Source organism: Neofelis nebulosa, chromosome 8 (genome assembly GCF_028018385.1).
Source record: "Neofelis nebulosa isolate mNeoNeb1 chromosome 8, mNeoNeb1.pri, whole genome shotgun sequence".
Lineage (NCBI taxonomy): Eukaryota > Metazoa > Chordata > Mammalia > Carnivora > Felidae > Neofelis > Neofelis nebulosa.
The window spans coordinates 97,363,602-97,482,810 of record NC_080789.1 but is presented as its reverse complement, the minus strand read 5'-3'; the positions used below and the strand labels follow the sequence as shown (position 1 = coordinate 97,482,810).

Below are 119,209 nucleotides of genomic sequence, written 5' to 3'. Positions count from 1 at the left end.
AAAGGTTTCATGGGTATGAATTTAAAATAATACTGAAATAGCCACATGGGTCTATTGGCTACCATGTTGGACAGTGAAGTTATATAAGAACCATTTCATACACTTTTAGTTGGGCTGGAAATAGTGAATATATTTTTCAAACATTGATAAATCTGAATCCCAGTTGCTGTAGGCTTCAAATTAGAGTATACTTACTAGTATCACCGCAGTTCATTTATGAAAATAAATGTTTAGGGCTGCCTAAATGAAGCCAAGTAAAGAATTATTTCTGTCTTCGCTAATGTAACCTATCTGTGGTTAGCTTTAAAAGACCCTTCTGAAGCAGTTAAGAAATACACATTTTATTTCCAACTCCAGTTGAAAATAAGGCTTCATGATTTAGTCAAATACACAATATTCACTGATAAAATAATGAATTTTAAGTTTAGTGTTTTCAGCTTCATGGTAATGAATCAAGTCAGAGGGCTATGGTCAGAGATGGTTATTTCTTAAGTGTTAATTTAGTCTTTTTTAAACGTTCTGATTTTCCCTGCATCTAAAACTCTTTCTTTTTTTGGTCTCTCAAATCTGGTTTATCCTCACACTTCTTTTGCCTTTTGCCTCACTATTTAAAATTATCAAGTTATTCCTACTTATAATTTTCAGAAATATGTTATGAATTTCGTGAGATAAACACTAGAGAGGACAGGTTTTTTGTTGTCCTTTTCTTTCTTTTCCTCTCGGCTGCTCTCCTCTCTTCTCCTCTCTTTTCTCTTCTCTTCCTTTCTTTCTTTTCTTTTCATAATCAGTAGCTTTTGAATAGTTTATTTTTGTATTTACAGAACAAAAGCTTCCAGGACTATCTCCTTCCATTAAATGGACCAGACTAATAAATCAAGAATATTATATAATCTAAAACAGCAGTCTAAGGTAATTTAAAGTTTTTTTTTTTTAATGTCAGAATGAGATGGTCTATTTCAGCCTTTATTCCATCCACCCACCTTTCTCTTCTGTCTTCTATAATACCTTCTCTATGGAATTTTAACATAATGTCATTTTAATCACTCAGTGGTATTGCTTTTTTAGTAAGAGAAACACTATCCTGCAGAAATACCAAAATTTTCACATCATTGTTTCTCAGATATGTTCATATATGGTGAGCACTATTGCTACATTATTATGACATGATGATATATTTAATTCCATCATTCAAACTAATAATTTTTTCCAGTGTATGACAATATTATATGCTTCTAACACAAAGCACGACCGCTAACCCTTATTTTCAAAACAAGTAAAAACAGTCTCTAAATTAAGCTATACTTAAAAATCCCCAGTTTTCCATTGTACTTGCCCTATTTATTTGTTCAAATGAGATATGGTAAAGCAAAAATTTAATAAAAATTATTATAGCAAGGTTAAGATTAAGAGGATTCTGTCCATTAGCTTACTTTTTCTTTAAAAATGGTGAAGAAATTATTCCATTTTAATTACAAAATACCTAAATCTACCATGAAAAACACTAGTGTTCTGCCTAAGCATGATTTGAAACTACTGTTTCAGACTATTCTAAGTTAAACTACATTTTCAACTTTGAATTCGACACTGTATCCAGGTGGATGTTTGCTCAGTTCCTGGCTGTGTTAGAAGCTGTTTTGAACAATAAAGCATAAATTGGGAAAACGGGATCAAGGGAAGGAGGGAATCAAAACAATAATACAAAGGCTATCCCAGATTCAACATAATTGAATGGTAGATATTTTAATTCTCTTTTCCATTCATTAGCTCGGAAATACCATGACTGTCTGACCAGTCGAAATGCCAGAAATATAATCCTCCTTTTGGAAAGAGCCTGGCCAAGTGAGGAAAAGACCCAGTTTTCTTAGAATGAACAATTACTGAATCCAGTTTTCCAAACCTGTATCCAGAAAAACAAATAAAATTATGGGTCAAATTTTAAATAGCAATCATCTGATTGCTGATTTCCCTTCTACCAGAACATATTTTAACATGCAGTATGAAAGAGCAGCTCTCCCATTAATTATGCACCACTTTTCTCCTAACTTCAGTATGTCCCCATCCACTTGCCTATTTGCAGTTCCTCAAATAAATTATGCTTTTTTTTTTCCTTGCCCCAGAGTTTTCACACATATAGTCCCTCTCCTGGATGGTTCCTCTCCTCACTTTTTGTCTGGGTTTAAATACCATCTCTTCAGGGAGGCCCTCATTTTATATCTCATTCTACTATCCTATACTTTTTCCTCATAGCGCTTAACCATAATTTATAATTATACCTACACAAATATATACATACAGTCTCTTTCCAGACTGTAATCAAAAGCCCTCTGTTTGTTTTATCCACCACCTAGAACAATGCCTGGCACAGTTGGCCCTAACACTCACCTTTTTAAAAACATTTGAATAAATACATAAGTATTTTGTAAATTTGACTTATGTGAACAGGCAAGAAACAACGAGATTCCATAGGACTTTATCATTTTGTGCCAAGCCGCTCTATCTCCCTTCTCCCTATTGCAGCTTAACACCCATTTAAATCCTGAGGAATCATTGTGGTATTCCTACAGATGCAAGAATCATTATTCAGTTGAATGACTCATCGTGACTCCATCAGGATTCCAACTTCTACAAAATTTTCAGCTGCCAGCTATGTTTCCTATGGCAGCCTTAGATGTCCCTCCAGAGCACCCAGAATATTCTTTAAAATCACAGATAACTTGTTCAGATAAATTGTCATCATCATGATATTTTCAGTATTTTTAAACAGTAGGAGGCTACTATCATCATCCAGAAGCTCACACAAAAACGATGACCTCATTATTTTAGTCATGTGAGACTTGTTTAAAAAAATGTTTTTAACATTTATTTATTTATTTGAAAGACAGAGAGAGACCGAGTGTGAGCAAGGGAGGGGGAGAGAAAGAGGGAGACACAGAATCTGAAGCAGGCTCCAGGCTCTGAGCTGTCAGCACAGAGGCCAATGCGGGACCCGAACCCACAAACCGTGAGATCACGACCTGAGCTGAAGTCGGACGCTTAACCAGCTAAGCCACCCAGGCGTCCCTGTATCATACCACCTTTAAGCATGTCCTGCCTTGTAGTGTTACTGGCAGACTGAGGTTCTCCTTTTGGCTACGGCAGATTTTAAATGAAATAGATATGAGTAGGAAGGGAAAAAATAACGAAACTACCATTTATTGAGCACATATGTGCCAAATATTGTCCAAATATATATATTCTCATTCAGTCCTCACAACAACCCTGTGAGGTAGGTATTATCTCCATTTACACATGAGGAATCAGTGTTCTGGCAATGTAGATTATCTCTTGAATTTTTCTGTTGACATTAATTTCCATTTATTTACTTTCATGTGCCCTATTATAGAGATTTGGGCAGCTATCTACTAGAAAATCCTATTTTTACCCAATAAATATTAATTTAATGAAGTTTCACAGTACATCAGCGAATGATTGAAAAGCAGAAACTACCATCCTTCTGTCTCAGATGACATCGTTGTCTAACCCTTTTAAAGACCTTCTGGACTACTAAGCATTCACATTTCCTACTTATTAAGTACATAGTACAGGTGACCCTTGAACAAGACAGGGATTAAGTGCGCCAACACCTGCACAGTCAAAAATCTGTATATAACTTTGGACTCCAAAACTTAACTAGTAATAGCCTACAGTTGACCAGAAGCCTTACCAAAAACATAAACGGTCAATGAACACATATTTTGTATGTTCTATGTATTATATACTGTAATCTTACAATAAATACTAGAAAAAAAGAAAATGTTAAAATCATAAGGAAGAGAAAATACATTTACAGTATTGCACTGCATTTATCAAGAAAAAAAAATCCACGTGTAAGGGAACCCACACATTTCAAACCTATACTGTTCAAGGGTCAGCTGTATATTCATTGTCAGCCTAATGGACTCTCTAGGCTCAGTTTCCCTAGTCTTATGGGGACCAGGAAGCTAGTCTGATGAACAATAGATGTTGAATGTTCTTAATCATGAAAGGACCCCTCCAGCTTCTAGTTAAAAGTATTTCCAGCAGAGTTCACTTGTCTCATAAGTAGATAAAAGGAGACCCTCTTTCTCCTATCTGTACCCAAAGGGAGGCTCAGAAGTTTTCCTTCCTGGTCCTCCTCCAGTCCCGCAAGGATGGACCAGGATTGAAGAACTTTATCTCCTTCCTCCACCACCTCTTTGAAGGATGACCTTGGTCCACATCTATACTCCTTTTAATTCTCTTTCTCATCAACTTCTTTGTCAGCTTTCTATTCCCTCAGCTGACTGCAACTTCTCTGGGCCCTGTAATAAGTTAGGTAAAGGTATGCTTCAAGAGGAAACCAGCCTATGGTGGGAGGGCCAGCTTATGAGTGCAATGCGGGACAAACACTGGAGATTTCCAAGCCCTTCTTTGCAACGCTACTATCCACCACAGTCTACCCTGGATCTTCAGGACTGAGACAGCAGAGATGAAACTGTACTCCTCAGTCTCCATGGTAGACGGTGTGGAGAGCCTCATCTCTCATCACTTCAGGTATCCAGGGAAATGTGTAGGGGAGGGTCCTATTTCTCCCTTTATGCCCCACTAGAAAGCTGTTTTCTGTCCTTGGAGGAGTTCTTTCCAATAGGCTGTGATCACCCGTCAATGTTTCGTGCCCGAGGATCTTCAAAGGATGCTGTAGCTGTAGGAGAGGCTCTCCAGGCTGATACCTGCGACAGCTGCATACAGCTCAGGCACCACCAGCTCGGGCACTTGCAACACAGCCTTGTCATTGGCAGATCGAGCGGCAGTTTCAAGGCGTGAGTGTAGCTCTTTGAGTGAAGGGCGGCTCTCCTCACTCCAGCGCCAGCAAGACTTCATAAGATTGTACCTGAAAGAGGAGCAAGAGAAACCGACTTCCTTGACAAGGCAAATATTTGAGGAACACATCTCTTCCAGTAAAACTTAACAACAACCACCACCCCGCGATTCTTTAATCTACTTCTCATTGTCCTCTCATATTCTTCCCAGGGAATAATATTCCTTTCTTTTCCTAATACTAAATCTCTTAACATCATCTTCTCATCAGGGCCCTTTTTATAATAGGAATGACTGGGGGCATCTGGGGGGCTCAGTCGGTTAAGCGTCTGACTCTTGGGTTTCCGCTCAGGTCATGATCTTGCGGTTCGTGGGTTGGAGCCCTGCATCAGGCTCCACGCTGACCATGCGGAGCCTGCTTGGGATTCTCTCTCTTTCTCCCTCTCTCTCTGCCCCTCCCCTGCTTGCTCTCTCAAAATAAATAAGTAAACTCCAAAAAAAAAAAAATTATAGTAGGAATGACTGAGGATTTCTCAAACTAGAATCGGTATGACAAAGCAGTTGTTTTCATTCTATTACCAAAAACTCTCACAAGTTAAGTGTTTCTCATCTTTAGATGTTACTGACTTGTAGCATGACAGGCCATGGCTATAGGGTGTCTCCCAGTAAAAGCTACACCAAGCCAGGAAAATAAGAAATAGAAGAAGAAGAATACAATAAGAATAATATGATTCATATTATTTTGAGTAATCTAGCTAATTAGATATTTCCTTTCATTAACCCAGGCCATCTCCCTCTTTTATTATTTAGCTTCTCCAGGAAATTGCCTTAATCTAGATAAAAGTACTTACCACCTTAAGCTGTCTTCTCTTCAGCCCAGTTTACAAAGAATGAATAATGTCTGTTATCAGACACTTTTTTCATGTCTCATCCCTCTCAAGAACCTACAGTGGCTCCCATGTAAAGCTGACATCCTCCCTGCTAGCTTCTCTGCCTCAGAGACCTTGCCTAACTGAACCCTCTCCTCCAGCTAAGTCAGTGTCTTGCAATGCCTTAGATGTGGTTTTTAACACCCAACTCTGTCTTTGCTGGTGCTATGCCCAATTCCTTGAATACCCTCTATGGTCATCATTTCCTGCAGGTTTGTTTTAGGTCTCAATTCTTCTGTTCAACCTTCCCTTAAAAACCTCAGCCCACACTGCATCTCCCACACTCCTCACTGTCGTACAGTGTAAAAGATGCCAATTTAATAACACTGATAACATTTAGCAAGAACTTACTTATTTTATAAGGCATGGTAGTGGAACTTAACATGCATTGTTTTATTTTAGCCTCACAATAACATTGAGGTAGGATTATCATTATACGTATTTCAAGAAAAGTCAACAATGTTCAGTAAAGTAGCAGGACTAGGAGTGAACATGTGTCTTTTTGACTCTATGACCTGAGTCTGAACTTTTCATCATTCTTTTATATGGCCTCCCATTTTATGTTGATTTTCATATTGCTTTTAGATATCTCCTCATCCCAATACTAAATTCTTGAAGATCAGATACTTTATTGGTTCAGTGTCTCCCCCCGCCAATATAAAGGACAGCTTTTTACACATTAAAAAAGTCAACAAGAAAGTTTTCAACAATCATTCCAGTGTATCCAAGCAGTATTATTATACTATATATATATGCATGTGTGTGAGTGTGTATGTGTGTGTGTGTATACATATATATATATATGTATATAGTTATGATATTTAACACTTATAATCTGCTTGATACAGTCACTGTTCATTGATGTGAAACTCAGGTGATGGAAATTTACCCTTTCAACGCTGAAAAATTTATAAATACCAATAATTTTATAAGAAATGTATATTAATATATTCTCCCCTGACTTCTTATAAATATTTTAACCTTTCCTTATATTCTTTAACAAGCCCTTTTTGTACTTCATTGGTTTTGAAACTCTGTGTGTAATTTTTAATTTTTCCATTTTCTGCCTCTGCATTGGCTCACCAGCTGTCCCTTTCTGCTGACATTATTGGCTATTCCTCCCATCTTTCTAATTTCTTCCTACCCTCCTTCTTCTGGTTGACTTCTAATTTGATCAGAATTGGAAAAAAATAGATAGTCCATAGTTTTTAAAAGTTAAATGCTAATGAGAGCCAGTGAGTAACTAGGGGAATGGATTTTGTGGCAGCCATATTAGAGCTGAGGCTGGCAGTCTCTGACTGATACTGACATTTAGACAGACAAAACACTACTACATTTGCGTTGGATTTGGTCCCCTCCCTACCTATTTTAGAAGGTTCTGAAAGAGCTAAACTTTATCTACTTAGAACCCTCATATAGTTCTCAGTAGTTGCTTCAACATTGTGTGTGTGTGTACACAGATATACACACACATATACACATATGTAAATATATATGACATATGAGCAGATGTATTTTACCGCATAGGTATGTCTAAGGCTGTATATTAGCACATAAAGGACAGATAGGGATCATCTGAGCCACTTTAGAAGGGCAAGATCGATGGGGATCAAAAAGGCATTGTAATGAGAGGAGAGTAGGTCCTAAAAGCCACTTACATGGTATGCGTGCAACTACTTGGTTTCTTCATAATTTTCCTTCTTTGGAGATGCTGCAGGATGCTGGTTGGAGGAACTTCAGGATATGGCGGTGCCCCTGTTGGCATGGAAAAAAAGGAGAGCAGCAAGGGAACCTTAGGTCCTCTAGAATACCAACTATAACATGACTCTTCATGCACCGGGGCTAATTGCCTGCAAAAGGTGGAGCCAAGGGGAAAATACCAGAGACAATATAAGTGTTCCCTGGTGATCAAGTAAGGACACAGCTTAGAGAGTCTGGGGGGTAGAAAAGGTGTTTGGGAGGAAAAAACCTGAAAATTTAGGATAATGTTGAGTCTTTACAAAAGTAACAAAGCAAAGTGAGAAATGAGACGTGCCCTCTACTCCCCAAGCACGGGAAAATACTGCATTTTCTCAATCAAATGGATTAATACATCTCAGGACAATACATTTATGTTTATACAAAATCACCCTTGGAATTATTCTTTGGACTTTAAAATATGCTTTGGAATTGGTAAAGTGTTAAGGAAAAGAAAGCAAAAAAAAAAAAAAAAGCTAAAAGGATGAGGGGGATTTCATGTCAGCCCAGTTAAAACCTGAGATTGTAGGGAAACCTCTCCTCATAGAATATGTCACCCCCACTCAAATAAACATACTTGGATATTTGCATCCAGGTACATACTACTTTAGGGACCCTCCTTACCTAGAGTCACCATCTCATAAAGCAGGATCCCAAAGGACCAGCTGTGAAAGAAACAAAGCCATTTACTTAGTTTCTATTTCTGCCTTTCCTAAAGAGAGCTCATTTCAACTCTCAGAGGTCTTCAAATAAGAACCCTATAAAGAAGACAATGAAGGGGAAATTAAGGGTGTCTGATAACATAAGCAACGTAATTAGAAAGCACTGCTGCTCAATCCCCTTCAAGTCTAATCTCTTTGTGGACTGGCTTTATGTCTCCTTTCTTCTACATTTCACATTAATGGATGTTTATTATTATTTGCTACACTGTGTGTATATTTATGGAAACACACAAACACATCTACGCAAACAGAAATGACACTGTGCATCCTTTTCATCCTTTCCATTTCTTCCTGCTGAAATTCTAACCTTTATTCTTAGCACAAATCCCAGTGAGGCTTTAATCATTTATCTACTATTTCCTCAATAGCTCTAACTGCCCAAACCTAGGAAACACATTAACAGAGCAAGTGTTACACATAATGGGAATAGATATTTGCCAGAGCAATATGATTTGAGAGATGTATATTTCACTATTCTATAACATCATCATTAAACAAGCAATATTTCCCAGTTAAACTTATTACTCCCAGACCCTACTGAAAAGCAGATGTGAGTGAAACAGCAGTGGAAGTCTTTTGATTGACTCACCATATTAACTGATGTTCTAAATTTTTTCTGCTGCTCACAACATTCAGGCTAGTAAGATATTCTATATTACCTCTCTGTGCTTCTCCAAGCTGCTGAATTATCTGGTTACCAAAAACCAATCATGATTCTTTACAATACTGTTTACGCCATCATATGTATCAATGTAATTATGTAATGAATTAAATATCAATGCAAAAAAAAATGCATTAGCTCCTGAAAACTAGGTTGGATGCTTTGAAAGTATTCTATAAAAATAAGCTGCTAAAAAGAAAGTGTTGTCCAATTGTGTGGGAGAGCCAACAGTAGAAAATTGGAAAAAATAATAATCAATGTCTGCAGTCAAATTGCTTCACAATTTTTTTCAAATTTCTCACTCAGAACCATCGCATGCAAAAACTCAAAAATAATGTATTATGAATGAATTTACACAAGAAATACAATGTATAACTTCATTTAGGAGGTCCATCCTCATAGAAAAAGCCTTGGCCCTCCCCTAAAAGACCAATCAATACATACATATTTATATGTTTTAAGCCAAAATAAATTATTTGACGTATGTATATTTCTTTTTATTTTAATAATTACTAGTTTAACAGCTTTTGATTAAGTGGACCTACCTCCTTCAGATAAAGGGGACTCTACTAGATTAAATCCTTGGATATTGGTATGAATAATCTTTTCATTTTTCTTTTCTCTTTCCTAATTATGGCTGCTAATCTAATACAGGAGTCATACTTAAAAAGACACTAAAAAGGACTGTAGCCAAATGCCCAATATGAGCTCTGTCACAAAACACACATTTCCCCTTGAGAGTCTGTCTGACTTCTAAATAGAGATTTCACATGTAGACATAACTGACAATAGACACAGTCATGGTCAGGGACTGGAGGACACCTAGGTCAAGAAGGGAAGAAGTCTGGGACACCTGGGTGGCTCTGACTTGATTTTAGCTCCGCTCATGATCTCACGGTTAGAGAGATCAAGCCCTGCATCAGGCTTTGCACTGACAGCAGGGAGCCCGCTTGGGATTCTCTCTCCCTCTCTCTCTGCCCCTCACCCCATCACACTCAATCTCTCTCTCTCTCTCTATCTCCCCAAAATAAATAAAGAAAAAAGAAGGGAAGAAGTCCAAAGGGCAGGAACAAACCGTACACATCTCCTCTGATGCCAGCTGGTCTCAGCAGAAGCCGTTCTGGGGCGAGCCACTTGAGAGGTATGGGGTAAGTAGCTGGGATGGCCCCTCGGGCATGGACTTCATAAGCCAGGCCCAATCCACAGAGCTTAGCAGTAAGATCACATTGGATCAGGATATTCCTGGCTGCCACATCCCCATGGAACAGATGCTTATCCTGGAGAAATTCCTGTCAGCATAAGATAAAGACGGATTAGCTGTCTGAGGTCATGGCTCGAGTCACAGACAAGGAGAAACAGTCCTAGGAATCCTCAAAAAGACAAGGACATTTCAAATCTGAACAAGCCTCATTGATAACGACATATCGCTTCCAAGGCATTCTAATGAATCGCACATTTTTGCACTGTGTTTAGGATTACCAAACTGAACAAATAATCCGGATAGCTTTAATAAGGTTTGGAAAGTATGATCACCCGCTCTGAGTCAAGCTCTGACTCCTGCCTGATTTTACGTTCCTCTCAGATAGGACCCAGCTAGCTATCAGAAAAGGAAGCCGGTTTCAAGTTTCTAGCAGCAATCACCCAAACAAGGTAGTATATACACAGTGAAATTGAGTGCCATACTAATGAATTTACACAGAGCTTTATACCATCTCATTTTGTCCCTAAAATAACTAAGGTGAGTTAGGGAAATATCTTTGCGATAAATCTAAATGATTACGTAAAGCCACACCGTTTTGAGTGGTAGTAACCAGAACGAGGTATTCTAATTCATAGGAAGTACCACAAATTCTACTAATAATTCTCAAGCCAGGCTGCAGATAAGAATTGATTGCCTGAGAGCTTTTGAAAAACACACACTTTCCACACCAGCTGTACTTAACCAAAATCTAGGAAGAGGAACCTGGTAATCTTTATTTTTATGAAGTGTCACAATGATTCTAGCACAGCCAACAAAGCATTTAAAAACCATTGCACCTGGATGATGCTGATTTGCTGCAGTCCTTTCCCCCCAACATCAGGCTATTCAAGGTTTAAGAAGCTGAAAATCTATACATGACCAAAGAGCTAGAGATTGAGGTCTATGACTGCTAAACAAGAATGACATTAAAAAAAAAAAAAAAAAAAAGAGGGTAGGATGGTCATTTCCAGTCCTTGATGATGACGGAACCAGTGACTGGCAGTTTTCTGTCCCCGTGAGGCAAAGTTTTAGAGCAAAGAAATTATTAAAGAATTAAAGAATGTCATGACTTTGTGGTTATTAAAATTAAGAAAAAAGATAGTATGATATTGCCTTGTAACTGGTAATCTTGAACCTGGTAACCTGGTCAACGCATCCCCGTGGGGCACCACCACAGTTGTGGCTCAGAATACAAGGTAGGCTGTATTCTGACACCCAGACTTTATCAAGGGGACGTACCAATTAGACCTTCCAAACACTGTAGACAATATTCATTTATACATATATACTACTGCTCTTTCGCACCTCACTCCCTTTTCTAAGCTTTCCCAGATTCCATTTATATCCCTGGTACATTTCACATCTCGAGGGGGCAAGATATACCAAACACTTAAACAAGTAGCCTCACAGATGCTGATTTTCTATACCAAATGCTAATGTTAAACACTATTATCTAAATAACTTCATAGAAATTGTCATCTAAATTTCCTGGTTAATCCTGACAAAGGTACATTTTTTTTTCTCTTAAATCTTGCTTTCTCTTACATCTTTATCTAAGTTGGTTTAAAACGAAGGAATGATCTCACTGTTGCCCCTTCTGATATCTTCTCTCCCACTATTCCTTGTTCTTTTTGAAGTTTATATATTTCCTATCACATTTGGTATCAAAACAAGTCTCCAACCAAACGTGTCCTGAACTAGTCTTTCTTGTTTTTCAGGTACAAAATTGTACACTTCCTTGTGGCTCTGCAGCCTTTCACCCATTTGGTTTCTCTTCCTGTGTCTCCTCCCAACTTGCTCATTATTTGCCATTTTATATCTCTTCATGTTAGTATATGAGAAAGTAAGAGTATAAAGCATCTAACTCTTGGCCCTGTGTTTTGACCTTTAAGATTGAGAAACCCTTTTAATGTCTATTTTATTTTTGAGACATAGAGACAGAGCATGAGCAGGGGAGGGGCAGAGAGAGAGATACACACACAGAATCCCAAGCAGGCTCCAGGCTCTGAGCTGTCAGCACAGAACCTGATGCGGGGCTCAGACCCACCAACCTCGAGATCACGACCTGAGCCAAAGTAGGACGTTCAACCAACTGAGCCACCCAGGTGCCCCAAGACTGAGAAACCTTTTAAAACCTGTCCTGTTCCTTCTACAAACCCTAAGTTGACTACTTTCTGCCCAGAATTACCCATCTTGTAGTATATTATCTAAATAATTTCGTAAAGAAAGAAGCGAAAACAATTTATCAGTGCTTAGGTTTCTGCCCCCTAACTTCCATTTGATTTTCTCTATAATGTATACCCCATTTGGAAATATAAATATTAGAAATATGATTTCAAATACCAGGCTAACAAGAAACATCCATACTATCTGTGGTCATTTTGCCCAGCCTTACCAAAGCCTGGAGGACCTGCCTTCCAACGTGATATACTTGTTTTTCTGTGAGATCATAGAGAAGGCCATCCATGGTCATCACATCCTAAAGAGACAAAGATAAAAGCATTATATCAGAATGACATGAACAGATTTGGAAAAAAAAAAAAAAGAGAGGCAGAGATATTCTCTTTTTTTAAGTTTTTATTTAAAGTCTAGTTGGTTAACACATAGGGCAATATTGGTTTCAGGTACAGAATTCAGTGATTCATCACCCACATATTACACCAGTGCTCATCACAAGTGCCCTCCTTAATACCCATCACCCATCAAACCCATCTTCCCCCCCGCCACTGCCCCACCGCAGCAACCCTCAGTTTGTTCTCTATAGTTAAGAAGCTTTTATGGTTTGCTTCCCTCTCTTTTTTCCCCCTTCCCCTATGTTCATCTGTTTTGTTTCTTAAATTCCACATATGAGTGAAATCATGTGGTATTTGTCTTTCTCCGACTGACTTATTTCATTTAGCATAATATGCTCAAGCTCCATCCACATCATTGCAAGTGGCAAGATTTCATTCCTTTTGATGACTGAGTAATATTTCTTTGTACACACCACATCTTCTTTATCCATTCACCAGTCAATGGACATTTGGGCTCTCTCCATAATTTGGCTATTGTTGATAGTGCTACTCTAAATATTGGGGTGCATACGCCCCTTTGAATCAGTATTTTTGTATCCTTTGGGTAAATACCTACTAGTGCAATGGCTGGATTGTAGGGTAGTTCTATTTTTAACTTTTTGAGGAACCTCCACACTGTTTTCCAGAGTGGCTGCATCAGTTTGCATTCCCACCAACAGTGTAAGAGAGTTCCCCTTTCTTCACATCCTTGCCAACATCTGTTGTTTCCTGTGTTGTTAATTTTAGTCATTCTGACAGGCATGAGGTGGTATCTCATGGGCTTCTTTTATTTGTATTTTCCTGTTGATGAGTGGTGTTGAGCATCTTTTCATGTGTCTGTTAGCCATTAGTATGTCTTTGGAAAAATGTCTGTTTGTGTCTTCCGCCCATTTCTTACTGGATTATTTATTTTGGGGGTATTGAATTTAATAAGCAGAGTTCTTAAATGCAAGTATCAAGGCAAAAGAAAAGATACAAAAACATAGGGACTAAGATTCAAGGAGAGGCTAATATCAGAGATTCTCAGATATGCAGAGAAGTACAATGATTTACTGGCCTGGAAAAACAATACAGAATGTAGATGAATCACAGAATGAAGGAAGAATAGAATAGCAGGTAAGAAAGACAAATATATATAAGACTATCCCCTGGATAAAGCAACAATTTTCCTGGGATAGTGTGTGTGTGTGTGTGTGTGTGTGTGTGTGTGTGTGTGTGTGTCAGAGAGAGCGATAATTAAGCACATTAATCCAACACATCATCATTGAACGCCTAATATGTGCCATGTTCCATCTTAGGACCTCAGAACACAAGAGGGAGCAAAATAAACATATCTGCTGCCTTCCGGATCTTACAATGTGACAAACACGTGTGAATCATAATCAAATAATCATGCATAAATATATGCACCATGAAAGTCATGGAAAATAGCACATGATGGCAACAAGAAAAGATCTGAAGGATGAGTGGACAATGACTATGCAAAAAAGAGAAGGGAGAAGTTTGGTGTAATGAGGAAAGCATGTTCCAGTGGTCTAAAATAGAGAAGCATAATTGTTTTGAAAATAGAAGCTAGTGAGGTTAAAGCAGAGAACAAGTTACAGATGGATAACCTCTTAAAAAGATTTAAACGCCTAAAGACTTGCACATCATCCTGTTTGTACCTCGTTTGGATGAAAACAGGGTCCCTTTATCATACACAATTAGTAGTAAAATAATCAGTCTATTGAGGAGGCTTGATTAATATTGAACTTGTCCATTGGTAAGTGAGGAACTAACTAGGAAAATGCAGCACTTTAGAAAGATGAATATATAGAGAAGTAGGAAAATTGTAAGGAAAATAACTTGCATTTTAGTCTGGAAATTTCTGAACATTTAAATTTTTTTTAATAAGAATTTAAAGTACAAAAACTTTCAAGCTGATTTCGCCTCATCCATCCTGGCATACTAGAGCAATGTTACGGAATAGAAGACACACTTAAGGCTAACAGCAACAAAATTACAAGCAGTACTAACAACAGTTTTTACTGTTAATTTTCATAATAATTTATTTTTATCCCCATTTTACAGATTCAGAAAATTCAGGCTCAGAGAGGTGGCCTGCCCAAAGTCACACAGCTAGTACGATGCAAAGCGTAGAGTTCATATTCTAATCTGCACTGCCCAATCTGGTAGCCATTAGCCACATGTGGCTATTTAAAAGTTTATTATTTAAAATTAAATAAAATTAGCAATTCAGTTTCTCAGTCACATCAGCCACATTGCAAGTGCTCCATAGCCGCATGTGATTAATGGCTACCATTTTGGACAGAGCAAATATAGAACATTTCTATCATCATAAAAAGTTCTATTGGATGGTGATAGTCATTTTGTTATGTTACTATAATGTCTCTCTGCTTCATCATTTGCCAGGCTAATTGACATGTGAACAGCTAATCAGCCAAGTCAAGCCTTTCCTTCCTAACACCTCTACGCTACCGCTTACCCGCCGGCAGGTCCAGAGAAAGCTGAGCAGGTCTCCTTGGGCCACATCCTCCAACACCATATAGAGCGGCAGCCCTTCTGTGCAGCAGCCTTCCAGCTGTACCAGGTTCTTGTGCTTCCCCAAGTAGTGATAGAATTGGATTCGCCCTAAGAAATCCTGCACCTCATAGAGCCCAACTGGTTCTGTGGAGGACAGGAGAGCGATGGGAAGTGAGTAATCAGAACATTACCAATAAAATGGGAGGTATTAGGGAGGAAGCAACCTCAGATGGCAAAGCTCCAAAGGAGAGTAAGTATAGACAAAAAGTAAATAGAAAGGGAACTAATTAGAAGATAATCCTCAATGTCACTGCTTTTTTGTCAAAGCTAACATAGAATCATAGGTTTTAGAACTGGATAGGCTTTCATTTGCCTAAATAGACAAGTGTTCACATTCAAATATGATCACTGCCTAGGCCTTTGATTAGTATTCTTGTTTATCCTATCCTTGTTCTGTTGTATCTATCCCCTATTACTGGCCCATATGAAAGAAAAAAAAAAGGGAAAGAGGGAGGGAGGAAGAAAAGAAGGAAGGAAGGAAGGAAGGAAGGAAGGAAGGAAGGAAGGAAGGAAGGAAAGGAGGGAGGGAGGGAAGGAGGAGGAAGGAAAGGAGGGAGAGAGGAAGAAGGAAGGGAAGAAAACAGTATTAGGGAAAGTGATAGTGCAGAAAAAGAAGGAACAACTTCAAAATCCTCATGCAAGTAACATCCATATGAAAAACTGAGTTCTAGCAGCCTCAATAGGCAAGCTTGAGCTAGGGAAGGTCCCTAAAGAAATCATTTCGGACTCAAGTTTTCACTTTCTCTTCCCTTCTTATCCTGCACACAATGGTGATCCCAGCTATCTGTTGATTAGTCTTCATGTCGGCAAGCTTGTCAGCATTCACTGTTGAGCGCTTGCAGTGGAAACGTGTAAAAGGGGAAAGGAAGTCAAACACTTCTCCTTTTACCTTTCAAAGCCTTGATGACAACACTCTTTGGCTTAGCAGGGTCCCCAGTGTACATCTTGGTTCGATAGATGGCTCCATAACTACCACTGTGGATCTGCTCCAGAGAATCACAGAATTGCTCCCGGGGCACTTGCAGCTTAGCCAGAGCATGTGTCATGGTTTGTAGGAGGCTTTCCACCGATGTCTCTTTAAGTGGCACAAACACGCTTCCTCCATGACCTGCTGCCTCCAAGCTTAAGCCCCTAGATGGAGGCACAGGGGCAATGCCTAGAACGAAAAGATGATACCAACCACCGGTTCCCTACCCCAGGGACTCCAGGAGGACAGAACCTGGAACAAACTGGCAAGGAAATCCCTTTAGCAATTTTCTCTCTGCCCAATGTGAGGATAACTTCTGAGTCTTCTCTGTGAACCAGCATCAATACCAACCTTTCTAGAACATTTATAATAACCCCATTACTTCTAAGACAACTCAAGATGGATCTCTGGAAAGTGGCAATGACATTTCCTTTCTGTCTCTCTCGGGATTATAGTTCAGTATAAGTATAGTATGGAGACAATTAAGGAAGTTCCTGAATAGGTACTCTACCTCCAGGTACTTAAAGGTAGCGGTAGCTACCAGTAGGGGCTATTGATTAAGTCGATCAAATGGCTTTTAAAGGTGGAGAGGACGGTATGGATAACTCCTCAACTCCAAGCCATGGTTATTCTTCCTCCCTTAAGATGTTCCCAAAGTTAATTATTGCCTATTTCCTATAGCCTCAGTCAAAAAAAAAATCTTCTGGTATTTTCCCCTTTTCTTAGTCAACTTTTCTCCATTGGAAACGAGAAATTCATTCTTCTCATTAAATCTCCATTCATTCATTCCATCTATTCGACAAATATCACATGTTGTGTGCCAGGCATTGTTCTAGGTGTTGCAAATAAGCAAAGTCCAGATTCTTACGATTACCCTCTAATGGTAGGAGAAAGGAAGCAGATAATAACAAACCAGGTGATGAGTGTTACGAAGGAAAATAGCAGAATCAGAAACACCAATGATGCTATTTTACATTTGAAGGTCAGGAAAGGGATTTCTGATAAGATGACATTTGAGAAACGCCTAGAAGCAACTAAAGAGCAAACCATACTTGTATTGGGAAGGATATTCTAGACAGAGGGAACAGGAAAAGCAAAGGCATCAGGAAAGAAGCATGCCTGACATATTTAAGGAAGAGAAATGAAGTTAGTACAGCTGGAACCATATGGGATAACTGGAGAATTATATGAGACAAGGCCAGAGAGTGCCCAAGTCATGGAAGGTTATTGAAAGAATTTTGGCTTTTCTAATTCTAAAAAGAAAAAACATTCTATTTTGTTTCAAGGAGAGATGGCCAGGACTGACTTAGGCCTTAAAAGAATAATTCTGCTGTCCTGTGGAGAACAGACCATAAAGGGATAGTGGTAGTAGAGAATCCAGTTAGGCGTGTATTACAAGGATCTACGAGAGGTGAGAGCTGCCTCGGTTTATTCTGAAGATAGAGTTGACAGGATTTGCTGAAGGATTGGACATGGAATGCAAGAGAGAGACGAGTCAAGGAAATCTTCAAGATTTTAGACTGAACACATAGAAGACAGGGCTTGCCATTTACTTGTAGAAAAGACGATTGGGGGAGGACATTTGTGAGGGAATTGCAGGGCCTTTGCTCTGGGCATATTACAAAGATGTGCATCGGATCCAAACTACAAAATGGGTGGTTTAATATAGGAATCTGGAGTTCAAGGGGGACTAGACTCAGATCAGAGGAAGTGTTTGAATCCATAAGACTGAAAAGGAGATCGTTTAGGAAGTGACTGTAGATTTAAAAGGAAAAATGAAGTGTTTCGAGAAGGAGGAGGTACAAAACTGTGTCAAATGCTTTTGACAGGCCACGATGAGGACTCAATATAGCTGTCAGTGGTGATCTTGGAAATAATTGTTTTGGCAGAGTGGTGGGGATAAAAGCTTCGGAGAATGTGACAAGTAGAAGTCATCAGAATGAGTTTAGACAACTCCTTTGAGTTTTTCTGTAAATGAATTCAAAGACAGTGGGGATAAAATGTAGAGACGGATTGAGGACCAGCCACTATACAGTTTCTGATCACTGTCAGGAATTTTTTTCCTTCTTTTCACCCTTAGTTTCATGTGAGCTAAATCTCTTGCATTATATGCTTCAGGACAGGACATCATCTCCTACTTAACACTTCAGAGACTGCTATGAAGAAGGCTACCCCTCTTCATCACATAGTCCAGGAGCACAGAGCAGGGCTGGGACGTATTACAGAGTAAAATGTCATCCTTCAAGGCTGGTAACAAGGCCTTGGGCTTTACCTACTAATCTTCCTTCCCAATATGTAGACACTCACATGGCCAAATAGTTGATAGTGCAGTAGGAAAAGAAGACAGAAACAAGTCACATGAGGTTTCTCTTTCCAATTGTAGTTTCAACTACCAAGCACATACTGAGTTGCTACTCATGACTTCCTAGAGAAGAGCTCACCTCCATTCAACTCCACAAGAGGGGCCCCAGACCTCCTCTCCCACAGTGGGGACCTCACCTTATAGACGTGGGCTCACTGACACTTGGGTCTTACTTTCTGTAATCTCCATCTTCCTTGAGCCTCTCCCCAGCCCCACTTTGAGTTTTACCTCGGAGTCCAGGAGACTGTTGTTGAGCTCTTTGCCCTCTGATAAAAAGCCACAGGATGACCGCAAGAAGGATGAGGAAAGTGCCCACCAGAATGGTTGGGATGATAATGATCTCATACTGCTGCTCCCGGACAACTGGGTAGGAAATCAAGCAGGAAAAGAAGAGATTGAAAAAGAACCCCAATCTGATATTCACTCAACTTCCCCTATCCACCCGTTCTCAGCTCCTCATACATGAAATGATCATCTCTTCCTTCTTCCCCTCTACTTGCATACAGTGGAACCACTACAGGGAGCAGCTCTCTAATCAGAGACCCCAGTGTCCCTGCTTCTCAGCCTATCAAGTGTGCTCTGTGCCTCATCTTCCATTTTTCCTGCTGGGGTTAAGGATACAACATCTGGATCTCTGGCACTTGCCCCCCTCTTCAAAGACAATGACCTGAGCACCTGGGTGGCTCAATCAGTTAAGTATCCGAATCTTGATTCTGGCTCAGGTCATGATCTCATGATTCATGGGACTGAGCCCTGCATCAGGCTGTGTGCTGACAGTGCAGAGCCTGCTTGGGATTCTCTCTCTCCCTCTCTCTCTGCCCCTCCCCAGCTCGAGCGCTCTCTCTCTCTCTCTTTCAAAATAAATAAATAAGCATTAAATAAAAAAGAAAATGACCTCCTGTGTGCCCATTCCTTTATCAACACTGTCTTCATTTCTACTAGAATTCATCTCATCCTCCTTCTAGAATCTGTGCAGACCTTAGTCTCTGTCATCCTAGAATCAGAAGATAGGCATCTGTGGTGTTTGTCCTTACCACACAGCTTGTCACTGAGACTGCATTCCAATAGCATTCGTGTCATGACCCTCTCATCTCAGCCACACAGCTGTCCACTTCTATGCTTGGCCCTCAGAGAATGCACAGGGCACCACTGAGAAGAATTCCCAAGGACTGAGTTGTTCTAAAAAACATTAAATGGAGCATAGAGAGTTTTAAGACACCTCTATAGATCATTAGGTATTAAGTACATGACTACCTAGAACTTTCTGAGTCATGCATTCATCTTATCCATCTGCCTGATACTCAAGTGTGAAGAACTTTATTTTTTCCTGGCATTTTCCCTTTTTTCTATTATAAAGGAAGTATAGCCCTGATCTGGTTTCATCCTTTCATGCCATTATTCTCAAATTATTTCAAAGGCTTCCCTTCTACCCAAGACTGCTGCTCCAATGTTTGAGTCCATAGTACCTGTCTGAGCAATTGTGGTCCACAGGCAATATGGGAATGATCTACCTACCCTATGATCCTAAGCAGGTTCGGGGTGCCTGGGTGGCTCAGTTGGTTAAGCATCCAACTCTTGATTTTGGCTCAGGTCATGATCTCACAGTTTGTGGGATGGAGCCCTACGTTAGGCTCTGTGCTGACAATGCAGAGCCTGCTTGGGATTCTCTTCTCTTCCCTTCCCTTCTCTTCTCTTCTCTTCTCTCTCTCCCCCCCCCTCTTTCTCTCTCTCTCAAAATAAATAAATAAACATTTTTAAAAAAATCCTAAGCAGGTTTAATTTTTTTCTGGGTATTACTTATTTTTTAATTGGACCTTCCCCTGCCCATTATATATAGACAGACACAGGCATTCATTCTAACAAGTAGATAGATTAAAGGTATTATTGCAACCAAGCCATCTTCTTTCTCTTTCTAAAACTATATATATACATATATATGTATATATAAAATAATAAGGTATTTTACCTTATTTTATATTTTATATTACCTTATTTTATTTTACATTTTACCTTAATTTATATTTTATATTTATATATTTTTACCTTTATTTTATATAAAATAATAAGGTAATAAGGTATATTATATATATATATATATATATATATAAAATAATAAGGTAAAGTGATATACCATAAATATCTTTCTCCCACCCCGTCATTCTCCATTTATCCCAGTACCAATTCTCCTCCAAGTAAACGGTAGTTCTTAGTTTCTTGCTTATTAGGCCACAGATGCTTTATGTACATCACTTTTAATTCTATATCATCAGCATATATTTGAAATTACACCTCCAAAAACTTGGTTCTTTCTTTCTGAGGAGAACTGGTGGTTACCACTCTTTCATATCCATCTACAAACCTTATTTTGCCCTTGGTTAACAAGATTCTTCCCTGGTTCTAGTCAATGCTGACTGACCTGGAAAAAAAACAGTGGTGGTTTTTTTTTTCACTGTCTAGGTGATCCTAAGTTTATGATCTAGTTTTGCAGTGATTTGATAACGAGGTAAAACTTTATGAATCAGAGCTGTAGCTTATATAATATTATACTATATTGTACATATGTGCTATTCACCATATTAGGTGGTCTTTTACTACATTGTCTGTTGTGCTTTATTGTTGGTCCTAATAACCACAATGTGACTTATGGAGGCAGAGTCACTTAGTGCTGGAAACACATACAAAGAGACCTTCCAGTTCCAGCCACACCCCCTTTTCACTCTTCTTTATGGGGAGATGAGAGTTAAACAGTTTTCTTACCACCCAGAAGAAAGACAGGTGTGTGGTTTGTTGACAAAAGCCCGTGCAAACAGAGGAGTAGCCAGGAAGAAAATAGCACAGAGGAGAGGCACCTGCTTATCTGTGGGCTTGTACCTAAAAAGGGATCTATGCACTCAATGAATTATAAGATAAGAACATCCATCTCATTTGGTTATAAGCCAAAAAGGCAAGGTGAAAGGTGGTTGAGAACGTTTCCACAACTCCACAAGACCCCATGGAAGGAAAAGCCCTGGGATGGGGCCAGAATCAGAGAGCCTCGAGAAGGTGGAGGAGGAGATCTTAAATAATAAAACACTGGCTCAGTCAGGTGGATTCAAAAGCCGTTTGAAAATTTCTCACTGCCATTCTCATTCTTGTTTTCCTTTCCTCTTACTTCCCTTTCAGGGCATTATCAGATGTAATTGTGTTCATCCAGGGAGCAGCCAGTTAAACGAGTTTGGCTCTCTGGGGAATGTTCTGTGAACATAATCTCTCTTAACCACAGTACCAATAAGAAAAAGTCAGCAGCCAGCCCCGACTTGCGAGCTCTGCCCAGAAGCCAAACCACGCACCCACTAATACATAGTGAAGGAAGAAATGTAAAGGCCTGTGTGCACATGTATCCTCACTTAGAACTGCTCATGGTGGGCCAGACTCAACTACAGACACGTGCTCAAACATACCCGCACCCAATGACTCAAATCCACGCCTAGACCCTGGCACCTACATATCACACTTATTACAGGGCACAGTGTGGTCATTTGGATACAATATGACCTTCTATTACATTTCCTGAACAAGGTTCATTTGTGTGTAATTTTATTTGCGCATGGATACTTTAAAAAAAATGTTTATAACATTTATTTATTTTTGCAACAGAGAGAGACGGAGCATGAACGGGGGAGGGTCAGAGAGAGGGAGACACAGAATCCAAAACAGGATTCAGGCTCTGAGCTGTCCGCACAGAGCCCGACGCGGGGCTCAAACTCACGGACCGTGAGATCATGACCTGATCTCGACCGAAGTCGGCCGCTTGACCGACTGAGCCACCCAGGCGCCCCTGTGCATGGATACTTTAAAGAAGCTAGGTTTATTAACAGCTAGAAGCCCAATGTGATCAGATGCTGGAGCAAGGAAACAAATGTATAGGGCTATGGTGATGCCCACTCAATAGATAGTTTTTGTATGATAAGCTCTTTCCAATTATTACAGTTTGGCTAGAGACCTAGGGAACATACCACATGAGTCTAGAATTTTTAAGGTGTACACACCCAAGCATACCTACCCACATATGCATGGAAGCCTACAGAAGAAACCTTACCACTTAGAGCCCACCAAAGCATTTATATCAGAAGATGCTCATATTTGCCTGTAGCAACAATATTCCTCTCTACATCACTCTCTTCTTTGCAGTTTATATTCAATTACCACACGACTCTGCCTGCCCAGTGTGTCAACGTGAGAAAACACATGCCTTGGTGCCCAAACCTTCTAGGATGACTTTTCCTATTGGTTAGCTTCTAACCTATGTATTAGAAGAATGTTCTTGACCAACATTTCTGTACAATATGACGAATACTATATCCCCTTCTATTATATCTAGACCATTTTCTGACTGTGTTAAGAAAAAATATATAGGGGCGCCTGGCTGGCTCAGTTGGTAGAGTGTGCGACTCCTAATCTTGGGGTTGTGAGTTCAAGCCCCATGCTGGGTGTAGAGATTACTTAAAAATTAAATCTTCAAGGGGCGCCTGGGTGGCTTAATCAGTTAAGTGTCCAACTCTTGGTTTCGGCTCAGGCCATGATCTCACAGTTCATGAGTTCAAGCCCCGCATTGGGCTCCACGCTGGCAGCATGGAGCCTGCCTCAGATTTCCTCTCTGCCTCTCCCTCTGTCCCTCCCCTGCTCACTCACTCTCTCTCTCTCTCTCTCTCTCTCTCAAAATAAATTTTAAAAAATCTTCAAAAAGAAAAAAATAATACTGGCTACTGCTTCTTCTCCTTACCTAGACTATAAAATCCTCACGCATGTAAAACATTACCCCACAGTTCTCTCCTTGGTACCATGTATCACTAGGTTTTACTATATTCAAGCCACTGGAATCAAGGATCTAGAAAAGTCGTGAAATTGTTTATTCTGATCATCCTATTCGGTGGCTGGAACAGATGTACATCGGCTGCCTATAGCTTTCACATACCTATATCTACAATGCCAAATCCCCTCAGGCAGGCCTCTCATTAAAACAATATTATTTCCTCACTTGTGGTTATCATTCTTTACTTTCTCTCTTCTCAGTTGCTTCTTTCTGTCGGCATATTGAAAAGTGTAGCTCCCTTCTTGAACTGAGAACCGAGAGGAGGAAACAGCACGATGAAGAAAGAGATACAAAGGAGTATGAAATGGGGAGTACAGTGCAGCTCAAATCTTCGCACGATTAGAGTCTAGAGTCGAATGACTATAACTGAAATTAAGCTAACTATTTAACGTAAACTCTTCAAACCCTCACGCATAGGCACGATGCAAGCATAACGCCACGTCCCCTCTCTGTCTGTTTCATTACACACAAAGACAGTTCTATTTCCAAGAATAATGCAACCCCCACGAGCCACACTTCTGTCCAGTGAGCACAATAGTCTCCCAGATATGATCGGCAATTTACTCATGGGTGTCCAGAAGAAACTCATCTTACCAAAATACATCTACAAATAGAACTTTATTTGTTTATGATTATTATTTTATTTATTTATTTTTTGAATATGAAACTTATTGGCAGCTTGGTTTCCATACAACACCCAGTGCTCATCCCAACAGGTGCCCTCCTCAATGCCCATCACCCACTTTTCCCTCCCTCCCACCCGCCATCAACCTTCAGTTTATTCTCAGTTTTTAAGAGTCTTTTATGGTTTGGCTTCCTCCCTCTCTAACTTTTTTTCCTTGCCCTCCCCCATGGTCTTCTGTTAAGTTTCTCAGGATGCACATGTGAGTGAAAACATATGGTATCTGTCTTTCTCTGTCTGACTTATTTCACTTAGCATAACACTCTCCAGTTCCATCCACGTTGCTACAAAAGGCCAGATTTCATTCTTTCTCATTGCCAAGTAGTATTCCATTGTGTGTATAAACCACACTTGCACCCCAATGTCTACAGCAGCACTTTCAACAATAGCCAAACATGGAAAGAACCTAAATGTCCATCGGTTGATGAATGGGTACAAACAGAACTTTAAAAATTAGATACGTTCTCCTACACTCCAACTGCCTAAGTGTTGTGAGAAATCACTTGACTGATCTCCGTATAACATCTGGTCCCATTCCTGTAAGATATGGTTAAATGTTACACCAGCCTCCACCCTCAACCTTACCACCTGTGTATCAACACAAATGGATCTGCCAACCATGTTGTTTTTATAAAGACAAGTGACCCACCCACTCAGATGAATGCCACACTGGGTAAGGGAGTTATTAATAGCTATGGACCTTGGGGCAGAGGACCCAAAGGCTTTGGGTGAGGAGAGTAAAACATACAGAGGTAGCAGCCCCAGACTGAGGCAGTTTGCCTTCCAGCTCACTCCCCTCTTCCCCTCCCCCTTCTTCCTCATCCATGAGGTGTCCTAGCAAAACAAACAAAACAAAACACCATTTAATGGAATGAACGTGTTAAATTGGAAATGAGATCGAAAAGAATTGCTCAGATCTATCTACAGGATTCCAAAATTAGTCTTTAACATTCTGAACAGCAAGCCGTCCTTCCTATTTTCAGCTCCAATAAACATACGTCGAGCAACTATAATGTGCCAGGTGTGACGCTAGGCACTTTCACACAACGGGGAAACTGAGGTCCGAAAAGGTTGAATTTGGGGGGCACCTGGATGGTCCAGCTGATTAAGTGTCTGACTTTGGCTCAGGCCATAATCTCGCAGTTCACAAATTTGGGCCCCACGTTGGGCTCTGTGCTGATTGACAGCTCAGAGCCTGGAGCCTGCTTCCGATTCTTAGAGCCTGGAGTCACCCTCTCTCTTGGCCCCTTCCCCGCGCACACTCTGTCTCCGTCTCTCTCAAAAATGAATAAACATTAAAACATTCAAAAAGATTCAATTCTGAATAAGCCCAGGTTAAAAAAAAAAAAAAAACAGCAAGCAAATGCCACAGCAAGGTGTCATGCCCCAGTCTTTTAATTACAAACCCAATATTCCTTAAACCACTTTACTGCACATCTGTACTTGTCACTCACATGGAAGAAGAAATTATGTCCGAATCCAAAAGAATCATAGAAACCGTAATGCAGAAACCAAACTTCACCAACAAATGCAACAGAATTTGGAAAGCACAGGGGAGGAGAATCTGCCTAAGTGTGTGCTCCAAGGTCTTAGAGGGCCACAGACAACGACTGCCTGTCTGTCTTCAAACTGTATCCAGAAAATAAAGGTAGAATCAGAAACTTTCCCCCAGTACTCCCCAGATTATGGAATCTTGGATCATTTTCTTTGTCTGTTCATTTTCCTGGATTTGATCTCCATCCTAAATCCCTTTTTGAGGGAAAGGGTCTAGTTTCCAGGACTGGCGATCTCTCACTGTGAGCATGAAGGTCCAGAAGGAGCTAGAACTCCCAGGAGACAGGGCACTGGCCTGAGAATTGGGAGCACCATGCAGCGCCCAAGGCCCCACCTTCCTCCTGAAGCACACTTGCCAGAGGACAAAGAGTACAGGCAAAGGCACACTGGAGAGGTGAGCCTCTTTCGATCCAGAGGATTTGACTAGTGTAGACAACTTGCCTTGTGCCGGGTGATATCTCCTAGGGTGGATGAGGCAGAGAGAAGGGGAGGTCACCCAGAGGGAATCCCTTGTCCTCCTGTTCTCCTCAGATACTGAAGGATTGTGATTGTTCTGATCCTCCCCCTCCCACACCTTCCTAGAGACCCAGGGCTTGAAATGCACTTTGAAACCATTAGAAGAGAGGCTCCCATGGTGCTTGGGAATCCTGACCTTATTTCAACAAAGGTCTTGTAATAAGGAGACTGAGTGTTATCAGCTTCTCTTCCTTATTTTTTTTTTTAATGTTTTATTTATTTTTGAGAGAGCGCAAGCGGGGGAGGGACTGAAAGAGGGCGACAGAGTATCCGAAGTGGGCTCTGAGCTGACAGCAGTAAGCCCGATGTGGGCCGATGTGAGATCATGACCTGAGCCTAAGTCAGATGCTCACCTGACTGAGCCACCCAGGCGTCCCAGTCTTCCTTCTTATTTTAACGTGTCTGCAGGAATTCCTAAAACACATGTACAACCCAGTAGAGATGAAGAAGCCTAATTTGTATCCTGGAAGCTCCCAAAAAATTTGCTTTGGAGAGGAGTACTGTGATTGCAAGACAGACAGGCCCCTTAACATCTAAGTAAGAATCGCAGTAACACTACCCACCCCATGAGGTTTTTAATATGACTGCAGAGATTAATTTTAGGTCCTTTGAGGTGTCACCCAAATTCAATACATTTTATTTTTATTATAATTATCATTCTGTTTTTCACGTTCTCAATTCCATAATTCTCCATCTACCACAGGCAAACCTCAAAAACCCAGAAATGATATATCCCAAATTAGACATTATCTCGCTGATTGTTTTCTCTTCCCGAGATTACCAATCAACAATTTCCCCAGCCCAGAATAAGGGTTCTCTTTTTTTTTTTATTTTTATTTTTTTAGTGTTTATTCATTTTTGAGAGAGAGGGAGAGAGCGAGAGTGGGGGAGGGGCAGAGAGAGGAAGACACAGAATCCGAAGCAGGCTCCAGGCTCTGAGCTGTCAGCACAGAGCCCTATGTGGGGCTCGAACCCACTGACCCGAAGATGACCTGAGTCGAAGTCAGTCGTTTAACTGACTGAGGCACCCAAGCGCCCCGAAAAAGGGTTCTCAATAAGGGAAAAGCCAAGGACACACAACTACCACCCCCCCCCCCAAAACACAGAATTGCCTCTTTTCTATCTGCGTCTCCTTTCTCCTACCCGTTGGACACGCCAGAGGAGACGCCTCCCTGGGGCTTCTCTCAAACACTTCGCTGCTGCTGTGGTCAGTCACAGTGCATTTCCAAAGATCAGTCCCCCTCTCTGCTATTCATTCTGCTAGACTTTTCATTCAGGGGCAGTGGGGGGACTTCTGGAACTTGAGAAGTCTTAGCAGTTTCCCCTGTAAGTGAGGAGCTCCACCCTGTTCTACCACTCTTCCCGCCCATTCTAGCACATTGCCCTCTGGCAGACGGGAGAGCCACACTGAAAAAGGACAGAAGGAAGGCATTCTGCGAAAGATGGCGGGAACACACATACGTGCACACGCGCGCACACACACGTACACACGCTGTCTCATTCTCTGATAAATGAGTCCCGGACCCGGGCAGGCAGAGAGACAATGGACAGGGGATGTCACAAGCAGGAAATGTGTGAAGTGCTGTGTCACACAGGGTGGGTCCCTGTAAAGATCCTGCACAGAGAAGGTAATCCCAGGTACACAACCACAAACGCCTGGCGAGATGAAAACGATGCCCCCGGGAACCTCATTCTGCACAGCAAGGAGCAAACAGCAGAGTCCCTCCTTAAGAGTGGCTCAGTGTGCCTCAGAGCTGAGCAGTCTGGAAGCTGGGAAAGATGGAATCAGCACTGAGCTGGTGTTATGATAACAGAGGTGCCAATTCTGGTTTGATAGGTGATTCATCAAGCGTCCAGAGGCACGACACCTGACTTTGCCATGCCTTCCCTTCCTAGTTCAGGGAGCGGGACACCTGTTTCTCTCCTGAGGGCAGTGAAGAACCACAGACAGCAGCAAAGAATGAGTCATGCCAGAAAAGGGGGCAGGGCAATGAGCAAGTCCCCTCAACCACTGAGACGACCTTGCCTCTCAAATTCTGAAGGTCCTGCAGACCTGCCTCTTTCTACCCATATCCCAGCAGCCCCAGAAGCTCACAAGCTTCATTCCTATCCCTGCCCTGCCTGTACTTTCCTCTGGGGAAGTGGCAAGAGAAGGAGATTTGGAGTCAGACTTCTATTTGGATCTCAGGTCCAACAGGAAGAATCCAGACTGTGTATAAGTCATGCTAACCTTCTGAGCCTCCGTTTGTCCATCTGTCAGCGGAGACAATGATATCTCTCTCCCGAGACTGTGGAAGGCTCTCCAGGATAATTTACATATAATACCTAGCATAGTGCTGGTCCCATTACTGACAATCAATATGAAGTAGTGCTTCCCTTCCTCCCCCCTCCCTTCTTCACCTGTCTCCCAGGTTGGGAGGTAGTCACATAGCTGTACCAATCAGGTAAGCGTATATAACTCCAGATAACAAAACAAAACCCCTATTGTCAAGATATTTATAATATTGGTAGATCTAACTCCACGTAGTCCTGTGTGCGAAGATGAAGTTAATCATAAAGGAACGTGAGTGTTAAAACTTCATACAGCAACTACGTACGATTGGACAGTCTAAGTATTACACCTGCTAAGAGGTCTCTGAATTTGACAATCATGTTGAGGACGGGAGATTTAAACAAGATGGATCAAGAACACAATGCTGTAAACTAAGGTATAAAACAGATAGAATGCTACATGGTGGTATATTATTAATTAGTTAATTAATTCACCTTCTGTCCCTAAATGTCTCAACACCTTCTAGCTGCTTCCATTGACACCACCTATCTGCTGGCTACATTTTTACCCAGTCTTGGGTAAAATTCCTGAACTAATCTGGATGGAGGCAGTAAGGAGATCAATAGTCTCGGCTCCTTCTCCCTATCCTTCTTGCCGCCCTCCTTAGTTTGAGAAGACAGGTCGCTCATTTCTCGTAAGGTTTTCCAGGTACTAATGCTGAGTACCCAAGTACTCTCAAGTCTGGAGTCCTATCCTGAATGTCTCACAAGTGGATAGGCCCTCACTGTCCTCTCTGCCTAAATCAATCCTCTTTCATGAGATTAGAATTGCACAATATAGTCTGGTTACTGACGTCCTACTACAAATGGAAAGCCACCCCCCTCCTGATAGATACCCTGATGGCCTTGCACCTGAATAATGGCCATCACCCCGTCCATACTCTACTTCACGCCCACCCACGTGCCCCTGGACCTCTTGCCCCTACTGTTCTGCTTGCCATACTATAAACCCAAGTTGCTTACTCTCACCTACATGTGAATGTATCACCGAACTGTCGACCTTTACCTAGAATTTACCTCCAAAACCTAGTTTATCTCAAATCACTCTCTCAGAGAAGTGGCCCAATGGATACAGACAGAACGGAGATCACTCATGGTCCTAGAAAGAATAAGCAGTAGCGGAGCTAGAGAGGGGGGTAGTTCAGAGAACAAATAGAAAATGAGGATGGGGAGAAAGTTTAGGTAGCTTTTCTAAGATGTGTAAGTAAGTTGAGAAGTTCAATAAGGACTTGTTACAGTTGTTTTTGTTTTTGTTTTGCAAACTTAGGGCTCCAGCAAGATGAGGATAAGAACTAGTGATATCCCAGCATGCATTAATCTCTCATTCCAAAAGCAAAACAAGATTTGAGGCAAGAAGCATATTCTAGGCCTGAATATGTTACAAAGCCTAACACACACACTAACCTACACAGCGACACTCAAAAATAGAGAGTAAGCTTAATAGAGCACATAAATATCCCAGAAATAAATGACATATTTAGGGATTTAATATAAAGAAGTCAGCATGAAACAGAACAAGCAGATTCTCAAACCTGGCTACACATTAGCCTCTTGTAGGGAGCTTTCTAAAAAATGCCCATGTGGGGTTCACTTAGAAGAAATTATGATGTTTATGTATCCCATAAGTATGATTTCACTTATCAGCACTGAAAAAAAGGACTGCTTCCCAGGAGACACTAAATTACAGCCAGGTTGCGAACTGTTGAGATTGATTATCATTATGTGGATTATGCATCATATGCATATTATGGTTACTCACTTGGCAATAATAATTTAGATCCTTGCTTCATTCCTGTGCAAAAATAAATTTTAGTTGGACAAATGATTATATGTTTTAAGAAACAAAAACGAACATTGTACGTTATATGGGATTGGTGAGGACTAGGTAAGATTAAAAGAAAAGATTCCTGTACAAATCAAAACCACAATAACATACCAACTCACGCCAGTAAGAATGGCTAAAAATAACAGCTCAGACAACAACAGATGTTGGCGAGGATGTGAAGAAACGGGAACCCTTTTGCACTGCTGGTGGGAATGCAAACTGGTTCAGCCACTCTGGAAGACAGTATGGAGTTTCCTCAAAAAATTAAAAATAGAGGGGCGCCTGGGTGGCGCAGTCGGTTAAGCGTCCGACTTCAGCCAGGTCACGATCTCGCGGTCCGTGAGTTCGAGCCCGCGTCAGGCTCTGGGCTGATGGCTCCGAGCCTGGAGCCTGTTTCTGATTCTGTGTCTCCCTCTCTCTCTGCCCCTCCCCCGTTCATGCTCTGTCTCTCTCTGTCCCAAAAATAAATTAAAAACTTTGAAAAAAAAAATTAAAAATAGAACTACCCTATGACCCAGCAATTGCACTACTAGGTATCTATCCAAGGGATACAGGTGTGCTGTTTTCGAAGGGACACACACACCCCCATGTTTATAGCAGCACTATCAACAATAGCCAAAATATGGAATGAGCCCAAGTGTCCACTGACAGATGAATGGATAAAGAAGATGTGGTATATATATGCAATGGAGTATTACTCGGCAATCAAAAAGAATGAAATCTTGCCATTTGCAACTACGTGGATGGGACTAGAGGGTATTATGCTAAGCAGAATTACAGAAAGCAAATATCATATGACTTCACTTATATGTGGAATTTAAGATACGAAACAGATGAACATAGGGAAAGGGAAGCAAACATAATGTAAAAAGAGGGAGGGGCAAAACATACGAGACTCTTAAATATCTTAAATATAGAGAGCAAACTGAGGGCTGTTGGAGGGGTTGTGGATGGGAAGATGGCTAAATGAGCAAGGGACCCATCCCATTGCTGGGATGAGCACTGGGTGTTACATGTAGGGGATGAATCACTGGAATCTACTCCTGAAATCATTACTGCATTAAATGCTAAGTAACTTAGATGTAAATTTAAAAATAAAAATAATACATAACAAAAGAGATACAAATGCAGAAGGTAAATAAACAAATAAACAAACAAACAAACAAACAAATAAATAAATAGAAGAATCCTTCCAACAGAAAAAGTAAAGCCACAAAGAAAGGATCAATGCATAAAAACGGAAATTCTATATAACTTAGTAACTATAGTAAGAAAATTAATAAGATGACAATAAATAAATGGTCATGAAAAGTGAAAAACATGGGGCACCTGGGTAGCTCAGTCGGTTAAGTGTCAGACTCTTGATTTTGGCTCAGGTTATGATCCCAGGGTCATGGGATCGAGCCCCGTGTCAACCTCCACACTGAGTGTGAAGCCTGCTTGGGATTCTCTCTCTCGCTTCCTCTGCCCCCCTTCCCTGTTCACACAGACTCTCTCTCTCTTTATCTCTCTCTCAAAAAAAATTAAAATTAAAAAATAAAAATTAAAAATTAAAAAAAAACAGTGAAAATCAAAAGAAAACCAATACATCAAATCAAAGTGTTTAACAAATATGGGAGAAGGGTGATGTTAAGATTAAAGATGTTCAATTTAACTAATAATTATATAATATACATTCAAGTAAAACCAAGATGTGAAATTTTTGTATTTCCATTTAAGAAAAAAAAAGAAAGAGACTTCTGATGTTCTGAAGAACCCTATTTTAAAAAGCCCACTCTTACACATTAACAGGAAATCTAAATTTCTACATTATGGAAATGAATTTGGCAGTGTAAGAAAAGAGTCTGAATGACGTTCATAATTTTGACCCAGTAATTTCTCTCCTAAAACTCAATTATAAAAGGATTTTTTAAGAGATATTATTTTTAAGTAATCTCTACACCCAACATGGGGCTCAAACTCACAACCCTGAGACCAAGAGTCGCAGGCTCCACTGACTGAGCCAACCAGGCACCCCATAAAAGGATTTTTTTAATGGAAGATGTTTCTGAACATGCAAAAAAAATTATCATTTTATTTAATAATTATAATAATTGATTGTTATTATTATTGATTAATAATAATTATTAATAAATAATGATTGTTTTTAAAATGCTATTATAATTATACAATTATGCAAATTGTATTAAAATTAAAAGTAGAAATAAAATTAAATTTTCATGAAGAAGTGTGTGATGGGTAATTTTATGTGTCAACTTGGCTAGGCCATGGTACCCAGATAATTGATCAAACGTTATTCTAGATATTTCTGTGAAGGCATTTTTAAAATAAGATTAACAATTAAGTCAGGGAACTTTGAAGAAAGCACATTACCCTCCGTAATGTGGGTATGGCCCATCTAATCAGTTGAAGGTCTTAATAGAAAAGGACTGACCTCCCCAGAAGAGGAAATTATGCCAGCACACTGCCTTTGGACTTAAACTGCATCACTTCACTGGGTCTCCAGCCTGCTGGTCTACCTTGAAGACTTTGGACTTCCCAACTATCCACAGATTCTTAATTTTTGTTAATGCTTATTTATTTATTTTGAAAGAGAGAAAACAAACAGTGGAGGGGCAGAGAGAGAGAGAGAGAGAGAGAATCCCAAGCAGACCCTGCACTGCCAGTGCAGAGCCCAACACAGGGCTCAATCTCACAAACCGTGAGATCATATCCTGAGCCAAAATCAAGAGTCGGATGCTTAGCCAACTGAGCCATCCAGGCTCAGATCTATTCTTCAAACTAGATCTCAATAGATGATACATACATACATATAGGCATACATACATGCATATACATACATACACAGACACACAAACATCCTGTTGGCTCTATTTCTCTGGAAAACTCTAATGCAAAGAGGACTGCCAAATTTTTATACAGCTATACAATAGAATAAATATATCAATTTACATTCATGAAAGTTTTTAATAAAGGGGTTTTTCTTATGTTCATAGGTAAAGTGATATAAGCAGATTTAAAATTCATCAGGATCTAGTTTAATACAGTTCTAAATTGGCAGCCATATCTTAACATTATCTCTGTTTCTCTCTCCCTTTCTGTCGCTATCATTTGGAGCAGGTGTTATCACATCTCTGGGTTTTAATTCCTGATCCATAAAGTAATGGATCATAATCCTTGAACTGCCTAATCAGACATTCTGGCAAGACAAATAAGATAAAACATAGGACAAAACTTTAAAGTCTTAGAATAAAAGAAATTGATGGAATTCAGAAATCCAAGGTCGTATTACTACTTTCTCCCTCTCCCCTGCCCCCACAGGTCCACTGCCCTCTTTTCTGATGTACCTTGCTTCCCACCATTAAAGCATTTCTATAGTAAATGATTTGGAGATCTGTTAAGCTGGTGTTAAGGCTTTGGTATTTCAGAGAATTTCAAGCCAGTTCTACTAACTTATTGCTCTATCATTTGCTAATCATACTCTTTCTCCTCTCATATATCAATACCAGTGATTTTGAGGAAGACAGAGATTAATGCAGATATGAGATGCACTTTGGAGAAAACCCTGTGATCAAATGAACTTTAAATAACACTATTTCTACACTAGCATGGACTCCAGTATAATGAGGCCCCAGCACTGATCTTCACGTTGGCTTCAGCTGCCTTCTGCCCTGGAATTGGTTATATTTTCCTCACCTAGATTATTTCTCAGTGGAAAGTTCTAGGAGAAATGTAGAATGAAAAGAAAGAACCCTCTCCTAATACAGGCAAAGGAGACGTGAGATCTCAGTTATGACACTGGGTTAGCACCATCTTGTGTGTGACCTTAAGCAAGCTAATTAACATGTCTTGGTCTGAGGTTTGTATGTAAAACACCATGAAATATATAGAGTAAAAATACAAGGCATTATAATTATTTATTTAGAATCCAAGAAAGGAAAACGATGATGAAACCAAGGATATATAACATATACTCACATAAAGAAGAGAATTCAGAAGTGTGAAACCAGAGGAAAGGTCAACAACAGAGTTTTTCTCTATTTTTTTAAGTAAGAAATGTGACACCTTTCTATCATTCCCTCAAAATGGCTATGTAATATAGTCCTTCTTTGCTGTATGTTGACAGAAAGAGTGAGATCTAAAGAAAAGTCATGAATGGGAAGTGCATCTTACAAAGATGCAGAAAGCAGTTTAAAACAAAGGGATGTGTTCAAAAAGAATGAAATCTTGCCATTTGCAATAACGTGGATGGAGCTAGATGTATTACACTAAGCGAAATAAATCAGAGAAAGACAAATACCATATGATTTCATGCATATGTAGAGTTTAAGAAACAAAACAGATGAACACATGGGAGGAGGAAAGAGAGAGAGAGAGAGACATGGTAAGAGACTCTTAAAGATAGGGAACAAACTGAGGGTCAATGGAGGGAGGTGGGAGGGGGATGGGCTAGATGGGTGATGGGTATTAGAGAGGGCTCTTGTTATGATGAACACTGGGTGTTGTATTTAAGTGATGAATCACTGAATTTTACTCCTGAAACCAATATTGCAAATATGTTAACTAACTACAATTAAATAAAACTTTGATTAATTAGTTAATTAATTAATTAAAAAAACAAAGGAATGTGAATCTTGCTACAAACACCTGCCACTGTCCTAGCTTCTTGATCTGTCCTGGGAATAAAAATGTGGCAGTGACATGAACTTTAAAGATTTGTTTGATCTTTTTTTGTTGTTGTTAAAAGGTTATTTATTTATTTTGAGAGAGAGAGAGTGCATGAGCAGGAGAGGGACAGAGAGAGACAGAGAGAGAATCCCAGGCAGGCTCCATGCTTTCTGCACAGAGCCCAATGCGGGGCTTGAACTCACAAACCATGAGCTCATGACCTGAGACTAAATCAAGAGTCAGATACTTAACTGACTGAGCCACCCAAGTGCCCCTGTCTGATCTCATTTTCAATTGAAAGATGAAGCAAGGTCCCAGTAGAGACAGGACAAGAGAACAAAATCTTAAGTTTATTGTCTGAAACCAGAGGAAAACCCTCAACATTTTTGTCTAAAATTTATTTAAACTGAGCAACAAAAAATTTATCCAATATTTTTCATCATCCCTGGCTCTGGTGCCTTCCTCTATGTGTCTCTCCTAACATAGTTCTGGATCTTTTCCAGGGCCAGGAAAGGTTAAATATAGATATGGTATCTTGGATCCATATTATCTCTTCCTCCTTTTCCACTACACCCAGTGTCTTTCCGTGAGTCAGCCTGGAGCAGAGTTCAGACAATAAACCAATGAAGCAATCTGCTTTGGACCCTGCCCTGCTCTGCCCCTCTTTAACCGTCACTTACATGCAGCACAGCTTCCTTCATACTGGTTTTTGCTTCCCATTACAGCCTAGTAGGCATATAGTTACAATGGCACCAATGACCTCTGGGTCACAGAGACGTAAAGTAACTTGCTCTGGACCACTCAGCTAGTAACAGGGATTTGGAACTCCCAGGTTGTATGGCTTTGGAATCTATTTTCTGACATTATATCTTCTTCCTAGCAGATTCTGGAAAACCTTTTTTTTCTTTTCTTTTCTTTCCTTTTTCTTTTTTTTTTTTTTTTTTTTCAAAATTAGAATTACGTTCAATATTGCTTTCTTTTTGACTGAGATATAATTCACATACCAGAGAACTCACCCTTTTAAAAAATTTGCTTTCACGTTTATTTAATTTTTGAGAGACAAAGAGAGACAGAGTGTGAGCAGCGGAGGGGCAGAGAGAGGGGGAGTCACAGAATCCAAAGCAGGCTCCAAGCTCTGAGCTGCCAGCACAGAGCCCGATGTGGGGTTCCAACTCACAAACCGTGAGATCATGACCTGAGCTGAAGTCTGACACTTAACCAACTGAGCCACCCGGGGCCCCAAGAACTCACCCTTTTTAAAGTGTATTATCAGTGGTTTTTATAGTCACAAAATCATACAACCATCACTGCTTTCTAATTTTAGAATATTTTCATCATCCCCTCCAAGAAATCTGTACCAATAGTAGTCACTCCCCAATGCCCACTCTCCCCAGCGCCTGGCAATCACCTATTTTCTGTCTCTGGATTTACCTATTTTGAACATTTCATACGAATTGAATCATACAATCTGTAGCTTTGTGTCTGGTTTCTTTCACTTAGCATGCATTTAAGATCATCCATTGTATTAATCAGAGTTCTCTAGAGAAACTGAACGAATAAGATATAAAGATGTAGATATATAGACAAATATATAGGAGGACATTTATTATGGGACTTAGCTCATGAGATTACAGAGGCCGAGAAGTCCCCCAACCTGCTGTCTGCAAGCTGGAAAATCAGGAAAGCTGGTAGTACAATTCAGTGTGAGGCTGAAGGCCTGAGAGCGGGGGACCATGGGCGTAAGTCCTAGAGCCCAAGGGCCGGAGAACCAGGAGTTCCGATGGTGGAGGGCAGGAGAAGATGGGTGTCCCATCTCAAGAGAGAGAAAATTCACCCTTCCTCCATCTTTTTGCTTTCCTCAAGCCCTCAGCAGGCTGGATAATGTCCACCCACACTGGCAAGGGCAGATCTCCTTTACTCAGTCCACTGATTCAAATGCTAATCTTTTCCAGAAACATCCTCACAGAGGCACCCAGAAATCATGTTTCCTCAACATCTGGGCATTCCTCAGCCCAGTCAAACTGACATATAAAACTAACCATCCTGGGGCACCTGGCTGGCTCAGTCAGTTAAGCGTCCAGCTTCGGCTCAGGTCATGATCTCACAGCTCATGAGTTCAGGCCCCACATCAGCTCCGTACTGACAGCTCGGAGCCTGGAGCCTGCTTCAGATTCTGCGTCTCCCTCTCTCTCTGCCCCTCCGCTGCTTGCTCTCTCTCTCTCTCTCTCTCAAAAATAAATAAAAACATTAAAATTTTTTTAAAAAAATTAACCATCCCATCCATGTTGTAGCATAAATCAGTACTTCATTCACTTTTATGGCTGAATAATGATTTTAGATCTTACATTTAGATCTTTGACCTATTTTGAGTTAATTTCTGCAAATGTTGTGAAGTAGGCAATCAATTTCATTCTTTTGCATGTTAATATCCAGTGCATCTGCACAATGAATTGTGTTGGCACTATATAGAAAGTCAAATGGCCCGGGCGGCTGGGTGGCTCAGTCGGTTGAGCATCCATCCAACTTTGGCTCTGGTCATGATCTCATGGTTCATGAGTTTGGGCCCCGCATCGGGCTCTGTGCTGACAGCTCAGAGCCTGGAACCTGCTTTGGATTCTGTGTCTCCCTCTCTCTCTGCCCGTCCCCCACATACACTGTGTCTTTCTGCCTCTCAAAAATAAAGAAAAATAATTAAAAAAAAATTTTTTTTAATAAAAAAGAAAATCAAATGGCCATAGGTATGAGTTTATTTCAGGACCCTCAATTCTGTTCCATTGGTCTATATGTCTATCTTTATGCCAATAGTACACAGTCTTAATTACTTAGTTTTAAAACTTAGTGAGTTTTTAGGGGCACCTGGGTGGCTCAGTTAGTTAAGCATCTGACTAGGGCTCAAGTCATGATCACACGGTTCGTGAACTCGAGCCCCGCGTGGGGCTCTGTGCTGACAGCTCGGAGCCTGGAGCTTGTTTTGGATTCTGTGTCTCCCTCTCTCTCTGCCCCTCCCGTTCATGCTCTGTCTCTCAAAAGTAAATAAACATTAAAAATTAAAAAAAAAAAAAAGTGAGTTTTTAAATCATTAGACATGACTCCTCCATCTTTGTTCTCTTTTTGACTGTTTTGGATATTTTAAGACACTTATGTTATGATGTGCATTTTAGAATCAGCTTGGCCATTTCTGTAAAAAAAATTGGGGTAGAGATTACATTGACTGTACAGATCAATTGAGAGGGTACTACCATCTTAACGATATTAAGTCTTCTTAGATCCTCTTTAATTTTTTCAATGATATTTTGTAGTTTTCAGTGTGCAAGTCTCATTTGTTGTTGATGATGACAAACAGTTCCATGGCCTCTAAAGGTTAAACCAGAATTTGTGTATGATTCGGCAATGTCACAGAATGCTCTGTCTCTGAGAAGATCCATTCTAGAACAGGTTGGACAATACATGCCTCCTAGAGGCTGGCCAAGCATGTTATTTATATATGGTACCATAGCATACTAAAAGGCCACTTCTGATCCTCCTCATGTTTGGATAAAGGCACACTATAGAGCACATTTTGTAGTTCTTAGCATCAGCACCCAGTTTATTTTCTTTGACGGGCCCGAGTTCATCTGATTCCTCACATTGCCATGAATTTGGTGGGACTCTGGTACCCAGAGTCACATCTCTAAATTCCTATCCATAAATGCTTCTTCAAATCAAACCTATAGAGAACACTGTTCCCTGGGCACCCAAAATGTTATCGATTGAGCTTAAATGAAAGGCGCAAAGGAGCAGTCCCTAATACCACTATTAAATCCTGTAACTCACATGTAAAACTATAAGGACCTCCATCTAGCACAGAGAGTTCTAGCCCAGTGTTCAACTCCTTTTGGTGAGTGACTTATCTCACATAGTTTTTGAATACCTATAAACCCACAACCTGCAACCTTGCTGATACTATCAAATCTTTATTGCCCATCTGTTTGTAGATAACGTAAGCTCATACTTTGGTTTTGAAGTCAGCTTGCCTCCATTCCATGGTCAGTGCTAACTCAGTGAATTAAAAATAATCAATTTCAATATCAGCCCAAGGAGAGCAGACTTGGAAAGATAAATGTGATGTGCTGAAGAAGTGATGTTTTACAGATAATTATAAAGTCACATTTGGCTTATTAATATTTCTTTCTTCCCAATCCTATAGAGTTGGTATATTTCTCAAAGTTATCTATCGATATATATAGATATGTATATATCGATAGATAGATAACTATCTATAGATCGTTATATAGATATAGTTATATAGATAGTTATATAGTTATACAGATATATATCTATCTATCGATAGATAGATAGATATAGTTATATAGATATATAGTTATATATAGTTATATAGTTATATAGATAGTTATATAGTTATATAGATATATATCTATATATATCGATAGATAGATTTTAAAGTTTATTCATTCTGAGAGAGAGAGAACATACAAGTGGGGGAGGGGCAGAGAGAGAAATGGAGAGCGAATCCCATGCAGGCTCCATTCTGTCTGTGCAGAGCCCGACACGAGGCTCGAACTGACAAACCATGAGATCATAACCTGAGCCAAAATCAAGAGTCAGACGCCTACCCGACTGAGCCACCCAGGTGCCCCATCTTCATTTAAAAAAAATTTTTTTTGATGTTTATTTATTTTTGAGACAGAGAGAGAGCGTGAGCAGGGGAGGGGCAGAGAGAGAGGGAGACAGAATCTGAAGCAGGCTCCAGGCTCCAAGCTGTCAGCACAGAGCCAGACGTGGGGCTCAAACCCACAAACCACGAGATCATGACCTGAGCTGAAGTCGGACGCTTAATCAAGTGAGTTAAGTGCCAGGTGCCCCATCTTCATTTTTATAATAGAAAACCAGTTCAGAATAATCCATGGCTACCTTAGCAACTCCATTATGTGGAAACTAAGGTCTGAGTGAAAAGGGGACTCGCCTAGGGTCAGAAGATAAATCAGAGACCTAATCGGATATGAAACCCCTTCATCATGAATCCATTATTAACTCATCCTAAGAGTGGAATGTGGGTGAGGACAAGGACAAGGACAAGGAGTGAAATCAAGGTCACTTGGTGGTAGCAGAGATGGCTGGGCTTCAAGAAGGGATGAAGATACAACAATCTCGACTCTCAATATCAAAAAGCCATTTTTTTTAATGTTTTTATTTATTTTTGAGACCGAGAGAGACAGAGCATGAGCAGGGGAGGGGCAGAGAGAGGAGGAGACACAGAATCTGAAGCAGGCTCCAGGCTCCAAGTTGTCAGCACAGAGCCCGACGCGGGGCTCGAACTCACGGAGTGTGAGATCATGACCTGAGCTGCAGTTGGACACTTAACCCACCGAGCCACCCAGGCGCCCCCCCAAAAGCCATTCTATTCCCATGCTGCAAATTAAGTAACCACTGCTGTTTCCTCTGGGCCATACTCGCTGCTACAGAAACAATGAAAACAGCAACCCTGCCTTCCATTGCTTATTCTGCCTGACAAGCACACTCTGAAATGCAACACGTGCTCCACCAATGCCACAGAATCCTAAACAACTGGAAGAGCCCTTTGAACTCAACAACAAAAAAAACCCCTCAGCTCCATAACTTATGGATGAGCAAACTCAGGCACAGTTTGAGGTATCTTCCAACAGCCAGTTAACACTCAGGCTAAGACTACTCTCATGTGTCTTGAATCTCCACCTAGTGCTCCTTCCCTACAATTTTCCACCGTTCATAAGGCTGGCTGGATATTTGATCCCCCTTTTTTCCAGTTGGGGTTTGGAGGGATGAGGGTAAGGAAAAAGATCCCAGTTTGTACAGTTCATAATGTGCATACGCTTTCATAGTTTCTTCTGCCTGCCAGGTCTTTGGGCTCTTTATGTGTCTGGACGAGCCTCTGGAAATCTCTACCCCATGCATGCCCCAAGTTGAAGACTCGAGACTTCCCATTCTGGCTGTGTTTTTAATTGTTGGCACTTCCGGGCTTTATGAATATTTTAGGGGATACTCTGCTTCTTTCTTCTTCCTCTGCCGGAATTCATTTTGATGCACACTTAATGATCAGCCCCCAGCAACGCTAAAGGAATCGGGCATGGAGACCTACGAGGAAGGACCACAGAGGTAGGACGCAGGACAGCTTCAGACCAGACTGGCTGGATTTGTGGAATCTGATTATGTATCTGATGGAAAACAAGGTAATGGAGGTAAATATTTGGCATTCTCTTACGCCTCCTCCTCCTTCCTTGAACCAGAAGCAAGCCTGTCACTTCTACTACTCAGATAAATCAAGTCCTTTCCTGCTGCTTTAGTCTCTAACTGGCCAGAAGGAGCACTAGATTGAGGCCTGGACTGAGCACTTAGGCAAGACAGCCACATCTGACGTAAGAGGGACTTTGGAGAAGTTGACCCAAAGGATACAAACCGGGGGTGGCTTGGATAGAGAGTTCTGTCAGAAAAGAAGAGCTTGGGATCAATTTCTCCAAACTCCAAATTATCGTCTTTGGCAGATGTTTTTCAACATTGAGTTGATAGCATAATATGAATAGAAAATAAATGGTGTCTCCTAGAGTTGTTCAACACAAAACTCTGCATTTACCCAACCAATACAGTGCATTTGGCTAAATCACTCAAAACTGATGAGACAATGGGGCACCTGAGTGGCTCAGTCGGTTGAGCGTCTGGCTTCAGCTAGGGTCATGATCTCACAGTCTGTGAGTTCGAGCCCTGCATTGGGCTCTGTGCTGACAGCTCGGAGCCTGGAGCCTGCTTCAGATTCTGTGTCTCCTCCTCTCTCTGCCCCTCCCCTGCTCATGCTCTGTCTCTCTCTCTCTGTGTCAAAAATAAACACTAAAAAAACAAAAACAAAAAAAAAAAACTGATGAGACACAAGCTAATAACTTGGAAGAGTTCTCTAGAAAGCTAATTGGTTTAAAATACGAGTATTATTTTGTGTATTATTGTGTATTTTGTGTAATTGTGTATTGTGTATTTTGTGTAAATGTAATTGTGTATTGTATATTTTGTGTAAATGTAATTGTGTATTGTGTATTGTGTATTTTGTGTAAATGTGTATTATTGAAATTTACCTATGGCCACAATGTACAGTTTGAAACATATTTTTTTTCCTTACCCTACAGCATCTGCTACAATTTGTTCTTAGTAGATTTCTGACAGAGCCTAGAATTATATACATGTCATAATTTTAATTTAGATCAGTATTCTGGAAATAGCACCATATTTCTATCTATTTTGTTACCTGCCAACATTGAAAACCACTGCTCTACAAATATATACCGATGGGGCAGTTTACTATGGCTGAGGCTATAACAGAAGGAAAATTAAAACAGGTTTCCTTTCTCATTTATAATTCTTGCCAGTAATTTAGTTCATAAAAATCTTAAAAGTGCAGGTTTGAAACATGCAATCACTGTCTTCAAGTTGATTTGATCATGGCCATTACTGAGAATTAGCTGTATTGACTTGATGGTTGGCTGAGTTGTGGGTGGCGACGATTCTTAGAAGTCGGGCCACAACAGAGACTGATGAGGGTTAAAGGAGGCATGAGCCTAGGGAGATCCTTCCGTTCCCTGAAAACTCACCCTTAGGAAATGGCGTTCACAACATGAGGCGGCAGGAATCTACACCGCCCAATTCAGCTGGCCTTGTAGACAGGAGAAAAGTAGTGAAGGCCACCTGAGCTGAGCGGGTAAGAGTACCTTCAGGAAAGGAGGCTGAAGTCAAGGGATGGATAGAAACCCCTGCACCCCATCCCCAGTTTCCTTTCTGGCCCAGAGGTGACCATCTCCCCAGCTGAATTCGAACCTGTCCCCTCATTATTATTCTGCTTCAGAAACTCAGAGATATTGTGAGAAATTCAAAAATAAAAGACTCATTTTGTTTTAAGCCTGGAAGACTCCCCGGAGGTTTCCCAGTCTACCTCAACCCTTCATTTGTTAAGAGAGGAAATAATAACAATAATAATAACGAAATAATAATAATAATGAAGGACACTGAAGTAAGTCCCTTGTTCTTTGCTTGCAAAAAGAGTGCAAGAGCTTAAACCAGATTTCAGGTCCCTGGACTCGGGACAGGACTCATTCCGGTCTACGCTGATGTCTGTGCAAGCAGCCACTTTTTTTTTTTTTTTTTTTTGGTATGTGTGTGCTCATTCCCTTCTACTTTCATTTTTCCCAGTTAGAAACCATGTCCAAGAGGTGATATGCTAATATAGAGCATTGAACCAGCTGACTCAGTGCTTCATTGGCTTGCTTATTATTATCTGCTTCTTCCCAAACAGTTGGTAGTTTCCTTGAGGGCATGGCAATTTCCTTCCTTAGGTCCTTCGTTAGTACAGCCCAGACGTAGGCACAGAGCAGTAGCCACATCTAAAGCCAGGGATGTGGTGGGGAATTGAGACCAGGGGAAGGACGAGAAGGGAGTGAGAGGGACACCTTCACAACAACAAGAATTTAAGGACCCCAGCTCCTTTCTGCATTGCTATGTCTCTTCTGCCTAAAGCAGCGTCCGCCCACATGTCAAAATTCATACGGCTGTTCGATAAATACACAGCTAAATTCACCTATAAAAATAACATTGGAGCTGAAAGAAATTATTTTTAAGTTTATTTATTTATTTATTTTGAGAGGCAAAGAGACTGAGCACAGAGCCCAGGGAGGGGCTTGAACCCACGAACTGTGAGATCATAGCCTGAGCTGAAACCAAGAGTCGGGACGCTTAACTGCCTGGAGCCACCTACGCGCCCCTAGAAAGACAATTTTATCAAAAAATAACCTATACAAATTAATTGGGTATAAAGAATTAAGCTGTAATGCTAAAAGTACAAGGGATGGGGAGTCGTTTTTAATAGTATTCGATAGAAGCATCATGCTACACAGGTTTCTGCTCAATGGGAACACATTTTTAGCTCTATCACTAGACAGGATGCTGGTTTTCTCTTATAAAAGGGATATAAAGTTCCTTGCTACACATAGCAAGCAAAACACTGATCCCTCAGAGTGAAAACAGGACAATAAACCCAATAAAGAAAACCCAGTTATTCAAAGCTCAGTGTGGCTGTCAGTGGCCCCTCAAACACATCTATGTCCAAATCTCCAGAACTATGAATATATTAGTTTCTTTTTTTTAATTTTTTAATGTTTATTTATTTTTGAGAGAGAGACAAAGAGTGAGTGGGGGAAAGGCAGAGCAAGATAGGGAGACACAGAATCTGAAACAGGCTCCAGGCTCTGAGCTGTCAGCACAGAGCCTGATGTGGGGCTCAAACTCGGGAACGGCAAGATCATGACCTGAGCCAAAGTCGGATGCTTAACCGACTGAGCCACCCAGGTGCCCCGAATATGTTAGTTTTTAATAGTGTTAGAATAGCAAAAGGAAATTAAGATTGCAGATGGAATTAACCCACTGACCTTAAAATGAGGAGATTATTCTAGATTAGCCCGTGAGTCTGATGTAATCATAAAGACCCTGAATATGGAAGAAAAAGGCACAAGTGTCACTGCCGGCAAATGAACTGTGAGAAACACTTGACGTGGCTTTGAAGATAGAGGAAGAGAGTCCTGAGCCAAGGAATGCAAGCAGTCTCTAGAAGCTGAAAAAAAGGCAAGCAAAGGGATTTTCTCCTAGAGCCTCCAGAAGGCATGCAAACCCCTTTTGGACTTCTGACTTCCAGAACTGTAAGAGAAAAACATGTGTTGGTTTAAGCCACCAAATGTGGGGTGATTTGTTACCGCAGCAATAGGAAACTAACACCCTCAGTTTAAAACAGAGCCGTAGTGGGGCGCCTGGGTGGCTCAGTCAGTTGAGCTTCAGACTTCGGCTCAGGTCCTGATCTCACAGTCTGTGAGTTCGAGCCCCGCATCGGGCTCTGTGCTGACAGCTCAGAGCCTGGAGCCTGCTTCAGATTCTGTGTCTCCCTCTCTCTCTGACCCTCCCCCATTCATGCTCTGTCTCTCTCTGTCTCAGAAATAAACATTAAAAAAATTAAAAAAAAAAAAATAAAACAGAGCCGTAGAATCACAAAACTCCCTATGTGACACTCAACTCACTCTGAGTATGTACATAATGAAAGAACAAGGAACTGTTACAGATCGAAGTGTGCACCCCAAAGTTCATACACTGAAGTCCTAGCTTCCAATACCGCAGATCGTGACCTTACTTGGAAATAGTCTTTAACAGAGGCAATAGAGACATAAAAGGAGGTCATTAAAGTGGGCACTAATCCAATATGACCAATGTCCTTTAAAAAGGGGGAAATTTGGAGACACCTGGGTGGCTCGGTTGAGCGTTGGTCTCTTGGTTTTGGCTCAGGTCATGATCTCACGGTTTGTGGGTTCAAGCCCTGCCTCGGGCTCTCCACTAACAGCACAGAGCCTGCTTGGGATTGTCTCTCTCCCTCTCTTTGTCTCAAAAGGTGGCTCGGAACCTTCTTGGGACTCTCTCTTTCTCCCTCTCTCTGCCCCTCCCCCACTTGCAATTACGCACACGTGCTCTCAAAATAAACATTATAAATACATAAATAAATAAAAAGAAAGAAATTTGAAGACAGACTCATATGCAGGGAGAATGCCATACCAACATAAAGACAGCCATCTACAAGCCAAAGAAAAGGGTCTGGAATAGATCCTTCCCTCCCAGCGCTCAGAGAGAAGCAACATGGCTGTTGATTTTAGACTTTCAGCCTCCAGAACTGTGAGACAATACATTTCTGTTGCTTAAGCCACTCGATTTGTGGCCATTTGTTAGAGCAGCCCTAGCAAGCTAATAGTGAAGGCACTAAAGAAAGAGTGTATGATTTTCACAGAAGCAACACAGGCGTGTGGTCCTAAAGCATTTTGTTTTATTGTGCTTCACAGAATATGTATTGCAGGTTGTTTTGTTTTGTTTTGTTGCAAATGACAGGTTTGTAGCAACTTTGCATTTTTTTTTCAAGAACACTTGTTCATTTCGTGTCTCTGGGTCACATTTTGGCTAATTCTCACAATATTTCAAACTTTTTTATTGTTATTGTATTCGTTACAGTGGTCTGCCATCAATGATTATGACTCTCTGGAAGCTCAGATGACAGCCTTTTTTAGAAAAAAAAAGTATTTGGGGGGGGCGCCTGGGTGGCTCACTCAGTTAAGTGTCCAACTTCAGCTCAGGTTGTGATTTCGCGGTTAAGTTCGAGCCCCGCGTCAGGTTCTGTGCTGACAGCTCAAAGCCTAGCACCTGCTTCAGATTCTGTGTCTCCCTCTCTCTCTGCCCCTCTCCTGCTCACACTCTGTCTCTGTCTCTCAAAAATAAATCAACATTTTGAAAGAAAGAAAGAAAGAAAGAAAGAAAGAAAGAATTTTTAATTAAGGTATACACATGGCTTTTGTAGGCATATTACACACTTAACGGGCTACAGTACAGACTAAACATAACATTTGTTTGCACTGGAAAACCAAAAATTTCATCTGACTCACTTCATTCCAATATTAATTCCACTTTAATGCAGTGGTCTGAAGGCAAACCCACAATATCTCCAAAGTATGTCCGTAGAGTTGACCCTTGAACAACACAGGGTTTAGCGACACCGGTCCCCTGTGCAGCAGAAAACAGGGGTAAAACTTCTGACTCCCCCAAAACTTAACTACTAATAGCCTACAGTCGACCTTACCAATAACATAAACAATTGAGCAACACTGTATGCATATGATATTTTGCATATCATACGTATTATACAGTGGATTCTTAGAATGAAGTCAGCTAAAGAAAAGAAAGCACCATTAAGAAAATCGTAAGGAAGAGAAAACACATTTACAGTACTGTACTGTACTTATTGAAAAAACCATGCATAAGTGGACCCACCTAACTTAAACCCGGGATGTTCAAGGATCAATGGTATCTCCCCGTGTCTCACTGAAAGACCCAGATGGCCCCTCGCTGAGTGTTAGGAGTACTGAGGAGGGTCAATCAGGTCGAAGTCACCATTTCCAGGTGCATTTCACTGTGTGTGTGAGCTGCACATTACAGGAGCTCTGGTGCTTGATTTCCACAACCACTGATGGTTCTCGCTAAGTAGCAAGAAGAAAGCTTGGTCTGAAATGTCTGAGAAACTCAGATGGCATGGGGATTCCTAACAGAAAGACGCCACAGTCACAGAAACCAAAGGGTCGCCTGGGTGGCTCGGTCAGTTAAGCGAGGGACTTCAGCTCAGATCACAATCTCAGGGTTGGTGAGTTCGAGCCCGGCGTTGGGCACTGTGCTGACAGCTCGGAGCCTGGACCCTGCTTCAGATTCTGTGTCTCCCCCTTTCTCTACCCCTTCCCTGCTCGTGCTCTGTGTCTCTCTGTCTCTCAATATAAATAAATGTTAAAAAATCTTTTTTCAAAAAAGAAATGAACGGGAAAAAGGAGACAAATGGGGATGACATTGACAGGTAGGTAGAAGGGAAAGAGACACAGAAAAAGAGAAGACAAATTCAGAAGAAAGCAAAAATCCGGTCAACACGGAACAGCATATCACATCGTACAATCATAAAAACCTAAAAGTCAAAATATCCACAAGATGTTCCTTCCAAAGAAATACAGGTTCGTTCACCTGGTGATCATTGCCCGTTCAGATAAAATTCGAACCGCCTCTCACAACCTTCCCACTCTTGGCCTTCTCCCCCCTTTCCCTCCCAAACGCCCAAGCTATCCACCTCCCACCACCCCTACCCCTGAACCCCAGTTCACTACCGTGTGTCTCCTCCGGCCACTCTGCTCTCAGATGGAACCGGCCCAGCCAGGGGGGTTAGAAAATGATCGGTTTGGATGTGACAAGGTGTGCCAGCCTCAAGGAAATGCTTTTCAGTCCCTCCTTCCCACTGTGGGGCGTGGCTGCCCGCAAAGGATGGAGTTGGGGCGGGCTCCCCACAAGGGGAAGTCTGAGGGCAACTGAGGTTTCCGGGACTCACCGTGCACCAGCCAGCAGGAAACCTCTGCCGAAGCTGTAAAAGCTGCACTTGCTGTTGGTCTGCTTACTGTGTTCCTCCTCTAGAGATCGCTACATGGTCCGTTGTGAAGGAGACGGCAGCCCAGGTAAAAAAAAAAAAAAAAAAAAGTCATGATAAAGCGCAACAGCGCCACCTCATGTCCGACCTCATAGCAGCAGCCTTCGTCGGTGCTCGCAATAGTCCGGATTCGAGGACAATTTGAGCTTGATGAGTCCTCTCCTGGGATAATCTCCACCTCAAGCCTTTGCTGGGAAATCGCGAAGGAATAAGTGGAAACAAAACTGTCATTAGTAGGTAATCGGTCATTAGCACATACTGTCTAAATACATTCTGGGCTCTCTTCTAGGGACGTAGCATAAACAGAAGTAGTTCTATGACCTGCCCACGTGGCATTTATAATCACAGGAAACACTGAAGAAAATACATAGCTGAAGTAATTCCAAATTGGATACTAACACTTAATACAAGTTCTGGTAAAGAAACGCGGGTCACAGATAACTGAAATAGGGGACCAGTTTGTTGAGGACCGATAGCATATCAAACAGAAAGGGGTACCTGAACAGAAAGAAGGTAGGGGCAATGTAATATGGGTACAATAAATTTACACACTGAGGTTCTTTAGTTCTCTAGAGGCTTCTCTACTGCAGGTGAGCTCTCTGAGGGGCGCCTGGGTGGCTCAGTCGGTTGGGTGTCCGACTTTGGCTCAGGTCATGATCTCACGGTCTGTGGGTTCAAGCTCCGGGCCGGGCTCTGTGCAGACAGCTCAGAGCCTTGGAGCCTGCTTCAGATTCTGTGTCTCCCTCTCTCTCTGCCCCTCTCCTTATCACATTTTCTCACTCTCTCTTGCTCTCTCTCTCTCTCATAAATAAATAAACATTAAAAAAAGGAAAAGAAAGAAAATATATTTGAGGGGCACCTTGGTGGCTCAGTAGATTAAGCATCAGACTCTTGATTTTGGCTCAGGTCATGATCTCATGGTTCCTGAGTTCTAGCTGTTGAGCTCTGTGCTGACTTCAGATCCTGCTTGGGATTCTCTGTCTCCCTCTCTCTCTGCCCCTTCCTTGCTCATGCTGTCTCTGTCTCGAAAGAAAGAAAGAAAGAAAGAAAGAAAGAGAAAGAAAATACACTTGAAAGTACTCAAAAATCAAGAGCACTATATAAATATTAACTAATACTATCTGATAGTATTAATAACAATGTAGATTTTTATTAACCTCTACTTGTGCAAGCTCTGATGGGTTGTACATTTTTTGCTGTTGTTGTTGTTTTAAATTTTATCTTATTTCAGTCTTCATGCAAAACATTAAAAATAATCCTGAATCAAATCTCTGACTTACACTTTTCTGGCTGTATTATTGAGACATGGTCAACTACAAGTTGATTTTTAAAAAAATGAGGGGTGCTTGGGTGGCTCAGTCAGTTAAGCATCTGACTTTGACTCAGATCATGATCCTGTGGTTCATGAGTTCAAGTCCCACACCAGGTGAACACAAGCCCTGCTTCAAGGAAAAAATACATGAGCCCCGCTTCAGGTGAGCTCCGTCTCTCTCTCTCTCTCTCTCTCTCTCTCTCCCTGCCCCTAGCTCACTTGTGCCCTCTAAATAAATAAATAAGTATTTAAAAATTTCTACGTACCTCGAGAGCCCCATGGCTGGCTCAGTCAGTATAATGTGCAACTCTTGATCCTGGAGTTGTTCAAGCTCTACATGGGGTGTATAGCCTACTTAAAAAAAAAATATATATATATATATATATATATATATACACACACATACATATATATACAGTGAGGTATATATATATATATCATATACATATACATGTATATACATATATATCAGTGAAGTACATAGAAATATATATATGTTTATAAATATTTATATATTGAGCTCTGTGCTGACTGTATATATATTATATATATATGTATATATATATATATATATATATATATACATATTTCTATGTACCTCACTGATAACAGTAAAAGAACAGGGTTTTAAAACCTGCCATTAAATAATTCTCTAAAGGTTGACCCCAATTAGTTGATAACACTCTCTGGATATGATTTTCCAAAAAGCTACCGGTCTCTCTAAGAAGCTTCAAGTTTAGAGTACCAAATCCACTTAACTGTGTAAATTTTAAGCTGGGAAATGCTGCGTTGAGGCTTATCACTCTTTCTACCCCATTCCAGGTCAACAGATGGCACCAAGGACAGTCCTACCTATACATCTCTATCATTCCTCTTTCCCCTTTTCCACTGAGTTCACCCCCTCTTCTCTTGCCTGAATCTCTGTAAGTCTTCTAACGAGTCTCCATCCCTCAGCCTCACCACTCTCTCATCTTTCATATTGCTGCCAGAATGATTTCACCAACAAGCAAGTTTTGCCATGGAACACCTCTTCCCATCTGGAATCTTGACACTATTGAAGAATGAAATCTCTTACTGATTACACATCTCCATAAACACTTTCTTTCTTCCTCAGCCTCAATATCCTTCAGTCATACTGTTCACATGCCCCACCATAAGAAAAAATAAATGAGAAGTACTACGTCCTCTGACCCCACAATCATTTGCACGCTCTGGTCCCTATGCCTGCACTGCCCTTCCCCTCCTAACGTTTCTAACAATTCTTCCTGGTTCTTTAGGATTCAGCTCACTTCTGAGAAGTGTTCCCAACCTTCACTTCGAATCCTCTCCTACACAGACTGTCCTTCTCCATCTTCTTAGCATCCAGAATGCTTCTCATTGGTAGAAGTTTTTTTATTTCTTCTATTAGGCTATATTCTCCCTGAGAGCAGACACCACAATTTATCACTATATCTAGACCCTAGCAAAATATCTGGCACAGGTTTATCGAATAGGGGAAGCAGATCAGAAGAAGTAACGGTCTTAAACTCAAGTCTCAACATACTTTGAGATTCATCATCTTCTTCGATCCCTAGAACAGCTTTATGGGGCAGAGAAGATGGATACTGTGAAGAACACGTATTTCTTTTTTTTTTTTTTTAGTTTATTAATTTTGAGAGACAGAGAGAGCATGAGTCAGGGAGGAGCAGAGAGAGAGAGAGAATCCCAAGCAGGCTCTGCACTGTCAGCACGAATTCCAATTTGGGGCTCGAACCCATGAACAGTGAGATCATGACCTGAGCCAAAGTCGGACGCATACCTGACTGAGACACACAGGTGCCTCGAACGTGTATTTCTTTACTGTAGAGTAATTGAGACTCGGTAATTGTGGCTCCTCCATGGTTACAGAAAGTCAGCTTCCGAGTCAGGATCCGAACCAAGATCTCTTTCCAAATTAAATGCTTTATTAAGTACATACTTGTACTTAAATATCTGAAAATTAATAATAAAACTCAACTTTAGGGGCACCTGGGTGGCTCAGTCAAGCGTCTGACTTTTGCTCAGGTCATGATCTCACCATTCATGGGTTTGAACCCCACTTCGGACTCTGTGCTGACAGCTCAGAACCTGGAGCCTGCTTCGGATTCTGTGTCTCCCTCACTCTCTGCCCCTCCCCCACTCGCACTCTGTCTCCCTCAAAAATAAACATTAAAAAACTCAACTTTAAAATATATATAAATATCTAAAGTCTCTAAGAAGTGATTAAGAAATGCATTGAGATTAGGAAACCCAAATCCTGTTAAGGACTCATTTATGTTATACCAATGCAGTGGTCTAAGTAGAGTAGAGAAAAAGAAAAACCAACGAGTGAAATTTGTCAAGTGCGTTCAGCATCACCTAGGGGAAAATATGCCTTGATCAGATGATGTGAACATGTTGTGACTGTTACATCATGCAAGACCCATAGTACCTCTCTGACTGCACGTCCCCAGCTTCCTACTTTCAAAAACTCTAAACATGTTCCCAAACCAGTGTCCTTGCCATTTACTGCTTCTAGAACGTTCCAGATTTTTGCACAGCTAATCACCTCACTTCCTTCGGTTCTCTGTTCACATGTCATCTGGTCAGTGAAGCCTTTCATGACCATTCCATGCACTCCATCTTGGTACCTCTATCCCCCTTACCATTTCCCCCTCTTAGGACTTAGCAGCCCCACACGTACTAAAACATCATTTATTTGTCATCTCTCTTCCTTAATTACATAAGGCCAGAATTTTATTCTTTGCACAGATGTATCCCCAGAACTAAAATAGTATCTGACACATAGTAGTCACTCGATAAGTATTCATCCATCATGAAATAGATGAATGGATGAACCAACATTCCATGGGTTATATTTTCTTCTGGTTTGAATATTTATTGTGGTTGTACATGTTTTTGAAGCAAATGATTTAATTCTTCTCATAGATTCAGTGCACCCTATAACTATTTGTGTTTCCATCTTAGAACCATAGTTGCTACAAATCTTAGAACCAAATTCGTTGTCTGCCCTATTATGTATATGATTTCATGGCTAACGTACTGAATTCTGCTTCAGTCTTGACTCGAACCTCATCCGTCCTTCACTTCGTTCTCTTCTCAATGTTTCACTGATTTGATCTTTTTGTGTCATATATCATTGTAATTCATCTTAGAATAGGGAGGAGAAAAATATCACTAAGCCTAAGGAAGTTTTTAGGTTTAGATTATTAAAATGTCATTTGTAACAAATCATATTTTGTAAACACAGCAATAAACAATGCTTGGTGAGCTAACAAGTAGAAGGTTTATGAGGGAGCAGAGCTGAGGACCTGACTAGGCCCCTACCAAGTGCAGCACGAAGAACCAACTAGTCTTTTTTGTTGGTCCTTCCTTTGCTTTGCAGGGCAACATAGCATAAAGAGAAAAGCATAGATCTTATAGTCAATCGGACCATGATTAAAGCCCAGATTCATCTCCTAACACATCACGCTTTGGAATTGGGGCAGAGATTATGGTCAGATCTGCTCACCTAAACCATTTCCTCTCTCCCGATGCAGTTAAGGCCTTGCTCAGCCCTCTTAAATCTAGGCACAGCCACGTAACTAGCTCTTGGCCCATGGACTAAGCATCAGTGATGTTTCCCTTACTATCCAAAACAGACTTCTCCTCTCACTTCCCCATCTACCTGCTGGATGACAGTGGGACAAGCTGAGACCACATATTAAAGATGACAGCACCATGGCATGGGAGGAGACTATTCCTAAGGAGCCCCTGGGAGGAAAACTGCCCAGGGGAGCCACCCACCCAAGCACATCTGCAAGGAAAAAATGTAATCTATCAAGCCACTGAAATTTCAGACTGGTCGTTATAGCAGCTAGCAGGAACCTAGGGGGGGAAATATGCCTTGATCAGATGACGTGAGCATGTGTCGTTACTGGTACATCATGCGGGATCCACAGTACATGTCTCTGCACCTCCAACTTTCCAGAGCCACTGTTCTCCACATGGGGAATAGTATGTCTTGAAATAAAGGTAGAAGACCACAGATTTACAACGCTGGGTGCCGAGGTTACATTAGTGAAAGCTATCTAAGTTAGGAGGAAAATACCAAGATTTGCTTGTGTTTTTATCCTGAAACACGTGAAGGCCAGCCTTTCACTAACATTCACTCCGTTTTCATATAGAAGAGCGATGACGGCACCCTCCGCGTCTGTGTGTCACAGCGTCCGTGTTAGTGCATATGGAAGATGAGGCATCCCGACGCAAAGGAGGGCTATGCATGAAAGAACGGAGTCGATCATTTGCAAGATGGATGTGTTCGTGCGGGTTTAACAAGATGCCGCCTGTGGTATCAGTGTGGTTTGTTTTATAAAACCCAAACCACTAAATGGTATAAACAGAGCAATACTTTGAAATAAGAAGGGGACTAATACCTAAAACTGTCCTAGGGTGAGCATGGCATAAAGAACTTGAATCACCGTGAAGCACACCCGAACCTAGTGCAACGCTGGATGTCAACCAGACTTAAAAGGAAATTCCAAATTAAAAAAAGGAAAATAAAGAAAAAAAAATTGTCCCACCCAGGTGCTTAGTGTTAAACAACTGTCAAAGTACTTAAGAGAATTGTCACATTTAAAATATTGTGCATTTTCCTGGGGCACCGGGGTGGCTCAGTCGGTTAAGCATCCAACTCTTGATTTCTGCTCAGGTCATGATCTCACAGTTCGTGCATTCAAGCCCCACATCGGACTCTGCTGGGAACATGGAGCCTGCTTGGGATTCTCTCTTCCCCCCACCCCCCACCATCCCTCCTGCACTCGCACGTGCACGCACGCGCATAGTCTCTCTATCTGAAAATAAATAAACTTTAAAAAAATAAAATATTAACTATTTTCTTTTTACATAAAGTCAGGTCTCCTAAATTTATTCTTTTCTATGATAAGTGACTGGCAGGAATATGCTACCTAGAAGATAGTTTTAGAAAAAAATGAACATCTTCAAAGGGAAAGTGATTTTTTACAATGAGCAAAATTCTTCACGGTGAGTGAAAATGGAATTTCTTTGAAAAGAACCTTTGCTGGGTTCAAAATGGGTTTTTGGAAATGTCACTATTCATCATCTGGTGTTTTTGTTGCTGAAGTAAAAAATGTCTCGCATAGCATACTCTCATATTTACATATTATAAAACTTAAAAGAATTTTCTAAATTCTGCAAATTATTCTAAGTGGTTTCCATTTATTTTGGAAGTTATGTAACAATTTCTAACTGGTTTACATAAACTATTTTGATACAAGGGAAATGGAGGTTATGTAAATTTCAACAGAAACATTTAAATAATTGGTCGATGAAGTAAAAAATATGTATGACGGGGCCAAAATACTTCCTTCCATTTGAAACTGTATATTCTTTTCTGCTGTTACAACCGTCGAAATCAACTATCAAATTAAACTGAACAAAAAAGTAGATTAAGTAGACACATTTATAAATAATGAAACATTTAAATCACTATACTGATTAGTATTAAAGTACTTTGGTAAGTAGTTTGTTACATTAATAAAATATTTGCAAAATATTTCATCTTTCAGTTTTGTTTTTTGTTTTATAACACATGCTGTGAGTGGATACTCATATGTACACACATGGGGTTTGTATACTAAAAATATATATGTATCAAGGTATATGCTTACTTTAAAAAATGGATTCAGGGGCGCCTGGGTGGCTCAGTCGGTTAAACATTTGACTCTTGATTTTGGCTCAGGTCACGATCTCACGGTTCATGGGATTAAGCTCCACATCAGGCTCCATGCTTGGGATTCTCTTTCCCTCTGTCTCTCCGCCCTTTCCCCGCTCACAGCCTCTCCCTCTCTCTCTCTCTAATAAAAAAGAATTTGAAAACAATAAAATAAAAAATGGATTCAAACTGATTTTTAAAATTTTTTTTAATGTGTATTTATTTTTGAGAGACAGTGGGAGTGGGGGAGGGGCAGAGAGAAGGACACAGAGTCTGAAGCAGGCTCCAGGCTCCGAGCTGTCAGCAAAGAGGCCAAGCGGGGCTCGAGCTCGAGAACCATGAGATCATGACCTGAGCCCAAGTCGGAGGCTTCACCGACTGAGCCACCCCGGTGCCCCTCAAACTGATTTTTTAATTAGAATGAATGATTAAAAGCACAGAGAGATGACTGCTCTCGATGGTATATCTAAAATGTAGATAGCTCTGCTTAGAATCACTAGCAAAATATCATGAGAAAAACTGTACAACTGAGTCTTCTGTTCATGAACTTCAGGGAACTTATTCCTGAGAGTTGTGGCAGGGAACCCCTCTCCCCCCACCCTACCCCCACCCCCCACCAGCACACTCTACGCTAGAAGTACACAAATGGGCACTGTGAGGAGTGAGATCGGGAAGGGAAGTGCAGAGTCGAAGCGCTGGAAAAATCTTCCTGGGTTTTGTCTACAACTTTTTGAACTGGGGTCATATATGTAAGGGAAGATGGTACTGCTATAATTAAATCACTGTCTCAATATCCATCGATTGCTGCTTGTTTGGGATGATGGGAATTGCACACAGCACGAGCAGTAATTTACTCCTAAAGTGAACATCTAAGAAGAAAGAAGAGGAAAAGACTGAACAGAGAAGCAAAGAAGGAAAGGCCTGAAAAGTTCAGCTCCGTCAAGGGAATTTTGGGCGTCTGGGTGGCTCAGTCTTGTTAAGCGTCTGACTCTTGATCTTGGCTGAGGTCATGATCTCACGGTTCGTGAGATTGAGCCCTGCATCGATGGAGCCCCGTGTCAGGGGTTGTCAGCTCAGAGTCTGGGGTTCTCTCTCTCCCTGCCTCGCTTCCCCTCCCCTGCTCACTCGCCTGCTCTCAAATAAGTAAACAAACCTTTTAAAAATTAAAAAAAAAAAAAAAAGAAAACGACTTCAGTGATTTTTAACCTTTACTAGTATGTTTTCCTTTGAATGACTTCAGGGTTACCTCAAACTATACTTGTCAGAAAGGCTCTCATATTACAATCTAAACACAGTATTCTAAAGAGACACTAAGTGAGCAGAGAAGGCAAGGTGTCTAATCCTTGCTCAGCCTCTCCCTTATTGGAGTTATACTTACTGCACAATGTTCCCACACACCGGGAACACTCTACATTGACTGTTGTCTCCACGAGCCTTCGTCCTTCAATTACGTACAGCTATAGATTACAAATCTCAGCCAGTGAAATACAATTCTTTCGTGCCATCCCTAGGTGTGACCTTGGCAGAGTAACACGCAAAGAACAATGGCATATTTGAGTGGAGGGAGGGCTGAGGATAATTCTTTTTTTTTTTTTTTTTTTTAACATTTATTTATTTTTGAGACAGAGAGAGACAGAGCATGAACGGGGGAGGGTCAGAGAGAGAGAGGGAGACACAGAATCGGAAGCAGGCTCTAGGCTCTGAGCTGTCAGCCCAGAGCCCGATGCGGGGCTCGAACTCACGGACTGCAAGATCGTGACCTGAGCCGAAGTCGGACACTTAACCAACTGAGCCACCCAGGCGCCTCGAGGATAATTCTTAAATGACCTCACTCTGACCACCGGTTGAAAACCTCTGATCCATACGACTCCTTCTTTTCAGGCAAACACCTTGAGACCATGATGTTGGATGAGTAGCCTGAGGTTAAAGATTGTGACAGCTTTGGACTTGAACCTGCATCTACTCACTTCCAGGCTTTTCTCTCTGTAGCCTCCATTTCTGTGAGTTTGAGCCTTATAAATAAATTTGTGTGACCTAGATCCACAACGCCCTTACTAAATAGCAACAAAAGTTTCCAGGGGGCTCTTGGATGGCTCAGTCAGTAGCACATGTGACTCTTGATCTCAGGGTTGTGAGTTCAAGTCCACACTGGGCATGGAGCCTACTTAAAAAACAAAAAAACAAAAAACTACTAGCCAGGATTATTGTGAAGGTCCAAAACAATGAGAATGTTGGTACTTAACATATTCTTCATTTATGCAAGAAACTTTAAAGTTTTTAAGTTAATGATACTATAATTTCTTAACTTTTTTTCACAAAATTTTTATGATCTTGTGTTTTGTCCCACCCAGTTTCTTGAACATTTGAAGGAGTTAAGATAGGTTTAAGTCAGGTCTAATGAGTCCATAACGGAGGTTTCAAAGAGGGAGAGGTACTAAGATCATGCCCTTACTTCACACAGCCTGGCTCATAAGTCTTTTGACAAACTCAGTTACTAAAGGGCCCCAGATTTCTTTTGTCTCCCCCCAAACTCAGCAGTATCATGTTCATGGAGCAGAAGCCACAGGTCCCAGACAGTTAGATGTTCCCTCAGTGCAAAAAATATAGAAAAATTTAACAACACCATCCATCAACAGGATCTAGTTGACATTTATAGAACACTCCACCCAAAAATAACAAAATTATTTTTAGAAGCCCATAGAACATTCACTAAGAATGTTCTTTTTGTATGCTAAAAACCAAAATACTGATGAAAGAAATCAAAGCTCTGAAGAAACGGATACATACCATGTTCATGGATTAGAAGACTCAATGTCAATTCTCTTCAAATTGATCTATGGGTTTAATACATTTCTTATCAAAATCCCAGCAAGACTTTTTGTGGAAATAGATAAGATTATTCCAAAATGTACATGCAGAGGCAAAAAAACCTAGAATGGCTAAAATAATTTTGAAAAAAAAGAATAAAGTGGGAGGAACGCTACCTGATTGTAAGATTTACAGTACTCAAGGCAATGTGTGGTTGGTGGAGGGAAAGACAAACTAGACCAGTGGAACAGAAGAAAGACACCAGAACTACACTCACATGAGTAAGGTCAACTGCGTTTTAGCAAAGTTATAAAAGCAGTGCAATTAAATAAAAATAGTCTTTTCAAGAAATGTTTCTGGGATGATTGGAAATCCATAGGCAAAAAAATCAAAACTCACCCTAAATCTTACATCTCATACAAAAATTATCTTGAGAGGAAAACGGAAAAAAAAATCTTCAAGGCTTAGGCTAGGTGAAGAGTTCTTATGTACGACACTAAAACCATAATCCCTAAAGAAAAAATAATAAATTGGAATTCATCAGAATTAAAACCTTTTGCTCTGCAAAATGTGGTGTTAAGGAGGGTGAAAAGACCAGCCACAAACTGAGAGAAAATCATTTACAAATCAGATATTTGACAAAGGACTCATATCTAGATTACATAAAGAACTCTCAAAATTTAGACAGTTTAAGCAAAAACAAAGTGCAATAAAAAATTTTATAAAAGACACAGAGACATTTTCCAGCGCATAAATACACGACAAACAGGCAAATGAAAATATGTTCAACATCATTAGCTATTAGGGAAATGTAAGTGAAAACCAAAATGAATATCACCACACACGTACTATAGAAGTGTTAAAATTTTTAAAGGGACAACACCAGATGCTGACAAGGATGTAGAGAAATGCTCATACATTGCTGTTTCAAATTAAAATGGTATCAGTTTGCAAAGGCTGCCGCAACAAAATATCACAGATGGAGTGGCTTATACAATCAAAATTTATTTTCTCACATTCCTGGAGGTGGAAGTCCAAGGTCAAGGTGCCAGCAGATTTGGTTTCTCTGGAGGCCTCTGTTGGCTTGCAGACCGCTGCCCTCTTGCTGCCTCTTCACGTGGTAATCCCTCTGTGCCCGCAAACCCTATGTGTCTCTTCTTTTTGTAAGAGCACCAGTTCTTTTGGACCCTACCCTGACGGCCTCATTTTAACTTAATCACCTCTTTAAAGACCAAATCTCCAAATATGGTTACACTCTGAGCTACTGGGGGGTTAGAACTTCAACATAAATTTGAGAGGGACACAATTCAGCAACAGCCATTCTGGAAAATAGTTTAAGAATTTCTTCATAGTTTAAGAATTTCTTCACACACACGCACACGCGCACACACACACACCCACACACTTTCCCAGTATTTTTATTGCTCGAGAAGCTCTGCCTCAACTGATGAAAGGGACTTTCACCAGTGGTGTCCCGTACACCCGGGAGGCACAGGAGTCATTTCAAACCCCACCAGTGTGAAATCTTCTATGAATTAAACAGTGAGATCAGTGCAGGAAAGGAAAGATACTATGGTAATAACAAAGCAGTGATTTCTCCTTCTTTTATCACAATGCCTTCATTCTACAATCCTTTCAATAGAATACTGCCCACCAAACCACAGAAGGGTAGGGAGGGATCAACAAAGTAGGCAACATGTATCACATTCCCAGTGTGGATTTCAGTCCCGTTACAGTTTACTGGCCCTATTAATAGTGAAAATTTGGGTGGTTCTGGAGCTCGTTTGTCAGATGAATTGCTTTCACCCTAAGAGAATGATGAAACTAATGAAGTCTTACCTTTGCTGGATGAGATTACCTAACTTATAGAGATTTATATCAGCCAATTTCCTTTCTAGATTTTTCCTATTAAACAAAAAAGACACTTATGCCATAATATACAAAATCACTCCTCTGAAGTCAAGAGATTTTGTCTTCTCCCCTTTTCAACTGAAACCAAGTACAAGCTCCCAAAAGTTTCAATCTGCATTGGCTCCAAGATTTAAAGAACTTTTTTATTTAGCATTATTAGAGATTTATGAACTTTATTCAAAAATCTCAAAGGATTAGTCTGTATAAATACATTTTTCCATTCCACTAAGAGCAAAAGTACTTTCAAAAATTGCACCCTTGCAATAAATGCAGGAGCCCCTTACAACGTATCAATTGAGCTATTTGTCATAGCATCACTCTTGGCAAATGAAAAGCATGCAAGTATTTTGGGTGTAGGATTTTCTCAACAGGTGCTGTTCTATCAAACATGCAAAACTCATGAGCCTTATACCAATTACAGCTAATGTGTGACCACCGGATGATAGCCTTCTAGTTAATCTCTGGCTATGTTCTCACCCAGATAGCCTCTGTCTCTTGATAAAGCAATTCAAGTCCCCGATCCCTTGCTGTTAAGGAACAAAAACAAAACAAAACAAAACAAAACAAACCTACTTCAGGCCCATCCAATTCGTATTCTTTCTTCTGTACCTTCAACCAGTGTCTTAGGGTCGTACTTATGTCCACTGCTAAAGACTTTCCAACTCTTCGGCATTCGTTGTTACTGTTTTTCCCTCTAGCGATAGGATAAATGTAACCCGGGAACCGACAGTGTTTAGAGGTAAGGATGTTAGAACTATGAGATAAAGTATAATTGCAATTTTAAAAAAAGCTTCAATATCCAGTAAGAAGGCTGACAAAATTATGGATAGCTATATAACTGAAGCGTTGAATAGCCAGTACAAATGAGAGGACTCTACCTATACTGATAAAGGAATAACAGTAAAGATACCAGATGGGCAAAAAATCTCAGTGCCGGGAAGTATAGAGTGTTTTTCGGTTTTGAATGCTTATTTACTTTTGAGACAGAGAGAGACAGAGCATGAGCGGAGGAGCGGCAGAGAGGGACAGAGCCACAGAATCCGAAGCAGGCTCCAGGCTCTGAGCTGTCAGCACAGAGCTGGACACGGGACTCAAACTCACGAGCTGTGACATCGTGACCTGAGCCGAAGTTGGACGCTCCACCGACCGGGCCACCCAGGCAACCCAGGGAGTGCGTAGTGTTTTTTAAGACATTTTAAAAATGTTTGAAAGACTCCATCATAAAATTGTTTAAAATGAGCAGGAGCAGAGGGGAAAGTTATACAAGAGCACCAGCTGGGCAGTAAACTTACCCATAGGGTTTTAAAAAGACATTACCTAATGGTTGTTGTTAGAGTAAAAACAATGCCTTCCCCCTTTCCCTGAATTTGCATCAGTTTGCCAATCACACACACACACAAATCGGAAAGAGATTTAAAAAAAAAACAACAACAATACTACCTGATTGCCTTGAGGGAATCAGAACTTGGAAAATGTTTTTCCATAAAATACTTTCTTATACCTTTGAATATTGTCATTTTGTGTCTATTACCAACTTTTTTTTTTAAACTTGCAAGGCAATCCAAGGTTCTTGAACTATCCACTTCCCCTTACTTGCCATTTCTGAAACAGGCCAAAGTATGCTCCCTCCCTGCGGTCTCTACATCTACTCTCTGCCTGGATTCTTCTCCCTAGATATTCAAATGGTTACTGCTCTCCTACCTCACGAAACCATTTTCATATTCTCTCATTATTTAGAGACCTCCCCGTTTGAAATAAAGGTGCCTCCGGCAATTACGCCAATCCTTATCCCTTTCTCGTGTTTTTTTCTTTTACAATATTTATTGCCACCTGACATTCTATTTCACGTTTACGTATTGGTTTATTCCCTGTATCGCTAAAATGCAAGCTCGTGGAGATTAGAATCTCTTGTTGGTTTGTTCCCTCCCAGCCATTAGAATAGTGCTTGGCACAAACCTGGGGCTCCAAATGTACCTGATGTAAAGGATCCGTAATTTGTGCAGTGTATCTAAGAAGTAATTGCATAGCACTGATTGACATAGTGTAACATTTCTCAACTTGAAGGCACCATATTCCCCTGCGGGAAGAAATCTGTAATGCGGTTGGAAAGAGCCCCTCTTCCTCTCTTCTGAAAGACCTACAAACATACAACACAGCGGTTGGGTGTTGAAAACCTCGGGCTGGGAGTTCAAGGTTAGAACTACCCATTCCTTCATTTATATAAAGAAAACTGTTAACCTAAATGCCATCAGGTCACCTCAATGAAGATTACTCAAGAGGTAAAGTACCAAACAAAGCATGCCTACTGCCAAACCCCAACGTGAACTTGTTCATTCCCGGCTGTACATTCAAGGAGGAATCTCACGATCTCAAGCTCATTGCCTACATTTACCAAATGGCACTAACGCACCTTTCCATTTGGCAGAGTTTACTATTACATGAGTCAAGTGGGGGGAAGACAAAACATATGCCAACACAGGAAAACGTACTCCAATTATACATCATTTCCTTTCAAGGGTAAAAATTTTATTTTTGAGGAACTCCATACTGCACATTTTTAGCAAGTCACGTAGGAAAGCAAAAATGTTATCCTCCCCTCATCCTAGAAATAAATAAGAAGGGCATAAAATTTCTTTTTAAATCACGACACTTGGAAGTTTAGCACCAGCATCCAAAATGAACAAAAAAGGGGGGAAAAAAAAGCATTTACTATATATTTCAGATTTCTTTGGTTGGGGTTCTCCCCATGTGGTATTAATATTTCTTCTTTGAATTCATATTACCAAAACAGTAAAAACCAGGAAAAAAAATATAAACCTAGTGGTTGCTGAAACTGGGGAGGTTGCTCTCTTGTCTTGTGTGCAGGCATTCCCGGATCTCAGCTGGCTAGGAAACTTGGCTGACATTTTCCTTTCATAGTTGTCTGTTTCATAAAGAATAGTAAACGTTCTAATGTCCACATCTTGGTCATGACTCTTCCACATTATTGCTTGCATGTCTCTTTGGTGTTGGTAAGGTCACGGTCTGCTCTGTGCTTTCTTTTTCTAATGGTCATTAATTTCCTTAGGTCACCTGGAAAAAAAAATGAAACCAAACTCAGAGTGACAAAATGACCAAGAGTTTAAGAATAAAAAGGCAAAAAGTATGCTTTTCATGTAATTCAAGAGACAGTGTTTCAGAAGGTCTACACATAATCTATTCTCACATCTACAGATCTGTAACCCTACACATTTAATACAACATTTGTGTAAACCAGAACATTCAGTACATAGTAAAAATTTTATAGAATTATATGAAAGCGGGTGTCTGAGGGGCTCAATCGGTTAGGCATCTGACTCTTGACTTCGGCTCAGGTCATGATGTCACAGTTCATGAGACTGAGCCCCGAATCAGGCTAACAGCGCAGAGCCTGCTTGGGATTCTCTCTCTCACCCTCTCTCTCCACCCCTCCCCTGCTCATGTGCACTCTCTCTCTAACATTTCTTTTAAAATTATATAAAAGAAAATTACCATCAGGACGCCTTTTCAAATAAATGATACTACGGCATCCATAATTCTTCATAATTATTTTGGTGGTTGCACAATATCTCCTAACGTGAACAAACCCAACACTGAGCCACTTCCCAACGTTAGACAAGTTATAAATAGTACAAATATTTGTTGCCCTGTACTTTGGATTATTACCTTAGAAGCAATACCCAGAAATAACATTACTAAGTAGAAGGTTATAGCCAAATGACTGATACATAATTCTAAGTCAGTTAATGCAAGCAAATTTAAATAGGGAGTTTATTTCTATGATACTGTCCACACAACCTAGAGATAAAACTGAATATTCCCAGCACAGCAAATGTCTACCTGATGGAAGGCTGTGAGTTTTACAGCCTCTTTTAACTAAAAGCGTATTTTTTATTTAATGCAAAGGACAACAACCAAAAAATATTCAAAAATTTAAGCCCCAGGAGTTAGTAGGTGAAAAACCCAGAAAGAAAACAACTATGGCTTATAAATTCCTTTAGGAGTGGCTCTACAATTGGGTCAGTCTAGTTCTATTTCTACCTCTATACTGAAAGTTTCCAAGATCTTTACCAAGAAAACAGAAACGCGGGAAACATCAATAAAGACAAGCTAACCTTTACGGGGAGGTTATGCTTCACCACGCCCTGATTAAGCACCTTACACATGTTATCTCACTAAATCTTTGCAACAACACTTGGTGAGTAAGTCTAGTTGGTATCCCTGTTTTACCAGCAGCAGACATTGCTGGGGCAGAGAATAAACAAACTGCTCAGTATCACCCAGCAAATGAGTAGTGGCTCCCGCACTGAGTACATAAACCTCTTGGCTCTCGCTCATTATACTGCACGGCCTCAAAATCAATTGCGTTAGTTATCAAAGGGAGAAGGGAAGGAAAAAAATACTCTAGTTTATTCTGTAGATCAGTCTCCTGTTCAAACTGGCCACTAGGTGTCACAAAAGTAAAACTTTCAAAAGTTAAGAGGTATTAATATTAAAAATGATGTCTAGAGAAAAAAAAATGACCATCAATAACTGTCAAATGCTTATGCCCCCCAAAACCTAGCAAAGTAAGGTCAAATCCCATATTTAACCACTAAAACTGCTCTTTCTCCGGAGTCCTAAAGGAGATGACGGCTGATCCAGATGAACCACAGAACTGGCTCAGACTGAAATCAACAATACTTAAAATATCAGGGGCTCCTGGGTGACTCAGTGGGTTAAGCGTCCGACTCACGTCATTAAGCTCAGGTCATGATCTCATGGCTCGTGAGTTCGAGGCCCGTGCCAGGCTCTGTGCCGACAGCTCAGAGCCTGGAGCCTGCTTTGGTTTCTGTGTCTGCCTCTTTCTTTCCCCTTCTCTCGCTCATGCTGATTCTCTCTCTCAAAAATGAATAAACATTAAAAAAAAAAAAAAAAAAAAAAAAATCAACTCAAGGCCCGGGCTGCCCGAGCTCTTACCTGCTGATGGTGAAGGTGCCTGGGGAGCCTGGTGTTACTCAGCACTGCTCTGCTCGGTGGCTGGAGCGGGGTTCTCAGATGGCGCTTCACCTGCCTTGGTCTAAATAAGACACGAAACAAAACCACAGTCCGGAAATTAATCGACCCAGGTGACAATGGAAAGTTCAAGACTAAAAGGTCTCAAAAGTTAGGATCTTCCTGCTTATGAAGGTAAATCACTCTGCAAAATTAACTATTCGTAGTGGGAGTGAAAATTTAGTGTCAGAGAAGAATGGCCAATAAATGGCAATTAAACACCACCACTCTCCGCAACAAAGTCTCTGATACACAATTGCTTTTAATACTTGCTTAGAGAGAGCTTCCTCTCTGTACATGCTGTCCTACGTTCGGAGAGCCTTCAACATTTTAATTCTGAATCTCCATTAGTATGCATAATCCTTTCAGAGAATAACTAGTTGAACTCAAATGTTTGTTTATGTTATGTATAGGGCATTCTTTCTCCATAATATATAGATGCATAGATCTTAACTAAAATATTAAAAATATTATATTACCTTTCATATACAGATTATATATAGAATACCTATAAATGCTATATACATATTACCTTAATATATAAACATTTATATGATTTGTAAATATAAATACATATGTAATATAATGATAACATAAAATGTTATATGATTGCCAGTTGGCAGGTTATCAAACCGCACTTAGGAAGGAATACTAAATAAAGTTTGACGTGATTTAGGACGATGTGGCAACATCCCCTTCCGGCTGGTTGGATTTACCTCTTTGCCATCTTGTGAAGGAGCATTAGGAGGACGGGGGCGACGCCTGTAGTTGTATGGGCGCCGGTATCCACGGCGAGCAGATGGCTGGTTTGAACCATTGGCCGCTTGTTGGTTCTCTTTATCTTCAGCCTCTCCAACAGCTGGGGCAGGTCGGGGGCGAGGAGGGCCTCTAGAGAAAAGAATGCAAAAGAAAAGACAACAGTGCAACAGGACAGGGGGCCACAAGAATAATCTTTATTTTTGAAGGTTAAAAAGTCAAGTGATCGGTATTTATTGCTAGAATACACAGGCTTGGGGCGCCTGGGTGGCTCAGTCGGTTAAGCCTCCCTATTTTGGCTCAGGTCATGATCTCACGGTTCGTGGGTTCGAGCCCCATATCAGGTTCTGTGCTGACGGCTCAGAGCCTGGAGCCTGCTTAGGATTCTGTGTCTCCCTCTTTCTCTGCCCCTCCCCCGCTCACACTTTTTCTTTCAAAAATAAACATTAAACAAACAAAAGAAAAAGAATTATACACAGGCTACTGCAGCAAATGGAGCAGAGATTTTGTGGAAAAAACCCTATTTTTCCACCATTCTCCCTCTTCACCTGAATACCTATTTGTAGTGAATAAACATACTCTGGACACATATCATGGTCCTGCCAGGCACTTGATAGGCACAGATAGTTAAAATTATAAAAGAAGAGTGGCTCCTGGTACCTGCCCTCCATGAACTGAGTTTAGTGGAGCCTGGAGGGATTAAACACGGAAGGAACTCTAACATAACTTTGTGCCAGAGTCTGTGCTGGTATGTTTTTGGGTTAAACATTTAATTTCAACGCTAATTCTGTACATTGGATTTCTAGTGAGAAAAATCAAGAGGTGTTGAGAGGTTAAGTATTTGGTTGGACAGTAGAGAAATGCTGCTTTTTACAGGTCGAAAAAAGTCAAATGTAACTTTCCCAAGATCACACAGCCAGGGATTGACCGGGCTGGAACCACTGTCTCCTTTCTGTTTTTGTTAAGGCACTTCTGTGAAACCTCTTATTTTGGAAGTTCTTAGTATTTAATCGTTAAGAGTCATTATGTCTACAACTGGAATGAATCCTGTGAGGGAAAAGGACACAGACTGGCGTAAATCCTTTCCCAAAATAATATATTCTCCTTTCAATAAACCCATGTTGCCAAACCTCCAGGTCGTATAAATATCGATCAGGAGTGAAGGTCTACTTTCTTCACTTACATCAAGCACCAGGAAAAGGAACAGGAAGGCTTATGATACAAAGAGCTTTAAAAGGTTCTGAGGGAGTCGAGCTCAATTCAGTTTTCACAAGGCATGAAACACAAAAACCTACTCCTTCACTAATATGAATACCATTGGTGGTGTAGTAACAGTATCTAATATTTACTGAGGGCTTACTATATATATATCAGGTACTGTTAGCTTAGATTCGTTAGTACTTTTAAAAACTGTAAAATATTCCTTAATGTCCATTTTTATAGACCTGGTAAGTAAGTCTTAAGAGTCCAGGAACCTCCCAAAGGAGACACAGCTACTAACTTCAAGGTGGGAACATATACACAATTTGATCTGTAGCCTGACTTAATCCCCAGACTGCCTTCGTGATGGGACTATTCAGTACCCCACACGCTGGCTGGCACTCACTTCCTCCTTTCTCTGGCACAGCCACTGAACAACAACCCATCAATTAATTTTCTGTTTGTTTCATTCAATAGAACAAAAAAATTAAGTATTCATCTATATCATATCACAGCTAACCATACAAACCAATGGTTTTGCACAAGGATACCAAAATATTTTGTTAAATAGGGGGGACATGTCCCATGGCCGTTGGAAAACACACTGCAGAGTCCCTCTAATCCTTAGACCTCCAGTCGAAGCAGCCACTTCTTCCAATGGATCTTCCAATAATAGATCCATACAACAGGCCCCCAACAGTCTCATCCATTATGCTGTCTCTCTCAAGTCCTTCAACTGGCTGTTAGGGAACAATGTCACATACCTCCGGTACCTTGGGCGGTAAGTTGGGTGTCGATGAACCGGTCCCTGAAGTTGTGTTCCCTCTGGGACTCCCTCCTTCATCTCTCCAATTTCACCAGCCTACAAGAAGGCAGTCAGAGCTGAAAGTCAATGTCATACGACCAGACAGAAGAGACACAGAGCACACAGTTGCATTCAGATTTTTTTAAAAATTTTTTTTAATGTTTCCTTATTTTTGAGAGAGACAGAGAGTGAGTGGGGGAGGGGCAGAGGATGAGGGAGGCACAGAATCCAAAGCAGGCTCCAGGCTCTGAGCTGTTAGCGCAGAGCTCTACGCGGGGCTCGAACCCACGAACCATGAGACCATGACCTGAGCCGAAGTCGGACACTTAGACGACTGAACCACCCAGGTGTCCCATCAGATTTTTTTTTTTTAAGTAAAAAGTAAAATGCTTCATAATAAAGCCGAGAACCCTCAACTTTAACAGTGAACTATTCAATGATTTAGATCTTTGTGAATGATAGGAAAGAAAAACTTATTTCTACTACAACAGACTTTTGTGTATCACAGAGCTCTTAGTCTTATTTGATAATACTAATTTAAACACTTTGAAATGTTCCATTCATCTCTTACCATGAAAAAGAAGAAAAAAGGACCCATTATTATAAAAGAAAAGAGAATGAGGGGCGCTTGGGTGGCTCAGTCAGTTAGGCGTCTGACTTTGGCTCAGGTCATAATCTCGCGGTCTGTGGGTTCGAGCCCCGCATCAGGCTCTGTGCTGACGTCTCAGAGCTTGGAGCTGCTTCGGATTCTGTGTCTCGCTCTCTCTCTCTGCCCCTCCCCTGCTCATGCTCTGTCTCTCTGTCTCAAAAATAAATACAACATTAAAAAAAAGGGGGGGGGGCGCCTGGGTGGCTCAGTCGGCTGGGCGTCCGACCTCAGCTCAGGTCATGATCTCATGGTTCGTGGGTTCGAGCCCTGCGTCGCACTCTGTGCTGACAGCTCAGAGCCTGGAGCCTGCTTCGGATTCTGTGTCTCCCTCTCTCTCTGACCCTCCCCCGTTCATGCTCTGTCTCTGTCTCAAAAATAAATAAACGTTAAAAAAAAAATTTTTTTTTAAATAAAAAAAAAGAAAGAAAGAGAATGATATGCTACATTTGAGCAATGAGAATCTCTTCCCCCTTTCAAACTCAGATCCACTAATTCTATGAACAGGGTATCCCTTCAACCATTAATGGTTTCTACATTTAAACGTTTTCCCACACCTCTTAACACCTTCGCTTCTGACTGCTTCCTTCCGTCTCTTTGCATTTAATTATAATCTTTTAAAAAACAAAATCATACTTCCTTGATGATAAACTTCTTTCAAACTGGGGGTACAAAATTTATTTACTGTGCAACTTCCAAAGGAAAAGACAACTAAAAACAAACAAGAAAACCCACCAGACATCTCCAAAATTCTTTATAATACAGACACATCTTAACCTTTTTTTCTCAACACTAACATCCTTTACTTCTCCATGTTACACCAGGAAAAGAAAAGCCATCAGCAAAGGATTTCCACATTCTTTCACTCTCAAATCTACCCACCTACGTGTTTGCTGTCATTTTCTTCTCTCTCCTAACCCTGGGTAAGTGGTCTATGCTCATATCCAAAGCCAACCCCTCTCTCACCTCCTAGAACACTTAAACTCTCTCTCCCTCCTCCCCTTCACTGTATACTTTCCCCCCCTTCTCTACTCCATCATTTCCATCCAGGTGCATAAACATGCTGAAAGGGCACCCATCTTTTGCAATTCTTACAATATAATCACAAACTTAAAAAACAGTTGGAAGTACAAGATCTAATCCTCAGGCCCAGTTCAAGTATCACCAGTTGTCCCAGTAATGTCCCTGATGGCCAAGACCCATTCAGAACCATGCCTTGAATTTAACTCTTTGCCTGAAACAGTTCTTCGACATTTCCTTGGCTTTCGTGACCTTGACGCTGTTAAAAATTAGAGGCCAGTTATTTTATACGCTATCCTTCAGTTTGGGGGTTGTTTGGTGTTTCCTCATGATTTAGCTCCTGTGTATCTGGCAGGGAAGCCATAAAAGTCACACCGCACCCTTCGCATCACATCCCGTTGGGCGGCAGATGGTTTCAATTTGTGCCGTTACTGACAACATTCAAGTTCAGAAGTAGTTAAGGTAGTATCTGGCAAGCCTACTCTGCTGTACGTTTACTCTTCTCCTCTTTGTAATTAGTGAGGATTTGGAGCAGTACATTCAGAGTGTGTAAATGTTTCATTCCTCATCAAGTTCTCAATATATCCATTTATGTATTTATATCTGCATAGACTCATGGTTTTCTATTTTATTCAATGAGTTATAATCTGTTACTATCATTACTGGCCAATGGGAACCCTTTCAAACTGGCTCCTGTCCCTCTGACATGTCTCCAACATTCTTTGAGTACTTTCTTGCGTTTTGGCACAACAAGATGTTCTGGGCTCATATTGTACTTTCTCTGGCCCAGCTCTGAAATCAGCCACTTCTCCAAGAGAGCTTCTTTTTATTGGAGAATGGTATTTAGAAACAAAACACTGGAGGACAGGTATGCTCAATGTTATTAAGGAGTCACTGATTTCAGGCCATTTCTGGAGACAGAAATAAGGAACACACATACACAAATACATATATGTACACACACAGCATGAGTTCCACATATATAAACGTGGGTATATGTGTGTGCACGTAGAGCATACTTGATCTGTCCACCTATAACGGCTTTCACAAAGTTGTTGGTGAAGAGAGGGCTTGGGAGGCCAGGAGAGAACTCACTACATCTCAAAACCAAACAAAAACAAAAACCCTGCTCTGACCCCACAGCCTCCTCCCAGCTACTGCCCCATTTGAGTTCCTTTACAGACAGACGAAAGGAAAACCACCACCACTAACTAACCACCACAGAAACCTCCTCAAAGGAGAATAGGAGACCTCTTCTCCCTCTCTTGAACTCATGCTATTCAGACTTGCCCTTACCGGACCACTAACTCCCAAGTTACCAACAACAGGAATCCACTCGCAGTCTAACTCCCTCCTCTCCTCCTCAGTACTTGACACAGCATCTCCTTCTGGAAATATGTTCTCCCTATCTGCTCCTTCTCATCATCCCAGACTCTTCATCTTCCTCATCTTGGAGGAAGCTGGTGTGCCCAGGACTCAGTCCTAGGATCAGTGTTCCACCTACACCCACTTTGGAGTTCATCCCATCCTGCGCCAGACCTTTCAAACTCGCACCTGGTCCCGTCTCCCCTCCTCAGGCTCCCTTCGGCCTCTGTCCCTGCCCTTCCCTCAGCCATTCGTGGCTTCTCCCAGGAGCTAAAAGACTCGCTCCCTCACTTCACGTAGGCCTCTTCTCAAACATGAGCCCAAAGACTTTGTAGCCACCTTATCTAAAATTACACCTTCCTAACTCGAGCCACATATTCCCTCTTGGCTGCGTTTTATTTTTCTGCCTACTTACTTCACATCTCCACTCAGAGGTAAAATTTAACGTGGGGGGGGGGGGTGGTGGGGGGGGGCAGAGGGGGAGGGAAGATCTCCAGATGGTTTTCACCTTTCCCCTAAACCCAACCTTTATTGTTTTCCCGTATTTGCTTAAATCAAAAACCACAGGGGTATCTTTTACGCCTCACACCACACATTCACTCCATCATCAGATGCCGTCACGTCTAGGTTTAAAATATTGCCAGAATGTGACCACTCAGCACACCCCCACTGCTAGTACTCTCATTCACGGCAGGACCATCTCCGCACAGGGGATTATAGCAGCCGGTCTCTCCCACGTCCACTGCTGCCTCCTGTGGTCTAGCTTCCATAAATAGTCCGATGGGCTCCTAAATATGTGTCTTCCCTGTTGAGATCCCTTCACTGGCTTCTCATCACATTTGGAGTAGGTCAGCAGTCCTTATCAGTCTACCAGACATGCTCTATCTGCTCTAAGACATCGCCCTAATCTCACGTCCTACCCCCCTCGGCCTCGCCCACACTGTCCCCACAGGAGCCTCCCTTTAGTTCTCTGAACAGGCCAAGCTGCTGCTTCCTCAGGAACCTTGATCCACAAAAAGCAGACAGGAAAAGCAATTAGCATGTGTGAAGGGCTAGAGTTTACTAGAACTGTGGAACGGGAAGAGCATTAGCAGAGGCTGAGTTTGAATCCAGTTCTACAACTTTCTGCTGCAGGACCTTAGGTACAAGTTGCCCATTTTTTAGAATATGCAAATCTCTTCATTTGTGACAACACCAACAAAAATATGGAAACCACTGCCAATTTCATAAAGCTACAGGGAAGACTGAACGAGAACGGATTTCAAACGTCTGCCACTTTGTCAGTGCCAAATAATTCATGCTCCCTTTTCTCTATCATACAGTTCTTTTCTCAGAGACGGCAAAATATTGCTATTAGTTCAGTAACCGATTCGACTTAATTTCCAAGCGGAAATTAAATTCAAATTAAGCTAGATAGGTATTATCTTTGAAAAACCAGAAGTCGTGTGGTCACTGATGTATCATGCTATCATGTCCTTTGTACAGTGGGAAATTCTATTGGTCTGTATATTATCATTTTTTTCCCCTGTTGTGTCAGTTTTGGTTTTTATACAGTAAAAAATGTTTCCAAAGACTTTTCTATTTGACCTCAATATTTAACATCCTAGGGATCTCACTATACTTTTAAACCATTAGCCTAGCTATTATGGAAGAGAGTTTTAGGGATTTTCATTTGATGCTATTGATTGCCTTAAGCAGACTTCTTTAGTGTCTGAACATCCAAGCATGGGATGTATTAGAAAGATTCTAAAAATACTGAAGGAATCTAAGGACAGCTTTTATTTCATATATGGAATGGGTAAGATAGTCAGCTCAAGTTAAAACAACTCCATGCGATTATCAGAATAAGCACATGTGTTTCAAAACTAGTTTTCAACCAGCTTCTGCAAACGATGTTCTACATAGCACTGAAGAATCCCTTTGCTCTGAACCTTCAATTCCTAAGGTAAAATAAACTTTATTTTAAACCACATAGAAAAGAATCGTGTTCTCAAAAAAAGATACGTGCGGATGTGCAAAATACTAAGAAAGATTATTTCAGGAAAGTACTGCTAATGCCCTAAAAATAAATGTGTATTACAATCTCCCTGACTCTTCCTGTTCTCATTTCCTAGAAGCCCAGAGTGCTGCCCTAAAGAAACCTACTATGCCCCATGTACCCAGTCTCTCCATATATGCAAGTCTACTCGTTATTTTTAGCACATTCGTCAGGGACAGCTGTTAAAGAGTAGAAGAGAAATAACAAGAAGCAATGTAGAAAGAACATAGTCATGCATGATGGGATAAGAGATGGGTAGCAAAGAACAGACTGAACATAACGTTCAGTCAAAACACTTCGTGGAAAAACAGAAAACAAAAACCAAGGACACTAAGAGGAAAAAGTTATAGCTAGTGGTAACAAAAAATCACGTCCTATGCCAAGTTTTCCAAGTTTCTTGGGGAACTGCAGAGTTGTTACAATGTTTATCGATTATAGGTCAGGTTCACAATAGCTCTGTCAGTATTTTTCAGCAAAAAAGGAGAATAATAACTCATCAACAATCCCCATCTACAATAGCTTTTCTTACTAACACCATGTCATGCAAATTAAAAACTCTATAGATTTCCTCTATCCTAAGACACCGAGCTAAATATCTTCGCCTTTGATTTAATCACTATGACCCCATGGAAAAGGCACGTTATTATGCCCGTTCAATGGATGAGAATTAACTTAGTTTTTGCAAAAGCTCACAGACTCAAGTTGGCAGAGACAAGATTCAAATCCAAGTCTGCTGACTTCAGAGTTCAAAGTCTTAAAACGCATAACCACCTGTCTCTCTACTTTAAACTGTCCCCTGGTCCCCAGGGTGCCCAATTACGGGCATGGCTCCTGTGGTTATGCTTTTGAAAATGTCACTAGAATGGCTGCTCCGAAAGAACAGACTAAAGGCCTCGCCTCACAGCTTTTGGAGCATCAGGAAGCCACAAGCAAGGTCTGATTTCCAGCGGCTGGTGTTGGAGGAGGAGGAGGAGGAAGAGGAAGGACGGAGGGGTGAGGACGGCTGAAGAAAAGTCCCAGGTGCAATTTTACCTGCATTCTGTTGGGATGGGGAAAGACCCGTGAGCGACGGTCAAAGGTCTGTCCCACGTGGTAAGGCGGGAACCGCCTCCGGTACTGAGGGCGATACTGGGGGCGGCGCAGCTGACTCCGGGCCCCAGAGAACTGCCCGTCAGTGGCAGGGGGGTCAAATCCTTCACTGCTGCCGCTCCCTTCCTCCTCCTCCTCCCCAGCGTACTAGCAAGCAAAGAAACAGAGATTCAGAAGAAGTTTCAGCAAGGACAGAACCAAAGAATACTGCTCAGGATGAATATCACCAAAGGAAAAACAAAATCTCCCCCAAAGGGAATAATCCCTTCTATTATACGGACAAAATGCATTTAACCCAGGTTATTGTGTGATTACCTGGGATAAACTACATTAAGATTAAAGTAGATCTGGGCAGATAAAATATTAAGAAGCAGAAAAGCAAAAGCAATCAATCTATAATGAATCGACGAGTCATCTCATTAGAATTGGTGAATAACGGTGGGGCTGGGGAGGGTGTCTGGGTGGCTCAGTTGAGCGCCCTGCTCCTGACTTTGGCTCAGGTCATGATCCCAGAGTCCTGAGATTGAGCCCCACGTAAGTCTCTGTGCTGAGCGTGGAGCCTGCCTCACGTTCTCCCTCCCTTCCTCCCTCCCCCTCTTGTCTCTCTCTCCCTCTGTCCTCTCCCCAACGCATGCTCTCTCTCTCTCTCTCTCAAAAAAAGAATTGGTGAATCATCAGTTGAACAACCAAAGAAAACATGTGCAAGGTTGTTAACAGTTTAATAGCTCCAGCTAATGTGTGTCTCCCAACATCTGCCATCCAATGGGGCAGAGTCAGGGCAAAGCAAGAAAAAAAAACATTGTGTGGCATTAACAGTTTTGTCCTAAGAGTCCTACCTTCCTAGAGCCGTTCTCAAAGTGTGGCTGGGGTCTCCAAAAACCTTTCAGAGGTGGGGGGCGGGTACCCAGTTCAAACGATTCTTATAATGGTGCAAGGATACTATTTGCCCTTTCCACTCTTATTCTCTCATGGGTATACGGAGGCTCCAAACAGCCACAGGGACACAGAGCCTCTTAGCTGACTGAATGCAGAAGGAGATACGAAAGCCCAGCTGGCTTCTATTAAACCAAGTAGAGATCTGCAAAAATATGAAGCAACACCACTCTTCTCACTCAATTTAAAAACCTAGTTTTCAGGGGCGCCTAGGTGGCTCTGTCGGTTAAGTGTCTGACTTGAGCACAGGTCATGATCTCACGGTCCGTGGGTTTGAGCCCTGCACTGGGCTGTGCTGCTTCAGATCCTCTGTCCCTCTCTCTGCCCCTCCCTTGCTCTCTTTCTCTCAGAAACGAACGTTAAAAATATCAAAAAATAAATAAAAATAAAAGCCTAGTCCTCATTAAAAATGTTATTTATATTTATGTGTAATGAGCTTATTTACAATCAATTAAATATCTCTTAAATGTCTGCTCTAATTGCTAATAGATATAAACACACATAAAACTTCTGGGATCATCAATAATAATTAAACATATAAATGGGTCCAAAAACCAGTAAGTTTGAGAACCACTGACTTACAGCATGATTTTCTTTATAGGCTTTGGAATAAAGTTTTAATTGCACTTTTATAGTAGTAAGTAATAGACACAGGCAGTTTTTAAATATATGCCTTATTAACAAAGGAAACTACCGACCCCACATTTTTTCCTATATTTAAGCTACTATATATCACATACTAATATTTTATATAAAAATATAAATAGCCAAACATCCCTCAAAGAATTTATTTCAAATCTCACACTAAAGGATATAGATATGCGAATACAGAAGGCAGTCAAGGGAAGTAATTATAGTTTTCAAAAATGAATAAATTAAAAACTAATAAAATAATGACCCATTTCTTTTGGAGGTGAGGGTATTTAAGATTTAGAACACTCCAGAATCAGCCACATGGGCAACTAAATTCCCAAAAGGTGAAAGTTTCAGCTACCACCTCCAGTAATTTCAAAAAAATCCAGCCATTGTACACTTCATAAAACCTGTACCAGCTACAATCGACAACTACGTAACACATTAGCATAAAAAGTAAAAAAGAAACATTAGCATAGAAATCATACACCAAAATACTAAGTGTGAGACTGCATTATTCTTCTTGTTAGGCTATTCTCTATCTTTTTGAGTTTTATACAGCCAAATCTTTCATTAATTACCTTTCCAAATAGGAATAATGGCACCACCCTTGCCAAACATGCTCTTGAGAGATAGTCAATAAGCTGTCAGGATGTCAGGACATCCCAATAAAAAAAAAAACAAAAAACAAAAAACAAAATAAAAAAAACCCTTCATTTACACATACTTTCAGAATTTTGAAAGTTTCCTTTCTAAGTAGCTTTCACACGCAGGACTTTGCAATTTCCAGCTGAGGAGGAAAGTCTTTAAGGAAAAACTGCTAACGTTTTTCTACCGCTTTTACTTCTGAATTCACGTAATAATCAAAATACAGTTGCCCCTTGAACAACGAGAAGGTTAGGGGCACCAATGCTGTCAAAAACCCATGTGTTCAAACTCCCCCAAAACGTAACAACTAAAAGCCTACTGTTTCCTGGAAGCCTACTGACAACATACAGTCAATTAACACTTATTTTGTATGTTACGTGTATGATACACTGTATTCTTACAGCAAATTAAGCCACAGAAAAGACAATGTTATTCAGAAAATCATAAGGAAAATACATTTATATTCATGTACTGTATTTACCAAAAAACACCTGCTGTCAGTGGACCCACACAATTCAAACACGTGTTATTGAAGGGTCGACTGCCATCACAACCAGAGTTCTGTGAATCTGATGAACTTGGAAAAGTTAACATGCTATATAATAAATGCTACAGTAGCTCATTCCTACTCGCCACCTCCAGCACAGGTTTTTATTAACAATCAAACAGGAGGGATGCCTGGGTGGCTCAGTCGGTTAAGTGTCCGACTTCGGCTCAGGTCAGTCTGTGGGTTCTCGCAGTCTGTGGGTTCGAGCCCCACGTCGGGCTCTGTGCTGACAGCTCGGAGCCTGGAGCCTGTTTTGGATTCTTTGTCTCCCTCTTTCTCTGACCCTCCCTGTTCATGCTCTCTCTCTCTGTCTCAAAAATAAATAAATGTTAAAAAAAAACAAAAAACAAAAAACAATCAAACAGGATAAGGGGGGGCACCTGGATGGCTCGTCGGTTAAGCGTCCAACTCCGTTCAGGTCATGATCCCAGGGTCGTGGGATCCAGCCCCACCTTGGACTCCTCACGTTGGACTCTTCACTGAGTGTGGAGCCTGCTTAAGATTCTCTCTCCCTCTGCCCCGTCCCCACGCATGTGTGTGCTCTCTCAAAAATAAATAAACTTTAAAAAAAAAATCAGTAAGATAAGCAAAACACGGGTATGAAAAACACAAAACTAGATGAGGGGATGGGAAGATGGGTGAAATAGGTGATGGGGATGAAGGAGGGCACTTGTCACGATGAGCACAGGGTGATGTATGTATCTGTTGGATTACTAGATGACACACCTGAAACATGTTAATGTAACACCTATGTTAACTGACGGGAATCAAAATAGAAACTTAAAAAGAATAAAAATAAAATAGCAGTAAAATAAAAAAAAAAATACAGAAAGAAAAATAAGAGGTCATCAGGTAGCTGATAAAAAACCAATCTGGAGGGCGGGCAGGGGGTGGGGGGGGGCACCTGGGTGGCTCAGTTGGTTAAACATCCGACTCTTGATTTCAGCTCACATCATGATCTTACAATTCATGAGATCGAGCCCCATGTCAGGTTCTTCCCTGACAGGATGGAGCCTGCTTGGGATTTCTGTCTCCCTCTCTCTCTGCCCCTCCCCGACTCATTTGCATGTGTGCACACTCTCTCAAAAGTAAATAAATAAACATTAAAAAAAATCAACTTAGGCAGGGTGTGAAGATGACAGAATGAAGAGGGAAAGCATTAAGGTAAGTGGAAAGATATAAATCTATCAAAGCATAACAATAAATCATTCTCATTTTGCAGACTTTCTTTTCTGGTGGGATTGTTCAAAAGGTTTCCTCGGATGATACGCAAAGTCATAGTCTAGGGCTCACAAAGCATCTCGAGTCTTATTCTGTAAGTGTCAATCCCAAGTACTAATTCTAGAAACCTCAAAAAATGATTCAAATTTAACAGGCTCCTCATGACCACAAATGAATGGGATTCTTTTTGGGTGCCTTGAGTGTGCTTCAAACTGAGCCTTCTAAGTAAGCTCCAGACAGACCCGGTTGTAAACCCTTTCACCTGGATTGTTACCAATCTAGAGAACTAAAAATCTGGAGTATCACTTACTGCTTCTTTACTTTAAAATAATGGGAAAATGCTACGCTGAATAAACCAGCTACTTAATCGAGGTAAATTAATACTTCTGCGGTCAGTGCTGGGTTTTTTGCCTATTCCTGAGCTATCCCCCATTCTCCTTGCCAACCAAACACTTCTTTTCTTAGAGGTCAACAGTGCTCGTGCCAAGAGATGAACAGCTTTAGGCCAATCATGGAAATCCCGTTCCCCTTTGCCAGTGAATGCCACATGACCAGGTTCTGGCCAGATAAAAGAGCCAAATAAAGAGAAAGCCCTTTTGACGACCCTGGCACAGCCAATCTTAATTAAGCCCTTCCTCTTAAGAGATAGTTGTCTGTTACTTGCAGCCAAATACGTACAAACTGATACAACTTCTGAATGGCCAGTTTCCAAAGAGACCCGTGGCTATGGATGAATTCTGGGCACTACAAATTTTCCTTCCCAAACCAAATCATTCTGTGCCTCCGGGAGGAGATACATTTATCTGCTGCAGGTATGTATACTTCGTTTTACACGTGGGAACTCTTTCAGGCACTGAGACAACATACATTACGGGGAGGCCCACGGCGTCTGCCATAGTAGCCACGTCTGTAACGGCGCCGATCAGCAGCATAACGGCTCCCTTCCACGGGAACGCCATCCGGTCCAGTCACATTGGCTGCTTCTGCACCCTGAGAAAGAAGACAAACAAAGACGGCCTCAAAATCAAAAGAAGCTAACTCAACTAACCCCTTTCACCCCTGCCCCCCATAAAAAACCAGCCTGGGACAGTCAGAATGTTAAAGCTGGCAGAACGTACCCACAATTCCTACTGTGATCTCAAATACACACCCAAGTCTTAATAAGATCAGCAAGGTGCTTGGTGTCCTGATTATAAATGTAGTTTCTTTGCTCACACAACCTAAACTCTCCCTTCTTGTTTGGTTATGCTAAGTTCAAAAACGGTATGTACCTCTTTAAAGAACACACAGCGGTAAATGTAATGCGACTGTGAAAGAAGTAATGCTAGATCAGGAAGAATATTTCTCCATGGGAAAAAAAAATGAGATGTTATCTTCCTAGAACAACACTGAAACCTAGATTATTCTAAGAGGCACTAAGAGAACAGCTCTTCATGGGCTCAAGTGGCTCTGTCCAGCACTGAGCTATTGAGAGGGAAACTTCTTCCATCTCGGCAGCAACACAAGAGTCCTGGATTGAGTAAGACATCGTTTCCACAAATGTAGTGCTGCTTTAGACTGTCTTAGTATCCTTCAAACACACTCAGCGTTCTTATTCTCTTACGGACAAGGAGATAAAAGATAAAATAATGCTTCAAAAACATAAAAAAAAAATCAGACAAAAGAGATTCAAAAGAATATATTTCACATTCAACGTCTATTTGTAAAACCTCAAGTTCTGAAAACATATGAAGGTGAAATTAACCTGGCAATACAAAATTTTAAGAGTTGGATGGGATAACAGAGATCATTATAGGTCAGCATTTGCTGGTGGATGATTTGAAACTCCAGGTTTGCAACACAGCTGAGGGATCACATTAGTAAAGAAATCATTTAAGTTTCTGCATTAAATAAATGTGGAGCCTGGGTGGCTCAGTCGGTTAAGCATCCGACTCTTGATTTTGGCTCAGGTCATGATCTCTCTTTCTGCACTTTCATCGTGGAGCCTGCTTGGGATATTCCCTCCGCCTCTCCCCCCACCCCCCACCCCGCCCCACTCGTGCTCTTTCAAAATAAATAAATAAACTTTAAAAAAAGATATCTTTTTCCCCAAAGCAACGTTTATCTATTTGTAATTCTATAAGTGTTATGGGGCACCTGGCTGGCTCAGTCTGTGGAGCATTTGACTCTTGATCTCAGGGTCATGAGTTGGAGCCCCATGTTGGGTGCAGGGATTAAAAAAATACTATAAAATTTTAATCTACACTGGAATATACATTTGGTACCGAAATAAAATACATCCTTTAACTTTTAAAAAATTAGCTTCTCCCTCTATAACTAAATAGGGCTCTTCATCATTTATTAAGTGAGAAATTACAACCTCCTCTTATAATCAATCAAAGAACATTTATAGCGGTATTCAGTAATCAAAAATTTTCTACTTAAAAGTCACTTCTGTCAAAAATCCAAAATAATGTTAATTCATAAGGGGCTGCGAGACCACTCACTATGCAAGAAAACCGTGTGCTAGCACACTTCGATACCCAGCCACGACAGTCTCACCTTCTCCCCCTCAACCACATCAAACTCTACAGTTTCTCCATCTCCTACACTGCGCAGGTACTTCCGTGGGTTGTTCTTCTTGATGGCAGTCTGTCAAGAGAACAGAAAATTCTAAATGAAGAGTATGTCAATATTGGCCACAGATTTCATCTCGCAAGTTTACTGCATACGTTATTGTTTTTTGAAATTACTCTCCCACTCACCTGGATCTTCAAAACAGTAATAAAAACAAAATAAAACAAAAAAACACGGCAAAACTATGTTCCACATTTTCTTAATTTGTGGTATCCTTTGAAATTCATCTTGGTAGGTGGATTCAACAGGATGTGCAGTTACTACCCACCTCCGTTACAGCCTGATCATGAAATTGGAAATATTAGTTCCCTCAAGCTATCAGGCAGCTAAGATTTAGACTGTACCTCTATGGGTGAGGGGAAAGGGGGGATGCCTTCATGAAGTCCTGCTTAAACACACATATATTTTTTATTTTATTTTATTTTATTTTATTTTATTTATTTATTTATTTTTCTTTTTAGGTGGAGAAACTATCTACAGACAAGAGAATCTCAAAAAGAATTTTATTTTTTTTTTTTTTTTTAATTTTTTTTTTCAACGTTTTTTATTTATTTTTGGGACAGAGAGAGACAAAGCATGAACGGGGCAGGGGCAGAGAGAGAGGGAGACACAGAATCAGAAACAGGCTCCAGGCTCCGAGCCATCAGCCCAGAGCCTGACGCGGGGCTCGAACTCACAGACCGCGAGATCGTGACCTGGCTGAAGTCGGACACTTAACCGACTGCGCCACCCAGGCGCCCCTCAAAAAGAATTTTAAAAGAAGCAAAGGAGAGGAGGGATGATGAAGACTAGAGAAAAGGAATTTTAAAATGCCAGGGGGGATAAATACACCTGATGGAACACACAAAATTACCTCAGGAACGAAACATTACTGATAATCATAATCTGGCCTCTTTTCCCCCTTCCTCCATTTTATGGAGAAGGAAAACAATGAAGCTGGTAAGGGATTTTGCTGAAGACATAAAGATACAGCCTGCATGGGTTGGGGGGGGGCGGGTAGGCAGGGTGGGTAGGGGGAATCCATATCCCTGCACTGTATCCACATGATATTTATCCAATACTTTCCCCATCACACCATTCATATCTCACTCATCCCTGCACATTCTGTGATAATACATTAAAAGTTTAATGGAGATGTTCTGCTGCATGAAACACCCGCACCTCAGTATCTGCATATGAAAAGGCCTCCCCTTTTCGGTCAGTGGCGGGGAGAATAATTCCTGCAAAGAATTTCCATTTCTTTAGCTGGTATCTCTAAATAGTTAAAGGGGCTCTGAGTTTCTATGGAACTAGGTCAACCTTATTTTATAAAGCGATTAGGCATGTGTAATCCAGCCCTTCCCTTACTCTGAGTGGGAGGGAGGAGGGAAAAAGAGGAGCCAATGCCACAGAGACCTCACCCACGGAGGAAGAAAGGCGGCTCAAGGCAGGATATCTGCGAGCAGTTAGCACATTCAGCCATTCCAAAAACAGCCCCTCCCTGCCGGCTCGTTCCCTTTTTCCTGTTCAACGGGGCAGGCCTCAACACATGGAGGTGACTCACCACGCAACCTCATGGGGGCTGGAATCAGGTCACAGACTTGCAGGCTAATGATGCTGGCCATCAGGACACAAACTTGTGAGGTCCCTATAATGTAGCTGCCAAACACAGACTGCTTAACCCCAAAGGTCTACCTGTTAACCTCTAGGTATGAGAAGAAACACTTTCTTTCAGTCTGTTTTAACTTTAAAGGTCACTGGGTCTCAACAACAACAACAACAAATCTCAAATTATCTAGGCACAACTGAAATACATCCAGTCAAGCAGAAACGTAAACAGCAGAAACCACAATAGAGAGCTTAATCTTAGATATTACTCTCCCCAGTCACCACTCCCACCCCAATTCGCCCACGACCCAAAACAGAAGGAAACAAAACCAAAGAAAACCAGATGCTGCTTCACAGAGCCCTGCAGGTAGGTACTGGTCTTAGTACCTGACTCTGTATTTTCCTGTTACACACTAAGCTCCCCACAGATATGAGACAATTGGCTGGAAATTAAATAAATATACAAAAAGAACAACGAGGGCAGGCGTCTCTTCTTTTAACCTGTATTGTAAAACAAGTCCAGGCTGCATAATGAAATAAAGAGCATCCTAGGCCAGGAATGTAAAGAAAGACAAAGACATCAGTAGCCAAGAAGCCCATGGTTCCCATATTTTACCCATCTCCTACATCTCCGAATCCAAAGGGATGTGGACCTTTTGACCCGGACATGTGCTAACCATGCCTCATTTTTACAGGAGTGAGGATTATCCTGGGCATTGGGGAGTTTTCTCATGTCCTGGCTACACACACCCTAACCATCTGCTTTGCTGCGCTATTTACTTCAAGTCAGAGCCACTCGGGGAGAAGAGCTTTAACCAACACCCATCCAGGCAAAAGCCACATCAGTTCCAGCCAAACACGGAAGGGGAACCACAAGATCAGGAAAATAAGATGGTAACACGGGAACAGAGTTCTGCTAAGGAGTCAAAGGCTTTAAAAATTAGCAACTGGTCTGAGTATTACTTCGTTCGACTGCAAAAATAAAAGGCTAAAATGATGAGACAGAAGAGTTTATCTGCCGATCTTAAAATGTGCAAGTGTGCTCTCTTGCCAGAATAAAACCATGCAAAGAGTTTAGAGTAGAATGATGGTTTACAGGACTTCATCTTGGAAAAGGGACACGAGCAGGTCAAAGACACCCGTCTCTTCACACAGCAAATGTAGCATTTATTATCCCTCTTACCTGATGTACAAACACATCTTCTTTGGTGTCATTTCTGTTAGAAGACAAAAAAGTTCACAAATGAAAGTACTAGATATGGGGAAAAACTTAAAAGAACAGATGTTTTATGAGTTTAGATCCCAAGACCTCAAAAAGGCAACATAACATCTTTGTTTCTCCTCAACCTAGAAGCCCAGAATCGGTCCCTGATAAAAACTTCCAAACCTGCAAGATCCCTGTCATACTCCTCCATATTACCACAGTGCTTAGATCCAAGTGTACAGAATCTACAGAAACATCCCTTCCCTCTCATCGCCTCCTAAATCACGTGGAATGTAATCAGAGCCCGAGATTTCCTTCCCAGTAAAAAGCAAAGCAAGACAGTAAAAGGACAGGGCACAGCTGTGAACTAGGCTCTCCTTACACTGAAACCTAAAACAGCACCCTCCCCACCACCCTGCCCTAACTCACCCCACCCCCCCACCAAATCAGTTAAGGAAGAAATTAAGGAATTTTTAAGGGGGGGGCGGGCGGTGCGGGCAAAGCGAATGACTGTATCACGTAAAAACATCACCAGACTGCCAACAGTCTACAGCTGCGTTCTCCTTCCTATAGGGTTAGAAGCTACCGTCGTTTAAAGAAAACACTACACTTTCTACGCAGGACTTGGGCCAGACCTGGGTTACAGATCTAGCTCAATTACTCACTAGTTGTGTGACCCTGGGAAAGTTGCTTAACCAGTCTAAGACTCCATTTCTCCATCTGTGAAATTACAGATAGGGTCTCAATTGTCCTAAGGCCCTTCCCATGTCTCTTTTATCTCCCTCACCTTCAATTTTCTTTTAATGACTGGATGTTTAAAAACATGTCATTTATCCATACTCTGGAAGTGTATTTTAATTAATATTTAATAACCACTAGCTTAGAAAGGAGAATGGTCACAGTGCTTACAAATCTTAAAACTTACTCCAGCCATCAACTGAAAACAAAATGAACAAAAAAACTTACATAAGCCATTTAAAAAGTCTGGTCAAGGATCTATAAACTGCTGGTGCCACAAAGCAAGCATGCATTTAAAACATGTACGGAGATACAAGCACGTACCGATTTATGAATCCATATCCATTTCTGACGTTGAACCATTTAACAGTGCCAAGGACTTTGGTGGCTAAAATAAGATTAAGCAGATAAATTAGTATCTGACCTACAAAGAGATAAAGCTCATATCGCTAAGGTCTTGATAGCATTATATAAAGCCTAAACATACCGGAGGAAACCATTAAAGGCTTAATTCTAAAATATATTAGGAAAAGAAAATGGAGCAAGGGAAGACACCATAGGAAAATGCTTTCCAGAAGCCTACAGCTTTCTTCCTCGTTAAACGTTTCAGTACAGTCATAAGGAGTGGTCGGAAAGTCTATACATTTCTGCAATAACTCAAATTGAAAGACATCACGGAAAAAACAAACAACGTTCTTTACGATTAAAGTTTTCGCATGGAAAAGTTTTGCCGGTGCCAAAGAAGGGTCTAATGAAATGAGAATGTAGGCAGACGAACAAGGTCAAGTACCAATGACCCTAACACATCACTTTTGCACTTTGAGATTGGGCAAACTTTAGTAAGTGAAATAGTAGCTCCCTGTTACTAGCTAATCTACAAAGACGTAAAGTAGCTTGTCCAGCCGCCAGATGGGGGCCTATCAGAGGAGTCAAGAGTAATAATAGAACTGAGGCTGTCTCAACCCGTTCTGTACTCACCACCCCAAGACAGGAGGTAACAGGCCTTTCCAAACCATAGTGATGAATTTGGGCTTCTGTTTCATTGTTTACCCTGCTCCCTGCAGTTGGGGAGAATCAAACTCATCCTTTTTTGGGTTTTGTTTTTGTTTTTACAAAATCTCCCTCTTTAACTTGAATGTCTCTACTTTCCATCGCTGAGTAGGGCCCTTTCTGTACCATGCCAGACTTCAACAGAATTGAAGAGAAGGAATCTAAATGAACAGGATGGTCCTGGAACTTGTACTTTGTACATTCATATTTATGTCAGCCGTCGAGTATGATTTGAGAAGACTCCTTTGAATCACTTGTGAATGTCAAATTCAGAACCTCTAGGAAATGCCTATGTCTAAATTCAGGAAATGCATAAAGCGATTATCAAGACTCAATAAAACGGGAAATCTGACAATACAGTACCTAACAACAACAACAAAAAAAAACGCTTAGAAGAGAATGAAAGCAACAGCATTAACTGTTACTAGGGCTGCTTCTCTATGAGATACAAACTTTATAACTTCCAAGGATAAACAATGAGGATTCAGTTTTCAAATTTAAGACTAAAATAGTAATTAGGACTCGTTTTGTTGTGGACAGAGCCAGTTCTGAGTTTCGCTATATTGATATGCTTAAGGAAGTATTTTAGCTCTCTTTGTAAAAAGAAAAAAAAAAAAAAAGGAAAGAAAAGAAAAAAAAAAAAAAACCCAGCTGTATCTATGCCTCCAAAGTCATTCAGAGCCCATCACTGACTGAGCAATCTCCAGCTCTAATTCCAAGTGAGAAAGATCTTTCCAACAAAGAGACTGAACCTTTGGAATGTTCGCTTTTAAACCATTTAATTAGAAATTTGAAGGTCAAGGAAGAAAAAAAAAATTTATGTTTTAGATCTAAATGTACACACAGAAGAGGCCCATTTTTGATAAACCATAGGCTTTTACGTCACACTTTTAAGTTATTTCAAGTGATAGAGTTTTTGTGCCTCCTGTCATTTGCCCCAAAATTAATGACCTAGGACAATATAAAGACAGGAACTCTTTTAAAGGAATAATCTTGATTAGAAAGGCAACACTAACAGAACAGCAAAAAAAAGATGAAAAATGGTTTTCAAGTCTAACTTCAAACCAGGCTGAAGGCTATTTTGACTCCTCAGTGTAGATTTTTAAATTTTCCTAATTCCACCAACACTCCCAACAATTTCACAGGGTCAAACACATTCATGCACACTTCTTGCTTTAAAACCATACCCTCACGTCACATACACAAGGAGGAAGGGGGGACAGAGGAAGACCATATGGCTTCCATAATGTTTATTAGAAGGAAAGTTTTCTTTCACCCGGGGAAACCACTTTCTCCGGCCTACGGCTATCCACTGAGGCTAAGGACTGTTTGTAGGAACTCAAATGGAAGACTCCAAAACCAGAATTCCATTTCAGTCAGCACTGTGCCTGGCACATTTTAGGCACCCCTGTGTTTGCCTGGCAGAGGGAAGGAGATGGCAGGACACTCTGGGCAGGGACAGCCAGTGTTGAAATGTCATGTAGAAGGCCATCCTTCATTTTAAGAGTTGGGAGTTACAGCAGAAAGATACAAGACCTCCAGACTCATCACCTGGGATGCGGGAGAGGCTTAATAGCAGTTGGTGGTTAAGAGAACTAATTTCTCTGTTCCTTTCATCTTTCAAGATGCCTGCTTTAGTTTAAAATCCAGCAGTTCAGTTGAGATCCAGAAGGGTACAAGGATCAAGGGAAAACCTGCAAAAGTTCCTGTCCACAAAATAAGTTACCGTTAAGAGTATATCTTAACTCTGCTTTGGAAAACGGGAGGCTGTCTCTCTCACTCTGTACAGAAGTGCTCCCAGAAACATTTGTTGGAAACAATAATCAGAATACTGACTAGACTGAAGTACCCCTTTAGTCCAGCAAAATAAGAGCAAGTTGTGGGGTTTTTTTTTGTTTTTTTGTAATTACTATTATTTATTTTTTCTGGGAGAGAGAGAGAGAGAGAGAGAGAGAGAGAGAGAGAGAGCGTGCGCGCGCGTGCGCAGGGGAGGGGCAGAGAGAGAGGGAGAGAGAAAGAATCCCAAGCAGGTTCCAGGCTGTCAGCGCAGAGGAGGGCAAGTTTCTCTCTTAACCTACACAGGTTAGTTTTAGCATGCCCCTCCCCAGCAACTGAGAAAAAGCCCCGGAAAAAAAAAAAAAAAAAAAAAAAACAAGGAAACCGGCCTCTCAAGGTAGGGAACATGGAACTGTTGTATTACACGCTCTTCACATTATTCGCTTTTCTTCCCACGAAATTGGGCAGGCAAGGCTCAGACAGATCAAACCCGCCCCGCCCCAAACACTGGAAATGTCTCCGAAGCATCCGACACCATCTCTTAACTTTCCTGTTTAAAAGAGCGACTGACATAGACACGCACCCTTTGGAGGGTTTCTTCACCACCCACCTGCTTCATAAACCTGCTTAAGGCCTCACAGGGCGTTCCAGAAGGGCTGAAAACGCTGAAGTAAGACGACGAAGCCAACAAGGACCACAGAAAACCATTCGAAGGCTCTGCCCGCACAAACCTGAACGAGACCTCTTCCCACCTGCTCTGCTAAGTTACAAGTCCCAAGATAAGGGTGTTCTGAACAAACGTCATACCCACGCTATCGACCAAGTTTTTTCAGCTGCTGCACCGAGCGCGTTCCCACAGTCCGGGAAGAAGAATACGCGTGAGCGATTGGTGAGCGCAGCAGTGGGCACAGGGAGGGAGGAGGACGTGGGACCGAGACCCAAGTTTCCCGGAGAGGATTGCAACACCCCTTCGCCGGCATGTGGCCGACAGAAGCATGGCGTCTTTCCCGTGCCCATGTGGGAAGGGCGTCAGGGACAGACACCTGAGCCTTCTCAGCAAGAAGCCTTTCCACCTTGCCCTGCCCGTCCCCCGGCCCCCACTTACCCCGTCCCCCCCCCCGGGGGAAATCCTCCCCTCACCCCCGATCCCCAGCGAGGGCTCCACGGTGCCCGTCCCACGTGTCTGTCCCTCCCCTCCATCCACGGCCATCCCTGCCCTGCGTCCTCGCTCCCAGACCGCCGCTCCTTTCCTCTTTGGACCGAGGTAGCCCCCCCACTACGGGAAGGTGCCACAATGCCTGCGCCTAAGGTGACAAAAGTCAAGACCCCAGCTCGCCGGCCCGGGACCGGGAGAGGCGCGCACCGGGCGGGGAGGAGCGCAGGGCGGCGCGCGCGCACCCGGGAGCCCCACAGGGCGGGCGGGCTGGGGACCCCCTGCTGTCACTCCGGCGCCCCCGGTGGGAAACGCGGCGGGCGCTGCCCGCACGTGCCCGGCCGCCCGCCCCACTCGGAGCGGTCCCCACCCTCCGGCGCCTGACTCACCGAGAACTTTTTTCTCCGCGTCTTCACTGCCGGCGGGGGCTGAAGAGGCGGGGGCCGCGGTGCCCGTGGCTGCGGGGGCCGCGTCCCCACCGGGGTTTCCTGCGACGAGGGCGGCGGGCGCCGGGGCCGCGGCCTGGGGCGCGCCGCTGCCCACCGGGCTCTTGGGCGCGGGGTCCTGGGGGGCCGCGGCGGCCGCCTCCGCCGGAGCCTGCGGGAGGGTGGTGCTGGTGGAGGTGGTGGTGGTGGCCTCGCCCGCCTCGCTCATGCCGCCTCCTCTGCTCTCACTCGGGCACCTCGGTGGCGGTTGGTCGGCGGTTGGCGCGGCTGGAGGTCGCGGCGGCCGGGGCTCGCTCTCTGGGAGGCCGGTGGCGGCTCTCGCGGCGCAGGCGGCGGCGGCCGAGGTGGGGTCTCGCGGCGGAGGCGGCTCGAGCTCTCGGGCTGCGCGCTCGCTCTTGGGCTCCTCGCTCGATCTTACTGCCCCAAAAATGGCCCCGCACAAGTTTTTCTAGGCGGCGCACCGGCCGGGGAGGGAAGAGGGTGGGGAAAGTTGGCCTCGGAGTTGGGCACGACTCTCATTAGCATTTAAAGGCGCCCGATGCCCTTTCCGAGCCACCAATCCGCCCGGGACGGGAGCGCAGGGGCCGAGTCGAGGAGTCTAGGAAAGCCATGCTAACTCCGCGTCTTGCACGGCAGCCTGGACTTTTCCGAGGAGCACGCGCCGCCGGCCCTTTGTTGGAGCCGGGCAGCGGGGCCCCGCCCCCGCAGCATCTTGACGCCTGAAACTGACCCCTGCGCGAAGGAAAACGCGGCTTCCACGTTTCGCGGCGCTTCTCGTCCCCCAAACCCTTGCTTTTAAGCCCTTGCTGTGTATTCATCCGGCGTTTATGAAGCACCAGGAACTATTTCCGACACGACAATACAGAACTGAAACAAAAAACTCTGCTTGGCCGTTTACCCCTGGAAAATAGCTTAGGGATAATTGCACCTGCAATCCCCAGGTGAGGAAACTGAGGTGCAAACGTCAGAGAATCGGTGTCCATATCAGAGCGTACACCAATTTCATGGCAATAAGTAACGAGCCGCTGAAATGTGTTTAATACTATACTTGGGGAAGACTGAATAAATTCACATCCTACCGTCTGTTCCAATTGCAACCCTCAGCTGGCGAAAGCTTAAGCAACTGAGCCCTCTTAGTCTCAGGGATGAGAGGTACGGAGAAACAGATCACCCAATAAACGATATTCCCAGTTTGAGGAGTCCCCCTGGCTTTTAGAGAATCAGGCTTTAAACACACGGCCAGAGGGACAATGACCTGGACCCGGCGCCTATTTGGAATTTAGGAGTATTTCGTGTTCTGGGCCTACAGGATGCAGGCACACCTAGGTCCACATTCTAGTACTGCTCTTTCTTGAGGGAGTTTACTTGGACTAGGTATGCAGAGTCACAGAGTGCATTTCCTCCTCTGAGGGAGTTTCTCAAAGGCACTCTGGGAAGTAGTTGAGATTATCCTATGTAACTCTCATGTCTAGTCCAACAAAAGCTCATTTTCTTCAGTTCCTAATCTCCTGAATCATTTACCAATGGTTCTCCCCTGGAATTGTCTGTTTTGTGGCTACATCAAGACGGTTGCTGGCGAGTGTGATTCGCCATTGTATCCCTGAGGGCTAACACGGCGCCTAGAATAGAGCTAGAACACAGTGAATGTTTACTAAATGAAAACAAACAAAAAGACCAAATTTTCCCAAACCTATCAACACGTGCATTATCCATAATTGTGAAAATACCCTGCCTTGTTTCTTTCTTACTCCATTCATGAAAAACATACAAATTAAAGAAAATGAATTCTTAGAAAAATAGCAGAATATGGAATTTTTTACTTTTCCATGTACTGCTATATTTTAAAAATTACAAACATCCAAATGTTAGATTCATATTTTGGTTTGACTTCAGTATGTAGCATTCGGTATTGTTAATGCGTGTGTTTGAAAAAATCCTGGTCAAATACTAAGCATGACTAAAGTATTTCTTAATTTTAAAGACTCTAGTCTTTAAGTCACAAGGAGGACTTATTCTGGCGAAGACTGGCCATTGACTTCCTTACCCAACAAAATGATTATCATTGCCATTTACCATGTAGAAATGGATTGCAAGAAAAAAGATGAGAGGGCTTGAGCTCTTCAAACTCCAATCTAATTCATCCTAAAGCCCTTTCTTAAAATATATGCAAGAGGGGCGCCTGGGTGGCTCAGTCGGTTAGGTGGCTGACTTCGGCTCAGGTCATGATCTCGCGGTCCATGAGTTCTAGCCCCGTGTCGGGCTCTGTGCTGACAGCTCAGAGCCTGGAGCCTGCTTCATATTCTGTGTCTCCCTCTCTCTGACCCTCCCCTGTTCATGCTCTGTCTCTCCCTGTCTCAAAAATAAAATAAACGTTAAAAAAAATTTAAAATATATATATATGCAAGTATCCCCAACTCGCAAATGTTCATATTAAAGCCATTTGCCTTCTACGAAAGACGTACATTAGTACCTGTTTTCATTAACAGGAAGAAATCCAAAGAGGATTTCGCTTCTGTGAAAGAAGGTGAAAAGCAAAGATAGTATTCAGCGCTTGTTTTGCACAAGTCATTGTAGAGGCAGAATGCACCCCAAGCAGGGAGAGTGGTCCTGCTAAGCTCCTTCCCTGAAAACTGGACTCAACATCTCGGTATTAGGTTGCCATAGCTTTGAATTGTTTCTGTGAGCATCTGTGTTTTGTCTTGATTTTTTTTGCGCATCTGTTAGCAAGATGTGTCCTAAAGTATCATAAAAGCCCAAGAGAGGCTGTTTTTTGGGTCTAGGAATGCTCAAAAAGTTTTCCGTATAAATAAAGGATAATTGTGTCTTCACTTTACGCCATTTTGCTTTCATAGAAACACTCTACATTCTGATAGCAGGGGAAACCTGTATATGTATATTCACCCCTGGAAAATAATTCCTAATGAACAGGTATGGTCTCAACCTCTGAAGATTGGATACATACTTACAGATGCATCCTGGGATTTCCTAGAATTCTGTGCGGGCATGGCTCCCAAAACTGCTCATCATTTTCATCCAAGGAAAGCAGTGAGCAGCTGGTAATTCTTGGTATTGTGCTAAATAAATCTAGAGAGAATGATTTAGAACAAACGATCTATGTTGTTTTAATAATCATAACTAGAGAGGGGTGCGGGGTGGCTTAGTCAGTTAAGTGTCTGACTTCAGCTTAGGTCATAATCTCGCGGCTCATGGGTTCGATCCCCACATCGGGCTCTGTGCTGACAGCTCAGAGCTGGAGCCTGCTTTGAATTCTCTCTCTCTCTCTCTCTCTCTCCCTCTCTCAAAAATAAAATAAAACTTTAAAAAAATTTTTTTAAATAGTCATAACTAGAGACCAGCTTGGTTCAGATGCACATAATCTTTCATTCCTTCACTCACTCTTTAATTCCCATACTCACTTAGCACATATTTTCTAAGCACACACTATGACAGACAAAGTGCTACATTATGAGTTTCCAGTGTTGACCAAAATGAAGTTTACACTAAGCTTTTCTTTCATGTGATGTTAAATAATTTCTTTCACTATCATTTCCTTTGTAAGAAAATGTCATTTTTTTTAAATTTGAGAATAAGTGGAACAAACAAAAACTGAATTGTGATCTAATTGTTGACAGCAATCATTTTTAAGCAATGACTGTCTCAATCATGAAAATAAAAGCCACTCTGTTCCTAGTATGAAGGGACTTAGAACTTCCACAACTTTCGGAAGGGCTGAAGGGTTGGGGGGGTGAGAGGGAAAATCTGAGAGGCTCCATTGAAGATCTCAGAATCCAGCCTGAAAGCCAGTGATTCTTGGGAACTCTTGCAAAGTCACTGGAGTCACAAGATCTCTAGGAGGTGCTCAACCATTCAAGGCTACAGCCAGGTTTGGGGAGCCGTAAAGCTTACGCAATTTAGACAGCTCTCTTTAAGAAAAAAATAATGAACGCGAATTTGCTAAAGCCACCCTCAGTATCTTAGAATGGGCCCATGCAAGAAAGGAGCCCTTCGGTCTCGACTTTATTAGCTTCAAAGTGTGTCCACCCATACTACCTGTCTTAATCAGCAATATAGATGCTGGAGTTCAAGTTTAGGTGTAAGCAGCTTTGAACTTCCATCTGTCCATGCATCTTCCTGTAACTAACTTTGGAAAACAGTGGCATCCTTCTCTTCTGCTTTCTCAGTCTTGAACTAAATCTTGAACTAGTCTCATTGACAGATTCCAACCTGGAACCATTCAGAGAAGGTAATTCTGGGAAATGTAGTTCCTGCCTTTGAAAAGGCTCAGAATAATGCTGGGTTGCCAAGAGACTATCCCGCATATCACCCTAGGGAGGAAAATACGATCAATTGACTAAAGGAGATTAAGGAGAGTTTAAGCCATTCAAGGAACTAGAGCTTTAAAGTATGTAAGCATTGATATATTAGCACATCTGACACCAGAAAAACAGTGAAGTGCTCATCTAAACCTGATGAGGGGGGGAAATGGTCAGTTTGTAATAAAAAAGTAGATGAATCAGAGAGCAAAGATTCTTCTTTTTTTTTTAATTTTTATTCATTTTTTGAGAGACAGAGAGAGACACAACATGAGCAGAGGAGGGGCAGAGAGCGAGGGAGACCCAGAATCCAAAGCAGGCTTCAGGCTCCGAGCTGTCAGCACAGACCCCGATGCGGGGCTCAAACCCACGAACGGTGAGATCATGACCTGAGCTGAAGTTGGCCATTTAACCAACTGAGTCACCCAGGCTCTCTGAGAGCAAAGATTCTTCTTGGTCTCCAGCAGTGTTCTCCTTCCAGGGGAGGAGATACCCTGACTCTCTTTGGCATTCACTAGTACCTTCATACATTTACTGACTGTTCCCATTAGGAGCTAGGGTGCAAATCAAGACCACAAGGGCCCCTGTATTCAAGGAGCTGTTGGGCTAGACCAGCACTGTACCACTGAAATATAATTTGAGCCCCAAATATGAGGCATGTATATATTTTAAATTTTCTGGCAGCCACACACACACACACAAAGCAAGTAAAAAGAAACATTAGATTGATGTTAATACATTTTACTTAACCTGATATATCCAAAATATGTATTTTTTTTTCAACGTTTTTTTTTTTTTTTTTTTTTAATTTATTTTTGGGACAGAGAGAGACAGAGCATGAACGGGGGAGGGGCAGAGAGAGAGGGAGACACAGAATCGGAAACAGGCTCCAGGCTCTGAGCCATCGGCCCAGAGCCTGACGCGGGGCTCGAACTCACGGACCGCGAGATCGTGACCTGGCTGAAGTCGGACGCTTAACCGACTGCGCCACCCAGGCGCCCCCAAAATATGTATTTTTATTTCAACATTTAACCAACATAACATTATTAATTCTCTATTTTACTGTTTTTCCCCCCTTTGTTACTGTCTTCAAACTATGGTGTGTATTTTAAACTCAAAGCACTTCTCAATTTGGACTTGCCTCAGTTAAAGTACTCAGGGTGGGGGTGCCCAGGCGGCTCAGTTGGTTAATCATCCAACTTTGGCTCAGGTCGTGATCTCACAATTTGTGAGTTCAAGCCCTGCAAGGGGCTGTCTGCTGTCTCCCTCTCTCTGCCCGCCCCCCAAAAGAAATAAATTGACATTTAAAAAAACAATAAAGTACTCAGTGTGGCTAGCCGATGCAAGTATTCTAGGCAAGGAGAAGTTTTTCTTTTTTTTTTTTTTTCAAGTTTATGCATTTAATTTTTGTAATCTCTACACCCAATGTGGGGCTCAAACTCACAACCCTGAGATCAAGAGTTGCATGCTTTTCCGACCGAGCCAACCAGGTGCCCCTAGACAAGGAGAAGTTTAGCCTGAATAATTCTCCAGAAGGCTAGTATAAAAAAATCCTGGCCTTGAACTCTGGACCATGCATCTGTCTGTGGTAACCCATTAAGATAATGTTACCTATCAGGCTCCCTTGAGCTTCCTTATGACATAGAATACCCAAAGAATTTATGTGAACCATAACTTCATGATTCTGAATAGTTCTATGACAGTGTCACTGATAAGTTCTAGAGCACGTAAATAAAGTTAATTTACAAGATCCTTTCCTTGCCACCACTGCTCTTGTAAACACGCACTCTTATCTTTTTTTTAATGTTTATTTATTTTTGAGAGAGAGAGAGAGAGAGATCATGAATGGGGGGAGGAGCAGAGACAGGGGGACAGAGGATCTGAAGCGGGCTCCGTGTTGATAACAGTGAGCCCGATGTGGGGCTTGAACTCATGAACCAGGAGATCATGACCTGAGCCAAAGTGAGACACTCAACTGACTGATCCATCCAGGCACCCCTGCACTCTTCTTTTAAAATGTATATTGGCATACCAAGGTGAAGATATAGTTTAGGATTTCTTCTTTTTCATTAAGAGAACTAAGGGTAAGGTAGGGAATTGCCTTTACCCTCTCCTAAGGGAAACTGGACTTAGGATTTGGAAAATGTTGCTCCTCTAGATGTGAGATTATTGAGAGGGGAGAAGCAATTACTGAGAAATGGAAAAAGCAAGTTTAAAAAAAACCTGATTATTTCAACATACTTTTTTATATAAAAAATAGTTTTTTTTAATAAAAAACTTACTTTTTCATAAAAGTAAGTTTACTTACAACATACTCTTTTTGTATAAAAGTGACAGCTTCTCAAAGACTTTGTTGCATTTGTTTGCTTCTGTTGTTTTTTTCTAAACTACTCTTTAACTATTGGGATAAATTCTTAATGTTTCTCTAAAGATTAGCAAATTGGTATACTTTTGGTTGAAGAACTTAAACAGATCGTCTGATAAATAAATAAGAACTGGAAATAAATAGTAGAAAGTATTCATTTCAGGGGCGCCTGGGTGGCTCAGTCAGTTAAGCACCCGACTTCGACTCAGGTCATGTTCTCACAGTTCATGAGTTCCAGCCCCACGTTGGGCTCTGTGCTGACAGCTCAGAGCCTGGAGCCTGCCTCAGCTTCTGTGTCTCTGTCTCTCTCTCTCTGCCCCTCCCAGGCTCATGCTCTGTCTCTCTCTCTCTCTCTCAAAAATAAATAAACATTTAAAAAAATTTTTTTTAAAGAAATTAATCATTTCAACTCCACTCATTTTACAAATGAGAATCAGAGGTATTAACCAACTTTCTCAAACTAATTCACCTAGTAAGTGGTGAAACTAAAATCAAAACCTGAGTCTCTTTATACTAGTCAAGTACTCTTTCTACTACACAATTCTGGTTGAAAAAAAAAAATCTCCATTGCTCTGACACTGGGGCTAATGGAGGAGAGTTTCAACTCTCCTCTTTTTGATTAAGAATTAGAATCTGGTAAAATGTAAGAAGCATGCATAAAAATCTGTAAACACTCTGAATTCACCTCAGAAACGGAATCAGCTTGGGGCACCTGGGTGGCTCAGTTGGTTAAGCCTCCGACTTCGGCTCAGGTCATGATCTCGCTGTCTGTGAGTTCTCGCTGTCTGCTTCAGATTCTCCGTCTCCCTCTCTCTCTGCCCCTCCCTTGCTCATGCTCTGTCACTCTCTCTCTCTCTCAAAATAAATAAAGATTTAAAAAATTAAAAAAAAAAAAAGAAATGGAATCAACTAATGGGGTACCTGACTGGCTCAGTCAGTAGACCATACAACTCTTGATGTCCCCGTTTCAAGCCCCCATGTTGGGCGTGGTACTTACTTAAAAAAAAAAAAAAAAAATCAACTGAGAAGGCTCTCTGGCCACTAGAAGATGTGCATCTTTCCGGTGGGAACCCCTAGAGAGGAAACCAAACAGCTGTGTGCAATTTTAGTTTATAGTGTTTGGAACTAACTCTCTAAAACTATGCATGAAATATATTCTCGTCTTCCTGAAAAAGCTTTCTTCTGTCTCTTTCCACACAGATTACTTTTCTATTTTTCCTGTTTTAATGACTTCCTCCATTCCTTTTCATCTTCTTCATTATTTCCCTTTATATCTTTACTTGTTCAAAAGCAACACAAAAAGTAAAAAAACAAAGCAAAAAACAAAAAAAAAATGTATGTCATTCAGAAATTAAGTCTCATGGCCATGGCTCAAGCTTGCACTCTCTCTCAAAATAAATAAATAAACTTAAAAAAAATGAATAAACATTATTAAAATTTTAAAAAGAAAGAAATGAAGTCTCATGGGATATCTAATCTAAACTCTTGTCTAGGAGACCTAATACCTTATGGTTTTTTGTTTTGGGGTTGTTGTTTTGTTTTGTTTTGTTTTGTTTTTTGGGGGGGTGTTTTTTGTTTTTTGGTTTTTTTTTTTTTAATTTTTTTTTTTCAACGTTTTTAATTTATTTTTGGGACAGAGAGAGACAGAGCATGAACGGGGGAGGGGCAGAGAGAGAGGGAGACACAGAATCGGAAACAGGCTCCAGGCTCCGAGCCATCAGCCCAGAGCCTGACGCGGGGCTCGAACTCACGGACCGCGAGATCGTGACCTGGCTGAAGTCGGACGCTTAACCGACTGCGCCACCCAGGCGCCCCAGGGGGGGTGTTTTTTGTTTGTTTTTGGTTTTGTTTTTTTGTTGGTGGTGGTTTGTTTTTGGTTTTGGTTTTGGTGTTGGTTTTTGGTAGATATGACAGTTCTGAGAAATAAATCCTCAACCAGTAAAAGAAAAAAAGGGAAAGTACACTATAGATCTCTTCCTCAGTTTTTGCTTTTCAAAACCCCTTCTCCTCTCCTCTTTAATTTAAATTCTTCCTCTTGGTCAAACACCATTAGCATCTGTAACTGCTCCCTGTAATGATCTATTTCATTTTTGTTATTTGTTTGTTTTAAATTTATTTATTTATTCTGAGAGAGGCAGAGAGAGAGAGAGCACACATGTGTTCCCGCACACCCACAAGGTAGGGAGGGGAAAAGACAGAGAGAGAGAGAGAGAGAGAGAGAGAGAGAATCCCAAGCAGGCTCCATGATGTCAGGATGTCAGCACAGAACCTGACTCATGGCTCAGTCTCACAAAGAGTGAGACATTGGCCTGAGCCAAAATCAAGAGTCAGACGCATAACCAACTTCACCACCCAGGTACCCCAGGTCTATTTCATTTTTGGAGACACCGGCTTAATTTTACTGTGATATTCCCCCAACGTGGGAACTTTGGTATAGAGAACAAGAACGAGAAGATTTGTGAGGGTACAGAAAAAACTAGGGACGCCTGGATGGCTCAGTCGGTTAAGAACCAACTCTTGCTTTCAACTAGGGTTATGATCTCACAGTCGTGAGATTGAGCCCGCATCAAGCTCCACGCTAAACATGGAGCCTGCTTGGGATTGTCTCTCCTCTCTCTCTGCCCCTTCCCCACTTGTGTGTGCACCTGCACACACACTCTCTCTCTCTGAAAGCAAAACAAAACAAAAATGATAAAAACCTAGCTTGTAATGAAACCACAAGAAAGGAAGAGTAGTCACGCACCATCAGACTTTTGACTTCCATATGATAAGTTCACAGTGTTAAAGAAGAAAAAAAAAAAACATGTCTATACACAAAATTACCATGAAGGAGCAATGTTTGCTAGTGTAGATCTGAGCATATACTTATTTTGATATTATGAACTAAACTTATAAGCAAGGAGAGTAATAGCTACCTCTTCCAAACATTTAGATCTCTAGAAATCTGACTGCACCCTGAGCAAACTGCTTCTAGTCCTCTGCTTTCTTTTGCTTTTTCAGGTAATCTCTGTAGCCAAAGTAGAGCCCAAACTCACAACCACGAGATCAAGAGTTATATGCTCTACCAACCGAGCCAGCCAGGCACCCCATCTAGTCTCCTTCTTTTAATTCTGCCTTTACCTGAATTCTTTGCATCCATCACTATTTGTCTTAGTCTTTTATTCAGCGTAGGATGTGGGGGAATGTGAACTTGAGCTACAACAAAGAGTTGAGTGATGGAGCGAAGTGTGGGCAGAGCACACACTCCAGAGAGGACTTCTGTTCCAGGTAAATCCAGGTAATAAAACACCAGTTAAGCACTTCCCTATGGGCCTTTCACAGTAAGTCAAGATTCTATCTAACCACCAGCTTCCTGCCCACGAAGGTTGTCTTTAGAACCTTCCCAAGTAGGGACACCTCAAAGTCGTTTTGTCACATGGTTAAATTTGAACAAAAATAAGTACAGTAAAACCTTGGATTGTAAGTTGTTCTGCGAGAGTTCTGCAAGACAAGCAAACATTTCTAACAAATTTTAACTTGATAAACAAGCGATGTCTTGCAACAGGAGTAGTACATGATGCTGAAAGCCACATGATCACAACCGAGCCAATAGTTCTCGATATTCGCTTTGGTATACAAGTGCTTTGGATTACAAGCATGTTTCCGGAAAGAATTATGCTTGCAAACCAAGGTTCTACTCTATTATGATAGGATAACTGTGTCCTAACTAGATAGTATTTTACTATAATATACAATTACATACAAGCTTATTGCAAATTTCCAGAAACACATCCACCTAATACTGTTTTGCTTTGAGTCATGAAATATATTTTCAAAAATAGTTTTCATAAAATAATCTTTCCTTTATTTGTATTCCTGGTTAAGCAACTTACAGTGATTTTCAACATCTTGGCTCTCAATCAAGTTTCTTCTTCTCTTTGGCTTTTTATGCCATTTAACATGAAAAGGAGTATTAAGTAAACAAGTGGTTTCATTGGTAAAGATGGAGTAATTTCAGAGTTTTTTAAGATGAAAGCTGAAGTTTTAGAATGTAAAGTTATACCAGACTAGGAGTCCCCACAGTGAGAGTTACATGGAAAATGAAAAAACAAAACAAAACAAAACAAAACTCAGAGATATGAAGTATCAATAGAAAGAACTTAAATTCAGGTAGGCTAATTTAAAAAAATATATTGTAAGAACTAAGTGGAGAGGTTTTGTTTGTTTTCTGTGGAAGTTACTTTTGTTTTGGCGGTGGTTGGGGGTGATGATTTGTGTGTATGTGTGTATATGTATTATAATAATCATTATTTTGCCATTGTGAAAGAAAAAAAAACACACTGCTAAGCTAAAAACATGTCTTTGAGATGATTGTCAATATGAAGAAGTATGTTATGGTAAAGGCATATGTTATGCTGTTTGTCTATGGTTATGCCTATTCTCCTGTATCTTAATTCTAGGACTTTCTATTCAGATTCAATGTTCATAATCTATAAGTATAATGAAATTAAATGTTGTCCTAAAGCTAAAGAATGGAACTTGACTTTTATTTTATTTTATTTATTTTTTAAGTAGGCTCCACACCCAGCATGGAACCCAACACAGGGCCTGAACTCACCACTCTGAGATCAAGACCTGGGCTAAGATCAAGAGTTGGATGCTTAAGCAAATGAGCCAGTCAGTTGCCCCAGAACCTGACTTTTAAAGGAACCCATTATCAGGTTCTACGAAAGAAGAATAATGGCATTTTATTTGTATTTCATTAATGTATAAAAATAGTAGGCAGCTTTTTTTTTTTTTTAATCTCTAACAAGAGTAAACCAAAGAACACAAGTGAAGTTGTACCAAGAAGGATCTCGGTTTCATGGTATCTAACCCTGAGATGGTGAGACATTTAATCATGTGACAAAATGACTTTGAGGTGTTCCTGTTTGGAAGGGTTCTAAAGACAATCTTTGTGGGCAAGAGGTTGTTTGGGAGTTGGATAGAGTCTTGACTTCTGTGAAGGGCCCATGGAGATGTGCTTAACTGGCATTTTATTACCCAGATTTATTACCCAGACAGGAGCAGGAATCTGCTTGGAAGGTAATGTACACTTCACTCCATCACTCAACTCTCATTACTCTCATCACTCGTTATAACTCAGGAAATAAGATTCATTATGGCTGCTCAACAAGTAGGACTGGGCACATCTTAGCCTTAGTTTCTGATCTCAATGTATTCTGGTCCCTTAAGATTAGTTGGCACTTTCTCGACCTCTCTTACGACGGACACTCGTAAGCAAGCTATACGTACCTCCAAAAATAGGCCACAGTGTTGTTTGAAATACAAGTCTGTCAAGAAGATGCTGAATTGGGATTATTGATGGCTATTCCTCCAGATGGGGACCAAAATCATATTGAGAGTCAGTTTTGTGATCAGGATCCCTCCCATTCCCCACTCAGACAAAAACTGGAAAGAAGAGACAAAAATACTCCCAGGTAGAGACTTTTTATTCCCTTCAGTGGACCTTTCCCTTTCCCTTTTTTTTTTTTTTTTGGCCCTTTTCCATTCTTATAATTTCATTTGGTCTTGCCTCTAGTCCAGGTCATTTTTTAATCCATCACATTCTCAGATATTTCTTTCGTTTGTAATCTGTAGCAGTGATGGTGGCACAATTACTTGAATACTATTAGGAGGCATCATTTATTCGGTATAGACCATAGTCTAGGAACTCAACGGCGGCCTCATCTTCATCATTTCTAATCCCTGCACCAGCTCCATAAGGTTGGTATTGTTATCCTAATTTTACAGATGAAGAAACCAAAACTGAAGAGCGGTCGTAGACCTAGTGGGTCATAGAACAGAGACTCAAACTCACGTCTTCCAGGGTCTAAAACCAGACCCATCTCTTCAACTCTGCCGTGATGCTCCTTCCAGCTCTTATCTGTGTCGCTTGTGTGAGGCTACCAGCTCCAGAAAGTAATCTGACGTTCATTCGGAGAGGCAAGTTTGTTTGAAAATCATAGTTGAAGCCATGTCACTATATGGTTACTTTTATCATCCCATATGCCTCCATTTCTATGAAACTCAGAGGCTCAGACACGTGAAAGTGAGGAGAGAGAGAGAATACATGGGGAGTGAAATAAGTGACTAGGCCATGGCTGTTTTCTCGGTCTTTTTATATACTGATTTCCTTTATTTACATATTTTTTTTCTGGTTTCTGTCTTACATGGTAGGATTAATCTCAATTTCCCCTTCGGCCCTAGTACCCCAACACAATTTTAATTTCCAGCATGATTTATGTAAATCAAGCTGCATGTTACTTACGTTGCAATGGAAGAATCAGAGAGAATTCTGACAAACTGGGTTTGTTTCTGTGATATTTTTCTTCCTTGTTCCAAGAAGAAAGCCAAGATTTTGGTAGTTACCAGTCTGCAAGACTGACAACAGAAGCTGTCTCGGGAAGCCCTCTCTTTATATTGTAAAAACACAAATCCGCTAAAGAAAATGTGTGAAGGTGTTTCCACTGGAAGAGGAGAAGAGCTAGTATACTTGTAAAAAGATATGTAAAAGCAGGAGCCAAGGCAAGAAGATTCTCAAGCCTGGGAAAGGGACAATGGTGTACTGTGGGTAGCTGGCACTGGGACCTTCCCCCTCTAGTGGCCTCTGGAAGGACTTGGCAGTGTGGTATCCTTCTGTAGGGTGAGCACATTTGGGTAGCATCATTTTCGTCTGTGTTCTCAACTCTGGTAAAAACTCCCAAGATTGGTACAACTCAGCCAAAGGGAGGGTTGGACGTTCTGGCAAACTTGGACAATGCCCATCCCAGCAGCAACCATGAAAACAATGTAGACTAAAGTTTGCTTTGTGTAATAAAGGTCTTGGGTGGGACGGACATGAGTGAGGAGGGGAGGCAGGTTAACGGATGAACTTCTGTGTGAATTCCACTAATGATGGAATCTCTTACAACTTCGATGGGATAGGTCCTTCAGATAAGATTACTTGTATTTTTGTTTATCCCTTGGATCTATTCTCCACCTTTCTTTTCCCTGTTCTGTGCCCAAGGGGGCTAACCTTTCTAGGCAGCTTCTATAGATTTCTTGGCCCCTGGATTCCAGTTGTGTCCAGCCATCGGGAGGCACTGGCAGGAGATCAGAGGAAGAGAGGAAAATGAATTGGGGTATTTATTTCCAAGGATCCCTCCTTATGGGGTGACAGTCTCTTTACTGAAGGCAGCGGATCCCATCTGGTGGCTCTCTGGGTTGGATTCTGGCAACCATTCCTTCCCCTTACTCCCTCAAGCTTAAGATCTTTAGAAACTTCCCCATTCTTGTTAGCCCAGGATGAGGGCAGCATTGGGAGAGGGGTGGGGGGGGGGCGGGTGGAGATTCTGAAGTATTTCTAATTGATTTCCCTTAATCCTACCTAAACATTTTAAGTAGTTTCTTTGTTAAATCTTTCTCAGTTACTTTTTATCATGCCATCTTTTAAAAAAAATTTTTTTTTAACATTTATTCATTTTTGAAAGACAGAGAGAGACAGAGCACAAATGGGGGAGGGGCAGAGAGAGAGAGAGACATAGAAACAGATGCAGGCTCAAGGCTCCAGGCTGTCAGCATAGAGCCCTAGGCGAGGCTCGAACTCACAGGCTGCGAGATCATGACCTGAGCCGAAGTCAGCTGCTTAACTGACTGAGCCACCCAGGCGCCCCATTTCTACCAGAACACTTGATAATGTGTTAGGTGACTTCCCCCCATACCTAAATATGTGGACTCATAATCCTTATATGTTGCTTCCCCCACCCCCTGAATTATCTTGTACAGTCCATATCAGAGCTATGATAGATTATAGCTCCTTGCACCAAAGCCAAATTATCTTGAAATTTTAACAGTGAAAGTCCCACATCCTGGGCAATGCCTCAGTCCCAGTAAAATCAGGTACTTGACCAACCAACTTATTACTTTGGTAATATACTCAGAAGTATAATACACTCTGTGTATACCAAGTATTCTCTGGTGTATACTCAGAAATCCTTTGTGATTTATGTCTAGAGGGCTATAATGAGTCAGAGTTTGAAAATTACTACACAATTCTACATATAAGATTGTCCAGAAGACGATGAAGGAAATTAGGATAAATGCAACTCTGCCCAACAATTGTTTCAAGATTTTCATTTCAGAAAAAAAATTATTAAAAATTAAACCACTGCTTGAAGATCGAGGAGCTGTATTGTCAGAATCCCGGATACAAGGTGAAAATTATTCTCCAAGCCCGGGCCTGCCATTTGAGGCATGGTTTACCATGTTGGAGCAGATGAGAGAGCTAAGGAAAGGCCAGTTGGCTTGTGATGGGAATGATTACCAGAAACTGAGAGTGTTTTGAGGAGATACAATTTCCATCCCAAGAGAAAAGACAGTTGTACCCTTGATAGAGCTAATATTGAGCTGGCAGGAAGAACATGATCTATGGAATGTCTCATAAGGTCAATCTGAGGAGGCCACAAGTGCTCTGAATTAATGTGTCAGTGACTGTGGTTGAAGGTGCGAGAACTGGTTTCAGGGGCTTCAATCCAGAGAATGTGGTAGGCAAACCTCCTAAGTGTTGCCAGAAAGTTAGGGAAAGCTGGCTATATTTATAGTTAAGTTTGCAGACTGTTGTAAAGGAACCTGCCGTCGAAGCCTGAGGAAAAAGTGGAGCTGACCTACTTCGCACAAGTGTGGGCCGGAGAAAAGATGGGCATCTTTCTTGTGCAAAGTTTAACCTGACTGAACTCACTCCTTCTCCAAACTTCTCCCAGATAGTGAGGCTGGTGAAAAAAGAGGGAATGAGAGAAAGCTGTTTCCTTCCACAGCAGGGAGGTGGAGTTCAAGAACATGGGTCCTTTTCAGTTGATTGGCCCAACCCATGCAAGTGTAGATGGGGAATTAAAATGGCAGTTAAAGTCTCTGAATGCCAGCCACTTTCCAGAGTTTTAGATAAGCAGAGGTGATTACCTTTCTCCAGAACAAGCTTCTTCTGAGAACAAGCTTCTGTGATGAGTGAATCCTGGCGCTCCCACCAAACTGCCACAGACTTGAAGCTGCCATCAATATGGTAGCCTGAGGCACCCACAGAGAGCCTGTGCCTGGAAAAGGGTGGACCCCACAATGAGACCAGCATTGACCAGCATGCCAGTATTACGAATGGAGATCTGGCACCATATTTCCCAGATATTAATCTTACAAGCTATGGGACTTTAGAAAAGCTTACACCTTCTCTCTTACATTTCCTTATCTGAAAAACGGGGATAATAATAGTACTTATTTCATAAAGTTGTTGTGATGATTAAATGAGATAAGATATATAAAAGTCTTAAAATGGAAATGTCACATGGAAAGTATTCCGTGAGTGTCTATTCTCCTCCTCTTCATCAGAAGGCACACATTCATAAGAGAGCTGTTTCTAGTTTAGGGTGTACACTCATTCTTTTTTTATTGTGCTTTTGAGGAAGATGAGCGCTCCATGATGGTATACACACTGAGTGCTTTTGAAGGAAAGGCTGAGATGTGCTTTGAAGTTCCCAAGGGAGCACCAAAGGGGCCACTGTCATCTCAGGAGAGGCCACGCTCAATTGGCACCTCTTTTGCTTGACTCACCCTCCCTTTATGATCTTCTTTTTTTTTTAAATTTTTTTTTTTTTCAACATTTTTTATTTATTTTTGGGACAGAGAGAGACAGAGCATGAACGGGGGAGGGGCAGAGAGAGAGGGAGACACAGAATCGGAAACAGGCTCCAGGCTCCGAGCCATCGGCCCAGAGCCTGACGCGGGGCTCGAACTCACGGACCGCGAGATCGTGACCTGGCTGAAGTCGGACGCTTAACCGACTGCGCCACCCAGGCGCCCCTATGATCTTCTTTATGTGCCCCGTGAGTCAAATAACACCCACTCCACACAGTCTTCTCAGAAAATGGCTTATTAAGGGAGGTCTGGGTGGCTCATTTAGTTATGCGTCTGACTTGGGCTCAGGTCATGGTCTCCCAGTTCGTGAGTTCGAGCCCCACGTTGGGCTCCGTGCCAGCTCGGAGCCTGGGTCCTGCTTCGGATTCTGTGTCTCCTTCTCTCTCTCTGTTCCTCCCCCACCCATGCTCTCTCTCTTTCTCAAAATAAAGAAATAAACCTTTAAAAAAAAGAGTGTGGGTTACAGAGCATTAGTCATATTTTTAAAAAAGAAAGAAAGAAAATGGGTTGTTAGTTGTTATCAGAAAATTTTTCTCCACTAGAGAACTTCCTGTGTTTTATTTGGGAAATTTATTAAATGTGAATTTGAAAAAGGAGAGGTGCAATCTAAACCCTCATCAGATAATGAATGAAGGTCAAGGATAAATGAAGGAAATGGAGTGATATACCACCTTCCACTCTCCTCAGGCATGTATGAATGTGAGCAGGAGATTCTGACCAAAAGAGTGAGAGGAAAAGGAGGGAGACGGTGCCTCTCAGGGTGAGGAGGCTTGGCTGAAGATTTGATTTGGGTGAGCTACTCACATTTCTTCTCACCAATAAACCCCGTGTGCTTCTGCCCTGAGCCCCTGGTAAATTGATTAAGCAAGACCATTAGATTGAAGTGACTTTAGTGCCTTAGTAACCTGCATAAGCAAACCAAAATCTAAGCTTGTAATGCCTAAAGTTTATGAAATTAAAACCTAAGAACAACAAATGACCATTAGCCAACTAGGCTTTCTCAAATAATGCAACCACTAAACCTATAGCCAATCAATTTTCTGGCCTTGTTCCTGTCTTCTCTATAAAATCCTTTCTCTTATTTCCTGTTGGTGGAGTTGCTCCTAAGCACTTCTAGTGTGGCCCTGGCCAATTTGAGTCAATTTTTGCTCAAATAAACTCTTTTTCTTTTTAATGTTTATTTATTTTTGAGAGAGAGAGAGAGAGAGAGAGAGAGAGAAAGAGTAGAGGAAGGGCAGAGAGAGAGAGGGAGACACAGAATCTGAAGCAGGCTCTAGGCTCTGAGCTGTCAGCACAGAACCCATGAACGGTGAGCTCGAACCCACAAACGAACCCACAGAACAGTGCAGAGCTCAAACCCACGAACGGTGACATCATGACCTGAGCCAAAAACAAGAGTCAGATGCTTAGCCAACTGAGCCACCCAGGTCCCCTTCAAATAAACTCTTAAAATTGCTAATATGCCTCTGTTTATCTTTTTATAATTCTGGTGTCAGTAGTGTGATTCCCTTCCCACACTCTTGCCCACCCTTGGGAGCAATGAGCAATATGCAGGCAAAGGTATTCACAGAGATCATGCTGGTCACTGCTTTCTTGTTGCATCTGAGAGTCCCAAGTAAGTCCCTGTCAGATATATGAACTCTGTAGCTTTTTATTATTATTATTTGAGAGAGAGAGAGAGAGAGAGAGAGAGAGCGCATAAGCTGGGGAGAGGGGCAGAGGGAAAGAGAGAATCTTAAGCAGGCTCCATGCTTATTGCAGAGCCCAACATGGGGCTCGATCCCATAACCTTGGATCATGACATGAGCCAAAATCAAGACTCTGACACTCAACCAACTGCCCCAAGCTCTCTAGCTTTTGCATTATGAGCTCCCAGACTTTATTTGAGCATTTCTCTACTAGATTGGATCCAACTTAAACCAGACTAGGTCTGACCAAAACCAGACTGGTCCAGTGTGCAACCTCAGGTAAATAAAATTTTCTTTTAAGGAGAAAAAAGAGAGAGAGAGAGAGAGAGAGCAAGAGTTGCTGCTTCCAACTCCAAAGAGCCTAGGACTCCAGCTAATTATAAAAATTATAAATCTAGAACTTTTGTTTGTCTGGACAACTGGGTTAACCTTGTGAAAGATAATCTTGAATTACAGTGGACAAAGTGGGAGACTTTTATTTTTTTCCTCTCCAGCCCCACAATGGGAGACTTTTAACCTAGATAAGCTTATCCATTTATAAGGTGCCCTAGAGAAAAAGGAGCCTCAGCCAAGAACTCAGAAGGGTAGAGGAAAAATTACTTTTCCTCCACCACAGTTTCTGATGATGCAGATGGGACCTGCTGGGTCACCCCACTGCTTCAGGAGATCCTGCATATGGGATCCTGGGAAAACTAGTAGAAGCTGGCAAAGGGCAAGAATTCTTACCAAAGTCAGCTTTCTGGATCTCTGTAGTGTCTGGTCAAGAGAGGAAGGTAAAATTTCACTTGTCTCTTCCTCTCCAAATTCAGGCCTTATGTATTTTGTTTTTTCAGTGCCCATTGGTGATCAATCCTTTCCCTTCCAAGGACAGCTATCGTTTTCTTGTTTGTCTCTTTTTGTGTCCTGAGAACTTGGCTTTCCTTCTGTTGGGGTATGCAGTTGCTAGCTTTTGTACGTGCAGCTTTGAGGTCCCAAGAATATGGCGGGATAGAAATGTGGGTTTCACCCCATTTGTAGTAGTGTCCTACTGATTGTTGCCAGCTTTCATGGAAAATTGTCCAGGTCTTTCTTTCTTTTGGTTATCTTTGTGAGTGGTTCTGGATCTTGGGAGGGCTACATCTTTTGCACCCTCTTTGGGGATGCTGCTTATGTCGGTGATTAAGCCATAAAGGCTTATTGGTTTTGGTTTTGAGTCATTTTAAAGTATACCTTTGGTTTAAAAGAAAAATGAAAAAAAAATAATTTCTAAAAGGAGTTCAATACAGCTGGGACCATTTACTGTTTGTTCTGGCTAAAATTTGATAATAATGAGATATTTGAAAGGATTTTTTTTTTAATGTCTATTTATTTATTTTGAGAGGGAGAGGAAGAGAGAGGGGGAGAGAGTATCCCAAGCAGGCACCACATTCAACGCAGAGCACGACGCAGGGCTTGATCTCACAAACCATGAGATTATGACCTGAGCAGAAGTCAGGAGTCGGACACTTAATGGACTGAGCCACCCAGGCACCCCGAAAGGATTTTTTAATGAGCTCTGTGGTCAAAAGTTGGTCGACTTGGAAGCTGATATTCAGAGCCTGGCAGGAACTTTTTTTAAGGCCTCCTCTGGTAAACTAACGTGAAACAGTGTACTCAGAAGGAAAGAAAACATCCTGAAGGCATTGTGGAAGGATTTACTAAAACATTCCAAAGACCTGCAGCTCTAAATCTCTTGGTTTCCATCTTAGTTGGAAATCCTCTCCCTGATGTAAAGAAACAATTTGGATGGGTGGGTCAGCCCCTTCATATCTTTCAGGTTGCAACCAAATTCTCTGAGGAATTAAAACAAACAAACAAAAAAAAACAAACAAAAAAACTGTACTTGTTTTTACAATAATAGAAATGCAACACTAAAAGCAATTCAAAGCCTACCAATCCTTTTTAACAGTCCCCAAACCTTCCCTATTCATCTCCAAAGGCTTGTAGATATTGTAAAAGATCCAGACATTGGAAATAAAATACCTTCTTGGAGGAAACTTCCATCCTTTCTCTGTGCCTTTGAGATGTAAATTTTTGACCCGGTCTTCTCTAGGAATCCAAAGCCATGTCTTTGAAATGCAAACTTCAGAGAGATAACTCTTATCAGAAGGCGGGGGGGGGGGGGGGGGGGGGGGGGGGGGGGGGGGGGGGGGGGGTAAGAAGTTATTTGGAAATTAAGCGAATGAAATAATCTTGAAAGTCTTCTTCATAAATATCAGTAGAAAGCTTAAGCTAAATGAGCAAGTAAACCTAACTCATTCCTTCTGCCAGAAACACAGTTTGGCTCTCTTCTTTTATAAACTCATGATTTTTGCATTACTGCACCTGTCTCGTGGCTAAAATTTTTAACTATAAGCTATAAAATATGTTTGTGTCTGTCTGCATGTTTATGTAGGTGTAGATTTGTGATTTTTGTACCTGAGGACAGGCATATCTTCAGAGTTATTGACATTAAATACAATGTGGATGTACAACGTCTGTCCTACCTGGGATCACTAAAAGTCTAACTCACTCTTGTTATCTCATTACAGAATTTGTCAGCAAGAAGAAGAACTTAAAAAGATAGCTGTTTAACGTCTTGTGACATTTTCATGAGTAATCTAAATGTAATAGTTTACGCGGGTAGCTCAGTCAGTTAAGTGTCTGACTTGGCTCAGGTCATGATCTCACAGTTTGTGGGTTCGAGCCCCGCGTCGGGCTCTGTGCTAACAGCTCAGAGCCTGGAGCCTGCTTCAGATTCTGTGTCTCACTCTCACTTTGTCCCTTTCCCACTCGTGTTCTATCTTGCTCTCTCTTAAAAATAAATGAACGTTGGGCGCCTGGGTGGCTTGGTTGGTTGAGCGTCTGACTTCGGCTCAGGTCATGATCTCGTGGTCCGTGAGTTCGAGCCCCGCATCGGGCTCTGTGCTGACAGCTCAGAGCCTGGAGCCTGTTTTGGATTCTGTGTCTCCCTCTCTCTGACCCTCCCCCGTTCATGCTCTCTCTCTGTCTCAAAAATAAATAAACGTTTAAAAAAATAAATAAAATGAACGTTAAAAAAAAAATTCAATGTAATTGTTTACAAATCATTTCCAAAATCTTTTTGCTAACTTGACACCTTAAAGTGATACTGTTAGGTTAAATGATGGATGTTCATTGAATATCTAGATCATTTCCAAATACAATAAAATTTTGAAAAGATTACTTACTTAACCATACATAGGTCTATCTACTTTTGGCTTCTTATTAGAAAGGAATGAAAGATGTTTGTTTCCATTAGTAAAAATGGCTGAGTCACACTGAAATATTTACTATGAGGAAGAATGTACTTCTAGAAATCATGAAAAATATTTATAAATTTGCCAATCCAAAGAATGCAGGAATAATGAGTAGTCCATAACTGCTTATTTCTTAGCTTTCACTAGAAATTAAGGTTTCTAAGGGTTAAGAATTCTAATCAATGTATATAATTTAAAATACTGGAAATAATTCAGGGTAAAAGAGACTGTAGGAAAAGTAGGTAAGGAAAGTAAAATGTGTTTTCAGGCTAAGGAAAGGTATGCAAGGCATGCTTTCGTTCAGAGAAAAAGTGAGTCATTTTGTCCTAAAGTAGAATGACTAGTTGTTCCAAAGTGAGAAAGGAAAAATATAGGACAAAATCTGAATGGATGCAAAAACATTGTAGAAAGTTTGTGGAAAAGGGAATCCTGGAAAAGGATGTGTGGTCCAACTGGCCGTGATCGGAATGGATTTATTCAAGTTTTTAAAGAATGAGCCTAGGGGCGCCTGGGTGGCTCAGTGGGTTAAGTGTCTGACTTCAGCTCAGGTCACAGTCTTACAGTTCGTGGATTCAAGCCCCACATGGGGCTCTGGGCTGACAGCTCAGAGCCTGGAGCCTGCTTCGTATTCTGTGTCTCCCTCTCTCTCTGCCCACCCCCCACTCACACTCTATCTCTCTGTGTCTCTCAAAATAAATAAATCAATAAATAAATAATGTTAAAAACATTGGGGATCAGATCTAGGCCTTCTTAAAAAAAGAAAGAAACAAGTGATGATATAAATACACAGGACAAACTCGTGGTAAACAGAGGGGAGAGGAGTACAGAAATGAACAAAATAGGTGAAGGGGATGAAGAGGTAACAAACTTCCAGTTACAAAATAAATAAGTCACAGGGCTGACACAGTAGGGGGAATATAGTCAATAATAATATACTAACTTTGTATGGTGACCAGATGGTAACCACACCTATCGTGGTGAGCATTTCACAACGTGTATAAGTGTTGAATCATTATGTTGTTTCCCTGAAACTAATACAACATTGTATGGCAACTGAACTTCAATTCCAAATTTTAAAAATTTAAAGATATTACTATTAAAGAAAAAAGAAGTGATAAGAATCATCATAAACTTTCTTAGCTTATAGGTGTAGGGGTATTTGTTACACAAGGTATTCTAGAAGTTGAAGTTCATAGAAATTTGTCAATACCTCTTTGTCCAATTAATGCCCTTAAATTATTGTATACCATGGAAAATAACTAAGTTTCCTTATTAGATGAAGTCTCATCAGATCTTTAACCAGGGCTGTTTTTAAAGTCTTTTTGTCACTTACAGACAGTTACTGTTTTGCCTTGATAATTTTGTAAAAGTGCTTTATCTTTAGAGTGATTTGTGGAAAGACCTCGAATACGTACTCCACGATACATGGAGTTTCTGATATTTTGAGATCGTGTCACTGGACTGGGTAAGAATTGTCAGAACTCTGATGGAAAAACCGGATTCAGGCAGAACAGGAATTAATAGCATGAGATTTAGTGAGCTGATGAGGATAATCATAATTTTTAATGACTTTATGTTGGAAACATTGCTGGCTCTTTAATATTTTGGTTTTCCAAGTTTGAGGAAACTCTTTTCTCTTCAGCTATCTATGACTTACAGCAATTTCATAAAGTATACCTTTATAAACAGAATGGAAACATTTATGTTTTTCTCCCTACATGTTCCCTCCAGAATTTGGGTTACCTCTGTTAGAAATAGGGGTGCCTGCAGAGACAAAAATTATGTTTCAATGGAAAACTATAGCAGAACCATGTAAGCATGAAACTCTATTCTTATTCATTGTCTTTGAGGTTTTGTTATCTGCCTATAAATTAGACTGCATCCTGAACTTCTCTGGTTTCTTCAAATACATGTCTATGACTCTCTAAGCTAACATTTTCAATTTCCTCCCACCCTTCTGACTTAGAATCACTGGTAACAAAGACTACCCTGGAACTTCTTTGGAAGGGAGCCTCCAAAACACCATACCAGGTCACTACCTTGTTGGCAGCCAAACTTCAGGGTCTTAACTTGTGTACACATCTCTGAACCTAAAAAGAGCTCCCACAGACTCTTAGATCTGCACACCTGCTGGTGATCTAAAATAAAGATTACTTAGGAAGGTTCCTCCCCAGAAGCAGACAGCATCTTAGGGTAGACAGTTCTTCAAGGATTACAATAAGATTGCTTCCTGGCTGCCCAAGGAGGAATCCGTGCCATAGCAAATAAGAAGAATAGAAAAAACAAATTCTTTCCCGGACCTGATGTCGTAACCTACTAGTTTCTATTGTGGGTTAGTTCCCACTAGTCTCTGATGGAGACTGAGAGGGGTGGTAATATCAAGTTTTGGCTTAATCTCTCGTGGATGAGAAGATGATCAAAAGGGGGGTTGGTATCGATTAATTCATTAAACCAGGAGGCTATTAGACTGCGGTTATTTTAATGGCTAGTAGACAGCATAAGCAAATCAGAAAGTCCTTTTTATTCACATGCTGTCACACCTCCGTGCATTTTTACAGATTGTGTCATCTATCTGGAATACACTTTCCCCTCCTGCACACCTGAGAACTGTCATTATTCCTTCAAGACTGCGTTCAAATTTGACTTTCTTACGAAGCCTTCCCTAGCTCCTCACACATCTTCTGAGATCGCTAGATTGTGTGCCTCTGGAAATCTGATTCTTGGTCTCCCTCAACATACTGTCTCTGCAGCACCAGCAGTGACTGACTAAAAACAGGCACCAAAAGAATGATGAGCAAAGAAATGATCAGTCTCGACAAAAATCACTATCTAGTCGGGGATAAGAGAAAACAAGTAGCATTTAATATAGAAAGTCGGGCATGAAAAAGAAAAAAAAAAAAAAAAAAAAAAGGTGACCTAAAGTGCTGTGGGGATTTAGAGGCTGAGAAAAAATCCGGGAATAAGGCAAAGCATGAAGGAAATGACATTAGATAATATTTGGCTGAGAGCGGTGGCTTCTATCATTGGGCAGATATCTATCTCCTCATGAAGGGAGAGTAAGGGAGAATGAAAATGCATTTTTATAATTTATATCCTTTATATCATTGACAAGACAATACAGACTGGTTATGCTGTCAAAATGGCTCTTTTGCGTTGCATATTCAGAGAGGATGAGCCATGGTGTGGTAGATGTTCAGGGTCAGATTTTTTTCCCCCCTGGGAACCGAATCTAATAGCAGAAAGACTAAAGGGTTATTGGAGCAATGCGGGAGAAAAAAGGAAGACTAGATTATGAAAAGTAAATTTTTCCCACGTCTTCTTTTTGCCTAACTGGGTCTGCCAACGAGGTCTTGAAGGAATAAGACATCGAAGTAGCGAACATTGCTCAGAGAGAGAAAAGCTAAGGGCTAGGCTTGGAAATGGACTAAATGAAGAAGTCATTCTCCCGTGGGAACCTCTGGATCCTGGCATAGCCAGGGAACCCAAGATGAGAAAGCTAAGGGGGATGGAAAAGCTTATCTTTGTAGGAAGGCAAGCATTTGGCCTCAAACTATTGGGGCTCTGACCTTGAATTTTTGCCTATGTGATCGGGGGACTGTTTTCTTGTTTGCAAAGTGATAATGATGATGGTTATGACGATGATGGAGTCTCGAGGGGCTCTTGTGAGGACTAGAGAAGCTAGCGTACCTTGCGGACTGACTTGCACATAATTGTACTCTAATATATGGTGGCTATTGGTTTTGAATGCTTACTATGTGGTAGACATTTTAACATATGTTACCTGAAAATGTTTTCAACATTCACTTTTTAAATATATTTTTAAATATTTTTTTGATGTTTATTTATTTTTAAAAGAGAGAGACAAAGCATGAACAAGGGAGGGGCAGAGAGACAGGGAGACACAGAATCCAAAGCAGGCTCCAGGCTCTGAGCTGTCATCACAGAGCCCGACGCAGGGTTTGAATTCACCAGTAGACATCCTGACCTAAGCCAAAGTTGGTCACTTAACCAACTGAGCCATCCAGGCTCCCCTTAAGTGTTATCTCTACTTGATCTGTTATTAAAGCACACTACATTTTTACACTTCATTTTTCAAATAAGCAGACTGGGGTAGAGATATTATAACTTCAGAATTTTCTAATTTGGGCCTAACTTTAAGTATCCTGAAAAATTATCCAAATTTTGGCCCTAAATTACGATTTGTTAGTTATCACCATCAGCATGAGGGGAGATACGGACATATTATATAACTTAAAATTCCATCCTAATGTCCTTTCTAACTTCCTGGAAAGGTATTTAGCCACATGGAACACATTTTCTGGGGCATTTGCCCCCCTCAGAGCATCCTTCTGTGATAATCATTACCCTTGTTTGTGCTTGACTCTACAGCAATAGTCATTCCGTGTTGAATTCTTTCTCAGAGGTTAGGAATCTGATTCAAAGAGGTGGGAAAGTCTCTGCTGGTCACTGGAGCTGAGGATGTGTGAATATAAGAGCTATGGGGTCTAGAGAAGCAGAGAAAGCAAGTTACTTGCAAGAGGCAATAGCCCAGACATGTCAAGAAAATCACGTACGAGGGAACATGGAGAGAAAGAATAAGTATGAGCAATTGCCATAGTTCCTATGAAGACTAACACCAAGCATTTATTATAAATTTTGACATATTTTTTAAACTTCATTTGTTTATTCTGAGAGAGAGGGAGATAGAGAGGAGTGGGGAAAGCATGAGCAGGGGAGGGGCAGAGAGAGAGGGAGAGAGAATCCCAGGCAGGCTTCCTGCTGCCAGCGCAGAGCCCGATGCAGGGCTTGAACTCACGAACCATGAGATCATGACCTGAGCTGAAATCAAGAGTCCGATGCTCAAATGACTAAGCCACCCAGGAGCCCCTTGACATAATAATTTGATTATGATTCTAATCGGTGGTTTGATAATGATCCCACTTTTTTGCATCACCTAAAGGAGCTTCTTATCTTTGGGATCTTTGAAATGCACCTCTATTCCATTGAAAACACATCCTTCCTTTTTCCTTTAACTAAGTTTGTTTCTTCCTGCCTAGCTTCTGCAAAATAAGGACGAGGATTGTGAAGTCTCTTTTGCTTGACTGTGAACATCGCAGAAAGTCTAGGCGTGAGTTGGTTCTGCTGGGTGGTCACCACCCTGTTTTGTGCTCAGCCTTTGTTCTCCCAGCTTCCCTGGCCTTGCTGACATCATAAAAACAGGGGAAGAGAAATCTGTAAACATTAACCATTGAAGAAACTTGTTTCTTAGAATTCAACTCTGAATTCACTTTTAGTCCAGGGTTATTGCCACCCTGTGGATTTCGTGGGTAATGAAACAGTCTGAGAAATTAAAAGGGGAATTGCTGTTACTATAATTCAGTAAATCCCAGGTATCGGTGGGAGCGCCCTCTGCTGAGGATTGGAGGAATGAGCACACTCAGCCTTCCATTTGGGTTTGTAAAGGTGGATACCGTGCAGCGCGGTGCCAGGAATGAAATGATTAATTTAAATACTCCCTCCTCCCCAGTTTAAATATAAACTCTTAATCCTAAATAATTTGAATTTCAAAGCTGGCTACTAGTAAATTCAGGAAGAGCAGTTTAGGCTTCCTGTTTTCCAACTGAACATAGTTCCCACTTACACAATTGGATAATAGATGCTTGTATACACAATTAGCAGATAGTTATTTGTCATTATATATTTATTTTGGAGGCAGCAGTTAATTGGTGAATTAATTAATTTGCCTTGTAGCACTGAACTTAGGTGTGATCCTGCTCTCTTCCAGTTGTTTTCTGGGAGCTGCCAAATTTCTTTCTTTACAAGCATTGTCTTACCGCCTTTTTTATTTTTATTTTTTTGGTGAAACTTTTGGGTGATGGTTTAAGAGCCTGTCCCTATTCGCTGAAGTTTCCTCGCAAATTTCCACTTCTGTGTATTCCTCCTGCATTCTGAGACATCCCTCCTCTTCTCTGAAGCTAATGCAAGGCACAATTCAAGTTCCACTACTTTTGAGACTTTCAGGCCACAGTGGCTAGTGCTGTCTCTTTTGAGGGCTCGTATCACCGACTTCTATGTTATTTTAACATGTATACTATTATTTCTGTAGTTCAACTATGCTTTCTTGGAAAGTGAATCCCCAATATATACATGATTCATATGTATTTCCTGATTCATTGTGTGTGTTCCGGCTTTCATTTCCTTTTTCTATCACATTTCCACCTTTCTAAGCAATAATAATTCCACCTTTCTAAATAATAATCTATTTAATAAAATAAAAAATTATATATAATTATATATTTATTTATATTTTTAAATTTTATTTATTTATATTTATTAAATATATATTTAATATATTATATTAATATATAATATATTAAATATATATTAATATGTATTAATTAAATATATATTTATATATATTTATATTTATATATTAATATTTATTCATTTATTTATAATTTATTTATTTATAAATATATTTATTATTAATTAAATATATATTTATTTATATTTATATTTATATATTAATGTTTATTTATATTAATTAAATATGTATATTTATATTAATATATAAATATATTAAATATATAATATAATAATATATATTAAATATACTTATATATTTATATATTTATAAATATAAATAATATATTAAAATATATTTATATATATTTTAAATATATAATATGTATATTTATTTATATTTATATATAATATATATAAATTAAATAATAAAATAAAATTAATCTAAATAATAATTCCACCTTTCTAAATAATAATCTATTTAAGATTATTGCTTTTTGTTTCTACTGGTTTTGTGTCAGCCCGGGTCCTCATCTGTGCACATGCATGTGTGCGGCAGGAGATCAAGCGAGTGACAGAGTTTGATTTCTCCCATAACTTCCAGTTCCCAACAATTCATCTGTGAGTTGGGATCTGGGTTTGAGTTGCTTTCTTCCACAAACTTTTCTTTTTTGCTTCTCTGAGGCAACTGAGGATATCACTTTAAAATAAATTTTCAGGGGCACCTGGGTGGCTCAGTTGGTTAAGCCTCTGACTCCTGATTTTCACTCAGGTCATGATCTCATGGTTCATGAAATTGAGCCTGTGCTGTCAGTGTGGTATCTGCTTGGGATTCTCCCTCTCTCTCTCTCTCTCTCTCCCCCTCCCCTCCCATAACAGACAAATAAACTAAAAACATTAAAAAAAAATTTTTTTTACATTTATTTTTGAGAGACAGGGTGAGACAGAGAGGGAGTGGAGGAGGGGCAGAGAGAGAAGGAGACACAGAATCTGAAGCAGGCTCCAGGCTCTGAACAAGGGTTCAGCACAGAACCTGGTGCCGGGGCTTGAACCCATGGACTGTGAGATCACGACCTGAGCCGAAGTTGGACACTTGACAGACTGAGCCACCCGGACACCCCAAAACTAAAAATATTTAAAAAATAAATAAATTCTCAGGTTGAGGTTTGAGGACGAAATGTTGCAAACATGTTTGAAGACTGATTTGTGACTATGAATTCTCAGCGAAGATTATTTTTCTTCTCTCCCCTCATTTCCAAGGCCGAAACCTGTACGTTTGTTGTTCCTTTTTCTGAGTAGAGGAGTGGTTTGTTGTTTTAATTTGTTTATTTGTAGTTCACCCTCACAATGAGAGGGTAAACTTTTTATGTTCCAGGCGCATGTGTGTGTGGAGGGGTTCATTTCCATTAATTCTCCTCCAACCTGAATATTTCTTGTTTGACATTAGTGAACTTGAATGAGTGCTTGATTTTGTGTCTGTCCTTTTTTCTCATGGGCTCTTCTCTGGCTGAGCAGATAGCCTGAGGGAGGATCTCAATTTCAGGTTTTCCTTCCCTCTGTGGATTATTGCTTTTGTTTCATTGGTTAAATCTCTGAGCATTTCCTTTGATTTGCCAGCTCAGGAATGCACTGAAAAAAAAAATTTTTTTTTCAAGTTGTATCTAGAATTCCTACTTCTTTGAATTGGGATGGTTCACAGACTAATTCTATCCTGATATTAGACCAAGATTTCACTGAATTTATGGAAGAATTCAGGAAGACTTAATATCTTTACAATAATTTATTTTTGTCTTTTTTTAAATGTTCATTTATTTTCGAGAGAGAGTGTGAGTGGGGGAGGGGCAGAGAGACAGGAAGACAGAGGATCCCAAGCAGGCTCTCTGCTCTCAGAGCAGAGCCCCACACGGGGCTGGAACTTGAGCTCAGGAACTCTGAAATCGTGACCTGAGCTGAAGTTGGACGCTTACCTGACTGAGCCACCCAGGCATGTTTTTGTCATTCTTAAAACATGGCTTATCATTTCATTTATTTCCATTTTCATTAAGTCCTTCAGTAGCTTTTCTGTTTTTCTTTTAAAACTTTTACACTAAGGTTTTGTAATTCTTTTCTTCTCAAGCTTGCATTTTTTGATTAGTTACTGCTGTATAAATAGCCAACACTTACTTAGTACTTAGTACATGCCAGGCGTTATTTTAAATCCTTTAGTAATCTTCTACCTGGAAGATTTGTGTATTACATTGAATTTTCCTGTCATTTGACTTCTCTTGCATTTCCAGGAAAAGCAATGATATCACCTACAATTAAGGTCTCTTCCCTTGCTTTCTTTTCAATGTCTGCGCTTTTTATTTGTTTAATCATATTTTTCTTACTGCTGTTTTAGGCAGTGCCTCTCTTTAATGAAATTGGTTTTTTCCCTGTGTGTTGTTAGTCTTGATTGTAGGCCTGCATTCGCATTTGAGAATTCCTCTTCCCTCCCGACTGTGGACACTTTTCAAATTCCCTGTTGTCTGCCTCCAATGGCGGAATGGAGACCACTGGAATCTCCTAGTGAAGCATCTTCCTGTTATTCCTATGAGGATTTTTCTATTCCTTTTGACTGTTGCCAGCCACCTGGAACCTGTAATGACTCTGTGACCCAGTTATTCATACTGGCTTCTTCAGTCTGGAAGCGGATGCTGAACTATTTACTTCTTGACTCTGCATGCGTGTATGTGTGTGTGTGTGTGTGTATGTGTGTGTAATGTTTGTGTTTGCACAGGAATTGTGGTATCAGGGCCGACCTGCCTGACTGCTTCACATTCCATCTGTATTGCCGTCATCCTAATGATTGCCCTTGGCTCCCTTGTTGTCCTTATTTTTAATAATTCCGAGTAAGAAAAGTCTTTATAACTAATCTCACCCATATCTGCCGTTTTATCTGATGTCTGTCTTTGTACCAAATTTCCTTCCACTATTCGGTCCTGTCCGATTTCTACTTTAAAAAAAATTTTTTTTTACGTTTATTCATTTTTGAGAGACAGAGAGAGACAGAGCATGAGCAGGGAAGGGGCAGAGAGAGAGGGAGACACCGAATCCGAAGCAGGCTCCAGGCTCCGAGCTGTCAGCACAGAGCCCGACGCAGGGCTCGAACTCACAAACTGTGAGATCATGACCTGAGCTGAAGGAAGTCGGACGGTCAACTGATTGAGCCACCCAGGTGCCCCCAATTTCTACTTTTTAGGCATATATAAACACTTCTGCTTTCCTGATGACGTT

General features: G+C 41.2%; 2 protein-coding genes across 4 annotated transcripts; both read right to left on the bottom strand.

Moving 5' to 3' along the window:
* Positions 1–3,167: 3,167 nt before the first annotated feature.
* Positions 3,168–48,011, bottom strand: STYK1 (serine/threonine/tyrosine kinase 1). 2 transcript variants are annotated; one of them, XM_058743670.1, is made up of 10 exons: positions 47,949–48,011; positions 19,603–19,747; positions 18,797–18,931; positions 16,129–16,395; positions 15,142–15,323; positions 12,500–12,583; positions 9,945–10,153; positions 8,106–8,146; positions 7,403–7,499; positions 3,168–4,888 (listed from the first exon to the last, which is right to left on the bottom strand). In XM_058743670.1, the coding sequence occupies exons 2-10, from the start codon at positions 19,646–19,648 to the stop codon at positions 4,684–4,686; spliced, it is 1,266 nt and encodes a 421-aa protein (XP_058599653.1). In that variant the 5' UTR covers positions 19,649–19,747; positions 47,949–48,011; the 3' UTR covers positions 3,168–4,683. The 2 variants fall into 2 exon arrangements, with proteins under 2 accessions (XP_058599653.1, XP_058599652.1); XM_058743669.1 differs by lacking the exon at positions 47,949–48,011 and adding an exon at positions 47,731–47,882.
* A 14,299-nt stretch (positions 48,012–62,310) lies between these two features.
* Positions 62,311–88,771, bottom strand: YBX3 (Y-box binding protein 3). Of its 2 annotated transcripts, XM_058743666.1 has the most exons (10): positions 88,273–88,771; positions 84,229–84,292; positions 83,146–83,179; positions 80,301–80,390; positions 78,627–78,749; positions 73,721–73,924; positions 67,579–67,676; positions 65,575–65,746; positions 64,784–64,883; positions 62,311–62,878 (listed from the first exon to the last, which is right to left on the bottom strand). In XM_058743666.1, exons 1-9 carry the CDS (start codon positions 88,535–88,537, stop codon positions 64,818–64,820), a joined length of 1,116 nt encoding a protein of 371 aa, XP_058599649.1. In that variant the 5' UTR covers positions 88,538–88,771; the 3' UTR covers positions 62,311–62,878; positions 64,784–64,817. The 2 variants fall into 2 exon arrangements, with proteins under 2 accessions (XP_058599649.1, XP_058599650.1); XM_058743667.1 differs by lacking the exon at positions 73,721–73,924 and having other exon boundaries at positions 88,273–88,768.
* Positions 88,772–119,209: the final 30,438 nt, after the last annotated feature.

What these genes read in the sequence shown, in the direction of transcription:
- STYK1 (XM_058743670.1), bottom strand. Translation starts at nt 19,648, where the DNA reads ATGACACGAATGCTATTGGAATGCAGTCTCAGTGACAAGCTGTGTG. An exon ending in TTCTCTGGACCTGCCGGCGG is followed by an intron (nt 12,584 to 15,141) that starts GTAAGCGGTAGC and finishes TTGTCTCTTTAG; the next exon opens with GATGTGATGACCATGGATGG. An exon ending in GCTGGCATCAGAGGAGATGT is followed by an intron (nt 8,147 to 9,944) that starts GTACGGTTTGTT and finishes TTTCTTTCACAG; the next exon opens with CTGGTCCTTTGGGATCCTGC.
- YBX3 (XM_058743666.1), bottom strand. Translation starts at nt 88,537, where the DNA reads ATGAGCGAGGCGGGCGAGGCCACCACCACCACCTCCACCAGCACCACC. An exon ending in ATGTGGTTGAGGGGGAGAAG is followed by an intron (nt 78,750 to 80,300) that starts GTGAGACTGTCG and finishes CTTCTTTCTCAG; the next exon opens with GGTGCAGAAGCAGCCAATGT. An exon ending in GCCGTGGGCCTCCCCGTAAT is followed by an intron (nt 73,925 to 78,626) that starts GTATGTTGTCTC and finishes TTTGCTTGCTAG; the next exon opens with TACGCTGGGGAGGAGGAGGA.